This window comes from Quercus robur, chromosome 7 (genome assembly GCF_932294415.1).
Source record: "Quercus robur chromosome 7, dhQueRobu3.1, whole genome shotgun sequence".
NCBI lineage: Eukaryota > Viridiplantae > Streptophyta > Magnoliopsida > Fagales > Fagaceae > Quercus > Quercus robur.
This window is the reverse complement of record NC_065540.1, coordinates 25,384,989-25,529,167: the sequence shown is the minus strand read 5'-3', so window position 1 is coordinate 25,529,167 and position 144,179 is coordinate 25,384,989. Positions and strand designations below refer to the sequence as shown.

Below are 144,179 nucleotides of genomic sequence, written 5' to 3'. Positions count from 1 at the left end.
TTTTCCAGGATCTTCGTAAACAGTATATTAGCCTTCCTCCTTCTTTCTTTTTCTGTCCAAGGGATCCCTCAAACCATGGGCATTGCTTTCTTCTTCTAGGATGAGAACCCCTCGGGATCCTGGAGATGGGAAATTCTGACTCATCGTATCCCCAAGTTCCTCCAGGATCTCTTCTTGGGCTATCATGTAAGATGGTGGTCCGAGATCCTCTTGTAGGCTACATTCAGGTCCCACGTGCTTTCATAAGCAATATTCTGCTTTCCCTCCAAGTTTCTTCTTCTTCTGCGATAGGAGCCCCCGGGATCCCAGATATGGGAGCCCCCCGGGATCCTAACAATGAGATATTCTTTAGCTGGAGCCGATTCATCATAAAGTATATTTTCCACAAAGTTTATTATGTGCTGGATGAAAGGACTAAGATTGACAGCGACTTTTATGGGCTTCCCATTCAATCCCTCTTTCACGTGCTAATGGTATATTGAGAGGATCAGACAATACTTGTGATGTTGTGGTTGGCCTTTAGAGCTAGTTGTAGGTGTTCTTCAGTGGTCTCTGTATCTCCTCCAAATCTTGTTATTTCCATGGGTGAGCCCAATCATTGAGCTGCAAGAGATGATAGATGCACTGTATAGTTGTTGAATTTTCAATAATGTTGATTTTGCTGCTGACTTGCAATATAGTGTTTCTATTGATTTTCTTCAAAATATATTTAAGTCCACTGCATAATAGGCTTTAGCCCCCAAGACATGAGGCGGTTGTTGAGTCATGCTTGATCCACTTTCTCTTGATGCTATTATGGAACTTCTATCCATTTTTCGGATGCCTCCATTTTTTTTTTATGACTATTTTACTTTGCTAGATTCGTGGAAATACTTCGCTTTTGCTGGAACCAACGATCTCTTAGGCTTTGCTAAAATTGAGGGTGTACTTAGCCTTGCTGGAATTAAGAATCTCCTCAGCTTTGTTGGGATCAAGGATCTCCCAGGCTTTACTTTCCTAGAGTCAAGGATCTCTTAGACTTTACTGAAATTAAGAATGCACTCATCCTTGCTGGAATAAAGGATCTCTTCAGCTTTATTGGGATCAATGATCTCTTCAGCCTTGTTAGGATCAAGGATCTCCTCAACTTTGTTGGGATCAAGGATCTCCCAGGCTTTGGTTTCCTGGAATCAAGGATACCCTAGACTTTGCTGGAATTAAGGATGTACACAGCCTTGCTGGAATAAAGGATGTACTCAGCCTTGCTGGAATAAAGGATGTACTCAGCCTTGCTGGAATAAAGGATCTCCTCTGCTTTGTTGGAATCAACGATCTCCTTAGCTTTGCTTTCCTGGAGTCAAGGATCTCCTAGACTTTGCTGGAATTAAGGATGTGCTCAGCCTTGCTGGAATAAAGGATCTCCTCAGATTTGTTGGAACCAAGGATTTCTTAGGCTTTGCTGGGATCAAAGATCTCCTAGGCTTTGCTTTCCTGGAGTCAAGGATCTCTTAGACTTTGCTAGAATTAAGAATGTACTCAGCCTTGCTGGAATAAAGGATCTCCTCAGCTTTGTTGGGATCAAGGATCTCCCAGGCTTTGCTTTCCTGGAGTCAAGGATCTCCTAGACTTTGCTGGAATTAAGGATGTACTCAGCCTTGCTGGAATAAAGGATCTCCTCAGCTTTGTTGGGATCAAGGATCTCCCAGGCTTTGCTTTCCTGGAATCAAGGATCTCCTAGACTTTGCTGGAATTAAGGATGTGCTCAGCCTTGCTGGAATAAAGGATCTCCTCAGATTTGTTGGAACCAAGGATTTCTTAGGCTTTGCTGGGATCAAAGATCTCCTAGGCTTTGCTTTCCTGGAGTCAAGGATCTCTTAGACTTTGCTAGAATTAAGGATGTACTCAGCCTTGCTGGAATAAAGGATCTCCTCAGCTTTGTTGGGATCAAGGATCTCCCAGGCTTTGCTTTCCTGGAGTCAAGGATCTCCTAGACTTTGCTGGAATTAAGGATGTACTCAGCCTTGCTGGAATAAAGGATCTCCTCAGCTTTGTTGGGATCAAGGATCTCCCAAGCTTTGCTTTCCTGGGGTCAAGGATCTCCTAGACTTTGCTGGAATTAAGAATGTACTCAGCCTTACTGGAATAAAGGATCTTCTCAGCTTTGTTGGGATCAAGGATCTCCCAGGCTTTGCTTTCCTGGAGTCAAGGATCTTCTAGACTTTGTTGGGATCATGGAGCTAAGGAACTTGTCCATTTTGTTAACCTGCGCCATATGATATTATTATCGAGTTGCTGCAAAATTATTTAGCCCCACAACGTGAGGAAATTGCTTTGCTATGTAATTTACATTTCATCAGATCTCTTTGATTCACTTACTTCTCTTTCTTCTTTTTCTTTTTAAACAAATGAAACAATATCATGAATTTTTTTTTTAAAAGAAAGAATACATTAGCCCCCAAATGTGGGGCCATTTCTCTATTATGTAGCTCATAGAATCTTCATTTCATCAATATATTTCATTTGTTCACTTCTCTATTTTTCTTTAAAGCAATGAGACAATATTATGATTGTTTAAATATTACTACATGACCCCCTGTTTTTCTTTTAAAAAGCAGGGCAATGATCCATTATGTTCAAATTGTAAAGCAGAGAAAATAATAACGCATAAAACTTATCTTGTGTTGGGAAATTCCCCAAAATTCTATATAGAGTCCCTCGGTAGAACATTTGTTGGAGGAACCCGCATTTTTGGGATCTTGATGTTGAATGCACTAAGAGGAACTTTCCTTCCTCTAGGTGTTTCCTAGCTTTGGAGCCGTGCTTGCGAAGGGACTGCTTTTTCCCTCTCCTTTTTCCCAGTCCCCAGTGAAGTCGCCAAAATGTGAGAGTGCTTTTTTCTTTAGCACACAGGCCTAAGGATCCTGGGCCAAATAGTTGTATTCTAGTGGATTGGGCTTGGTTCACCGCAGGTAAATGGGGGTTGATTACGAACCAAGTTGTGCGCAAGTCACATAAATCTCCTCAAGGCAAAAATGCGATTCCTCCCCGGGCGTACTGTCATGGGATCCCGGGGCGTATTAGGCCTGTAAGAACCCAGAAGCTCTGGTTCTTTGCACTATACAATCTTTCTCCATGCTTGTTATGCAATGAAGTTTTGTCCTTTCCTTTTACTTCTATAGGTCCTACACAAGAACAACTATACAAGGCACACATCTTCAAATAATTGTTAGTTTCTTAGATTAGGATATATATATATATATATATATATACATATATTAATACATATACATATATGTAAATGAATTTCATAAGGATGATTCAGCTACGAAGATCCTGGCCCCAATTCTCACAGACTTATGCTTTTGCACAAGACTTGTGGGATTTGGAACTCAAGTCTGAGTGGCTTTGCTTGGGCAGGGACTCAGCTTTACAAGCAAGAATATATATGTATTGAGCAGCAAGAAGCAGTAAAGAAATATGCAAAGTAATTGTTAGAAATTCTCAAATCAATATGAGATATTTCATTATTTTTCTTGATTGTGGATTACAAATGTGCTCACTAAGACGTGATACAAGGTTCAAATAAGCTCAAAAATTACAGACTTTGATGGCTATTCAAGCCTCTAAGACTTGCAAAGTTTGAATCCTTTTGAATCCAAGTATGTGCTATAGTGGCTGTTTCTGGGATACCGGGAGACATTCCTCTGTTTCTCTTAAATTTTACAGAGTTCTAACGACTCTGTTTTGATATTCTTCCTACTGAAAATCCTCCCCCTTCAACATGAGTTTTCTCTTCCTTTTATAGCGTGTTTTCTAGGGCTCTAAGGTACTAGTGATTTCTCTCTTTTGCCCTTCAGAGCTCGTGCTGTGACATTTTCTTAAGGGCTCGTCTCTTCCTTTTTTTCTCATGGTTTTCATCTTTTAATACTGTTTCTCTAAAAGTCACTTGCTGACTTTCCATTCCGGAGCGTCCTTGGAGAGCTAACCTTCACCCTTTCTTCTTTCAAGGCTTTTTACCTTTTAGACTAAACTTTTTGGCTGTCCTTCTTGCTGTCATTTTTCCCAAGTGAGCAGAATCCATTCCTGCTGGGTTGAAAGTTTTCCCAGCCACTTCCCTTTATAGTTCTTCATTCTGGGTTTCTCGATGTACCAGCTTTTTATTCATGAATTGTCACTCTCCAAGTTTCTGGTTCTTTGCTGTACCACTGGGTGCTTGAAAAGGACATATCTGTTCTTCATTTATTGTATTTCGTGGTATCCCTTTTGAGCTGTCTCAATCCCACGTTAGCTGTGCTGCACGTCCCGAGGATCCCGAGCCTCTGGCAGCCTCTGGGTATCCCGGCCCAGTTCTTTCACTGGATTTTGCTGGATTTTTTAATGGCCTTTTTGCTGGAAATCTGAACATAAATTGGGCCTTAATGTTGATTCTTCTTACTGCTTGAATTGGGCCTTCTTTACTTTTCATGGAATGGGCTTTCTTGTGAAATTTTAGCCTTCAACACTTTTCATAGCTTCAAATTTCAAGAACTCCTAATGCATTCTTGATGTATTGCTTTCTCTCCGGAGTGGTGGACTTGCTAAAGAAAATGGTGGTTTTATTTTTATTGATGTGCTGCCCCGAGTACTTGCTATAAGAATCCAAAAGTTCCAAAACTTTCTCACATTCCTATGGAGTAGACCTGCAAAATAACAAGCTATCATCTGCAAAGAAAAGATGGGTTAGTTTAGGACCATTTTTGCAAAGTGAATAGCCATGTAGTTCTCCTTGTCTGCTTGTGAGATGAGGCCATGCAGACCTTTAGTGCACAACAAAAGGAAAGGAGAGAGGATCTCCTTGTCTAATTCCTCGAGTTGGCTTGATCATGCCTTTGGGCTCACCATTCACCAATATGGAATAGGATACTGTTTTTACACCTATCATCATCAGTTGGATCCACCTTTCTGTAAAACCCATCCATCTCATAACTGCTTCCAAGAAAGACCATTCCACTCTATCATACGCTTTGCTCATATCTAACTTCACTGCCATATAACCCTCCTTATTAGATTTGTGATTTTACATGCTATGAAGACTCTCAAAAGCAACCAAAATGTTATCAGAAATAAGGCGACTCTTTGTAAAGGCACTTTGGTGTTCCGTAATTAGAGTAGGTAAGACTTTCTTCAACCTATTAGCCAATACTTTAGAAAAAATTTTATACAAGACGTTACAAAGGCTTATAGGTCTAAATTCAGAAATTAACTCCGGGTTTTTTACTTTGGGAATTAGGGAGATGAATGTGTGGTTCAAATGACACAAGAAAGTGGTTGTATTAAGGAATATTAAGACAGAAGCTATTACCTCATCACCAACTAGCGGCCAAAAGTTTTGGAAAAAGATTGGTGGCATTCCATCCGGACCGGGTGCCTTAAGAGAGGCCATTTGTTTCATTGCTTCATGGATTTCCCATGCCTTAAAGTTTGCTGAGAGTCTATTGTTCATTTGTGCACTAACCCAAGTATTAATGGTCAACAAAACTTCTTTAGGAAATGTGGGATTGGTTGAGGTAAAGAGTTCTTTATAATATTGGATAAGGATGTCTGCCACTTCCTCATTATTTGCACTCCATTGCCCATCCGTATTTCTAAGCTTATGGATGAAATTTTTTCGGTACCTGTTGGTTGCTTTACTATGAAAAAACCGTGTATTACGGTCTCCTTGTACTGCCCATAGAGTTTTAGAACATTGCAACCACATCCAGTTTTCCTTATCCAAAAGAATTTCAATCTCATTCTTCAACCCCCTCACCTGAATGTTCAGCCCAAAATTCATTGCAACCATTTCGGCCTCAGCTAGTTTTCTTCTCTTTTTCTCCAACTCATTCCTCACATTACCGAAGTTCTCACGACTCCACTTAATGAGTTCAACTCCACACTTCTCAAGTTTTTTAAGGACCCGATGGTTTGTGTGATCAAAATCACTAGACAGCCACACGGCTTCTATTGTATCAGAGCAACCTTTGTCGGAAAGCCACATCTCCTCAAATCTGAAAATTTTCTTCTTTTGAACCACCTCCAAACCTGTGGGAATGATCAAGATTGGACGATGATCAGAGGAATCTAAGTGGAGGTGATGAACTTGTGCCCCTGCAAATCTTACGAGCCACTCATAGTTGGCTAGCCCTCTATCAAGTCTTTACCACACTGAATGTCTCGCTACATAATGCTTGCTCCATGTATATTGAGGTCCTACAAAACCAAGATCAAGAAATCCACATTCGTCAATAACATCTCGGAAAAGTTGCATTTGGGATTGTGATCACATATTTTCCCCATGCTTTTCATTTCTCTTCAAAATCTCATTAAAGTCTCCTGCACAAAGCCAAGGTAGGTTAAAATGAGAATTTAATTATCTTAGCTTCGACCAAGATTCATGCCACAAATGTTTTGCCGGTTCCCTATAAAATCCTGTGAATCTCCATGCATCCTCCTTTCCTTTGTTTATAATTGAGTCAATGTGGTTTTTAGAGAGAGTCTCCACAGTGACATCAATAGAATTTTTCCAAAACAATGCTAATCCTCCTCCCCGATTTACACGGGGCACAACAAACACGTGATCAAATTCCAATTTCTGCTTAATATCTTTTAGCCGTACTTCATCTGTCCATGTCTCGGCTAAAAACATGACAGAGAGATTTTTTGCCCGGACTAAAACATCAAGCTCCTTTTCTATACGTAGGTTCCCAAGCCCATGACATTTCCACACTAAGCAACTCATTGGTCTTGGCGGGGCTATCTTGCAGCCTCTACCATTGAATTAGAGGAATACATCTCTCTCAAAAGGTGTATTTTCTTGCATGGCTCTTCGAGTTGCCCCCAACCACACTCATCACCAGACTGTTTCATAGCTGGTGTGTTTTGCATGGAAGAGTCTCCCAAATGGACCTAACGTGCAAGTTGTTTCCACTTCCTCAGAGTAGGGTTATTTTGGGTAGTTGTGGAAGAAAATAATGTCGGGTCAGCCATGGCCAAGAGTCCTGAAATTTCTTGATCAATCTCTCCAAAATTTTCGCCAACTGTCAGATTTTTAAGGGCTGTTTTAGGATGGGAATCAACCTCCTAATTTATAGTATCCTGATTTACAGCTATCACTCCATCAAACTTATTTATCTCCATATCAATCTCATGAATTTGAAATTCAAAAGATGTGTTTTCCGTATGGGGAGAGGGAGTTACGACCTCATTATTTTTTTCCTAGTATAGGGCCGAGATTTGAGGAAGGGCAACTAGGCAGAGGAGTTTCCACCAAATCTGTAACTTCCAAATTTTGAACTATGTCCATTGTAAAGGGTTCCTTGTGAGTGGTGGAGGAGGGTGGTGGCGGAGGTGGTTTAGCACTAGGTTCCTCTTCACTGTGCTCCTGGACTGAACCCTTTGCTAGAAAGACTTCTAATCTTGGGACAAAAAAAAAAGTTTTACGGCCTAAATTAAATGGACTTGCTCGCATCCAAGCCCCAAACTCCTGTGACTCAATCAAGAGTGTTCCTTTGCTAGATAACCAAATATCACTATCCTTGTTGTCATGGCAGACCATACCACACCAATAACAAAAATTCAACAACTTTGCATAGCTAAATGACACCCAAACTTCCTCATCATCATCTAAAACCACTCTTCTTCCTTTACAGAGCGGCTTTGAGACATCGACCTCCACCCTAACCCTTAAAAAATCCCATGCTATCATCTCTGCCTCATGACCATGGCATGAGACTGCCCTAATAGTCTTACCAATTTGGATGGCCATGGGAAAGTCTAATCTGTTCACTGGCAAACCATGCAACTGCACCCAAAATTTGATTGTGGTGAAATTCATGCTCCGCACAAAGCATGACCCTTCCAAACAACAAAATAACACCAGTGTTTGTCAAAGCTCCACGATCCGTTAGAAAGCATCCTCTCTGCATCGTTCGCCAATTCAAAAATAAAAAGGAACAAGTGGTCTCCAACTTGTCAGATATCGAAGCTTTTGCGAGTCTTCCACCCTGCTCTAAAAGTTCAACCAATCACATCCACATTGAGTACCTTACGGTTTAGGAACTTCACTGCCAACATCACCTCGTTACTGCCAGCAGGTTGTTGTTTCTTGTTCAACCTAACCCGGTCCCCTTCCTTCTCTGATAGGGAGAATCTGCTCCAGCCATCTAGTATATGTTCCATGGTAACCTGTTATGAAACACACGAAGAGAAAAAAAAAATGCATGAAGTGAAAAAGAAAAGAAAAACCCACTAGCCCTACTAGTAAACGCGTTGCCAGAGGGAGGGAAATATCATTCCAAAGGAAGATAAGAAAATTCCACTATCCAGTTTCTGCACAAAGCGGCAGCAACTAGGGCAGAGAAAAACCTCTAGAAGAAAAAACACTTACATAATATAAAATAAAAATAAAAAGTGATCTTATAGTTCAATATTTAAAAATTTTCAAATACCCTTTTAATAAAATGAACTATGTAATTCCTTCATTCTCAAAAAAAAAACTATGTAATTCCTTGTCTATCAACATCTTCATCTTGGTTATCATTCTATCTTTAAACATGGACCATCAAAAAGACTAGTCCTACTTTCTTCCATAATCAGAGCTGTGTTAACTTGCATCTCACTTCCATCATGGTTCAATATTACACCTATTATGATAAGCTACATCAAGTAGACCTGATTCAATATGCCAATATTTTATACAACAAAAATATTGTTAATAATTGAATAAGAGAATAACTATTAATTCTTTATTATATACAAACGCAATCCTTTATTTGAGGACAATTAATGAACTTTACCAATTGAACAAACCAAAGCCCACAAATGATTATTTATTCGAAATAGAGGCATCATCAAATACTAATTTGGTCCATATAATTTTAGGAAAATGCTGAAAAATAGTGCATATTTTGTTGCAAAATATTTACAAACTGATTTAACAATAAATGTGATTAGTAAACTTCAACAACCTAATGAATGAATGTTTATAGTACTTTTTTTTTTATTACACATCAATTTGTATGCCTCATATAGTAAAATTTATAGAAATTCTAGCATCATTCATAATTTTAACACAAAGTTGTCTTTATTCAATACCCTCTACTTCACCTAATTTAAGCATATTTTCACTCTCAAAAAAAAAAAAAAAAATTAAGCATATTTTATGATACACAGTCATGTTTATTTCCAGTCATGAAAACTTTCCACATATCTCATCATTATCTAGTTGGGCCTTCGTAACTGTTGGATTTTATGAAAGTATAAAGAAGGAAAATATAGAGAGAAAAGAAAGAATGTGAAATTTACGTGGTTCAAACTAACGATCTACATCCAGTAAAGAAAGCCTTGTTGACTATATATTCACTATAATTTTAATGCTACAGTTACAATGAACCCAATATGGGGTATTTATGAGAAGTTAAACCCTAAACTAACCATACAAGGTTAATTGACTTGTAGTACAAGTAATATTCTTGACTTGTACATTAATGATTGGGCTTAGGCCTAGACTATGATTGAGCTCTATCCTCTAACAATGGTAAATTATACTACTCTCAATCCGCAATAATGATAATCATAATCAAGTTCATGTCATTTGTCCCATCAAAAAGTTCATGACCTTGCTAAAAAAAAAAATTGATTGCTTTTACAACCATTGGGGGTATCCTACTGGATCTGGCAATGGTCCTGAATGCATTTTCTGTAAAGAACCCAGAAAATCTTGTACTTGTAAACAAGGTGTAGCAAATAGTTGCCTCTCCCTATCATATTTTCCCTGTATAGCACTTGGAGGGTTGGAAGCAATAAACTTTTGGGCTGGAAAGGCTACCTTTTACCTAAAAGGTGCATTACTAATAACTATCCAACAACATACAAGTTGACAACCCAACGTGCATTCCTCACTTTCCATCTGTCTTACTTACAGCTCCTGGTGATTGCAGCAGGAGCAGCAGAAGCATATGTCTTACTGATTCAAGCATGAGACAAGATATGTAAGCCAAGATTGCATCAACATAACCTTACCCAAACGGATCATGTGATTGCTAGCCTGCCCACAGTCTTAAGATGTACGGAGTTTTGGACATATGTTGATCGGTTTAATTCAAGGCTAAATTTCAAAGAACCATCTACCCTCTAATCCTCTTTATTTCACCGAAAGCCATTTACACTTTGATCCTCTTTATTTTACCATCTTCACGTTTTTTGGATTTAATAATGTACAAACTACCCCATCATTCTACAATTTTAAATGATACGATACATCTATAGATTTATAGTGTTTAATATCTACCATAAAGTGGATCTATTTCAAATGGAGAGTGTTTTATGTTAGGATCATATTTTGTTGTAATTGACTAATCTTTTGACAAAATACACTTTACTTGTAATTGGGTAAATCTAAGATAGGTTTAGTACTTCAAGAAACATATTGTTCAAATCAAGTATTAAAGACATGAAGATTGGTTCAAGAAACAAGTGAAAAAAAGCTATTTATTAAGTCTTGACAGATAGTCGACAAATGCCTGTTATCGAGACTTAATGTGAAGCTCGATAAATAGCTTGATAGCAGCTCAATCTATCGAGAATTACAATTTTAGAATTTCCAGATCTGAAATTCGGCCCAATCTTGCATATTTGTTTAGGGTTTCTTTTCTCATAACCTTAGACATATATAAAACTTATTTTAAAGGTCTTCACAAAAGGATATAGAGCCAAAAGACTTATTTTCTCTATGTGAAACTATTGCATTTGTACGCTATAAGGTTTTGTAACCGAATACTTCCAAAGCTTCATTGTTAATGAAGTAAAGAACTTTGCAGCCAATAACATCTGTTCAAGTTGATGGAGTTAGTCACGTACTTGGGATTCATGCAAAAAGATTAGTCACAAATTGAAGATTTGTGCATCAAAGGAAAGAAGGTTATTACAAGATCAAGTCCAATTGGGTATTGGAGCAAATATTCAACTATAGGTTGATATTTCGGGATATGCAAAGGATAGTTGGTAAGATTCTTTATACTTATAAACGCTTGATTGTTGATTAATGAATTGTTGAGAGTGGTGACCTTAAAATCACTCGGTGGGGTTTTTGCCTTGCGAGGTTTTTCCCATTTGTCAACAAATCACTGTGTTAATTTATTTTCTGTTGCATATTAGTTTATTTGGTGATTTGTTGATAACTCCACAACTTGCATGCAATTGAACTTAATTAATCAATTTCGGTAATTGAATTAATTAACCAGGTCAAACTATCTTAACCCAACATTTTACACCCCTAAGAGAAAAAAAGATATAAAAAAAAAATCACTTTGTTTTTCTTTTGTTTCATGGTTAAACCTAAGTTTCAATGAACTGTGGAGTTTATACTTCAGGTACCTCAGCCAAATTTGAAGTGAGCAACTCTTTCCAGATTAAGACATTGCCAGGAAAGGAGGGAAAGAAAATGGTTCTTGAAATTGCAATATTAATTATTCATCTTCTGAAAGGAATAGTTGCAAGCTTCCAAGTTTGGTTACCTCAGTAAGAAAAAATAAAACCTTAGTCCCAAAACATTTGAAGTGATTGTCAGCAACAAAACGGTGAAATTAAATAAAAGAAATAAAGATGGAAAAACATTCACTGAATTGCCAAAAATAAAATAAAATAAGATATTAGGCATTTGCTTGATCAAATTTCAGCTCTTAATTTCGTTGATCCATACACAAGCAATTTCCAAAACTTCTAGTTCTATTGATCATGTACACTTTACCTACATACATCTTATAAGGCCCCCTACGGCAATAGAATGAAACCTATAGATACATAAGAAGCACAAAATAAGAACTAGTAATCGATAAAGGTTTTCAGGACCAAAAAGGATATTCCAACTGAGAATTTGAACCGAAGAAAATTGCTTTTATCCGTTTATAGCTACTTATTCTGGGTAGGATTTGGGACACTTGGCGGTGCTTTCTTTAAGCTTGGCTCCACAGCTTTCTTGGGCTCTTTCATGGCTCCATTTAACTTGTCTACACTTGTTGATACAGAAGCCGTAGAAACTAGCAACTTCCTTGATTGGCTTCTATCTTTTGGAAGGCTTTCATGGCTTTGACATAACGAAGGGCACATGAGGATTTCAATTAGAATCAAAGCTAAAAAGGCAGCCAAAGTTCTGCAACTGATCTTCATGAGGTTGGCTGAAGTGAGAGTAAGAACTTGTAACACTGATGGTCAAAAGTGGAAGAGACTAAGAGGGGAAGTACTTTATATGGAGTGTGGAAAAACACGTCTCCTTCACGTGGTCGGTGAAAACCTCTAGTTTTCTTTGAATATGCTAACCACAAATTCATCAAATGTTGAATTTTTCTTTTTTTAATAAGCATATAATAAATTCCACAATTTTTTTTTTTTTTTTTATTAACCGGTGTTTTTGTGCACTTGTTAAAGAGGCTTCAAATTGGCCTCAAATCCTTCTTAAATTGAAAGTGACTCAGCTCGATTCCTATAATAAAGCTAATTGATTTTAGACGAAAACCACATTTTTATTCCTACATTTTCAGGCAATTCCCATTTTGGTCCCTAAACTTTATTTTCACCGCTTTTCGTCCCTAAAATTAAAAAGGCGATCTCATTTTTGTCCCTACCGTCATCTCACGAACGGAAATAGTCTACGTGGCAAACAAAGTGCATCGCTGACACACTAAATGCTAACGTCAGCATTAAAATAATAATATAATATTTTATTTAACATTTTTAAAATGCCACATCATCTTTTAAAAACAAAAAATTAATTTATGAATTTTAACTAAATGAAAAAAAAGGAAAAAACAGAAATAAAAACCAAAAATCATATAAATTGAGATCTAACTTTATCTTGAGGAAGAATAGATAAGAACAAAAACCCAGAAAATTCAAAACCCAAAAACATCTGGTGGACTTTAGAATCATTTGATCTTAATCAATTATTTTTTAATCTGATTGAAGAACACAAAAGTAAGAAAAGAAGAAAAAAAAACGGTAGCTAAATTCTAAAACACACAGATTCAAACACACATAAGAGACAGCTTGTAATATCAAACACGTACACACGATTAGCCAAAACCTAGAAATACCATAGATCGGTTTAAAAAAATATTTTAAAAAAATATAATGTGAGATGAGAGAAAAAAACCAGATTGAGTAGAAAAATAAAAACCAAATCAGTGTTTTGAACAAACCCACTTCTAAACAACAAACTTTGCAACCGAAACAACACTGTTCTTCCTATTCTCCATCCCTCTAGCTAAACTCTGAGCACCCAAAATTTTCAAAACCCAAAAAATTAACACAAACCCAAAAAATTCTCTCTCTCTCTCTCTCTCTCTCTCTCTCTCTCTCTCTCTCTCTCTCTCTCTCTCTCTCTCTCTCTCTCTCTCTCTCTCTCTCTCTCTCTCTCTCATTGTTACCTAAATTGATGTTCCAGAGCTTAGCCACGTCATCTACGACGATGAGATCAGAATCGAAGTAGATGATACTGCGAACGACAGAGGGAACTAGATCTGTTAGGTAGATCCGGGCGTAGTTGAGAGGTTGATCGAGAGCGCGTCAAATGGAGTAGGAGATCTTGCCTTTGACTAAGTTAGAGTCGAAGAGGTAGAGGTGGAAACTCAGGTAAACGTTGAAGTGATGACGTGGCAGAGGTTGTTATTGTGGCTGTATAGGCGAGAGGCGATGAAGTGGAAGACAATGTTTTCTAGACAGGAGGCGTGCTGGAGGACGAAGAATACTCCGGCGATGGAGCCACGTCGGTAGGTCTCGTCTAGCGTCATCGGGATGTGGATCATCAACAGGTTGTCCAACGAGGATCGCATTAGGAAAAAATAATTGATTAACAAATAATTTTTTGGGTTAGATCTGGGTCTTGAAGTAGGTTTGAATCTGTGTGTTTTGTTCAAGACACATTTAGATCTCAATTCATGTGATTTTTTGTTTTTAATTCTGTTTTTAATTTTGTTTATTTAGTTAAAATTAATAATTTTTTTTTTAATTTAGATGTTGACGTGGCATTTTTAAAATGTTAAATAAAATATTATATTATTATTTTAATGCTAACGTCAACATTTAGTGTGCCAACAATACACTCCGTTTGCCATGTAAACTATTTCCATTCGTGAGATCACGGTAGGGACAAAAATGAGATCGCTTTTTTTTTTTTTTTTTTTAGGGACTAAAAGCAGTGAAAATAAAGTTTAGGAACCAAAGTGGAAATCGCCTAAAAATGTAGGGACGAAAATGTGGTTTTCATCTTGATTTTATTATAAAATTCAATCTTAACAAGTTTTTTTTTTTTTAACAATTATTGAGGTTATAACAAGTTGTAATTGAAATACAATAAAAGTGACGTAAATGATAATTTTATGTGAATGTCATGTTGTATTAATCACAATTTGTCATTTAAAAAAATTGTGAAATTTGTCGTAAACTTGTAGTAATAAAATTCTCTCTTCCCGTAGAGTAGAGCATGTTAGTTAGGTTTTCTAAAACTTAAACAATTATATTATTACGCGGCTTGAGTTATTTATTCATTCGTTTGATTTACGATTGAGTGAGTGAACCAATAATTTTGGAATAACTCGGTCACTTAAATTAGGGAGATCAAAACAAAGTTCTACTAAAAACCGTTCACTTAAAGCCAAAGATTTAATGATTGATAGACTTGAATGACAAAAAGGAATTCATATGTAAATGCGAATCTGGATTTACATATCAACTTTTGGGGTGAGACTCGAGAAAAATAGGGTAGCAGTTTGAGAAAAATCTCCCAAGATTAGATTCCTTAGCACTTACATATTAATCATGACTGGTTTCTTTGAATACCATATTCTTAATTCTTTACTAATGTTGGGACTTGGAAGCCGCTGATCATGTGATGCTGAATTGACTATTACTGTTCCTGACTTCATTGCAATTAATCCACAAATAGGGATTAAACTATATCAGACTCATGTGCCTAAGCACGTGAAATTGAATCAAGCACAATAATTACTTATTCTTCAAGGCTTTCTTGGTTAACTCCTTTGTTTAGTGAACTAACTGTAGTTAACTCAGCTAAACATAGCTGAGTGACACTACTATTTCAATCACACCATAATGGATGAGTTAACTATTCAGCAAAAAAAAAAAAAAAAAAAACTACTAGATCTGCCATGAATGTACGTGAGCTCTTAAATTACAAAGGAAAATGGAAAAATAAATGGAGTATTGGAATAAGAACTTATTTTGAAAAATAGATAATCAGTTGCTAGACATAAATGCTGGATACAAACCTAAAAAAAAGTCCATTCTGAACAGTTAAACAGTTCATTGCAAATTGATGTAAGCGAAAAAACAAAAAAATTTCATTGCAATTGGATTTATCATCATCTAATGTAAAAGAAGCCAAATTATGGCAAAAGGGAATATGAGCTATCAGTGAACATATTTAAAACACTTACCGGTATTGATGATGATTTTCTTATGATTCAAATTCTAAGATAGAAATATTATTTAGAATGAGTTAAGTTATCGCACGATATGTGGTGCAACCTATTATTAGTTTTCTCTAATATTTCGATAAGTTGTACCAAAAATCTTGTAACTTAATTGATTGGTGATGATGCCGGAAATATGCCCACCAGTGAGTCACACGTTCCTCGTACGATCGCGAATGACACCTGCACAACGAAAAGGAATAACCTAGCGGGGGGTACCGGTGTGGTACCGGCCAAACACCCTCCGAAGGTCAAGTTAGAATTATTCTCACTGCTCTAGAGTGCTAGAGAGGGTAAATTATGCGTACCTTGGTTTGTGAGGGTGCTTGGGTTTTTATAATAGAGAGGGCTGACCCTCTTTTCCTTGGAGTAGAAGTCTTTTCCTTATCGGAGTCTTCTTGGGTGTATTTTATGGGATTCTTTCCATATAGGAGTCCTTAGGTTTCATGAAACGTGGGGAGCAAGTCAATTGTACACGTAAACGTGCAGAATAGACATTCCATAGACTGACGCCGTCAGTCTATGTTATGCCGTCAGTATACGCTCATCCCATCAACTTCAGGACGTTCGGCCCTATGTAGAGTTCTTTTACCTTAGGTCACCGTCAGCCTCGAAGGAATGCTGACGGCAAAACCATCTCGTCACCCTTATTAAGCCTGCATCTTCACCCTTGTCAGATCTGCGCCGTCGCCCTTGTCAGGTCTGTACCGTCGCCCTTGTCAGGTCTGTACCGTCACCCTTGTCAGGTCTGTACCGTCGCCCTTGTCAGGTCTGTACCGTCACCCTTGTCATCATAATTTTATCCTCATCATTTGCCCCCTACTCCATACCTCCGTCAGCCTCTGTACTGACGGGTTATGGAGTTTGTTTTCAAAAGAGGCAGAAATATCGTTTGCGTGGATCTGAGCATTTAATGCCTTGGACAGGTGGCTCGTTCCTATTGGCTTCACTTCTGACGAGACATCGCTTCGTCTTCCGCGCCATTTTTTCCATATATAAACAGCGTTTCCAGTCATTTTTCACTATTTCAATCTTGCTGAACTTGTGGAGAGACAGACCGTCGCTCACCTTTTGTCAGCTTTACGCCCGTCAGTTTATCCGCTGCTGTCTCTAGAACCGTCCAGAAGGCTTCCATACCGGTAAGTTTTCATCCTCTCTCCTTCCTTCTTTTTCTTTTTATTTTTGCCTCATTAGTGAGGCCGTCAGCCTAGGTACTTAGTTTGAACCCGTCACTTGTAGGTAGTCAGATGTCGAGTGACGCGTCTTGTGACGAGTCGTCAGTCCGCGAAGGAGCGGGCTACGACGAGACCTTTGGTTCTGGAAACGAGTCAGACTTCTCCCTCCCGTCAGAGAGAGAGTCGTCAGCCCAATCTCCTGACGGCGATGAGAGTTTTGCTGAGGGAGATGAGGATGAGGGAAGAGGGGATGAAAATGACGGGGGTGGAATGGATATTGACGGAGAGGATAGTGACGGGGAGGAGAGATCTAGTGAAGGAACCTCGGAGGGTACCGTAGATAACCGTCCCTTCATTCTTCCTGAGGATTGGGCCGTCAACAGATTTTTGCCTGGGATGAGTGGTAAAGTTTTTAGGGAGTTACGGGTTCGTTATCAAATCCCAGACCACATTCCCCTCCGTCTCCCTAGAGAGGGTGAGAGGTGTTACTCCGGGCGGACAGCAGACGTCGGCATGTATGACGCCATGTTTGCTGCGAGCCTGAGGTTACCGTTGACGGCTCTGCACCGTCAACTAGCTGACTTCCTTGGAATATCCGTCACCCAGGTTGCCCCAAACACCTGGAGGACTTTTATAGGAGCTGAAATCCTGTGGGGCAGCTTTAGTGGAGGGCACCGTCAGCTTACACTAGGAGAATTTTTTTATTGCTATAGGCCTCATCACATTGCCTCGTCTAAGGGGACTTATCATTTTAATGCCCGAGAGAAAGGGCTACGGTTAGTGTCAGATATGCCTGACTCAAATAGGAACTGGAAGAGTAGGTATTTTTTCGTTGAAGGGACGGACTGGGTATGCCGTCAGGAGGAGTGGGCGACGATGCCCAGTGGTTACTTTGACAATACCTAGGCCTTTGTCAAGGATTCAGGTTAATCCCGTCACCCATGAGGCTCGTGCGTTTTTTGAAGTGACGGTACTAACACTTGTTATTTTTTCTTTTTTTTTTCAGCTTATACCCGTCCGCATATAACTGACGAGCAGGAGGAGTTCATCCAACAGATTCTAGAAATTCCTTTGGAAGACCGTAAGTGCAGGGATTTGATCACCCTTGACACCCTCCATTTATACTGTGGGGGCCCAGATCCGTCAGCGGAAGCTCGTAGGTTGGAAGAGTTTGCGCGACGACGTGAGTAGACTTTTATTTTGCCGTCAGTTTCATTCTTTCCGTCATTTTTCCTAAAGTGTTTTATTTGTGTTGTAGAGATGGAATCTGCGAAGCAAAGAATACGGGCTGCCGCAGCTCGTCAGAAGGAGGAGAGGAAGGCCAAGGAAGCAGGGGGGGAAGCCTCGTCAACCCCCACGGTCGTCGCCAAAGTGGCGAAGAGGAAAACCGACGGTAGTGACGGCCGTCCATCAAAAAAGACTGCCGTCACTCCGTCAGACGAACCATTGAAGGAGAAGTCCCCTCCGACGTCTGGCCATGGCGCGGGAAAGGGGGTGATGACGTCCACTGGTCCCGTCAGCGAGGGTTCGTGCCGTCTCCTAACCCACAAGGATTATACCGTCGGGGAGGTTGAATCTCTGATAAAACCGACGGACATGGAGCCCTGTGATCAAGTGGGGACGGAGGATTTAGGGGCGTCGGCCCTCTTTGATCTCTCCAAGGTAAGTTTCTCACATTTTTATGTTGAACATGCTGTATCTTGTTTTGGTGTACTTTTTACCTGACGGATACGCTTTTTCAGGCCTTGGTTCGCGTCAAAGCCCTCCGTGACCGTTGTGTGGCGAAGGAGGGGGTCGTCAGTCGGGTTCGCAGCCACAACAAGAACCTGTTGAATCAGCAGGCTCAGTATAAGGAAGTCGTCCGTATCCTTAACCAGGAGCTGCAGGAGGTTAAGGATAAACTGACGGCGGTCAATGGCGAGAATGTCAAGCTCCAAGGAGAGGTGACGGCTCTGGAGGAGAAGTTACAGACGGCGGGGCTGACGCGATTAGAGACTTCAAAACGTCGCAGTCTTTTATCGACTCATGTGGTCAGTATTACGGCACTGGGTTCGATGACTGCCTTCGACAGGTCGCGTCGGCCTTCCCGGAGCTGGACTTGTCTGGGATTTCAATGGATGATGGAGACGACGTCTCTCTTCAACCTGAACCTACTCCGGAGCATGACGGCTCTGTAGTCCTGGCTCAGCCTACTGCTAATCCTACAACTTCAGATTCTCCGACCGTTATCGTGGATGTCGAAGACCATCATGCTGACGGAAACCCTGCTGACGCTCCTGCTGCTTAATTATAGCTATGTAAAATTTTTTTTGTAAATAGTTGTAATCTTTAGACGGTTTTTTGGAGAACAGTTGTAATTTTTAAACAGTTGTAGTTTTAAACAGTTGTAATGTTTAAGTGCCCTCGTCGTTTATGTACGTATTTCATTTCCGTCGCTTTTATCTCTTTATTTTATACGAAATTGTTGGAAATTCCCGTCTGCTTAGAATACGTCAGCTCTTTAAACTGTTGAAAACCCCGTCGGTTTTATGACCGTCGGTTTACGGCTTTTGATTGGTCGCGCCTTTCTTAAGGCCGTCAACCTCTTCTGACCGTTAGCCTTTTTTGACCGTCGGTTTACAAGTGTTGTCTTTTGACTTCTTTGTCGGTCCGTCAGTTTTGAGGATCTTGTCCCTATGATGGTTATTCCATCTTTGTTGCATCGTTAGCCCTTTAGCTTTTGGCCTTTTCGGGCCGTCATCATTTTAGCCCGTCAGTTTTTTAGGCGTTGATGTCTTTTGACATCTTTGTCGATCCGTCGGCTTTTTAGCTTAGCTTTTTCGGACCACTGTTTTCTTGGCTTTTTTAGCCTTGATGCCTTGACATCTTTCATTAGTCCGTCACTTATTAAGGCCTGGGCCCTATGATGGTTACTCCATCTTATTGGACCGTCGGCTTTTTAGCTTAGCCTTTTTGGACCGTTGTTTTCTTGGCTTTTTTAGCCTTGATGTTTTTTTTTTACATCTTCATTGGTCCGTCAGGTTTTTCTTTAGTCCGTGTGTTATGGACTTTGTCGTTTTTGGGCCGCAAACTTAGCGGACCGTCGGAAGAAAAATACACTTCAGCAATTTCTGAATAAAACTCCTCTTATTGCCATGCATTTAGATAAAAGTAATTAAAACCAAATTCTGCCCCTTGGGCTAAAAAAGTATTGTTGCGAAAAAACTAAAGTAAACGATAAATCTGAGGAGTTAAACTATAATTTGCTGAAAAATAAAAAAGAAGTTGGTCTTCATGCTGCTGCTCCTATTGGTAGTACTTCCGTAGGTGCTCGGTGTTCCATGGATGTGGTAGTTTCTGTCCCTCCATTGTTTCAAGGTGGTAAGTACCTTTTCTCTGCCACGACGAAACTCGGTAAGGACCTTCCCAGTTGGGGCCGAGTTTCCCTTGGGTAGGGTCCCTAGCGGCGCCCATGACCTTTCTAAGAACAAGGTCTCCGACTTGGAAGTCTCTGTGTCGGACCCGAGAGTTGTAGTATTTGGCCATGCGATCCTGGTACCTAGCGAGCCTGTGTTCTGCTGCTGCCCTGATCTCGTCCACTAGGTCAAGCTGTAGTCACATAGCCTCATTGTTTCTGCTTTCATCGTGGTTGTGTACCCTGTAACTTGCGAGTCCAACTTCGGCCGGGATGACTGCTTCGATTCCGTACGTTAGGCGGAACGGTGTCTCTCCTGTGGGTGTTCTTGCCGTCGTCCTGTACGCCCATAGTATACTTGGCAATTCTTCGGGCCATATACCCTTTGCCCCCTCGAGCCGAGTCTTGATGATCTTGAGCAAGGATCGGTTTGTGACTTCGACCTGTCCATTAGCTTGAGGGTGGCGGGGGAGGAGTAGTGGTTCTTTATTCCCAACTGTGAGCAAAAATCCCGGAAATGGTCGTTGTCGAATTGTCTCCCGTTGTCCGAGACAAAGACTCTAGGAATGCCAAACCTGCATACAATGCATCTCCAGACGAAGCTCCGAACGTTCTTCTCTGTAATCGTGGCTAAAGCTTCAGCTTCTACCCATTTCGTGAAATAGTCGATGCCTACTACCAGGAATTTCAGCTGCCGCATAGCTGTAGGGAACGGTCCCATAATATCTAATCCCCATTGTGCGAACGGCCACGGGGCCGTCATCGGGGTCAGCTCTTCGGTTGGTTGTCTAATGATGTTGCTGAACCTTTGGCATTTGTCACAGGCCCGGACGTAGGCTTCGGCGTCCTTCTGCATGGTGGGCCAATAGTAACCCGCTCACACAAGCTTGTGTACCAGCGATCTGGACCCTGAGTGGTTTCCGCAGATTCCTTCATGTACTTCTCTCATGACGTAGTCTGCCTCTTCCATACCCAAGCATCTTAGATACGGTCGGGAGAAACCTCTCTTATACAGGACGTCTTTTATCAGGACGAACCTCGCTGCCCGGACTTTAAGTTTCCTAGCGGCTTCCTTTTCGTCTGGTAAGACCCCATTTTTCAAGTACGAAACTAAGGGCGCTATCCAGCTGCCGTCGGAGCATACTTCCTGCATGTTGCTGAGAGTTATTAGCGGGGAAAGCTGTACGAAAGAGAGTACATTACTAGGGATGACCATTTGTTCAGCTGAAGCGGCCTTCGCGAGACGGTCGGCTCTCTCGTTCTCTTCTCGGGGAATCTGGACGACTTTGGCTTCTAGGTCTCCCACCCTTGTCCTTACTTCGTCAAGGTATCTTTTCATCTTTTCGCCCTTGCAATCGTAGTCTCCGTTTATTTGGTTAGTGATGACCTGTGAATCGCAGTAGATGACTACCCTCGCGGCTCCTGCTGCTTTGGCAAGGTCAAGCCCTGCTATTAGAGCCTCATACTCCGATTCATTGTTGGTGGCAGGGAAGTCGAGACGGACCATACATTCGATGGTGTCTCCTTCGGGCGATAGTAGCACGATGCCGGCCCCTACGGCTTGCCTGTTGGACGATCCGTCCGTATATATGCTCCATTGAGGGGACTCTGCTGCCCCCTTGTCTTCCCCATGAGTAAACTCAGCTATAAAGTCGGCGACGATCTGTCCCTTGATGGCGGTTCGCGGGCGGTACTGAATGTCAAATTCGCTTAGCTCTATGGCCCATAGCGCCAATCGTCCTGCAGCCTCAGGGCTGCTCATTGCCCGTCGTAAGGGCTTGTCAGTCAGGACGTTTATAGTATGAGCTTGGAAGTATGGCTTGAGCTTACGGGCTGCCGTAACTAATGCGAAGGCAAGTTTCTCCATGGGCGGGTATCTTTCTTCAGCACCGTGAAGCGCTCGGCTTGCGTAGTATACGGGTTTTTGCACCTTCTCTTCTTCTCTGACCAATGCCGCGCTAACAGCTGCGGGGGAGACGGCTAGATAGAGGAAAAGTTCTTCTCCTGGCTGCGATGGGCTTAGTAATGGCGGGGAGGAGAGGTAAGCCTTCAATCCTTCGAAGGCTTGTTGGCATTCGTCAGTCCACTCGAAGGATTTCTTCAATGTTCGGAAGAAGGGCAAGCACTTGTCCGTCGCCCTTGACACGAACCTATTCAACGCCGCTATCTTTCCATTGAGGCTTTGCACCTCCTTCACACTTCTCGGTGGTGCCATATCCATAATAGCCCGGATCTTGTCCGGGTTTGCCTCGATTCCCCTTTGAGACACCATGAATCCCAAGAATTTTCCTGCCGTTACTCCAAAAGCGCATTTCCCCGGATTGAGCTTCATTTTGTAGGAGCGAAGTGTGTCGAATATTTCTTTGAGATCTTCTAGATGATCTTCCTCCCTTCGGCTTTTGACTAGCATGTCGTCCACATAGACCTGGACATTCCTCCCGATCTGTTGTGCGAACATTTTGTTCATGAGCCTCTAGTACGTTGCGCCCGCGTTCTTCAGGTCGAAGGGCATGACCTTGTAACAGAATAGGCCTTGGCTGGTCACGAATGATGTTTTTTCTTGGTCAGCCTCGTGCATTTGGATTTGGTTGTATCCTGAGAAAGCGTCCATAAAGCTCAGCAACTGGTGTCGGGCCGTAGAGTCTACTAGGACATCAACCCTTGGAAGGGGGTAACTATCCTTGGGGCAGGCTTTGTTAAGGTCGGTGAAGTCCACACACATCCGCCATTTCCCGCTCGCTTTCTTCACCATGACTACATTTGCTAACCAGTCGGGATAGTACACTTCCCTGATGAAGCTTGCTTCCCGTAGCTTTCTGACTTCCTCTGCTATGGCTCGGTCTCGCTCGGGGGCAAACACCCTCTTCTTTTGTCTGACGGGTGAAAAGGCGGGCGACACATTCAGCTTGTGCACCATGATTGAAGGATCTATTCCTGGCATATCTTCATGACCCCATGCAAATACGTCTCGATTGCGTCTAAAGAAAGTTATGAGCTCCTGACGGACTGTGGGGTTAGCGAGCGTTCCAATTTTGGTCATTCGGCCAGGATTGGAACTGTCAAGGGGTATTTCTTCTAACTTCTCAACCGGCTCCGTTACCGTCCGGTGCTCTTCTATACTTAAAGTCTGAACCTGATCCTCCATTTCCATCATGGCTATGTAACATTCGCGCGCGGCCATCTGATTTCCGCGCAGCTCCCCTACTCCGTAGTCAGTTGGGAACTTAATCATCAGGTGGTAGGTGGAGGTTACTGCCTTCCATGAGTTGAGTGTGGGTCGCCCGAGGATAGCGTTGTAGGCCGATGAGCAATCAACAACCAAGAATGTCACGTCCCTGGCTATCTGTTGGGGGTAATCACCTACAATTACGGATAAGGTGACTGCGCCCAGTGGGAATACTCGGCTCCCGCCGAAGCCGACAAGCGGGGCATTTGTTGGGATCAGTCGCCCCCTGTCGATCCTCATCTGCTGGAACGCGGTGTAGTATAAGATATCTGCTGAACTACCATTGTCGACAAGCACCCGATGCATATTGTAATCCCCTACACGCAAGCTGACGACGAGTGCGTCGTCATGTGGATGGTGAAGGCGTCGTGCGTCTTCTTCCGAGAATCCGATTACGGGACCTTCTCTTCTTGTTATCTTCGGCACAGCTCCCGTCAGTTGAACATTTTGTATCATCCGAAGATAGGTCTTACGGGCCTTCTTGGATGACCCGGCGGCGGTCATTCCTCCTACGATCATCCTTATATCCCTAATCGGGGGCCTCGATCGCTCATTATCCCGTCGGGGGTGTTGGTCTTGCGTGGGGGGATCCGCTCTTTCCTTGCTAACGAACCTCTGCAGCTTTCCTTGTCTGATAAGGGCTTCAATCTGCTGCTTGAGGTCATAGCAATCAGCTGTGTCGTGGCCGTGGTCACGGTGGAACCGGCAGTATTTATCTCGGGACCGTTTGTTGGGGTCACTCTTCAGCTTTCCTGGGAATGTCAGCGACTCCTCGTCCTTGATTTGCATAAGGACTTGATCTATCGGGGCTGTTAGCGGGGTAAAGCTCGTGAACCTTCCTCCCAGGGGCTTAGGGCGTCTTTCGTCTCTTCGGTCTGCGGTTCTTGCCTTCTTTCGGCTTTGGCCTGCCGATTATCTTCCTGCCGTTCTCTTTTCCTAGGCCTCTCTTCCCGAGCTAACAGTGCATCCTCAGCGTTCATATACTTTGTGGCGCGATAAAGTACTTCTGACATGGTTTTTGGGTCGTTTTTGTATAGGGAAAACAAAAACTTGCCCTTCTTCAAGCCATTTGTAAATGCCGCGACGAGTATCTTGTCGTCAGCTTCGTCGATCGAGAGTGCCTCTTTGTTGAAGCGGGAGATGTAGGCTCTTAGAGTTTCGTCTTCTCGCTGCTTCATACTCATCAAGCAAGCCGTAGACTTCTTTTACCGATGGCCTCCAATAAAGTGTGCGGTAAACTGAGCGCTGAGTTCTTTGAAGGTGCTGATGGAGTTTGGGGCCAGTCGACTGAACCAAATTCTTGCTGCGCCCTTCAGCGTTGTAGGGAAGGCCCTACACATGATGGCGTCTGCTACTCCTTGAAGGTGCATTAGGGTTTTGAAGGTCTCCAGGTGGTCCAGTGGGTCCTTGACCCCGTCATAACTGTCTATCTGCGGCATGCGGAACTTACTTGGTAAGGGGTAGGAGTTGACGGCGACAGTGAACGGTGAGTCCGTTCGGTTGACAAGGTCGTCAAGGTCACTTGATACTCGTCCCTTGAGAGCATTCATCATAACCTCCATTTGTTCCTTCATGGCTTGCATCTCCGCGAGAACAAGTGGCGGAGTGGTTTCCGCGAGGGAGGGGATGCTCGTGTTCTGTCGGTCAGGTTTGCTCGGGGCGTTGCTGGCCTGGGGTCCTTCCTGGTTTCTCCTGTCAGCGCTAGTTCTTTCTTGCTCTGCTCCTTGGTTGTTGGGAGCTGCATTCTTCTGTCTCAGTTGCTCTTCTAGGTCGTGATTTTGCTTTGTGAGGCGCTCCACGGCGGCGGCGAGCGTCCTCACCTGTCTTTCAAGCGCAGTTGTAGGAGTTTCTTCTTCTTAAATGTCGTTGTTGGTCGCCATTAAGCGAGTGAGTACCATGTAACTCTCTTGTCTTGAAAGCGAGAACGTGTTAAAGCGGTTCCCACAAACGGCGCCAACTGATGATGCCGGAAATATGCCCACCAGTGAGTCACACGTTCCTCATACGATCGCGAATGGCACCTGCACAACGAAAAGGAATAACCTAGCGGGGGGTACCGGTGTGGTACCGGCCAAACACCCTCCGAAGGTCAAGTTAGAATTATTCTCACTGCTCTAGAGTGCTAGAGAAGGTAAATTATGCGTACCTTGGTTTGTGAGGGTGCTTGGGTTTTTATAGTAGAGAGGGCTGACCCTCTTTTCCTTGGAGTAGAAGTCTTTTCCTTATCGGAGTCTTCTTGGGCGTATTTTACGGGATTCTTTCCATATAAGAGTCCTTAGGTTTCATGAAACGTGGGGAGCAAGTCAATTGTACACGTAAACGTGCAGAATAGACATTCCATAGACTGACACCGTCAGTCTATGTTATGCCGTCAGTATACGCTCATCCCGTCAACTTCAGGACGTTCGGCCCTATGTGGAGTTCTTTTACCTTAGGTCACCGTCAGCCTCGAAGGAATGCTGACAGCAAAACCATCTCGTCACCCTTGTTAAGCCTGCATCTTCACCCTTGTCAGATCTGCGCCGTCGCCTTTGTCAGGTCTGTACCGTCACCCTTGTCATCATAATTTTATCCTCATCAATTGGCATCTCAATTTCCAATAGAAATATTCAGGATTCAAATTCCCACCCCTAATTGATTTGACCATTATATATGTGTGTGTTTTTACAAATTGAAAATTACATGATAGAGTAGCTAATATAAATAGACATGTTTCATGCCTACTAAAAAATGCATATATTTTACAATTATTATATTTTACATTCTTGATTGTGTGTTATTAAAAATATTTTCCCCTGTTTGTTTGACATGGTTTCAATTATTGCAAAAACAACTAAATTTGAGTAAAAATGCCATATTTTAAATCAATTGTTTCTCACATAAAAAAGCCAATTTTTCTCATATAAAAACTTAGAAAAATGATATTAAAATTTCATTATGCTTAAAACAATTAATATAAAAAAATAAACATATTTATTATATTAGTAATATTTCTAATTACATAGAATACGTACTACAGTATTAGTTCCACACACACATACACGCGCGCGCACACACAAAGGAGCTAGCAAATTTAAGGATTAAAATTAATTTTAGTGAATTCACAATTTTTATTTTTTTTATGATTGTCAAAGCAACTAAACATGAGTAAGAATGTCATATTCTAAATTTATTGTTATTATTCCAACTAAAAATTACTTTCTATATAGAGTTCATAAAAATAATCATATAAATTCATTTAATATAAATAATTAATGCACAACAATAGATAATTAACATATACATTTACTCTATTGGCTAATTCAATAAATTAATACTTTAATATAAATGCAAAATTTGTTGAAGTAAAAAATTAAATAAAGAGAACTTTGAGGAATGTGCCACATGGCATAACCTAATGTACTCCCGCATGAGGTCTTTGCTTTTATATATAACCAATCGCTAACTCGTGCTATGCATTGAAACCTACCTATTTGTGAGGTAGACTAAAATAATTTTATAAAAAATTTAAGAAACTACATCATTGCATGATTTGTTTTTGTATGACTTCAATTTGTGTTACAATTTGATGAAGAAGCCATTGTTTGAACGTATGATGGCTTATAAAAAATTTGTTAGACAGTTTCAGATACTGCAAAAAAATAATTCAAAAATTCAGATATTAAAACTTCTGAAAGACCAAACAATATTAAAGAATTAGATGATTCACTACTTAAAAATTATTGAAATAAAACAAAATATACATGACTAAACAATAGAGAAATATAAGAGAAAGATGGGTTACATTCGAAAAAATAATTTCAATTATTGCAAGCTTATTTATCTTGTAAAAAACGGTTAAAGAGAGTTTGGTGGTTCATGTATGAAAATTAATTTTAAAAAAATACATAGAAAAACTATAAAAAAAATATATATATATATATATATATATTTTTACAAAGTATAGAAGAAGAAAATAACAAAAGAAGAGCTCATACCTCTACTCGGCTTTAAAAAAAAATATTGGAGTTTGCTTTGCTTTTATAGTGTTCATGATTAACCTAGCAATTTTTGGAGATAAATTATCAATATTTGAGTTTGAGTTTAGGGTTTCTTTCAAAACACTATTGACTCAGTCAGGAACTATAGCCCATATTATATACTGCCATTATTATACCTTGTTCTAGTAGAATAAGGATTCTTGTTTTTCTTGGTTAGATTAGGTAGAGACGCAGGAGTACATGTAGTCACAATTTAGTTCCTTTTCATGTTTGTAAATCACCTGTTAGATAAATTTTTTTCATTAAATGCCAAATAAATTTTTTAATATTATTTTATTAGCCACGTCAATAAAATTGTTAAAGAGATAGAGTTTCACTCCTTATTAAGTTTGGATTAAACAAAAATAATTTTGTTTAAAAAAAATGATAATGATGAGTTTAAGTTTAAGTTGGACTTGTTAGAGAGATAGAGTTTCACTCCTTGTTAAGTTTGGACTAAACAAAAATAATTTTATTTAAATATTGTGCTAGCGTGGAAAATTGTGAGAGTTTTAGAAGTTTCAATTTTATATAAATAAAATGATAATTTTATTTAAATATTGTGTTGACATGAAAAATTGTGAGAACTTCAGAGACATTTAAATATTATACTGACGTGAAAAATTGTGAGAGTTTCAAAAGTTTCGGTTATATATATATATATATATATATATAGAACTTTGATTGATTGATGGTTGATTTGAGTAGCCATTTCATGATGAAATCGTTAAGTGACTATTTCCTCTCTTTTTGATTCCCTCTTAATTTTTATGTTCCAGCAAGACAAAGGGCTCGTTATATTATTTAGATCACCATAAAAAATTCTTAATTTAAATTCAAATTCTTGCCAAATCACTAGTGAGAGTAATCTAATGATTCTAATCCAACACCCATTTCTGAAAATAAAGAATAAGATTCTCTTTTGCCTTTGTAGGCATGATTTAATTCTGCTACTCCTATCAAAACTTCACCAAAAAGTTAAATACTTAAATTACTGAGGTCATATATAGATCAACCTCAGTGCAGAATTTGGTGTACTTTAACATGGATAATACCATTTCCAAATATCTTCTCTGTTATAAATGGCACAAAAGGTTCAATTGTTCCAATACTCCATTTCTCCTTCTATTAATTCAACGGCCAGGAATTCTTGACAGTATCTAACCGGAACAACCTGCTCTTCTTGAATACCTCAATTCAGCTCCAAAGAATTTCCTAATGCTACAATAGAGTATTCGTCTCGACTTGGTGATAAATAAAGCATCCACACTTTTTTTGATCTCTCAGAGATTTCATAAAATGGGCTTTCTAGGAACCCCCAATGGCCAATTCTCGCATGAATTGCTAAGAATCCAATAAGTCCAACATTGATTCCTTCAGACGTGTCAATTGGGCAAATGCGCCCATAGTGACTAGGATGGATATCTCGTATCCAAAAACTAGTAGTTCGACCTATCAATCCTCCAGGGCCCAAATAACTCAATTTTCTCCCATGAACTATTTGCGTTAATGGATTAGTTCGATCCCTAGATCTCGATTTTTCATATGTAAATGTAACTAATGTATCTCCTTCGTAAAGGATTTCTCCATAATGGCCATGAACGGTTGCTCCCGGAGTGGCCAAATAAGCTTTAGCTGATCTTATTACTACAAAGTCAATTTGAACAATTAAAACTTGACCCGATTTTAAGTGTGGTCTGCTTTTGGCTATACATAAATTTTCACAAATAAACTGCCCAAGGCTAATTATTCTAGACACTTCTTCACAATAATTATGATGGAGAAAATTCCAATTCAAATTGAATGGATTCAAAACGATGTTACCGCATGGATCGGGATTATTATAAATAGAAACCCTACCATTTTCATCCATTAAATAATATTTAAGCACTTGAAAAGTCTGTTTGAAATTGTCAAGTTGTAAATATTTAGTTACTGAGATCTAATTATAAGTTATTAAATGGTAAAATGAATAAAAATGCGCAATTTGAGGGGTTCTTCCTAATCCTAAAGGTCCCAAGGAATTCCTAATTGGAATTAGACTATCTCTTTTCATTGATTCTTTTTTTATTACATCATTGTAATATTTTACATCGTTGAATGGACCCATTTGAAAACAATTAGATGATGACAAAATTATAAAAGATTGGCATTCCTTATTCCTCTTCAACAACGTACAAATAGTTACTTGATTTTGGCTAAGTGATTGTTGAATCCCTACCTTGGAAGAAATAGAATAAAATGAATTGATACTGGTGCAGTCTGGCCTCTTATCAAAGATCAATCTTGAACCTGATGGATCTTTCCTTTTTCTGATATACGAAATATGGGATTTCACTAAATCGATTCGCAGGAAATCTCGACTTATACCATTTGTATTTACTTCAACAAAAGAACCGTGGGCCTCTTCAATAGAAAAACCTTTTTCGTCTTGTTTCCAATTCAACAATAAACAAGTCCGAACTAATTGAATACTTGTTCCATAAATTCCCCAAATTGGTTTGCCATTGCCATAAAGGATATAATTGACAATTCTAAGTTCCATATTGATGTGAACCCAGTCAAGAATAACGAGACCCAACAACAAAAGGGAACCCAAGATCGTTCTATGGACAGATTCAAATGGGAGACCTCGACCTGTTGTTTATGACAAACAAGAACCTCGGTATAAGGAAGACGCCACAAACGGTGGTGGAAACTCCGTTTGATAAGTCGAGATGAACGCCACAGGAATTCCTGATAAGTTCGAGTAGTTCTTCAAAGAACCAAAGAGAATAAATCTCACAAGTTTTATCAATAATATCTTAAAAACGTTTACAGACTTAGATGACTATTTAAGGGCTCCTTAAAACTTGACAGACAAGAAAATATATTCTAAAATAACTCCTAATTGATACCTAACCGTATTAGGAATAAAGTTTGACCTAAAAAGCATTAAATGCACCCAAAAATAAGGAAATAAATCACCTAAACCCAGAATAACGTTTTTTACATAGACCCAAAATATTTCATACCAATTCTTAGCCTTGACCGGATCCTTCTAGAACTTGAATCAAGTTGACGATTTTTTGTTGCCCACGTGGATCATGCTTAATGGGCCTCCACGAATTTGCTTGAGCCCATAACTCTTGGATGAGTCCGTTGAGTACATCCTTGAACTTCTTTGCTCGTGCTCTCGTAACCGGCCCAATTGGTACTTGAACGAGATCTTTCGAAGCGGTGCCTTGATCTCCATCACATATTATCCCTTTCGTGCAACAAATCTTGGGAGAAAAGTGTTATTGAATTTACACCGTCCGCTATCTCATATATGATTATGGGTCAAGCCAAAACAAAATACTTTTTCTTGTTAGGTGGGATCCATTGGACATAGATCCAATTTTTCAAAAAAAAATTTTTGATTCCTTAGCATTTTTTTTTTTTTTGCCGCTCCCTAGCTCAATTCTGCCAAATTTCAATCTTGATAAGTTGTTAATTCATCCACTGTGGTGTGAGTCAGCTTAGACGTTTAGAAATGGTTAAAGAAGATCCACCATAGCATGTGAATTTTTTGACCCACCTACACTTAGCTGGCTTGTCAGCTTAATTTTTAAATCCGATGGGTTCCTTGTCAATACTTTAGTGCCGTGCTCCTCGAAGGATCTATTTGTTATAACAGAATTAAACAATGAGGGCTCAGTAAGAACATGGAATTCAGCAACTAGGAAAAATTATATTGTCATCTTACGTGACAAAACGCCCACAGCCATCTTAGATGTGGAATATATTATGAGCATACTTTGACTAGAGATAGTAAGTTTCCTATACTAAAGTATGTACCATTTACATGTGACTGTGTAAGTGGTGTGGTTAGTAAAGTAGTGAACTTTCACATTGGATACTAGTAAGAAAAGTTATTAATATAGCATAGTTGGACTTATACCTATTGGCTTAAACTTTTTGGTTAAATGGCATCTATATGTCTTATATCAAACTCTCAATTGAAGTCTCCACAAAGTGTTATCTCTCTAATAAGTGGCTTGGAATATGAATACATTGGCATTATATTTATTCCCAAAAAAAAAGTTTGGGGACAAAATGAATTGAGCTATGTGCAGTAGTATGCTATAAATGTTGGATCCCTTAATATTTGTGGCAAATTTGGGGAGATTATATGTTGCCTAATTGGCTGTCTTATGCAATGTAGGCATGTAAGAGCATAATCTGTAACACACAATAACTACAATTTTTCACAAAATCTAAGTTCAACAAAAACTCTCGGCTAGTAGTCAAAAAAGATTTATTTAAAAAAAAAAAAAAAAAAACTCTCAAAAGAATTTTTATTGATGACCACTAATCATCACCTTCTTCTAAAGAGTATTTATAGAAAGAGAATTTCTCTTGTTTTAGAAGAGAATGAGAAATTACACTTTATTATCTTAAACTATACCCCATATTACACTTTGGATCTTAAATTTTTCGAATGCACATTTTGCACCATAAACTATGACCATTGTTACACTTTGCACCTTAACATTGTTGAAGGTCATTTGTGAGAATCCAAGTGGAAAGAAGAAAGCCCAACGACAAAGGCAGCAAAGAATTGGCAAATAGATGGCAAAACCATTAGGCCCAAGTGGCAGGAATAATGGATCATAGGCCCATGAAATAAACAAATGGGCCTTAAAGAGGCAAGTGGGCTTAAAGAAGCCCGGAAAGAGAGAAATAGCATACCCATGGGCAGTATATGATGTAGAAAAGTGAGAAAGGGCCACCGTAGGCCCAAAGTAATGCAAACAAAGAAAGTAAGGGGTTAATGGCAGGCCTATGAATCCCAATGATGAAAATAAGGTAATTGGGCCAGAGAAGCCCAACGAAGTTAGTAAAAACTCATTAGAATGTAGAGTTAGTAAAAGGGTCAAGGAAGCCCAAAGAAAGCAAGTGGGCCAAGGATGCCTAAGAGAAAGACAAAAAGGACACAGGACCCCATAAGTAGGAAAACCAATGTTCATACCAAGCCACTAGGGGAAAGAGTAAACGGCTAGCCTAAAGAGGCCCAGCAGAATTGAGTCATTACAGCAGGAGTGACAGAGTAATATGGCAGGAAATGAGAGTAATCAAGAAATAGGCCGAAAGAAATGTAAGACCCAGTATCAAATAAAGCCCAGCTCCTCAGGGGAGCGGGAAATCGAAAAGCAACTCACATAAAAGGTCAAAAGAAACGAACGACAGACTATGCAGGCAAGCCTCCAGGCCACGGCAGGTGAATGAACAGCAGGCAGATTTTGGATACACATGAAAGGGAGGCACGCGCAAGGCCCAGGCACCACCAGCCTATACCCAGCCAATACAGTGCATGGTGAGGTCATGGGTCAAAGATTCAGAAGGCAGGGTTTGGTGGTGAGGAAAGAGAAAAAATCTATTTTTAAGGTTCCGGCTCAGGTTCTTTCAAGGAAGTGTCCTGCTGGGATGACTTACTACCCAAAAGAAGCAAGTTGAGTTGGAACCACTAGGTGCATGCTATAAGAGATAGGGAGAGAGAAAGAACCCAGACTGTAGTAGGAAAGGGTGTCATGGCAGACAAACAAACAAAATACCCTTCTTTGTCTGGTGATGGAGGGGGTGGCACACAGATGAACCAGTGGTTGTCGGCCAGTACACCCAAATCAAACAAAGGAGGTTAAGGGCTAAAACAGTAAAATCCGGTCACAACAGGCACTATAAAAAGAGAACCTTGTCGTGAACAAAAAACAAAGCAACAACAGGAACCATAACTAAGAAATAGGAATTCGAAAAGAGATACCAAGAAATAGAAAAGAAACGAGCGGGAGGGAAAGAAAGAAAACAACCAGAAAGAAAATAGAGAGAGAAATAGAACGGCAGGTATGCACCGGTAGATTGATTCCCTATCTCCCTCACGAAATCCTACTCTCTCTCAAAAACCAAAAGGAGCCCTTGTACTTCAACCATTCATGACCGTTTCCCTCAGGGTACTTAATCTCCACGACAAGATTTTCCTGAGAGATTAATTGCATTGAGAAGGAATGTTCTTTCCTCTCTGGTTTTGCTTCTACGAACCATATTTAAGTTGATTTCTTCATCTTTTGATTAACCCATACATATTACTATTTGCCCCCTTTTGTTTTTTTCTTCTTCTTTTTCTTTTTTTTTTCCTTTTTTTTTTTTTTTTTTTTGTAAAAGTGATTATTATTACTATGATTGTGCCTGGGGATCATTTGGTCATTTCTTACTAAGTAGCCAATTTTTTTTTCTTCGTTATTATGTTTGTTTGCCACAACTTACCTGAAACAACTCTGCCTGCCGCAAGCACGTTCCTAGCAAATCAGGCATAGTTTGCGCACAAACAGGACCAAATTGAGTTGCAGTTGGACCGGTCTCAACTCCCTTATCCAGAAAACTTAGGCCTAGTGCAGCAGGAAGCAGCCTAACACTACTAGCACAGCCCATCACTTTACAGACGTCAATTTGCTATTTACTATTGGAAACCCAAAATTTATGGTACAAAGTATAATCGAAAGTATAGTATATTTCGCTTCAATATACTCGTCAATATCAAAACCCTTCTACTCCTCCACATAACTCAAAATTGGATGGTGGTTTTAAGGTCAATTTCCAATATCTAAGGTTCAAGTTACTTTGATAGTACATCAAATTGCTCCTCCATTCACTTTAAAGAACACATCTAGTTTTGCATTGTGTATAACCTCATTGTTGAGGGTCATTTGTGAGAATCCAGGTGGAAAGAAAGAAAGCCTAATAACAAGGGCAATAAAGAATTGACAAAGCAGACAGCAAAACCATTAGGCCCAAGCGGTAGGAATAATGAATCACAGGCCCAAGAAATAAACAAATGGGTCTTGAAGAGGCAAGTGGGCTCAAAGAGGCCCGAAAAGAGAGAAATAGCATCCCATGGGCAGTATATGAGGTAGAAAAGCGAGAAAGGGCCACCGCAGGCCCAAAGTAATGCAAACTAAGAAAGTAAGGGATTTATGGCAGGCCCATAAACCCCAAGAATGAGAATAAGGTTATTGGGCCAGGGAAGCCCAATGAAGTTCATAAAAAGCCCATGGGAATATATAATTAGCAAAAGGGTCAAGGAATCCCAAAGAAAGCAAACAGGCCGAGGATGCCCAAAGAAAAGCCAAAAGGGACATAGGAGCCCATAAATGAAAGCAAACCAGTGGCCATGCCAAGCCACTGAGAGAAGGAATAAATGGCTGGCCTAAAAGAGGCCCAGCAAGATTAAATTATTATAGCAGGAATAACAGAACAACATTGCAAGAAATAAAGGAAACCAAGGAATAGGCCAAAGAAATGTAAGACCCATCATCAAATAAAGCCCAGCTCCCGAGAGGAGCGAGAAAACAAAAAATAGCCCTCACAAGAGGTCAAAAAACATGGACAGCGAGCCTTCAGACCACGGCAGACGAATGGGCAACAAGCAAGTTTTGGACACATATGGAATGAAGGCACGTGCAAGGCCCAGACACCACTAGCCTGTACCCAGCCAATACAGAGCATGGTGAGGTCGGGGGGTCAAAGGATCAGAGGGTATGGTTTGGTGGTGGGGAGAGGGGAAAAATCTATTTTATGGTTCTAACTCAGGCTCTTTTGGGGAGGTGTCCTGCTGGGATGGCTTACTACCCAAAAGAGGCAAGCTGAGTTGGAACCATTAGGTGCATGCCATGAGGGATAGGGAGAGAGAAATAACCCAGACTGTAGCAGGAAAGGGTGCCATGGCAGACTAGCAAACAAAATACTTTTCCTTGTCTGGCGATGGGAGGGCGACACACAGACGGAACAGCGATGGTCGACCAGTACACTCATACCAGACAAAGGGAGTTAAGAGTTAAAACAGTAAAATCGAGTCACGGAAGGTACTATAAAAGGAGGGTCTTGCCATGAACAGCGGAAGGAGGAACAACGGGAACTTTGACTAAGAAATAGAAAACTTAAAAGAAATAGCAAAGAAAACGAAGTGAGAAGAAAGAAAGAAGTAGTGAGAATTAGAAAGGTGGGCATGCACCAGTAGATTAGTCCCTTCTCTCCTTCATGAAATCTGGCCCTCTGTGAGAAAACTCGAGAGCATCTACGCAGAAAATCACTCAGATCCGTTTCCCTCAAGATGGTTAACCTCTACGGCAGGACTCTTTTCCTGAGAGATTGACTGCTTTGAGGAGGAACGTTCTCCCCTTTGTGGTTCTGCTCCTGCGGATTGAATTTCCAGTCGATTTCCTTTAATATTCCGACTAACCCATGCTTATGAACATTTGATGTCCTCTATTATACCTTTTTCTCTTCTGTAAAAAAGAAAACAAATAGTATTGTTATTGTAATTGATTTGAAGGGCTATTTGGTCAATTCCCCATTAAAGTGGCTAGATATTTTCTATTTATTTTATTTATTATTATGTCTGCCTGCCACGATTTGTCTGAAACAGTTTCGCCTGCCGTGAACACGTCCCTGGCAGATTTGGCCTAGTTTGCGCACAAGTCGGACCAACTTAAGCTGAAGCTGGACCGGTCCCGACTCCCTTATCCAAAAAACTTGGGTTTTGTGCAGCAGGAGGCAGCCCAACACCACTAGCACAGCCCACCCCCCTTACACTCATCAAGTTCATACATATCATCTATGACAACATGTCTTCCCCCACATACTCTTCTTCATGTCGCGGTAGGAGCATAGCCTTACTATGATACCAAGGTGAGTAAAAAAGCTGTCAGCATAGGTAGTGCTAGGAAAAAAAATTGTAGCTTAGGATCATTTTGATAAAGTAAAGGATGAAGAGGATCATACTACGACTATTTGTAAGTATTGAGAGAACTCCTATATTTCTAATAGTAAGGAGCAAGGTACAGTAATTTGTTGGCTCATGAGCCAAACTGTCCCAAGTACTCTTATAGAGACACTAAAGGGCAGAAAGCCTTGGCTTTTGAACCCAAAATTATGGAGAAGAAGGGTTTCAACTTATGTCAACAACCTTTACTATTAAGGCTTTTAGAAAGGCACTTGTGGAGATAATTATAATAGATAATTTGCCTTTTAGGTTTGTTGAAGGTTAATAGTTTAAGAGACTTATGACTTGTGACTTGTTGAAGCTTAAGGGTTTAAGAGACTTGTGGTTGCCTTACAACCTAAGTTCCATAAGGATATCTCATTTCATCAAACTGTGGCTAGAGATATGATTGACATTTATAATGTTGAGAGAGAGAAGTTAAAGGAAGCCTTGAGGGGTTATAGAGTGTGCCTTATTATGAACAAATGGACTTCAATTCAAAACTTAAATGATGTGTCTTACATTTCATTTTATTGATGATGCTTGGAAATTTACATAAGAGAATTTTTGAATTTTTGTCAAGTTGAAGACCTTAAGATGGAGACTATAGGTAGAAAGGTTGAAATGTCTTTGAGTGATTGGCTTATTGATAGCATGCTCACTTTGACAGCGGATAATACTAGCTCAAATAGTGGCAACATTAGATTTTTGCAAACAGTAACTAAAGATTATAATGCGATTGTTTTAGAATATGAGTTCTGACACATTGAGGTGTTGTGCTCATATCCTAAATCTCATTTTGTGGGGGTGGGGTTTGAAAGAACTTGATACATCTATTACTAAGGAGCGTGAAGCTGTGCGATATGTGAAGTCCTCACCAAACATAAATAAAACTTTTAAGAGTTTTATGAATAAATTAGTATTGATTCCAAGTCAGAATTTGTTGAAAATTTTGAAAAAGTGTTCCCATAAATTGACTTTAAGGATGCAAGTTATTCGGCATACTTTTAGAACAAGGAAGAAAGTGATGGTTTGAAATCTCGAAGTGAGAGTGATTTCCAAAATTTTAGGACATTTGTGAGTATATTGTTAACTTAATGGGATCTTTGCTATTCAATAGAAAATTGCTAACTTAATTAAATCCCCAAACCAACTTTTGAAAAATATAGCCAAAAACGTGCAAACTATAATTGATATGTATTGGGGGAAATGGGATAAAAATCAACATCTTTTGTATGTTATTGTGGTGCTTGATTAGCGAAAGAAAATGAGGTTTTCCAAGTTTTTTGTTTCAGAAATTTATGGGGATAAAGTGGCTCAAGAGGTGATTGCTAAGTTAAGGAGTAATTTGAATCGACTGTATATATGATTATTATTCTTCTGTTAATTCACCAAATGTGCAAGTACCAATTGGGAGTGAGGGGACACAAGTGGATCCATATACGATGGTTGACTCTCAATATAAGCATTTCTTGGAAGTTGAGCAATTTGAAGGGTGTAGGTTGTGTAGCTATGAGATTGAAAAATATATGGCTGAAAAATGTGAAGGTAGAAAAGTTGTGAATTTTGACATATTGGAATAGTGGAAGAACATTTCAAATAGGTATCAAATGTTGTCCAAAATGGCTTGGAATGTATTGCTTGTACTTGTTTCCATTGTTGCTTCTAAATCAACATTTAGTAGAGAATGACGCATACTTGACCCATTTTGGAGTCCATTCCCTCCTCTCATGGTTCAAACCCTTATATATGCACAGAATTGGCTTTAAGCCTCGGTCCTAATTTCTCTTTGCAAATCAATGGATGAGATAGACACATTAAATGAGGAATTTTATGTCTTAAGTAATATGTTTAACTTCTAAAATCTTCTTGTGTATTAAGCTTTATTAAATGTTTCATATATTCAAACAAAATTTAATCTATTGGCTTAATTCCTATTTTTTAAGCTCTGTCTCAACCACTACTAGTAAGTTCTAGCTCAAGCAAAAGTACCACAATTAGAACACCCACAGCAGATGTGCCAAATGCCAAATATTTGGCACACCAAACACAAAAAACACCTCCCATCAGATGTCCTATATGTGCCAAATTTTTACCATTTGTGTCCGTACCGTTGCAAATTTGCAACAGTACGGACACAAATGCCAAACTGAAAAATACTATTTTATTCGACTTTGCAATAGTACGGACACAAATGCCAAATTGAAAAATACTATTTTATTCGACTTTTCTCTCTCTCTCTCTCTCTCTCTCTCTCTCTCTCTCTCTCTCTCTCATTTCTTTATTTGATTTTTTCTCTCTCTTCTCAAAATCTGTCTCTCTCTCCCAAGTTCCCAACCCATGTTCTTCCTCTTCTCACAATCGAATGCATAAAATCCACTTTTTTTTTTCTATTTTACACAACTACTTTACAAAAACACTCATATCAGATTATTTATTATACACTCTATTTTCTTTAAATAATTATTTTTTATCCTTTTTTTTATTATATCTCCTACCCTAATCAAAGCTCTCTCTCTCTCTTCTCAAATAAAAAACTTCTCCTTTTAGCTTTCTATCATTCTCTACCACTTCTTCTTCTTCTCCTACCCATATCAAAACTCTCTCTCTCTCTCTCTCTCTCTCTCTCTCTCTGCTTCCTCTTCTTCTTCGGGTTACAGTGTTGGGTGGGCGGTGATGTTTTTGATTTAGGATCTTCGTTGGGTTTGATTTGGGTTGTTCTCCGTCCCTGCTTCTTCTTCTTCTTCTTTTGTGCTCTCAATTGGATTTGATTTTGGGTTTGAGTTGACGGGTTTGAGCTACTGGTCGGTTTGATTTGGGTTTTGTGATAGGATGATCTGGGTTGTGACTTGTGGTGGTGGTGGCTGGGTTTATTTGAGAGAGAGAGAGAGAGAGAGAGATGAAATAATGATAAATCAATAAAAATATTAGGATATAAGCTACAATGTTTTAAAAAGGCTGACGTGGGGTATTTTGAAGAAAAATATGTAAATTTGCAACTTTTTCTATTATACATCTGTTGATGTGAATGCTCTTATAGAATATCCTTTGGAAAAGCTATTTTGGAAATACTTTAGGTATTTGATAGTTGTAACTAATTATAAATACTTCTAGTAATATTTTAGCTAGCTTACTACCTAGCGACCATGCTAATTTGGTGGTTTACTGTGTTGGTTATTACCTTACTAATTACATATATTGGTAGAAATATTGTAGTATTATTTGTTGTCAAGCTATGATTTGTTGCTTGTTATGTGGTTGAGGTGAAAGATTGATTGTGTTTTTGAGATATTAATTTGGCAGGTTTAAGAAGTAGTAAGAAATTATTATTTTTATTGTGTTTCAGGGTTACTGGCTTACTGCCAAAGCTATAGTTTTTTTTTTCAATTGTGTTTTTGGGCTACTGGCTTATTGCCTAGACTATAGCTTCTTGTTGTATGGGTGTTTGTTTTTATAAATGGACAAGTGGTATGCATTTTTCTTTTCTAGCCCAGCCTTATGTGTGTTTATTTTTTGTTTCAAATATATGGGAAAGAATAAAACTAGACTTGTCTGGCCAAAATGCCCAATAGATATATAAAAATTGCGTAAGTGTTTGGTTTGAAGGCCTAAGTTAAAATAAGTTAACCCAAAAATGGCCCAATCCAACAAGCCCAAAAGGTATATTTACAAGTTTAAAAACATTGAAATATATATATATATATATATATATAATTTCTTTTTTTTTAATGTAAAAGTCCTTTCTTTATTTTAAAACATTCAATTAAGGTTATTTAATTTCATTCATTTCTCTTACTTAAATACATTACACTCCATTTCATCCATTTTTATTCTTTTATAATCATTCCATTTCATTCCCTTATAAACTCCCAAACCAAACCTAAAACAAAATTACATCTAAAAAAAAAAAGTTTACTTTAGCCAATATCCTCCATCATTTTCTCAAAATTCCAAATCGTTAAAATTGACATGCGTAATTCCGGGCCTAAACACTGGATTTACACACTTTAGATTTAGAGTAACCTTAAACAAAGTCATGAACCAAAAGTACGTACTTCACATTTTGAAGGAACAATTCTAAAAAACCAAGGTGGTCGGTACACAAAAGAAACTGCTGAGGTGGTCTGTGGGAAACAACTGGTGGTTCCTTAATAAAATCCAAATCCTATATAACTCCAAATCGAACGCAACTATATATACCTAAACCTTTCAACTCTCTTCCCTCTTCATTCGTGCCCTATATATATATATACATATATATATATATATATTTCTCTCTCCAACCCAACCCTCTTGTACGTTCATCACTGGCTCTCAGCTTCAGCTTCAGCTTCTTCATCTTCGACATAGTCGCTGTGAAACCCTGCTTTGGTTTTCTTGGTTTTTCCTTTGGGCCCCCCCAATAGAAAATTCCGCTCGGATATTCTTCTTATGGACTATGAATTTTCCGATAGCAGCGGTGAGCCTTTTATTCCATTTCTTTTTTCTTTTTTTCTTTTTTTTGTTATGTTAAATATGGAAATGCGTTGTCTTTTTTCATTTTTCAATGGAAATTTCGCTGATTCGCTTTGTGGGTTAGGGTTTTGTTTCGCATTATAAGCAATGAGCTTTGGTCAGGGCATTGCCAAATTTTTCATTTTTTTGTTTAAGCAATTAGGGTTACGGCTTTCATTTGGGTATTTATATTTTTCTGTAGCGGATTGATAATTGATTAGGGATTTATTGTATTTTCGTGCTTTTGAATTCTAGAGCTGAGATAGTGGGCATGGCATGGAACTAGATGATATGTCGGATCTTTAAGAATTCAGCACTACAATATGTTTCTTGAATAAAGATTGATTGATGTTTAAGGGTTTTAGGTTAGAAAAGAATGAACTTTGATAGCTGCTTGGGGCTGAACACATCACTAGATACTGGGGATTGTATAAATATGGGATTATCCCACAAAAAAAGCTTCTGGGTCTGCTCCATTTTACTACAAATACCATCTACATCTACCATTTATTGTTGTTATAAAACTAGTAAAAAACCACTTAAACCCTCCAACCCCTCAAAACCAAAGAAAGAAACCTAGGAAAAAGGAAGAAATTTCAAGATGTTTGTACATTCAATGAGGACATTTGGAACAAACCTACAAACAATAAGCCTGAAGTTCACTACCCATATATGTATGTAGCATTAGCGATAAGTGTTTTGGTTCTCTATGCCATGCCAACAAGTGTGGGTGTCGCACATGCACATAAGTGTGTGTACGTGCACTTGTGCTTGCGCACACGTGCATCTGTTTGAAATAAATTATCAAGGAACAAAATTTTTATTCAATCTTAAGATTATGTATGTTCCCAATGAAAATTTTGCAGATACCGATGATGATCTTCCTCCCCCATCTCACCAAAACAGAGTTCCAAGAGGTAGCCATGTTACAGGAAATGGAAGGTCTGCTGTAGGTTCTGTCCCATTCCTTAGGATGCATAGTGACATGGAGGCCGAAATTCATCACCTTGAACAAGAAGCATACTATTCAGTCCTGCGTGCTTTTAAAGCTCAGTCCAATGCCATTACTTGGGTATTTACTTTTCTTTATTTCACATTTATTATCCTTTAATCTTTTTATTTTCTAGCTGGATAATTTGGTTGCGCCATTTTATGTTTATCCATCAGGAGAAAGAAGAAATGATAACCGAACTTCGGAAGGAGTTGAGAGTATCAGATGACGAGCACAGGGAACTTCTGACCAAGGTTAATGCTGATGATATTATTCTTAAGATAAGGTTTGACTGTTTGATGAAACCATTACAATTAAAATAAGTGATAAAACTTCTAGTAGTTAATGCTTTTGAAATTTAATGTTTTCTGTTGAACGATGCTTTCAGGGAGTGGAGACAGTCAGGTGGGCAGCAACCTGCCAGACTTAACACGTCTCATTTTGGTCATGATCTTGTACCCAGTCCTTCTGTCTCAGCATCTCGCAAGAAACAGAAGACATCCCAATTGGTACCTTTTTTGCATCACTGCCTTTAAGTGCTCTACCAGTAGCTCCATTCATGCAGTCATTATTGCTAGCTGCAAAAAAAGGAGCCACTTTTGGATCTAGTGCCAAAAGCCTAATTATAGGCATTTATCACTCACAATAGAAGTGATACAATATGTTTTACCTTTGACCTGGATTTTGTTGCTTATCTTGCATTCCAATTCCCTTTTCAGGGTCAGCCGTTGTCTGTGTTACCCTCAATGAAGCCTATGCAGTACCCTTCCTCAGGTCCTGCCGGAAGTAGACATTTCGCAAATCGCAGCTCTTCCGGTGCCATTGTGGCAAATGAACCTGCTGACGCTACAACATTTGAACCATTAATTGGAAGGAAAGTGTGGACAAGATGGCCTGATGACAACAATTTCTATGAGGCTGTCATAACAGATTACAACTCTACTGAGGTATGTTCAAAGTTTTTAAACCCGTCTGAATGGTGAGGTAATTATAAGATTTTGAAAGGCTATGTAGTAAGTGAGGATATAATATGAGAAAACTTGTTTCAATGCTTGAAAGACTATTTCAGTTTATTGGTTATTATTTGATCTTTTATGCACCTGCCTCTGCAACCATAACTTGTTTAAAAAACTAGGTCAAAGCCGCTGGGTGCATGTGTAACATTAAAAAAAAAACAACAACAAAAAAACAAAAACAAAAACAAAAAAATTGTTTAAAACTAAGTATATTCCCTGGTTATTTTGGGGTTAAGGTTCTTGAAGGAGGAGGTGCACCAGAAGTTGGATGGATTGATTGAGAGTCAGACCATGAGAGAAGAGTGAGTCTGAGAAAACCTCTAGGTGAAAGCAGGCTAAGAGTAGTGACTTGGTACCAACAATTGGATCTCTCATGATGTCATGAAACCATGTTTTCCTCGAGGGTGTTTTATTTTTAGAGAATGAATGAGATGAAGAGCGATTTTGATAGAGAAATCGTTGCCTTCATGTTTATGCTTCTGTGAGCAACTTAAAAAGAGTGTCAGCCTTACCATGTAAATATGGTAAAAACAGTTGACCCCCTTGGGGAGCTTAGAGAGCAGGTGCACTCACTTTAGGTTGATGGGAGCTTGTGCACTAAGGGATGAAGACTTGTAAATCATCCTCAATTTGGTGTATGCTAGACTCCTTGATCCTCACACCAAAGTCAATGCATGGGTTTGGTGCTCTCAATGAGGTCCCTCCTTTCCTAAGGATGAATGAAGACCATGTGTTATCTGGCCAGCATCAGGGAGAAGTTGCATTGTATGTTAGTAATCTAATTATTAGGATATAGATATAATTCATTGTTCTTAAACAGTTAAGGGGTAATATGTTTATGTTTTGGTTTCCCATTTGCATGTTTTATCAATTTTTTCCTACTCTATCTGCATTATGTTTAGGTTTGGTTTCCCATTTGCATGTTTTATCAATTTTTGCCTACTCTATTTGCATTATTTTTTTTTATGGTAATTTGTTGTCAAATATGAACAATGTCATCTTTTGTCCTCATGCTTTCCTGCTGGTAAATAGCCTACAATTATTTAATTAGTGCTAAGATTATTTAACTACAATCCTTTTTATATTGGTAAGTTACACATGGTGGGTTTTTAATCCACAACCTCATCCTCCTCCTTACTCTTATAAAGAAGATAGGAGTTAGGAGGAGTGATTTGAGCTAAAGCTCATTGGCTTATTTCACTATAATCCTTTGCCGTCTCTAGTGGTGGTAAAAGCACAGTTAAAGAGCAAAGTGCCAAAGGTGAAGCACTTTTTGTACCTAAAGTGAAGCATGTTTTAGAAAATGTTCCTAAAGCGTGCTTTTATTTAAAAATAATATAAATTACATATTATAGTTAATAGTTAGATTTTAATACTATTGATATGGGCCATTTTTTACACGTAATATTGTGTTGTGATACACTATACATAAGTCAACCCCTCATTGTAAATTTTAGAAGAGTAAAAATATCAAAGGGACCACACAACACTAGCAGGAGTCCAGATGAATGTGCTGAAGATGGTCTTATGTTTAATGATGATTACTTGAAATGGGGTAATGTTGGCAGAGCTGCTGGAGTCGAAGAAGAAAGATCTAACATGAGTGAGTTCAGAAGGGTTTAGTACTTTAGTTCTAGACTTCTAGTTCATAGCATACTCCTAATGAGGAAGAGGTTGTTAATTTAGAAGAGAAAGATGATGAAAGTTACAAATTTTGTTATGAAAATGATGATGGTCCTATGCTTAGTGAGGAGGAGGAGGATTATATAATTTAGGTTGGCATTGCATTGCTTAGGCATATAATCACTACTTATTACTTACCATTCTAGTGCTTTTTGGTCTTTGCCTTTTAAGTATATTTGATTCAACCATGTGCTTCATTCTGATCACTTATATAAAATATGATGTTTGTGTAGATTATGTGAAGCACAATAGAATGTAATAAAATTATACATTTAAATTTTGTATGATTAGTTGATCATTTGATTATCATATTATAGATTAATAATTACTTTCAAATTTACTATATTATTCTTTAAAAATGTGTGATTTGCTTCAATTAAGCACATGATTTGAGGTCTTTGCACTTAAGTGCGCCTCACACTTTCACCAGCACTGCCCCTCTCACTTCATGGGAATAAAATGGCTAGCATATTGAAATTAATTTTATTTTAAATATTTCCTTATCTATCATATTCTTCATCCATGCTCACTAGATTCTTGTTAATAACAGGGCCGGCATGCTTTGGTATATGATATTAATACAGCTAATGAGACCTGGGAGTGGGTTGATCTCAAAGAGGTAAGTCTCATGGCCTTAATCATTTTTTTTTTTTTTTTTAATGTTTGGGGGTGGGGGTGTTAAAACTTTCACTTGTTTGTTTTCTATCTGTTTTCTTTTTTCCTAAAGTTCTAAATCCTAAGATATCTTTTTAAAAAATTTTAATATGTAATAAATCTTAAATAAAATACAATTGAATTCCAAAACTAAATTAAAATATTTTGTCTCCGTGCTTCCCACATCATTATTCCTTGGTTGGAGACGACTTCTTCTTTCGTTTTAAAGTGTGAAGGATGAGAACTCTTGCACTTGATACTTGTACCAACCCACGAAGCATCTTTGGCAACTCTAAGAACAAAGAAACGTTTTGTTTCATTGTATGATTAAATTTCATGTACTATATCATTAAATTTGTCTGGAATGATAAAATCAATTGATGGAATCAGTGCTGCAAATGATATGGCCTTATCTCGATCAACTGAAATCACCATTGTATCAAATCTTTTCCCTTTATCAAGTTTCCCCACTCCATGCACCATATATGACTGATTAGTAATAGTAGCAAATGCATCAAAATCACTTTTCTCAACTTGTATACCCTCTAATTCTTTGCTTTCTTGCTGAAATTTCATCAAGAAATGGGAAATCTTCCTTTGTATGAGGGGTAAGAAATATTGATGCTTCAATAGGCTATGTTAAATCTACTACACATGGTTCAGGTATTCCATCCCGCTGTCTACAATGCGGTATGCTCTTCTTGCTGCTCTAGTGTCATAGTAATATCTGTTGCCACTTGACCTCCACTTCAACATTAGGTTCTTTACTTGATGTTCCTTCAGCTCCAAGATCTTATTACAAACTGTCATATGTGGGAAGCTGGAAGCAGTAATTTCATTAGCACATGTCATCCTTTGGAAGGAAGAGTCATTGACTTGATCTTTGCAGATAATTCTAGAATGGCCTTCAATAGACTTTCTAGAGTTTATTCCATGATCGATTGGGACTTTGAACTAGAAATTATACAAGCATTCATCTTGTCTTCTTCAAATTCTGCCACTGATTTTCTGCTCCCTTGTCTTAGATTCTTTCTTCAATCTAGAAAATCATCCTAAATAGATTAGGGTAGGTATTTCTGTTGATAGGTATTGGGGAAGTATAATAAACTTAAATTATGACTAGAATCTGGGCTGACCTGACTATTTCAAGCTCAGGGCCTTTCTAGAGGCGATGGGCTGCTAGGATGTGGGCCTTGATGGGTTGAAACTTGGTTTATTGGCCAACTCTCATGTAGCCTGAATAATCCAGACAAGCTACCTGATTCTGTTTTTAATGGTTTGAGACTTTGAGTTGATGAAGCACCATGTGTCTGGACTGACCTATGCTTCACTATCAAATAGTTCCTTGTACCTTGAAAAAAAATCCTGCTTCACACTATTCTTCAACTAACCTACATTTAAACAAAACATAGCTCTTAGCTTCCATCGATAAGGTGGAATTATTCTCAATCAATCTCGAGTGGAATGATGACATAGTAGAACAACTTGATGGCAAAAAAGAAGGCAGTTCCCTACAAGAGTGTGACGTTGGCACTTGGTAGAGTGGGGGACACCACTGGGAAATTCATGATCAGTGATTGGAGTCACCAATGGGTGTTGTTGAGTGGTGTGCCTCATGACACGCTGGAACAACAGCTAGAAGGGTCCCTTGGTGCTTGGGCAATGCCACCTGATGGTTTCTAGATATGTGGATTGAACTTCAAGCTCATGGTGGTTGCTTCATGGCAGCTAGGTGTTGGTGGTTTGAGTCTTGGTTGGTGGTGATTTTTTTTGTTAGTTTTTTGTTTAGTTTTTACTGATGGCAGTAGGGTTGTAACTTGTTATGGCTGGACTTGGTTTGAGCTTTGTTGAGGGGTGGTGTTGAGGATTGGGGTTATGTCTTTCGGTTAGGTTTACGATGGAGGTTGAGTGGTAGTGGACTGGGACTGGCACAAGTTGGCTGCTATGGGATTACGATCAGAACACTGTTTAATTCAGTAACTTCATACAAACTATTTGTGGATATGAACTAGTTTTGAATTTAGATATGTATTGACAGTGTAGTAGCAAACCAGGCACTTGAGGTTATCTTCATTTGTGTGCATGTCTTGTGTGTGCTCATGTGAATGCTGATGTATTGGTACAGGTGTAAGCAGGCTAGGCTAGTTTGGCAAAACTTAGGTTGAATTGACCCTATGTAGTCTGTAATGCCGTAATCCAGAATCAATTGAACAGTTTTGATCCTAGCCTATTCAGATTCTTTTGGGCTTGGACATAAATTCTCAAACCTTGAACTACTTAAATTTTTTTTTCCAGATTTGGTTTTCTACTAATATTAATTCTTTAAATGCAGTCCATGTATCAATTTTATTAACCTTTCTGGTGACGATAAGTTCTCAAAACACTTCATATCTCTGTGATGGTGTTTGGTGCATTTGGGGTTGTCTAAATTGAAGAAGTTACAGAAACAGCAGCCAGTTCTGTATTAGATATATTTCTTTTGCCTTATCTAAATATGCACCATTAAATTCCAAAAACTATCCACTCCTCTTGGGCACTGTGTGCTCTTACATAATGTAAAACTGATTTCATCTGCAGAAGCTTTTGGCCCAAGGCCTTTGTATGGAAGGCTAAAGAGGTGTAGGATATTATGCAAAGGACCAATTAAATGGGCTATACCCTTTGGCTTAAGATCATGTACATTGTACTTGTTAGGGATAATTTGAAGCACCGATGGTATAATCTTCAGTTTCAAATGCTATGCAAAGAAACTTTAGGTTAAGCTTGTGGTTTGATTTTTTAAGCTCATTTGGTGAAAACTTGCTTTAAGCTGTTTGCATTGACTTTTCTTCTTTTCCTTTTTTAGCTCCAAGTATTTTTGTTCTAGGATAGGTCATCCATTTGATATCTCCAACCCTTTCTGTTTTGTTGACTTTTCATGGATTGGACAACTTTCTCTCCTAGATTGTGAAGGTTCTCTCAATCTCAAACAGATCTATATTGATAGCCTACTTATTACAGATCTCTCCCAAGGATATTCGATGGGATGGTGAGGATCCAGGCATATTGCATCAAGGGGGTCACAGTGGGCAAGCCCGTGGGTTTAAGAAAGCCTTGAGCCGTGGTGGTGTTGTTCCAGGTGCTGGAAGAGGGAGAGGACCCATGAGGGTTCAATCTAGAAAAGAATTTTTACCATCACAAAATGGTATTGGAAAGAAAGTTTATGATGATATAGAATTGCTTAACACTGATACATTGGTAAAGGAGGTATGTATGACAAAACAAAACTAAGCCAATTCTTGTAAAGTTATGTTATTTATTGATATCCTTCTCATTTTAATCTCAACAGGTGGAGAGGGTTTTCAGTGCTAGTCAGCCAGATCCTTCTGAGCTTGAAAAGGCAAAGAAAATGCTTAAAGTAAGATACGTGATGCATTCTCTCTCTCTCTCTCTCTCTCTCTCTCTCTCTCTTGCAAATTTTGATTCTTGTATACATCATCTATGCAGGATCATGAACAGGCACTCATTGATGCAATTGCCAGGCTTGCTTATGCATCTGATGGTGAAAGTGGTAATAAATACATGTGTACATAATATTACAGATTGCATCATTTATTTCATTTGAGCTGAATATTGCCAATTGTTGTACGTGTACAATTTTTTTGTGTGGATTATTTAATTAGTGTACTTGAAAATCTTAGGGTCTTCTTGGTTTTGGATAAGGGCTGTACTTATTGGATCATAAACGAATGTAGCCAATTGCTGTACTAGTTATATGCTTTGCCTTCAAACTTTTGTGCTCATTGGATCATAAATGAACAGAAACAAACTTGAAGCATTTTTTTGAGAATAGTTAAAAACTTTAGACATTAGGCCAAATAGAGGGAGACTGCGGATATAGAGGAAGGGGCACCAAACCCCATCTAAGGGCTGATAATTTGTAGATAGATTACCCAGATAAAGTAATGATCAAGCCATTAAGGTTTTAGCAATTAGTTTAAGAGCAACCTTACATTTGTGGCTGTCAAGAATAGGTGCATATATATTATATTCCCATGGCATACATTTGAAGGGCTTCAGACCCCCATCTTTCTTTGTTATTTCTTTCCTTGTTCTTGTGAATATGAATATGTGAATCTATTTTGTTTTTGCTTCAAAGCAGATGGAGAGCAGCCACTCTTGAATGGGCAATCTGTAGGATGATAATGGAGAAACCAGCATTACGGTGGAACCTATTGGGTACCAACTGCAAGGCTGGGCTGTTTGAGGATTGGTTGTTTTCAAGGTAATGAGCAAATATGAAATGACGGTTGAGTTTAGGAATTATATGAGCAGCAAGTTGGTGATGTTGACAGCATCTCATTCTGTATAATTTTTTGGGTTTTTGCCTCCAAGATCGTATCTCCACTTCATGCAAGACCCGCTTGGAAAAATAGTACCTGCTTTGGTATTTTGGATGTCAGAAACTCGAAAGAAAGCATTGATTTTTTCATTCATCAAGTGAAATTTGCACCGGCATGGACTCGGTTGTAAAATAGTATTAGGGGCAGTGAACAACATGTAAGTATAAGATCTAGAGATTTTGTTGGTAATAATGGCTGTCTTTGATGTTAAAGGTTGTACTGAAATTGACTCCCCAGAAATCTCTATTTCAAATATCCAGGACATGCAAAATATTTGGCCTTCTGTGGTGATAGCTGCAAATTTAAAATTTTAAACCCTGCGAACAAAAACAGATAAACAACTCAATGAGTGCATTCAATTTTCATTTTAACTCAAAAATCCAATTGATGGCTGGTATGAATAGCTGAAGAAATCATTGTTACAGATAATAGCTTACCTCATCAAGGTCCTTATGTTGATTTTTGCAATGGTATCCAAGCATTAAGCACATGTTTAACCAGTCAGGCTGCGGGAGTCCTGCATGATCAGATCCACCATCTGAAATTACACATGGAATGTACAAAGTATTGAGCAAACTATCCACCAGAGTCCTGAAAATGAAATGTATAAAGTATTGAGCATATTTTCCATGAAATATGCGAAATTAGTCCATCACGTGCCATTTTTTTTACCAAAACAGGCAAGAATTCAATAAGTATCTCAAAAAAAAAAAAAAAATCGCCTCTGAGAGAGAGAGATTCACCCCCACCACACAAACACCCCCCCAAAACAAAAGGAAATATTAAAACAGAAAACACAGGAACGTCAAATAACCCTGCTGCCGAATTCAATGACAGATGAAATTGGGGGAACATGGTAAAAATATTCCCACTAAAGAGTTTTCCAGTTCACAAAAACCTTTTGAAATTTTGCAAGTTATGTTTTATAAAGTTACTAATTTGGTAACTTTTTCTGAATAAATGTTGTAGGAACCCCAATCTAAATCATGTCTGTGTACATAAAACAGGTCAAATGAACAATTATCAAATATCAATCTTGGAAGTGTGTTTATGAACTAAATTATAGCTGCATTAGTTAGTAGTTACTTCAAAGTTCAACCGTGTTGACAAGGATGACTAGAATGAGAGTACCTATGTGACATTGGTACGTTCTCACAAGCAACAAAGCATTTCAAAGAATTAAGATTTCTAGTTCTACCTGAGCAAAACCTTCTGAATGTCCTACTTTAGAAACATAGACAAGCACTTTTGACATACCCTTTACCTTTAGCAGTGTTCATCCATTAAGTTTTCCTAAAAGATACACCTAGAAGAAAGATCCGATATAATTACCAGAAACTACCAACCTTTACTTCCCAACACTAGATAAAATATCCTAATATGGGTTCAATCCTGCAACCCAAAAATGTACACGAACTCTATGGCCAAATTCAGTGGTTGAACTGGCTGAACTATATGGCCGAACTAGCAGAAGCCTATAGCCAAAATTAGTGGCTGAACTCAATGACAGAAATCTGATTATCATATTTAATGCTATTAAACTTGTCACATCCACTTGCAATCTTGACACTCTCCCTTCAGTCGATCTAAGGGAACAGCTAGCTGGTAGGTCTATGCTAGCAAGTCTTAGGTTAAATTTCTCACCCAAAAAATTCTCCAAATGCTGTATAAATGCCCCCTCACTCACTAGAACATGTATGCCTAATTAACAAGCTCTAGGCATTGTAGCTCTTCCAATTTTTCACTTTCTCCATTGGTTTTCAAACTTAATCATCAAAGCCTCCTTGGCCACCCCCTCCGGGTGGTTTCGGTTGGTCTAAGGTCTTCTTCTTTAGCAGGATATTGGTTCTGCCAGATGGTCCTTTACAATTTGGTCAAAATAGAAGTCTTTGTTGCAATTCCATCATGTCTTCCAAATTTTCCCACCTACACCAACCTAGTCCAAGGAGCTCACCCTTTTTCTCAATTGAAGTTCAACTCATATAAAATAAAACTTTTTTGATAAGTAACTCATATAAAATAAAACTTAACTAGAGTACACATGGTGATTTTATGTTTTCAACTATGAATTTCCATATAGAAAAATTAAAACATGCTCTGGCATATGCTGAAAAGGAAAATGGTTCTCATTAATGACCTTTAGGCCAACTCAAAATTCTCTAATATTTCTAACAAGGAAAAAGATTGGGTCCATTGCTCTTATGCATTGAATCCGTAAGAATTATGACACGCGTCCACTTATGGCCGCGTGTCATGATCCTGATGGGTCTACTGCACAGGAGAACTAAACCCAAGCCAAATTCCACCCAATAATGCTAGGGATTAATAGAGATTTGGCCATAGAGTTAAATATTATCTATGGAGTAATAAAGATTTAGATCTGTTTCTTCAGGGCCCTCGGCCAGAATAATAGATGATCAAATTGAAAAGAAAAAAAAAAAAAGCTGCTAAAACTGCCAAATTGACTCACAATTGAATTGATCTGCAGTTTCACCCATTTTCGAATCAAATGAAAAAGAACAATATGATTATTTCCCATGCAACAAACTTGGGTCTCAATGAACATTTCCTCCAATTAAGCACACAAATCAATGATTATCAATGAAAAGAACACCTCAAAAGAATCACCAGCAGTCAAATTAGATAAATATATGGATCCAGTAATTGGAATCAAGCCAGCAAATCAACGAGACGATCATATACCAATATCAAATATTAAAAAATATCAACCAGCTCAAAAACATCAAATCAAAAGCAATCAAATATATATATAAAACACCCAGAAAGACATAATGAACAAAAAATAATAATAAAGGAAAAAAGGAGCTGCAGAGAGAACTTACCAACAAAAAGCGAGACCCAGTTGCAGACAGCAACAACATTGTGAGAGAACCTCTTATTAGGCCATCACCGAGTACGGGTGGACTAGCAGTAGCACTATCACGATGTCGCTTTTTTGCTTGAAGATCCGTGCGTGGAGTTTGAGCCCATCTTGTGGTTTGTAAGTGTAAAGGCAAAGGATTTCCGAATTACTAGCAATTCTGACAATTTGAGAGAGAGAGAGAGAGAGAATTGGCGTTGAGGTGCAGTGGAGGGTGAGGATCAGGTTGCGCTAGAAAAGGGTCAAGGCATATAATGATGATGTTGATGATGAGAATGACTTTCTTTTTAAGAAATCTTATCAGCCCAACCCTTTTTTTTTTTTTGTTTTTTTTTTTTTTGGTTTTGTTTTGGTGGGGGGACCCACAGCTAAGATGGTCCACAGGTTGGGTTGAGTCAAGTACGGCGTCGACTTGTCACTTGGGCTGATTAGATTAGATGAATAGGGGTCATAGACCCCCCCGTTGTTAACCAAATGGTTTGTTGAAAGTTGAAACTATGTCTCTCAGGTCGTAAGTTGGGCAATCAAAATCGTCTTCTTCTTTTCTTTTTTTTGAGAAACCAGACAATATGCCTTTGGCTTTATTGAAACGAAAACCAAATCAATGAACGTCTAACAGGACCAGGGGATAAATGTCTTCAGGAAGGTCTTCCAACCAAACCCGAACCCCCAGCAAATCTTTTGCCTTTTTGGCAAGAACATCAGCCACCACATTACAAAGTCTTTTAACATGACTGAATTCACAAAACTGGAAATCAGCAGCTAGAACAAGGATGTCATCAATGACATTCCCATATGAAGAAAAACAGCCGGGCCTTTGTCAAAGAGCGTTGATCACCACCGACGAATCGCCTTCAAAAGTAACTTTTTGAAGTCCAAGTTCTTTGGCAAACTGAATTGCTTTGCAACAAACTATTGCCTATACTTCATTCACTGATGGAGTAAGAGGAATGGGCATAGACAGAGCTCCAATCACGGCACCACGCCAATCACGAGCAATGATGCCAATGCCTACCAAATTCAGCAAGTTGAATACCGCTGCATCAAAGTTCAACTTGAAATGATCGGCTTCTAGAGGACGCCATTGCTACAGCACGGGAGGAAAGGGAAGGGCTAGTTCAAACTCCTAGGCAGTTACGAATTCCTGCAATAAGCTTCTCGCCATGGAGCAAAGATTTCCGAGAGGGTGAACTAGACGGCCAAAATGCTGAGCGTTTCTCCGGTTGCAAATCAACCAAGCTGTGGTAGAAAAAATTTCAGAGCTGAAGTCATCTTGTACCTGCAAAAATCTGGAAAACAAGTCAGTGAAATCTGATGGAGGGGAGGCGACCACTTGGTGGAACCATGTGAACGAGTTCCATAAGCAGGCAATCTCCCTGCAAGACCAGGTAGCATTCATCGTGTCCTCCTCATGACTCTTGCACAGTTCACACACTATTGAATTGGTAATTTGGCAGCTAACGCATTGTGACAAGCTCTCTAGATGAAGTGTTGAATTTTTTTTTTGGCATTCGTAGCTGCCTAATACCTCTCCAAAACCTCCTGGTTGGGGCCGGGTTGGAGCTACCTGCAAGCTCATTTGATGCACACAAAGCAAGCATTTTGTAAGCAATGCTTATAGAGAACAGACCTGATGGAGTGAGTGCCCAAATGATTCGGTCAGGGGGGGCTCTACTGCTGATAGGGATGCCCAGAATAGCTGCAGCTTCATGTGGCAAAAAGTTTGACTGAACAACCTCCTTTTTCCATTCCCCACTTTCAGAATTGATGAAAGCACTAACCTTAGCATCTTGGGGCAATTCTGGAAAAGCTGAAATGGGGGTTCTGCTGGATTGATTTGGCAGCCACTTATCCTGTTTAATCCTCACCAATTGCCCATTGCCAATACACCAAACTATGCCCTTCCGAATTACATCACGAGCACTGAGTATGCTCTTCCAAGCATAGGAACCACAGTTAGAGTCCCTTACCTCAAGGATGGAACTTTCTGGAAAAAATCTAGCTTTGAACACCCTATGGCAGAGGGAATCTGGATTATTGATCATTCATACGCCACACTTCTTTGGCAAGCAAAGCGTCATTGAATTTTTCAATTTCCTTGAAACCCAAAACCCCCACCTCCTTAACCTCACAAAGTTTATCCCATTTAACCCAATACCTTTCTACTATCTCCACTGTACTCCCACCAAAACTTACATATAAGAATCTCCAATTCCTTGATCAACCCTTTTGGAAGTTTAAAGCAACTCATGGTATAAGTCGGAATAACTTGAATGACAGACTTGATTAATACCTCCCTCCTAGCTTGAGAAAGTAATTTTTCTTTCCAACCTTGTAGCTTCCTCCACGCCCTTTCTTTGAGGTAAATAAAGGACTGTTTTTTGGCTTGACCCACTAGAGCTGGCAACCCCAAATATTTCTCATACTAACAGATAGCCGGAACTCCTAATAGCTGCTGGATACTAGTCTGAACCTGAGGAGAAGTATTAGAACTAAAAAATATATTTGTCTTGTCCCTATTTATTTTTTGCCCCAAACCACACTCATAGATAGCTAAAATATCAAGAATCTTCTAACACTTCACTTTTGTAGCCTGGCAAAACAATACACTGTCATTTGTAAAATTAAAAAAATTAATAAAAAAAAAAACAAAAAAAGATGAGAAATCCTAGGCCCATTTCGACATATAGCTACACCTTTTATAGAACCATTCACCTTAGCTTTTTGTAAAAAAAATTGCAAACCCCTGGCACATAATAAAAATAAATAGGGAGATAAAGGATCACCCTGACGAAGCCCTCGGCTTGGTTTGATGTTCCTACCGATTGTCCATTAAGAAGTACAGAATAGGAGATAGATTGAATACAAGACATAATAATTTTATCCATCCTCTCCTCCAAAACCAACTGCTGCATAACTTTCTCCAAGAAAGCCCATTCCACGTTGTCATAGGCTTTACTCATATCCAACTTGAGTGCCAAAAGGCCCAACTTCCCTTGTGTGTTTCTCTTAAGATAGTGGAGGATTTCAAAGGCCACCAATACATTATCAGTCATGAGCCTACCAGATAGGAAGACACTTTAGGAATCGTGGATAGTATGAGCTAAAAACTTCTTTAATCGATTGACCACAACCTTAGCAATCAATTTGTAAATCACATTGCAGAGGCTAATTGGCCTAAAATCTGAAACTTTCTTTGGATTTTTAATCTTAGGTATAAGGCATATGAAAGTGGTATTGATAGATTCAGGGATAATACCTGTGTTTAAAGCATTAAGAACAACAGTAGTCACATCCTCACCCACAATATTCCAGAAAGTTTTATAAAAGATATGCGACATGCCATCTGGGCTAGGAGCTGTGAGAGGAGCCATTTTCTTGAGGGCGGTGTGAACTTCCTCAGCCTGAAAGTCTTAGTCTAACCTCAACGGAGAAGCATCCACAGTGGCAGATTGCAATCCGTCCAAGATATCATCAAACCTCGAAGGATTTGAACTAGTAAAGATACTTTCAAAATAACCTTCCACCACTCTACCCATTTGACCTTCATCTTCCACCTAGGTACCAAACTCATCCTCCAGACCCAATATAAGATTACGGTCATTTCTTTAATTAGCTCTACAATGGAAATATCTAGTGTTACCGTCACCCTCCTTCAACCATGCATTGCGAGATCTTTGCTTTCACATTGCTTCCTTTTTCGACTTAAGTTTCTGAATCTCATCCTTTAACACATAGATTTGGCTTGGGTTGTTTCTATAGCAATCCAATTCTTCTGCACTGCGCAACTCCTTGAGCTTCTTGGTAAGAGTATTAAGAACATGCCCAAAAGTGGTACAATTCCAAATCTTTAAATTTTCCTGACAAGTGGAGAGCTTGCTAGAAAAATCCCAAACTGAAGATGAAGCTGGACCCATCCCCTAAGATTCTTTAATAATCCCTTCATATGAATCATCCTTAAGCCACATAGCTTCGAACCGAAACGGACGCCCTTTTTTATAGAAACGTTTATGATAGGCCAAAAATGTATTGACCCCTTTAGTAAATTAATCAATTAATTATCCAAGTTAATTAATCAAGTTAATTTAACATGCAATAGCGTGGTAGGACAAACAAATCACCAACTAAGTTAAATGCAGTGAAAAATAAGTTTGACACAGGTGATTTGTTTACAAATGGGAAAAACCTCCGAGGCAAAACCCCACCGGGTAAATTTAATGTCACCACTCCTGAGAATCCACTATTATCAAAACAAGCGGTTACAAGTAAAAGGAATCCCAGTACCTAATACCAACCTACAGTTGAACCCTTACCCCAATACCCAATTGGATTTGTATTGTAACGGAAATCTCTCCGTTCAATGCATGACTCCCAGTACGTGACTAACCAACGATGCACGGATCCCAGTACGTGACTAACACACCAACTTAAGAAAGATGTAGGCTGCAAAGTGTAAACACTCAATTTTGCACTCATGATTTAATCAAGGAGAATGACTTGAATGACCATCAATGTACTCCAAAAATCATGATTGCATTACATGCATCAGTTTGTTCTTGCATTACATGCATCAATTTGTCCTTGCATTACTTGCATTAATTCATTCATTGCATATCATAAAAATGATCTTGAGATTCTAACAATCGCGATGGTATATTCAATTTCCAAATCGGACCAACGGATCGAAAGATATCGCATGATCAAATTTGCACAGTTAGCATGCATTAGGTCTAGGTAGAGTTAACCACACACAATTAATTTAATTTATTCTAATTGGTTAAACAATTAAAATTAATTAAAAAATTTGTGATTGGTTGATAATTAGTGTTTAAAATAGGGATGCATGCATAGGAATAAAAGAAATTGGATAACAATAAAATTATGGATAATCTAAACTTTATCAAGATTTATTTTAGGGTATTTATCTACAAGATAATTGTTCTTAAAAAGCCTGAAATATCCAAAAAAGAGATAAAAATCATAGACTAAGGATGAAAACACGTCTAGGTGCGAGGACCCGATCAAAAAACCCTAAAAGGAGAGTCCAACACACACACCTGAACACAAAAGTGTGTTCGGCATCCAAGGACACCATTCGGCACTTTTGGAGTGCCGAATGGCACTTTAAAATGGCCAAATTTCCTCCTTTTGGGCTTTAGCCCAATGGCCTTCAGGTGACGATAAGGCACACCCTTTTCGATCTTTTCATAGAAAGATGAGTCCCGATTTGATTTCTACACTTTGGGGCTATTTTTTAGAGTATTCTAGCCTCTATAAATAAAGACTAAATCTCATAATTCAACACCTTTTTTTTGACACTCTGAGAGGCATACGTTTTGAGACTCTCAAATTGCTGATATTTGCTGATCCTATCTAAGATTTTTTGCAAAAATTAGGGTTTTTAGGTTTCAAAGATAACTGAATAAGTTTCTTTGAACCCTAAAACATCCTCTCAAGAATGAGGAGTGCTCATGCAAGAGGTTGTTTTCAATCACCCTATCTTTTTTTATGCTTCTTTTTATGTTAATGAATGTTTTTATCCATAACATGAATGGTTCATCATTGTTTTGTTTAAAGCATGATTGTTTTTTTATGTAATTGTTATAATCGCTTTCTTGAATGTCAATAATCTGCATGTGAACAATTCTTTTTCTTGAAATAAAAACAGATCTGCATCTTTATTAGATGTAGATCTAAATTTTTTCTTAATCAAAAAAGGGATCTACGTCTTTCTTAGATGTAGATCTGAGTTTTTCTTCCAATAAAAATGGATCTGCATCTTTATTAGATGCAGATCTAATTTTTTTTTTTTTTCTTTCTTAAGTTAAAAACTGATTTGTACCTTTCTTAGATACAGAACTGATTTTTTTTTAGCATATGCAGATTTTGAAATAAATGAAAAGATTAAACATGATTGTGTTTGTGTTTGTTTTATTTAATTTCTGTTGCATAAATTTAAATTATGAGTGAAACTCTCTTCTTAAAAAATCTTTTTCATTCTTTAACAACATAAAAACATATTTGATTTTTCTGTTATCAAAAAAACCATCTTTCTTATTATCATAAAACAGGTCTGATCTTTTACAAACCAAAAAAAAAAACTTTTTTTTTAGTTCTTAAAAAAACAGATATGATACTTTTCAAATCAAAAGACTTTATGTTATGTAATAAACACAGATCTAAATTTTTATCTCTAAAAACCACTTTTTTCTTTATACTACAAAACAGATTTGGTATTTTGACAAATCAAAATCAATTTTTTTTTACCAACCAAAACAAGTTTTCTAATAGTTTTCAAATTGGTCAAAACTATGGGTTTAACTCTTGTCAAAGCAAATTCATATGCATTGGATGATTTGGTTAGAAGTGGGAGCATGGAAGCTTTTAATTTGGTGGCTGCCTCTAATTCCTTACATGAACCTCTCCATCCAAAACATGTTCCTATGTTAGGAATAGGGGTGTCCAAGTTTGACCCACACCCGACCAACCCAACCAAACACCCAAACCGAGAATCGTTCGACCCGACTTTGGTGATAGTCGACGACAGGTCTACATGTCTAGAAACCGAAATCAGTAGATCAGTTGGCGGGTCTTCGCATGAAAAACCGAGTCCAACCGACCCAACTAGACTCCTCCTCTCTCCAAACGAAAATCCAACCAGATCATGCCAAATCTCAATGAAATCCATCGAGATCTGGCCAGATCTAGCAAGATCCGTAGAAATCCAGCCATCGTTGATCTCCATTGGTTTCGATCTGAGAAAAATCACTCGACCCGAACCAAAACCAACTCGACCCGTGGTTTTCGGCAATTGGCAGCGGGTCAGCTTCTCTGCCACCCAAATCTGACGGGTCGATTCTAAGTTGGACATAAACTCAACTCAAACCGAACCATGAACTGCCCTGATTAGGATGGCTTCATTGTAAACCAAATTGACACTAACATTACCGTTGTCTTTTTTTCATATATATATATAGATTGCCCCGGGCTCTTTTCAAAGGAAATGGGTTACATCAATGAAAACATTTCATTGATGTAACCCATTTCCTTTGAAAAGAGCCGAGGGACAATCTTTCCACATCAATGATAGTGCCATGGCCCAAATTTTGATGCCGTTGGAAGTTTTTGACAATATAGTTTGAGTAATTATAGCGCTTAATATATTTGACACACTTTGCCACAGGCCCACAGCAATATCATGTGATAAGGTTTTTATTTTATTTTAAAAGAATATTATATATTACATTGTGTTTAGTTGTTTATTATTTTTATATTATCCTATCATTTTGTATTCGCCACTCATAACCAATTATATAAATGGTAAAAGTTGTGATACTAGAATTTTTGTTATAATTTTGCATCTATAAAAAAGCTTCTTTTTTTTCTCTCTAAATTAGAAAGCATATGCGAAAAGTTCATTACATGACAATGACATCTCCTCTCTCTCTCTCTCTCAAAAATATATATAACTAATCAATCCGTGTATTTGGATGTAGTATTTATAATCAAAAAATTTGGCGTTAAGTTGGCCTTTTTCAATCTTTCAATTTGTAATTTTCAAATTTAATCAAACTAGAAGAAGAAAAACAAATTTTCCCTTAGAGATTGTTTGAATCAATTTGTAGAGTTAATTTATTGCTACAAGTTCCATCTATAATTAGTAAAAGAAAAGTAGACTATATCACATTGTTAAACCATCTCATGAGATGGTTTAATTCTCATAAAGATATTACAAAAATAATTAATTAATATTTCATCAAAAATTAATTAATTAATTAATATTGACACAATTTACTGGTACAAAAAGACCTATGTCCTAATAAGGCTATGGATGAATAAATCAATAAAGTTCACAAATTCCATCTCCTTTCCTAACAATTAACATATATAATTGATTATGTAGTTTCTGGTGTAGTATCCGCTGATTTTCCAGCAATTAAATAATACCAGGGATGACTTCTTTCTCCAAAAAAAAAAAAAAAAAAACATATATAATTGTTGGAATTTTAAATGATGGGATTGTACATTTAAGATTTTTCCTTTAAATCGTAGGATAAACTCTTTAAAAAAAAAAAAAAGCAGCCAATCAATAATGTAGTTCATTATTAGTTACTTTATTACAAAGGTAAGTTCCAAGTGAGGATCACGGATCGAGAGCCATTGCAGAATATCTTGCTTTTGAGTTTTTGAGTGTCTCACTCTTAAGATTGGGTTCTGGATTCTTTATCCGGGCACGTCATTCGTAAAATAATGCAAAATTTGTATCGGCACGATAACGATAACATACTTGTACTCTAGGAATGTGCCTAAATTGATTGTCAGAGATACTTGCAATTGTTGGCTGTTGCTAAGAATCTAAGATTGGACGGCAAGATAGAGCTACATATGTAATCAACAACATTAGATACAATTAGAAATTTGACATGATTTGTACTCTACAACCCCTACATAAGTTAAAAGGAAATAAATAGAGGCGTGAAAAAAATAAAATAAATAACAAACGTGTTGTTATAAGATAACCTTAAAACGACAACAACATTATGAAAACTACAATCACTTCCTTGAACGTTTCTTTGAATGCCTTGAAGAACCTGCCTCCGTTTCACCAGCGTCCCTACCCCTTTTAGCTGGAAGAGCCGGAGATGGTGCCGCCGCCCTCTTTGGCGGCCGTCCAACATTCCTTTTTCCGGGGCTCTCTTGCATCTTCTCTTGTTTACCTCTAGAACCTTTTCGCGAGGAGGTTTGCTCTTTACGCAAATCACCCTTGCCATTACCATTTTTCTTCTGCTCAGCTCCTCCTTTGCTATTATCACAACTCTTCAATGTCTCTAGCAATGACGAGCCATTAGGGGACGATGAGTTTCGCTTCATTCTATTCAAGAAATTTGCTGCGCTTTTCTTCTTAGCAGTAGCATTAAAGGTGGTAGTGGTATTCTTTTTCTCCTTCTCATGCCTAGACTCAGAATTCTCATTCTCAGACACTCCCTTGGTTGAAAAGCCAGAGTTTGAATTGGCATCCGAATTCTTGTTCGTGTTTGGATTAGTACGGCCCCTGTTTCTGTTTTTGCTTGAGCTTCTTGAATTGGTTTTAGATCTTTCTCTTGTTCTCTTTTTCGTGACACGATTTTCCTCAGTTTTGTCAGAGGATTTATCATGTTGATTCAATTCTACAACGGGTTTTTCATCCTTCAATGTGGCCATCTGCTCTTTTTTCTTGTCTGGTCCTGAAGATGATGATGCCAATGCTTTTGCAGTGATTGAGCTGCGTTTGCGACAGGCAGTAAGAGGGATTGATATCTTCGTTTTAAGTAGCAAAGAATCCGATGGTTCTGGATCGGATTTTATACACTGGGGCAAAGATGGCACCGGCTTTTCTTCTTCTTTTCGCTCGGGATCTGGCTTAAGGTTAATCTTGGAAGACATTTCGTTTATAACAATTTGTCGAAGCTTGATGGCAGACTTGAATTCTGAGGACTTCTTGTCAAAGAAGAAAATGGCATTGTTGAAGAGAAGCAACAGATCACGAAAGAACTTGCTGTCATTACCTGAATAGTAACCTTCTTCAAGCCTTGTTTGAATTGTTTTGAGGTCTACATGTTGCCGAATCAAGCTTGTGTAATTGGATGTTTCCTGCAGTATTCAAAACCCATGCTCAAATCATCGCACATGATCAAAGTACGCAAGTCTTCCACGTGAAAATGAATTTAGATACCCAATGGAGGCACAATAAAGAGAGACAAAAGTCAGGTTAAAAGGAGACAAATAACAAAGAAAATATAATGTTAATCGTTAATGCACAAAGTAGACAAATAACAAATAACAAATAACAATGAGGGGCTGCAACTGCCAAAAACACACACACAGAGATGGTTAACCTAATTTTAGGTTCCAACATATGGGGTTAGTCCAGTATGGGTGTTTTTTTAGAATTATGAGATTCAATCTCAATTTTTACTGGCACGTTAAATATCTTTCCAACCTTTTATTTTTTTGGGGGTAAATCCAACTATGTAATTTATCAATAGAAAATTATTAGATCAAGGACTATTCTCCCGTACTCCAAACAAAGAAAAGTAAAAAATGCAGTGGATAAAAAAGGTTTGTCAGTCAATTCTATTGACGGGACTTGGGAACAAAGTGGGGACAAAGGAATAAAGGAGCATTCACCGATTCACGCAGTGTAAGCATAAAATAAAATAAAACGTTAATCGGACAAACTATTTTACAAACTAGCAGTATATTGTTATTAATAAGTAAGAATATTATCTTAGCTCACCAGATGATAACAAGAAATAATTTACCACATAAATAATTTATAAAAATATTGTAAAATAATTTAATTAAGTAGCATTAGTTTTTGAAAAAAAAAAATTGCAGTATAACTGTACAAGTCAAAAAGGTCATACCATATACCTGGCGCGACCCAAGTCAATGAAATAGACTTTTCCAATTTTCCAGACCAAAATACTTCAGGTATATATAAACGTCGTAGAGGATTTTTTTTTTTTTTTTTTTTTTTTTTGAAACTTAGAGGATATATTCATATATATAAATGATTATGATCCAATTAAAGCTGAGACTCAATTGGCCAAATTGAGAGACATCCTTTCTTCCTAGTCAAGTCATCCACACTTTCGTTTCTGATTGGCTCAGAGAAGTAACGGTTATAAATTGGGCCCAATAGTGGTAACACTTGGACCACCAACTCCATTAGTTTAGTCATTAGTGCCACTGACCAGGAAAAAATCTTACACGAAAGAAAAAAATTCCTCCGCCAATAAATTGATTACGTGAAAGCTTGTAAAATCAATTACATTAATTTTACATCTACTTTTACAAGAAGTAAAACTTTGTTTTAATAAAAAATGGATTGATACAACCAATTAAAGTCTCTTATTAAATACATCGTTAATGCACAAAGTGAATATTTGGTACATCTACTTCAAATTCAAATGACCAAGAACCTAATCGGGGAAAGGACCACAAACGCATATATCTGCTCTGGGGCCCGGGGAAAGTGGCCACTGGGCACACGTCATGTTCATGTGGATCTATCATTTATCATTTATTTATTTAGATTTTAGAATGAGCCGAAACCATCAAACTATCCTCACCAGCCTATTATTAAAAGGGTTTTGGTAGGTGGTCTCTTGGTAATTTGAGTACTAATATATTATATAGTAAAAAACTCATATGACTAATAAAACGTATGCCATTTATACCAGCAAGATATACAAGTAAAAAGTAAAAACTCATATGTATTACTCCAAAATTTGAAACTTCAATCCTTCCGTTTATAAATAATCATTTGTAAAATTAACATAAGCAATTTTATAATTATATTTTTTGATTTTAAAAATGTAATATACACGTAGTATACTAATATTACATCTTTTAATATCAGTACTAGTATCAATTTTTTGCTAATACTAAAATAAAATTTTAAATTAGGCAATATATATTTTATTATCTATATATAACTATATATTTATATTATATTGATTTATTGCGAAAAAATCACATAGTTTCAACTTTTTTTATACAAGATAAAATTTCTACTCTAATGTAATCTGTGTATATGTGTGTGAAACTTTCTCCTGAAGACTTGAATCCCAACTCTTACCCCCTATATCCCCCGCAAGCATTTATACTTGTGGAGTAACCACTTTACCAGGAATGGGCGGTGGTGATAGTTTCAACTTTGAGATCAAGTTAATCCTAAGACTTTCGATCAGACTTAAGTTTATAACAAATCCAACATTTTATTAGTATATTTTGTTAAAAATTAACAAATTTAAATAAATAATATAATGCATACATGATAATAAATTAATAATAATAATAATAGCATTCAAAGCTATTAATGACGTGACAAAAATTTCGTATAAACCATGTTATTCATTAATCTTCAATAAAGTAAAACACTAGCACATTCAATAAAATTATTGAAATTCGGTTTTTTTTTTTTTTTTTTTTTTTTTTTTTTTTAAGTAGGGTTCAAATGATAAGTGATAACCCATCAGTGAAATTCGGTTTCTTTATATCGTCCCATGCCCCATGTCCATCTAAACCAAATTGACGATCTCTACCACCATGTTGGGTGAAGTGATATTTCTCTATAAAATTGAAGGATATTTTGTATATATCTAACCTTTATACTTACAAATACGTGTTTTATTTTTTTAAAGAAACGGTAGGTCCAAATCACCAAAAGATTGAATTAAAACGTCATGTACGGTCGGTCGCTAAATTAAAAATTAAAAACTTTCTCTCTTTTTTTTTTTTATCTTAAATCGGTAAAATTAAGAAGATGAAAAAAATAATTAGAGAAAATTAATTAAAAATAATAATAATACCTGGGTTTGGAGTCGGCACTCAAAAAATGAGTCAGAGCAGTGAGAGCGAAGTGTATCGAGGAAATAAATCAACGGATGAGATTGAACGGAGCTTGGCTTTGTAGTAGCTGGAGATTGATCCTCATTACACGCCGAGCTCTGCACATCACTGTTACTCTCTTTCGTTGCTTCTTCTCCTCCTTCTCCTTTCGATTCCGAAACCGATTCCCACAACTCGCCCGATTCTCCACCGAGTTTCCCCTTCTCCTCCGCCGCCGATCCCTTCACCACCGTATCCGAGCTACCGTTATACGAATCCTCCACAACCGGTCTAGCAGCCTCCTCAACCGGTCCGGATCCTCCGCCCACCGGTTCGACTTGTTCCGCTTCCTTTTCGGTCTCCTCGCCTCCGGTTTCGGGTACCTCACTTTTCGGATCTGTAGAATTCGATTCTTTATAGGAATCTCCACACGGAGCGACTTCACCGGCATCGTTTTCCGGCGACGTATTTACCGGTTCGGCATCCTTGGCTTCGTTTTCGTCCTCTACAATAATTTTCAGATCCGATTTTTCTGTTGCTTTCTCATCTTCCTGCACGTGCTCTTCTGTCAATTCCTTCACTTTTAATTGCAGAGACCTAATCAATAACACAAAAACTTTTAAACTTGGTAAAAAATTTCACTACTCGTTAAACTTGAATTTCTTTTTCATTTTTTTTTATTTTTTTTTCAAAAAAAAAAATTTACACGATAGAAAGATCATAACGTTGGACTTCGCGTTTGAGTTCGGCGACGCGTAGCTTTCGCAGCTCGTCGAGATGGTCGTTTTGGTTGAAACGGCGTTGGAGGTCGAGGTACTTTTGTTTACAGCTGTGAGGTGTGAGGGCGTGGTGGAGCGTGGTGGTGCTCCGCTTTCGGAGCTCCGCCGAGACGGAGTCCCAACTCTCCGTGCCGTAACGGTGAACGGCGCAAGCTAGCAGAAGCTCTTCCCACGTACCCCATGTTTGTTTCTCGGGAAAGCTTTGTTTTTCCATGAAAACTTTTTCCCTCCTTTTAACTTCTCCGCGTTTCATGAATTTTATTGGGCTTTCCTTAGCTATATGCTGTTGCTAGGGCTTTATTTCATTTCTCTTTTCTTTTTTTCTTTTTCTTTTTATACTTTGTTTGTTACTCTCTCTTCTTCTGTTTGTTTTTAATTTATTCCTCGACTGCGCCTTTACGGCCTATATTTAGAGGCACTGTTATCTACCACGCGATACGATTCATCGATGACTTACTTTTGTCGGCCAAACATACCTTATTTAACATTTAGTATTTACTCCTATCAAAAAAAAAAAAAAAAAAACATTTAGTATTTACTTTGATTTGATTGTTTATAGAGTTAATATTGTTAGAACTTAGAATATTTGTTAATTGACTATTTTAGTTTTTTTTATATAAAATTATTTTAGAAATTTTTTGATATTATTTTTATGAAAAATATAAAGATTTTAAAAAAATTAATTACTTTTTTTTTAATAAATATTTTCTAAAAAAATTTTCTAAACGAATATTCTTCAAAAAAAAAAAAAATTTTCTATCTCCACTAAACTATTTTGGAAAATCTCATTCAACCTCTTGGTGACTTATAAACTATTTAGTTTATTAACTTAAAATACATGTAAACAATTTTATTTGTAATTATTTATGAATTTTTTTAGGCCAAAATATATTACTGGTTCTTGAAGTTTGTTAAGTGAATGCAATTAGTTCTTTAAATTTCAACTAAGCAATTTTGATTCCTCAAATTTAAAAATAAACGCAACTAATTTTTCTATTAACTATTATTATTTTCAATGCCTACATGGCTACGGAGTAGCGATGTGGCATCATTTTAAATCCCAAAAATCAAATCCCTTATTTTTGTTCCGAAAAACATTAAGAGAGTGGATCTTTTAAGATTAATTGTTGAACACGTAGTAGTAGTAGTAGTCATGTTTACTATGAATAAATGTTGAACTAGCTAGATTGGTCACACTAATCAATGTCAATAAATCACTCTAAAGTCAAGAGTTAAAAGCTTCACATTAATATAAGCACCAACACGGACCCTTATAGCTAGAGTGTTTATTTTCTCTTCTAATTTATAGCTTCCATAGGGTACTAATTATAAGAGAGTGTATGAATTTCAGTTAGCTCAACTGGTAAAGTTTTTATAGTTAAATAAGATATTTAGAGTTCAATATCCACCTACACCAAAAACCAATTGGTGTCTTAGTCTGATAATAAATGTAACATAACAAATTGCATTAATGATTGATCTCTCAACAATGAACCTAGTTCAATAGACATTGCATCACCAAATCACTAAAAGATAGAATGAGTGGAATAGAAATAACAACTACAACACATTTGACCTTTTTTTTTTTATTACAATTTTTCTATTATTAAACGAAGGAAGTAATTATAAAATATTTTAGAAGTATAATGATATGATACTCCGTTATCTCACCTTCAAAATAAAATATCTCACTAATTAAATTTATGACAAGATCCACCACCGCACACCAGAAGAGTACTCTGTTTCATCCTACGTGTCATTTTCTTTTGGTTAGGTATGTTACTGCTAGAACTTCGAACTCAAAACCTAATTTTGTTGGCCTCATGACTTTGGTGTAAATTTATGACTCGTATTTTGTTGAAAAGGGATTCTGGATGACTTTTACAATGTAGCGCTGTGTTGGAGTAAGCCCTTCCATGGACTCTCAATCCAATTATTGTCCACCCAGATCAAAGTAAATACACCGTTGCAATGGCAAAAATGGCCCATTACCATCAATTTTCAAAATAATTTGCCCAGAAACACTGTTTCCAAACTATATAGCAATATACCACTTTTTTAGGTACTCGAGCTTGCCAAGCTCGAGTACCATGTTTTTTAATCCACTATCGCCCCATATTCAAGGAGCCTTATAGTGGCGTTTTTAAGCCCTATAGTGACGTTTTCGGGCCAAAAAACGCCACTATAGGGCCCCTTGAACCTGTTATGGGGACTTGTAAAAAAATTTTGCAGGAAAACGCCGCTATAGGGCCCAAAAACGTCACTATAGGGCTTAAAAACGCCACTATAGGGCCCCTTGAACCTGTTATGGGGACTTATAAAAAAAATTTTGCAGGAAAACGCCGCTATAGGGCCCGAAAACGTCACTATAGGGCCCCTTAACCTGGTATGGGGGCTTAAAAACGCCGCTATAGGGTCCGAAAACGTCACTATAGGGCTTAAAAACGCCACTATAGGGCTCCTTGAATATAGGACGACAGTGGATTAAAAAAACATGGTACTCGAGCTCACCAAGCTCGAGTACCCAAAAAAGTGGTACATTGTTTTATAGTTCAGAAACAGTGTTTCTGGGCAAATTATTTTGAAAATTGATGGTAATGGGCCATTTTTGCCCCGTTGCAATTCTATATATATGTATTAAGCCCATCTTGAGGCCCACCATAGGTCTCACTACTTTCCCCTTCCAAAGGGGTGAATAGCGCATCGGACTAGGCCCAAAAACATATAACACATTGGATTGAAATCATTATACAAGATACTAAACACGCGGGAAAGCAAATTTTGCAAGAGCCCAGTTTATTTTATGTTAATGTAATAGATAAAAGATTGAAATACAGAATTCAGATCAAGAATTATTTGTGAGTGTGTGTGTATATATATATATATTAAGGAGAAACCTACCAAAAAAAAAAAAATTTATCTTTTCATCCCAAATTTACAAAAGTCTTCTTTATAATTCAATGTAAAACTCGATATAATAGATTTTTTTATTTGAATTATTAATCCCTATGGATATTTTGGTTTATTGTTTTCCATTAAAAGCCTACAAAATTAATCCAATATACATTTCATGATATTTGAAAGAATGTGACAAGCAAAGTTGGGCTGGAAAAGAGAGAGAGGATATGAGTCATATGACAACATAAATTTGTCCTATTCGACAACTCAAATCCCTCCACAAAATTTTGAACTAGAATTTCAAAACTTTCCTCTTCCAATGCCAAAAATAAAGACCACTTCTCTTTTCTGATTGATTAATTATTAGAGCATTAGTATCAAGTGTGCCAAATACTAAATTTTTAGCATTTGGCACACCAAACACCAAAAAAAACCTCTCATATCATATGTTCTAAATACTAAAAAAAATTGCATTGAAGAATAGTTTGGAACCGTACCGGTAGGAATTGTAAATTTTTTTAAAAAAAATCTCTTTTCTATCTCCTCTCTCGTCACTCACAACTAAATCTCTTGATTCTCGTACTCTAACCTCTCATCCTTTCTTCTCTCACTCTCACTCTACTTCTCTCTTCCTCTCTCACTTTCACTCTCAGCCTTGCCAAACTACCATCTCACGCACCACCAATCTCTCTCTTGCAGTGGTTTTTTTTTTTTTCTTTTTTTTTTTCAGTGATTTGATGGGTGGGTTTGGCAATGAATGGGTTCAAATGATAATGGGTGGGTTCAAGCATTCAAATGGTGATGGGTAGGTTAGACTATCGGTGAGTTCAAATGGGCAAATTCAATGGTGAGTGGGTTCTGATAGATGGGTTAGGTGGCGGGTGGGTGGGTTTAGCAGTGTTAGGGTTGTGTTTCCTGTTTTGTCTTTTTAACAAAGGGTAAAGAGTTTTTTTAACTTATTTTAATGGGTGGTGCGATAAAATAAGAGATGCCTTGTATAAAATATTTTAAAATGATATTTTAAAATATATAAAATAATTTTTTTTTATGTATAATATGATGCCAATGCTTTTAGTAGATCTGTATGTCTATTGTCATTAACCGTATTTGTCAACTTGCCATTTACACGAAAATCAAGCGGCTCAACAAGAGACAACTTATAAAATGGAGCAAATCTGGAAAATGGCATCAAATATTATTACTTCATAGTTTGCTGAAAACTTTTTGCTGCATTGTATCTGTATGGATTGTGCTAAACATTCAACAGTCATGAACAAAACGACGACCCCATAGGAGTTGAAGTTCTAATTTTTACTCAAAACTTAAATTTGTTAAAAGTGCATAGCCCCAAAACAAAACACAATATACATAACAGACGCATCTTTCTCATTTGTGACATGACTAACCACTAACCAAACCAAACCAAACCAAACCAACAAGTAGTATGAAAACTCATAAAATTGATACTGCAATTTAATAATACCAAAAAAATAAATATCGACAAATTCAAGAACCAGCAGTAGCTCCCATCAAAGCTTTCTTCAGTTCTTCATTCACATCACCTTCATTCGATTTCTTGTCATTGTTTCGCCTATCGAATTTCCCGCCAGATGATTTATTTCCATTTCTTTCACCGGAGCTTGAATCTCCGACCGATTTGAATTCTCGCCGGAGATCCTCCACGGCCTTCTTCAACAACCCGTTCTCGGCGTGCAATATCTCCAACTGCCGTTTAACCGTAAAACAAGCTTCCGCCACGTCACCGCTCGCTGGAAAATTCACATCCGGACTCGTCGTCGTCTTCTTCTTTGAATCCCCGCCGTCCACGTGTTCGATCCCGATCTTGTTCATCACCAAAAAGGGAATCTTTAGGAAAGAAATCCCAGCCGTTGGATTCGGATTCGGATTCTCACCGACGCTCTTCACCTCCGCCGGAACCCTGACTCCCCACCGGAAATTCACAACAGCGCGTCCCCGCACCGGCAACGACGTCCTCGCTGCCACCTCAATACCGGAGAACAACCCGGCAATCGTTCCCGCCGTCGAATCCACCGCCAGTGCCGTCTTGGAAAACGCACCGTTCATAAACGGCTTCTCCACGACCTCAATCGACGAATCGTCCTCCGGAACGGCGCCGTTCAGCGACTTAACAAGCTTCCCATCAAAAACCGAAGACTGCGACTTCTTGATAGAAAAATCCCCAAACTGAGGCTTGAAGTGAAGCATAAAGCTAGGGTTTCCACGCCCAATCAAATTGAACTCAGCACTCATAAGCATGGAGCTAGAAATCGGCGAGCCAAACGGACCCGTACCAGTCTTAACCACGAGAGAGAAAGGATTCCACGTGTCATTGGGACGGTAAGCGATCTTAATCGACGGCCCAGATTCGAAGAAGGTACCGAGGTTGAGAGTGAGCTCCTTGGACTCACCGGCAATAACTCCGGACTGAAACGGCAAGCCTAAGATGCTGAGAGGAACTTTGGCTCTGAGCAGTGGCTTTTGGTCTTCACGGAATTTCAGTGAAGCTTTCATCTTTGTCAAAAAAAAAAAAAACCCTAACCCTACCCTAAACCCCGATTGGCTGGCTCCAATACGTTGAGAGTTGGGCAGTGTAGGAAGAGTGATGAAGTGGGCTATGTTAGATTCGTTTTGTTTGATTTGAGTTGAGGTTTTTGGAATTTGAATTTTGATTTGAGGTTTGTGTTTTTTGGGCCTTTGATTCCGCCAAAATAAAAATACAAATACAAATACAAATAATGGAGTGCTTGAGATTGAGATTGAGATTGATTGGGGTTTCTGTTACCTTTCGATTGTGAAGTTACTTGTTCCGGTTGTAGTGTAATTTAGTTGAATTTCAGGGCTACAATTTTGTTTAAGGATCAAATTGAATTTTTATTTCGTAACAGGTGTCAAGTTGGAAGCCAGCCGTTAACATTTTTAGGATGATAGTGGCGCGGTTTACTGATTTGTCTCTGTTTGCTGGTCATCCAAATTTTCATAGTTGCATCAGTGAAAGTGGAAACACTTGATTCCCCCTCCGCTGATTCTGTGTTTTAAAGATCGGTATGATGTTCAAAACAACCAATTTGGTCACGGTTCTCGGTTTTACTTTTACCCCGTTTTGAAGCTTTTTATTGAATAGGAGTCATCGCCTTGGTGTCAGTTTTCGGTTGAACTGATTGAATCAGCCGATTTAGTCCGGTTTTTAAAACTATATATACTAATATTTAAAGGAGTCTCGACACATGTAAAGTTACTAATTTTAAAACTATTAAATTTTATATAATTTTTTTTATTAAAAAAAAAAAAAAAAAAGTAGTTTATCAACCAACAGTTATTTTTTTTGGTCAGTTATCAACCAACAGTTTTTCATTTAAAAAAAGTTACCTATAGGTTTTTTTTTTTTTTTTTCTTTGTTCTCTTATACATATCTACTTCCATGTTCTCGTTAACATTATACTCTCAATAACAAGTAGTCATTACACACTACATGTCACAACCCAAACCTGTACTTCAGAATTTAGAACATGACCGACTTATTAATATCAAGTTGACTTCAATACTAACATGAACCAACTAAAGCTAAAGGTGCTTATAAAAAAAAAAAAATCGTTTCTTTTATCCCTTTTTATTTCCTTGCATAAAAGTCATAATATACAAAATTGGTCAAAACATTGAAACTTCATTTCATTTCAAACTTTGCAAGATTACAACTTGGTTGAAACTTAAAGTATCCATGTAATTATTACATAACTAAACGTTTAGCAAAACTTTTATTTACTAATCTAACCCCAAAGACATAAAACTGGGGTTTGGAACAAACTAAAATTCTGAATTACATCAGTGCTCAATAGAATCAAGTATATCTTGATTCCTCATATACAACAAAAGAGCTAAACTACTATATAACAAAAACTATATATTCTAACAAACGAGAATCACAGATTCCTTGCCATCTTTAGTACTCTCGCTACTTCGAGGAAGAAACTTATGCACTGAAATATAATAGAGTGAGTTGCGAAGCCCAGTAAGGTTTTAAGCTCTATAAGCATTTAATAAAAATGCATGTAGATCAAATATTTTATGGATACACCCACTTTGATAAATAGTCTTCATATTATTCTTAAAATAACTTATGAACTTTCAAATGAAAATACATAATTTTTCTTTCATATAATAATAAAATGACATAATAAGAAACTTAAAATAATTCAGTAACCTTATCTTAGACTATAAAATACTTTATCATAAACTTTTCGTTAGACTTATAACACATTCAACATACCTTTTTTATCATCACACTTTTCTTATAATTTCCAAATAGCTTAATAACTCATTTATAATACATATTAGTCAGTTCAATTGTAAGTTTGTTACAACTTTGGGAGGCTTCCAGCACATTGTACTAGGCATCCAGCATTTCCCACAATGCTAGGAAATCTCAAGATCATATCATAAAGTATCACCCATTTCGGTGTGATCATGTCATCAACCATGGGGTCGGTTGGCATCTTCCACAAGTTGGTCGTTTCTAACAAGGGCAGGTACAATAGAGTCATCACCACTTATAATGGCCAATCAAAATCTCTATGGAAATACTAGTACTATAACCCCTACTGGCTAAGTTCAGACCATAACAATGGAATAACCGAAAACTATATTTTTCTGATAGCTATGCTTTTACATAAATATTTCATAACAGTAACATATCTACTTCATTCTTACATATTATGTTTGTCCTATAAGTAATAGCATTAATACGCTAAAATTATCATATATAAGATTGAACAACTCACGAACATATATCTTTACTTAAATCATGCTTACATGTGATATCTCTAATTAAAAAGTTTTAATGCATAATAAATTTCTAAACAATCCTTATACTTATTGAATGCACATGTCACACATCCCTTACCTGAAAGCAGAAGACACGAGAGATTTGTATAAGAGGAACTCAAGTGTCCACGTTCTCGTCATCTACATAAAAGACCAAAACTTATTAATAACAACTTTTCCTAAATATATAAACTTATACATCAATCACAACCTAACTCTCAAACTCGAGAAAATCTTAATTCCCATCACACAAAGGTTCCCACAGCACATGATACATTCATTAAACACATTATGTACCAAACCATAAAGAAACCAAAACATAAAAACTTATCTATGATCCAGATATACCAAAAGATGTGTATACTAATTTATAGCTCAAAACATTCACCATAACTTTAGAATTAAAATCTCAAAATCAAGTATATCATATATCACTAATTATTTTAACAGCATATGCCTCATTGATAAAATAAAAATGGGCTATCCAATCACATCCAATGTTCATGCAATTTTACAGAGCCACTCCTCTAGATGTCTGGTAAATACCATATCAATTTCATAGTCAAAGTATAAAACCATGATTTATTGAAAATCATACAAGACAACATGCTCAAATATGTCATGACAGAATTTTATGCAACTTATAAATTAAATCATTATTTTTATATTGATCCAATGGTTGTAAGGCCACTTCCATTACAACCATGTGTGTCTTGGAATTCATGAGAATTACTCCTAGCATCCTAATTCACATAAATTGATCTAATCCAGATTTTTCATGTTGTAAACACAAAATCTATCACAGTGACAGCTTTAACATATTTTCTTATAAAATCACATCCAATGTTCATGCAATTTTACAAAGCCACTCCTCTAGATGTCTAGTAAATACTATATCAATTTCATAGTCAAAGTATAAAACCATGATTTATTAAAAATCATACAAGACAACATGCTCAAATCTGTCCTGACAGAATTTTATGCAACTTATAAATTAAATCATTATTTTTATATCAATCCAATGGTTGTGAGGCCACTTCCATTACAACCATGTGTGTCTTATAATTCATGAGAATTACTTCTAACATCCTAATTCACATAAATTGATTTAATCCAGAATTTTCATGTTATAAACACTAAATCTATCACAGTGACAGTTTTAACATATTTTCTTACAAAAAAATCATCAACTAATTGCAATTGGCCTTCATTTATTGTGGGTGTGTTTTATACCTATATTATAAATGTTAAAATACATTAATAGACATCCAATTGATCATAATATCTTCAATATTTCAAATTGCTAACATAAAACCACAAGGAATAATTACACTTTACCCACCTGTGATTCTCATCGTTACTGTGCCGTAACCCACCTCTCCCTCATCGTTACTCTAACACAGAAATATGTAAAAAACAAAAGCTCCACAGATCAAAAAGTTAGGGTTTTTGATTGCTTAAGAACTTCTATGAGAACATATGCCCAGAAAAATCAAACCTAAGTCAACCACTATAAATATCATATTTTCCTTCTCTACGTGTCTCTTTCCTCTCACCTATTCTTCTACAACATTCTCTCTCTCATCTCTTTGCTCTCTCTCTCCGATGGTGGAGTTAAGGAGGACATCAGCCACCACAGCAATGGGGAAGTATGAATAACAAAGTATTCATTGCAAATGGTTGTAGGTATTTAATTTGATGTAAAGTTTCAATTGTAATATATGTCATCATTTATTGCAAAAATTTTAATATTATGACAATGTTTTATTAAAACTTAATTGTTTTTTGTTAGAAGATGACTACATTTGTTATCATTCTTAATATAATTTTTTTGTGAGTAGATACTGTCTTAGTAAATAGGTTCTAAGAAATACAAAAAGTATTTTGCATCAAATGATACTACATTATTTGTATCAAAATCCAATAAATGAGAGACATATGTGCAAAAATAACTATTCACTAACACATGTCTTTTAAATGTTAGTTGGTTAGTTATTTTTTATTGACATGTTTCACACTTATTGGATTTTGATATTACTAACATGGTATCATTTGATATCAAACACCTTCTCCTAAGAAATTATCATATTAAAAGATACCTATATATTAAATAACTATTTTAAATTTAAATATATGGTTTGATAATAATTCAAAAAAAAAATTTATATCTTAAATTTTCTCACTCAAGGGGCATATGCAACTCTTATATTTTTTTGATGCGATGTGCAACTCTTATTAGTTTTTTTATAATGGTTTATTAACGATTGCCTTAAAAATATCCGTTAATGTCACCATATAACTTTTAACCTTACTAGTTCCATTTGTTAAAGCATCTCCGGCAGATTAGGCAAATTTTTGTACTGTTTGGAGAATGGATAGTGACTTTTACCTTTTAGCTACCCACTTTTTCAAATACACTTTCTAACAAATTATCTATCTCATTTAAATATTATTTATTCATTTATTATTTTTTTAATAACTACACATCTTCCAACATTTTTTTATTAAATACCTTATTATTATAATAGGAAAAAAATATTTGAAGAATGAACAGTAGCTCATCAGACTTGATGAATTACTGTTTATGAGCCAAAAAAAATTCAGAATATAGAGAGTTCATTGAAGAATAAATAGTAGCCTATTTTGTGGATTTATTCTCTAAAGTAGAGAGCATTTGGTGTTTAGTTTTCTTGTTGGAGATACTCTTACTTGTTAGTTAACGATTGGGTTCATTTCCGGCTCTAGTAACCGCAGTTAATTTGAGAAAGAAAAGGGTAAAAGGATTGTGGGGGAAGGCAAAACGACGACGGTTCACATCGTAGTTGTAAATTTCGAAACGCAATCTCAGATACATCAGCGTGCCAGGGTTCCGTACAAGAGAAACCTCAACCGTGCGATTGTACATAATCTTTAGATCGTGATTATCCTGAATGCTCAGAAAAAAAAAAAAAATAACAAAAGCAAAAAAAAAAAAACAGTAGTAAAAAGAAAAAGAGAAAGACAATTCTCTCTCTCAAGAGAAACAAAAAGAAAAGAAAAGGAAAAAAAAAAAAAAAAAAAAAAAGCAAAACAATTTTACTGATTTTGATTTTCGGATCTGTGAAGGGTTTTTGCTCACCGGACCTCACCTCGACCCAAAACTCTAAACCAAAGGTTTCTCTCTCTCTCTCTCTCTGTGTGTTTGTTTTTCTATTTTCTTTGTTTAAGTTTTGTTTGGGGAGAAAGTAGTGTTTTACACGCTTTGATTTTTTTTTTTCTTCGTAGAAGATCGGAGTGAAAAGTGAAAGAGTGGTTCTTCGGTTGAGTTAAGCAGGTCAGTTTTCCGATTGTGCTTTCTCTGTTTGGTTGCTGAGAAAGAAACAAATAAGAAGGATTGTTGTTTTTCCTTTTTGACGTAAGAAATAAGAATGAGCTGCATACAGCTGTTTGGTTCAGTTTACCTTAGTCTCTGGGCTCTCGCTTTTATTATTTTTTGTTTTTGTTTGGACTTTGGGGAGGAAGAAGCAAAAAAAATTCAAACTTTCACGCTCTCATATATATTTTCACTGTTTTTTTTTTTTTTTGGTTTAATAATCTCTCTTTCTTTTCTCTCTGAGTTTAAATTTTTCTTGGTAACCAAACATGGGTTTGAGAGAGATTTGTGTTTGTTGGAGTCATTTCTGCCACTTATGGTAATGGGTTTTTTAAAGGTTCGTTTTTGTTACCATTTTCTTCGTGGGTTTCACAGAGAGAGAGAGAGAGAGAGAGAGAGAGAGAGAGAGAGAGAGAGAGAAATGCCGCACAAGTGTGTAATAAACCCAAGCTAGGTATTCAAAGTGTGTGCTAACTTGCCAATTTCTCTTGAAATTGGAGCTGTAGTTTGAGATAACTCCCCCAAGTGCCAAAATGTTATTTTAATATTTTGTTGGTTTTTTTTATCCCGTATTCTATGGGTTTGATTAACATGCATTTCAATATTCAGATTTAGTGCTGTTTGAATATATGTTGATGTTTTGATTCAATTTTTATTGCTTGGATATTTGATGGGACTTATCATTTCATGAGTGCTTGGACTGATACTTGCAATGGATGTTTTGGTTTTAGGTCATACACGGATCTTCAGCCCTTCTATGATGATATAGGTAACAAAATAAAATCATGGCCTCCAAAGGTCCAAGGTGTAAGCTTGATCACGAGTCAAGAGCTAAGCGTCAAAAGGTTGGTTTGTTGGATATTTTTTTTGTAGATTATCTTGTACTTTTTTGGGGGCATAAATCAATTGCTGTATTTGTTACATTTTTTTTTTTTTTCATATTGGTGGTTCTAATTTTAATAAGTCATGCAATGTGATTTTGGCATTACCATTTTTGACTTTTTTGGTGCCCTTACAACTTCTTGAAACCTACAGATATGCATTGTTTGATCACACATTCCTACATTGTGCAACTTATGAGTGATTTAAAAAAAAATTTTTTTTGAACTGTATACTGTTTTTTGTTGGAAGTTGTACCTTTTTTTGAATAAATGATGGATGTACACTTCAAATCTAAAACTGCAGGTATTTACATGGCCATAACTAGTACGAGCACATTGTATTTAATTAATCAGACTTAGTGTACATAGCTTCCTCTCTCCCCCCCCCCCCCCCCCCCCCCCACCAAACAAAACATCCCGATAAGTCAACCTTGGTGCAAAAGCTTCATGTTTGTTCTGAATTCAAGGTGCATGTGGAGCCTGGAGCCTAGGTAAACTTAATTAAGCAGTTCAAGGTAACCAAAAAAAAAAAAAAAAAAAAAGTTGATCCAGAAAAGGAAAGTTTAATAAAGTGGATATGCTTAAAAAAAGAAGGAAAAACTATTTCACTGGTTGAAAAAAAAATCAGTTGTCATGCTAAAAAGCAAATAAAAAAGTGATGAAATCTGTTTCCTTGAAAAGACATATAAAAATATGTGGGCTTGAAGGGTGAAATTGAAAGTTCACCCACATATTATAGTTTTGTATATTTTGCTTGCCTGTTGCATTTTTGAAACTCTAGAGAGAAAAAATGAGATAACATCGAAGAGGAAAGGATGCCCAAGCTAAAATACATACCAGACATTTTTACTACCATTAATACACAATAGAATCTTTAAGAATATAAACAATGTAAACATCTCAATTTCTCCCCTTGTCACCTCTCTGTACTTAAACCAAATATATGGAAATCTCCTTCACAACTCAAAGCCTGTCACTGTTACCTAACTATTTCAATTCTTGAAATTGGAAACACATCTAAGCTATAGTTGCAATTCTTGCATCCAAATTCAGGATGGGGGAAAAATATAGTTGAATTAATTTTTCAAGGTGGAAAAAATTTGGGATAACATTTAAAGAAAGGAGAGGGTAATGCGTGTGGGATATAAAGAATATGGAACATGAAGATATATTTTCTTTTTTCCCTTGGATTTCTCTTCACTTGAATGTAGTTGACATTAAAATGCAACATTCTGCTAAATAGGCTACATTTACTGAGATTGGCAACAATATCTAAGTTTTAGGCAAATCCTATAGGATCCAAATTGGATAAGAAATTAGTAGTCTTCTGCTTTGTTATTGCTTATACAAATAGGCAATAGCTGTGTAGCTATCAGAATGTCACCTTGCTTACAAAGTTATTTTGTGTCCCTTCTTATCTCAAGTTTTTTATAGCAAGAGTTTCCTTCTTATTTCATACTCCTTTGTGATGATAACATTCTTGGTACTGAGAACTGTCAGTGATTTCAATTTTTTGCTTTGATTTTTGTTTTCCAATTATTGACACTAATTATTCTTCATGGTTATCTCAGGCACTTGAAGCTCCCAAAGAACCTCGACGCCCTAAAACCCATTGGGATCATGTTTTAGAAGAGATGGTTTGGCTGTCCAAGGTAATAGACTAGCGAATTGTAGATCTGACCTTATATGATGTAGCAAACAATTTAGCTATACTCATTTGATTCATATTATCATGCTATATTCATTTTCTTTTGATCAGGGTTAGTTAATTTGATTAAATATTTGGTTCATTTTCTTCCACTGCTCATTAAACTAGTTGTTAGCAGGACTTCGAATCTGAGAGGAAATGGAAATTGGCACAAGCAAGGAAGGTCGCTTTAAGAGCGAGCAAGGGCATGTTAGATCAGGCTACAAAGGGAGAAAAGAAAATGAGGGTTGTGTTTTTTTGCTTCCTCAAATTAATGTATCTTTTCTGTGTTACTAGTAGTAGACATAATTATTCCAAGTTGCACAAAACAGAGTGATGTATTGCTTATGGGTATATTACAATAAACTAAAACTATGAACAGGAAGAGGAGCAGCGGTTGAGAAAAGTTGCACTTAATATTTCAAAGGATGTGAAGAAATTCTGGATGAAAATAGAAAAGCTGGCAAGTTCATCTATGATATTATCCTTCAAAACTTGTTTCATTCCTCTGTGATTTCTTCTAAGCCTCTTTTAGGTCCATAATTTCAAAACTAATATTGTAAATTCAGGTGCTTTACAAGCATCAGATGGAGCTTGATGAGAAAAAGAAAAAGGCACTTGATAAGCAACTTGAGTTTCTTTTGGGGCAAACTGAGAGGTAGAAATCTCCTCCCCCCGCTCCCTTAGGGTTTATCAATCTGTATTGAAGACTTTGTTGTGCATTGGATACCAGTTCTGAAAGGTTATTACTATGCATCCACATTAAAGTGAAATGGCATATTCTTGTGTTGTATATTTTCAGGTACTCAACAATGCTAGCAGAAAATCTTGTGGATACTCATAAACCAGTGCAAAACCCTGCTACACCAGATCGAATGACTATTAAATGCAAAGAAGTGGATGAAATTGATGTTGATGAGTCACCAGAATTTAATTTTGGTAAGCAGAAATTTATGTTTCCTTGGTATTTTACCTGATAACCTCAAAGGGATGACCTAATTTTTATTACATAAATTGTTTTAACACATTTCTGACAGAATCTCAGTCGAATATTGCGGATATGGATGATGATTATGATATACGATCTGAAGATGAGTCAGTATGTTTTATAATCCCTTCATATCATATGTAGAGTGATTTTTGAATTTTTTGAGTTTGTTGCCATTTATATGGTAGTATATGACTCGCATTCAAATTAATGTTTGAAAACCTTATTCCTTTGTCACATGTTACACTTGTTGCTTTCAAAAATCCCAAAAATAACTGGACCAGCTTTATATCATTTATAAAAAAAAAAAAAAAAATGGCAGTGTTGCAGATTATTGAGTTATATTTGGTGGTCAATCTCAGTTGGAAGTAGCTGAAGCCTTTTCTTATCCACATTTTTTATACTTAATTTTGAAATTATACGTGGGAATGGATAAAGCAAGTTGGCTACAGAAGACTATGGCATTGATGTGTACATGCTTTTGTCTTCCTAGTGAAGCAAAATTTTAAGTTGCTCTTCTGCCTAATTGATACTTTTGTATGATAATCTTCAGCCTGCCTTGGAAGATAGTGGACAATATAGGATTGAAAGGTATTGCGGATCAATGTAGTTCAGTTGTCATTCTCATGGTCCATGTATCTGCCTGTTTAATGATGAAACCTTGGGGGGGGGGGGGGGGGATATATGCGCAATATAAATGAAGCCTTGATAAATGCCTCAGTTTCCTTGGATGTTAGAGTACTCCTTTGAGGTGGGCTTGGGACTAACGCCTATAAGCATCGTTCATTCATCACCTTCATTCCCTTACTTAGCAAAAGCTAAAAAGAAACCTCGAAGAAAATAAAATGATAGGATCTTTGACCTCAATCAGGGGGACAAGATGGCATATGACCTTTTTTTTGCTGAAAATTATAACTTATAGTTGCACCATCAGATTTCATTGGCCCGTAATACTTCAAATTATCAGTTTGACATGTTATCTGAATTTTCAATTTTGTATAGTCCCAAATATGTAACTTTGGTTGCACACAAGTTGGTATTGTAGCCTTCTTCTCCATCATATTGTTGATGATTGGATACATTAGCACTTATGCAACTTTCATGGTTTTCTTGGATTTGTATTATGATTTCCAATGATTCCAATGTTTTCTTCTTTTTAGGTACTTCAGTTTTGTGTGCTTATATTTGTTTACCTACACAATGCTGCTCTTGTAGGAAGATGATGAACACACACTTGAGGAAGATGAGGCCCTTATAACTGAAGAAGAAAGGCAAGAAGAATTGACAGCTTTGCAAAATGAAGTAGATCTTCCACTAGAGGAGCTGCTCAGACGTTATACCAAGGAGGAAGGTGACTTATCAGCATGATTAATGCTTAGCTTGGTTTATAATACTCAAAATTTTTTTTATAATGATTTTCGGCCCGTCTCGAAGCACGGACCAAGGAGTCTGACATGTGTGTGAGTCAATGGGCTAGTGAACTGCAAGGAAGCTAACTGGCGGGATCCCCCAAAATTACTTGTTTGTTTCTTGAATTTTTGAGTGCACAAATTTCTTCAGCTTTTTTACTTATCTTATACAAACTTAGCTAGCCATAATCCACATGCGGGGGTTCTCCAATTCTTTTAAAAAACAAAATTTCTAGTCCCCTAATAAAATCCAATATCAAACAGAATTTAAATGTTAAAACATATTTGTATTTATTATATAAGGACAGGTGAAATTAGAATATAATAATGATATTTTTCCTTTCTCTGATTTTCACATAGCAAACAAGAGAAGGAGACATTTACTCCTTTTCTGCTCTCCTTCCCTGCCAATATCCAAACACATAAAAGGAAAAGAATTTCCTTTCCATTTCCCCCTTCTCTCTCTTCCATTGTACTCTTCTTTCTCTTCCCTTCTCCCCAGTGCAGCCATACATAAAGTAAATGTTTTGTTTTTCATAAAAGTCTGTTGGATTTCGTAATAGAGGGAGCACAAGTTTGAAGAAGGCCCACCTTCTTCCATGCAAAAGCAAATCAGGAAGTATCTAGCTTGCCTTCCTCCATCCTCCGTCTTCCCTCCTGTCCCTCCTAGGCCCTTTATAATGCCTTAATGTGTAAAGCTAGACTTCTGGTGGGCACTTATAAGATGGCAAGAGTTTTCAGAGGTCCTTCCTCAGGCTCCGGTGGCTATTCTTTTGGGTTTTGTCAAAACCCCAAAAATTTAGTGGTAAAAATTGTGCATGTGCGTGTGCGTGCACACCCACACACTCACACATATATATGTATATATGTAATACTAGTGATGTGGTAAAATTAGTGTTAAAATCTCTCATATTGGCTAAGTGGATGCCTTCCATTTTGTATTTAGTATGATTGGATTTTGATTTTGATCAATACGAGTACATTCAGTTAGCAGAGAAAGCAGTCCAGAAAAGGGTGAAGATGGGGCTGAACCACCTAGCAGAGAAAGTACTCCAGAAACGGATGAAGATGGGGTTGAACCATCCATTGTGGGGGATGATCATGGCAAGGGTAATAAGCAATTGATTTACTGTGTTATCTTCTGAAATTTGTGATTGTCTCTAACGTGGAGGGGAATTACATGTTTTGCAGGCAAAGTAAATGATCTTTCAACTGTCAATGAGATTGACACAAGCTATTCAGTAACTTCAGTTGTAGCCACTGGTCGTCGCTGTGTAAGTTGTATGTGTTTGTGGTTGTGATTGGTAAATTGTGGAGCAAGATAAGACCTCAGCTTAATACTTATTTTCTAACTATAGGGTGGAAGTAATGGTGACGTATCTGTTTTGGAAAACCATGTATTAGATATTGAGATGTGTCAAGCTAGTGATCTGTCAAAAGATGCTGGGAAGTCTTCAAAAGATGCTGGGAAGTCTGCCAAAGATCATATGCTATATGATTTTAGTGATGAACAGGTAGACTACAAGTTCTTTTTAGTTTCTTGTTAAATTAGAAGGCATATTTGCAAAAAGGTTTCATGGGGTATTTTTGTTTAGACTTTGAAGTTTATACAGGATTCAGTTGAATTTGAACTTTTAGCTCTGATTAATGTAACGAAGTTACAGTGTGTGAGCTTGCTAACTGCAATTGTTTATGTTGTATGTATCATTTATAGCAAATTTTAGATTTGTTACACCATATAGTTGAAAATCATTTATTTTGATTCATGTGCATGTTTGTATTGAATTGTATTTCACATTAAATCATATTCACATATTTTGTAAACGTAGACTTACAGAAGTATGTGTTTTTTACCACATTAATTGTGATACAACTTGTGTGTGTTAAAACTTTCATGCATATGATGAAAAGGAAACAAAGAGATGTGCTACAAGTAACTTATCTAAACTAAGATGCATGGGTATGGGTACGGGTACGGGCATAGGTACAGGGATACATCATTTCTTGAAAAACCTAGGGTACAATACGTCGGGGATATGTGTATTAATTACTTATTAAATATTTTTTTTATATTTGTTACATATTGTTAAGCATAATTTTTTCATATATTGTCAAACATATATCAATTTAAGAGAAAAAATGGATAATAAAGTGAATCCATGGCCATTAAATAATGTTTAGAACACAAACCAAGATCCAAAAGAGTAAGCAAAAGATAACTACATAAGTGTTCAACATCACAACCAATATTTAAAAAATATAATTAAAAATTCTTACAAGTTTGGGCTATCTTACACTATCGGGGTTGGGTTATAACGGTATCCAAGCTGTATCATAGGCTTATCCAGTATGCACACTTTTTGTAAAAAAAGAAAGAAAGAAAAAGAGATTGGGTACGTATCTTAGAGGTATCTGGTATGATACCAGTATGATATGTATCGGATATGGGTACATGAGCAAAAATGGAGTATCCGTGCATCCTGGTATCTGAACAGGTTATCACTTAGCCAGAAAAAAATTATCCTTTTTTTATAATTTCTTTTTAATGTTGATAAGTAACAATCTTATTGATGAAAAACAAAGAATTTATCTAAACAAGCTATCACAGGAAGAGTTATTTAAACAGGCTATCACCACCATGGAGAAAGTGGTTTCATGATGCAGCTTACTATTTTATTGAATTAAATGGAAGGGCTAATGAAAAAAATTGACTTGACCACTTAATAATGAGAAATTTGGACCTATTAGTGCCTGTGAAGGCTAGTCATTGTTAGTTCTTTCTTTCTATCTGCTTTCCTTGCTTTATCATATTGTGATGCGAATAAACTCAATTTGCGAAAATTTTATTCTTTCTTTGTTTCGATGGAAAATGTTTTTATGTCAAAGGACTCATTTTCTTGTGCTTAGTGGTGACATTGAAAAAAAGCCCGATAACATTTTATGTTGCTTGACTCGCATGGAAAATCATTAATATTTCTTGTAGTTTCAAATGATTATATGTATAGGAAACTTCCATTCATGTGAATAGACCATATATTGGAAAAGTTTTTTATTTTTTGGGCCAGTTGGAGCCTCAAATGTGAAGACAAATTCCAAATTTGAAATCTATGCAAAAAATTAGGTGGGAAGGTGACTGGTTTTAGGAAAAAAAGGTCATTTGGAAAAAAGCCAATGATTGGTCAACAGTTAATCTTGTGGAGGAGGGGGCAAAGAGAGAGAAGTTAGCATTGGACTTTTATGTGTTATGGTGTTGGCAAGGCAGCTTTGGTCGTCATCGAAATGGTTATATTTGGTCCATCATTCCTCATTGCTTATTGTGGTGTCTTTGGAGGGAGAGGAATAGTAGATGTTTTGAAGATACTGAGAAATCTATTCCTGACCTCAAGCTTCTCTTTTTTAGAACTTTAAGGGATTGGTTGTTTGCTTTGCAAGATAAATCTTTCCCCTCTTTTATTGATTTCCTAGACTCTTGTAATTTTTGTATTTGATTTCTTTTCCCTTGTACACTCCCTGTGCACTAGGGTGTCCCCTTTTTTATCAATATATCTTTTACTTATCAAAAAAAAAAAAAAGAAGTGATTTGGAGTTTATTTGTAATGGTCTGTTGAGTATGTGACATTTTGGAAAATATTTTATGTTCTATTTGGCTTGTTTTCTGTTGATCACATAAACCATTTTTTCATTAACTTGTGCTTTTACCAAACCAAACGCCAAAAAATGGAAAAAAATATCCACTACAACAAATAGAGTGTTACTTCCATATATTTTGTTTTTTGAATCTATTCATCCATCTTTTTTAATAATCCAATGGTTCCATAGATTTGTTCTTTTATGTTATTTTGGATTAATATAAATCCAAGTGCAACTGTCTTTTGACTCCTATGTTACTTTGTTTTATGTTCCATGCTTTCTGTTTTATTTTTTAATATTAGTATTGTAGAAACGTGGTACAGAGTATTAGTTGTTTTACTGAACTTTATCTCAAATTATGTAGGAAGATGGTGACTTTGTTCTTGCTGCTGGCGAAGAGAAGGTATTTAATAAAGAAAAGCATAACTCTATTGATCAACTTCTTTTTTTGGGTCTCTATTTCTGGTGTCATATATTTTACAGGAGGAATGCACCTTTTATTAGTGATATCAGGAAATTCCCCTTTCTTTCTTTGAAATCTGAGTCACGAATTTGACTGCAAATAAGTTGCTGGTACAAATGCTTGATGTCAGAAATGCTTTGGAGAATTATCTGTGCTCAGTAGTATTATTATTTTGAAGTTCTCTTAATTGAATAGTCTGCTTTATTCACTATCCTGTGATTTTTTGTCCCTGTTGACAGGATTAGAATCTCTGTAAACTAGTTCTTGTGGTATACCATTTGTATTTTTTTTTTTTAAACTAAAGTGTTCAAATTTAGATAAAATGACATTAAGAAAGTTATGGGGTTTTGCTTCATTTGACTATTGTTGAATAAGTAGAATTCAGATTTTGTTCCTTTAATAAGGGAAGTTTTTGATGCTGTGAGGAACAGATGAGGGTAGGAGAGAGACTGTGACCAATTATTCATAAATTCTAAAATACTTGATGGTCATGGTTTCAATAAGTATGCATGGTGCAAACTACGTTTGATTGTCCCAAGTCTATTGTCTGAAAGCAACCTTAAGCTAAAGAGTAGGTGCTAGCCTGCAGCTTGCTTGGTCTTCCCAACTCATACTCTCCATTCTCTGTTGCCCCTCTTTAACCCTGTTGAATATGGGAACCAATCAAAAAGAGTCAAATACAACCACAAGGAGGCCAGTTGGTACCTTTAAGGGATAGTCTCCTGAAACTTATTTTTCAAGTGATATTTTGAATTGAACATGGTTAGATATTACATTTAAATTTTGTGAAGTGACCGGATTTTTGGTCTGAGAATTTCCTATTTTAGGCATCTCTTTTGAGTTCTTATTTTTTTTATAATTACTTCTGTATGATGCATTTTGTACGTCTTCTGTTTGTGAGAGCTCAAGCTATAAGCACAAGAGTAATTATTTCAATAAAACTTCTTATACTACTATTCAGCCCTCTTCCTGGGTTCAGTAAAGATCCTGAATTTTATTTAACTTCTTATACTTACTGATTTCTGTTTTTTATGCATTATACAGTGGTCTATAAAGCAAGGGTGTCATGATTTTTATTTTATTTAATTTTATCTTATTTTATAATATATATATATATATATATATATATATGTTTCTTATTTATGTGCCATTGATCTTAGCACACTACTACATTCACTAAGCACATTGTTGCTTCAAGTACCTGGTTTATATATCAATAGATGAAGCATTGAAAGTAGATTCATGTGGCTAATGTGAATTATTTCTCTTAGTTACAGTCTTGCAGTCTTTGAACTAATGTAGAAGAAAACATAATGGGTAGTCCTACATGTTTTTTTAATAGGTAATAATGAATTTTATTACAAGGAGGAGAACTCAAAAATGAGAGTCTCCTAAAGTATTACAATTTTAGGTTTATGAGATCCATGAAATCAATTGAAGAATTACATGATACCCTGCCAATGATAGTACATTATTCAAAATGCAGAAAAGTAGATTAGACTGAATAACTGATTTCTCAACTCATTCAAAGGTTTTAGCCAAAAAAAAAAACTCCTTCAAAGGTGCGCTTGTTCCTCTTTCTCCAAAAGGTCCACATTACACAATGAGGCATCACATTCCAAATCTGACTTTTAGTATGCTAGCCATACTTTTTTTTTAATAAAAAAAGTATGCCAGCCATACAACCCTTTACCAGCATAAACATCTAGCACCTTCTCTGGCATCACCCAATGAGCCCCAAATGCAGAGAAAACAAAGGATACAACCTGTAGGCAAATCAAACAATGTAGCAACAAATGATCCATAAATTTACTACTTCACTTGTTTTTTTCTTTGATAAATAAATTCTTTCTTTGCTTAAGTAAAGGGCCCAACCAAGTTTGAACAGATGAATTACTACTACACTTACACATATCCCACCGATTAACCATGACCACATTCTATTTAATAAGATTATTTACTGTCAAAATTTTGCCCAATGTAGTACACACATGCACATACACACAAATGCTTTTTGAAAGGAAGTTGCTTCTACCTGTGTCTCCGTTTCTCATGGACTTCTCAACCATCAAAATGAATACTAAAACACAATAAATTCTTTAGGCAATTAACAATCTCCAATTCCCAATCATTGAAAGCCTGTATGAACTTTAGATTCTGATAATGCAGTCCATCTGCCCTCTTGTATTGAATAGAAACAATACAGACATCTCTTTTGTTGCAGTCAAATAGAGGTCAGGATACAAGTCCTTTGGAGCATGTGTTGCACACTAAACATCATACCAAAACCCAATTTTTCTACCAACCCCCACAATGAAAGAAATTTTGGCAGCGAAGTTTTTTTCAATCTGCTACACCTTTGCACAAACTGCACCTGTTAGGCCTTGTTACGACTTTAGTGGATCAGCCACCCCACTCTTCCCCATGTTTACCATGAGTTAAGCAGTGTCCCAACAAAGCTTGGTTGAAGGTAGTCAACTTCCTCACTCCCAACCAGCGAATTTTATGGGGGTGGGCACACCAAGTTCCAATTAACCAAATGGAATTTGAACTCTCAGTCCTACATTTTGAATGTCTCTAGTTGCCAATCTTTTCATTGTTGTTTTTATCCAGGATTTTTGCATGGTTTATTAGAATTTAGATGTGGATATGAAGAATGATTTGCTTCCACAAAAACATGTAAGAAACATTCACAGCTTGAGTTTTTTAGCCACTTAATACTGTCTTGATGGTGATGTAAGTTGTAGTAGTTTTATTGTTGCCAAATCATGGAGAAGATTTTTTTTTCTTATTTCAAGTAAGGTTACTGGTCATGTAATTTGGGGTTGCGCTTACTTTAGTTAGAATAAGTTTCAGATTGACTGAATGATTGAGGGTGACATATAATTAATTTACACTAATGATTTCCAATGGCCATGCCTACTTCTAAATTGATTAAATGTCCAGGATGATGAGGCAACCTTGTCAGAGGAGGAGGAACTGGCAAAAGAAGATTCAATCCACCCCATGGATGAGGTAAAGAGCAAATGAAGCTATTATTTTTCTGTACTTCGAATATCCTAGGTCAAAATTTTCAAGGTTCTTTTCTTCTTGATCCTTAATATTTTTGTCCAACTAGTTGATTGTTGTTGTTGTTTTGGGTTTTTTCTCGTATTTGTACCTTCTTAATGAAGCTATTTATTTTGCAGATTGCATTACTGCAGAAGGAGAGTGAAATACCTGTAGAAGAATTGCTTGCAAGGTATAAAAAGGTAGGTAAAATGTCTGCTTCAGCTTGTCTCATGGGCGGTTTGCATCATGTTTTGATGTTTGTTTTTTATCAACATCTGTTTATTAGGGCTTCAATGACGATGAAGTTACAGACGATGAATCCGACTATGCGTCTGCTTTATCAGACAATCTCATGGATTCTCCAGCCCATGAAGGCATTCAGCTTACACAGCAAGCTACTTCTATGGACAAAGATGTTGAAACTGGTGAATGCCAGTCAGTTGCATATTCTCTGGCAGAAGTACAGCAAGCAGGATCCCATGAAAAAACAGAGGAGGAGAGGGAAAGTGAGAATAGAATTGCTGATGCAGCAGCGGCTGCAAGATCAGCACAGCCAACGGGAAACACCTTCTCCACAACCAATGTGCGTACTAAGTTCCCATTTCTTGTGAAGCATCCTCTTCGTGAGTATCAACATATCGGCTTGGATTGGCTTGTTACAATGTATGAGAAAAGACTCAATGGGATTCTAGCTGACGAAATGGGGCTTGGAAAGACGATTATGACAATCGCTCTGCTTGCACACCTGGCGTGTGAAAAGGGAATATGGGGTCCTCATCTCATTGTTGTCCCCACAAGTGTCATGCTTAATTGGGAGACTGAGTTTCTGAAATGGTGTCCTGCTTTTAAAATTTTAACATATTTTGGAAGTGCAAAAGAGCGCAAATATAAGAGGCAGGGCTGGTTGAAACCTAACTCGTTTCATGTGTGCATAACAACTTACAGATTGGTTATTCAAGATTCAAAAGTTTTCAAGCGCAAGAAGTGGAAATACTTGATTTTGGATGAAGCTCATCTGATTAAAAATTGGAAGTCACAAAGATGGCAGACTCTTTTGAACTTCAATTCAAAACGGCGTATATTATTAACTGGGACACCGTTGCAGAATGATCTCATGGAACTTTGGTCTCTAATGCATTTTTTGATGCCCCATATCTTTCAATCTCATCAGGAGTTCAAGGACTGGTTCAGTAATCCAATATCAGGAATGGTTGAGGGACAAGAGAAAGTAAATAAAGAAGTTGTGGATCGTCTTCATAATGTTCTCCGTCCATTCATACTCCGTCGCTTGAAGCGAGATGTGGAGAAGCAGCTCCCTATGAAACACGAACATGTCATTTACTGTAGACTGTCAAAGAGGCAGCGTAACTTGTATGAAGACTTCATTGCGAGCTCGGAAACACAAGCTACTCTTGCAAGTGCCAACTTTTTTGGGATGATTAGTGTTATCATGCAACTTCGCAAAGTTTGCAATCATCCAGACTTATTTGAGGGTCGTCCAATTGTTAGTTCATTTGATATGAGTGGTCTTGACATCCAATTGAGTACCTCTGTTTGTTCAATGCCTTCTCCATGCCCATTTTATAATGTAGACCTTAAGGGTTTGGGATTTTTATTTACTCATCTTGACTTTAACTTGAATTCTTGGGAGAGTGATGAAGTGAAAGCCATTGCTACCCCCTCAAGTTTAATCAAGGAGTGCACTGACTTGTGTAACCTAGAAGAAATCGGACCTGGATATAGACATCGAAAAAGGTTGCATGGAACTAATATTTTTGAAGACATCCGTAAGGCAATCATAGAGGAGAGACTAAGAGAAGCAAAGGAACGGGCGTCAGCTATTGCATGGTGGAATTCCTTGAGGTGTGAGAAAAAACCCATGTTCTCTACAACACTAAGGGAAATTTTGACAGTGAAGCATCCTGTTTATGATATTCATCTTCAGAAGGCCAACCCTTTGTCCTACATGTACTCCTCGAAGCTTGCTGACATTGTCCTCTCACCAGTGGAGCGATTCCAGAGAATGTTGGACCTTGTTGAAAGTTTCATGTTTGCAATACCTGCTGCACGGGCCCCACCACCTGTTTGCTGGTGCAGTAAATCTGTGACTTCTGTGTTTCTGCACCCAACTTATAAGCAGAAATGTTCTGAAATGTTGTCACCCCTTCTATCACCTATCAGACCTGCAATTGTCCGGAGGCAAGTATATTTCCCAGACAGGCGACTTATACAGTTCGACTGTGGGAAATTGCAGGAGCTTGCAATATTGCTCAGGAAATTAAAATCAGAAGGTCATCGAGCGTTAATATTCACCCAGATGACAAAGATGCTTGATCTCTTGGAGGCTTTCATTAATTTGTATGGTTATACTTACATGCGTTTAGATGGATCAACTCAGCCAGAGGAAAGGCAGACCTTAATGCAACGCTTTAACACAAATCCAAAGTTTTTTCTCTTCATCTTGTCAACTCGGAGTGGGGGTGTTGGTATCAACCTAGTTGGGGCAGATACAGTTATCTTTTATGATAGTGACTGGAATCCTGCTATGGATCAGCAAGCTCAGGATCGATGCCACCGGATAGGACAGACACGTGAAGTTCATATTTATCGGCTAATCAGTGAGAGCACCATTGAAGAGAATATTTTAAAGAAAGCTAATCAGAAGCGTGCCCTTGATGATCTAGTTATACAGAGTGGAGGCTACAACACAGAATTCTTCAAAAAGCTTGATCCCATGGAACTGTTCTCAGGTCATAGAGCACTTCCAATCAAGAATTTGCAGAAGGAAAAGATTAACAACAATGGAAATGAGGTTTCTGTGTCGAATGCAGATGTGGAGGCTGCTTTGAAATTTGCAGAAGATGAAGCAGACTACATGGCATTAAAGAAACTTGAACAGGAAGAAGCTGTGGAGAACCAAGAGTTTACAGAAGAAGCCATTGGGAGGATGGAAGAGGATGAGTATGTAAATGAGGACGATCTGAAGGTTGATGAGCCTGTAGATCAGGGTGGCTGGATCACAACTGCAAATAAAGAAACTCGGGTGATTTTGGCTGGGAATAATCCTAATGAAGAGAGAGCTCCAGCTATTGCCAGCAAAGAAGATGATGTTGACATGCTGGCTGATGTCAAACAAATGGCTGCAGCAGCAGCTGCTGCTGGACAAGAAATCTCATCCTTTGAGAATCAGCTACGTCCAATAGATCGATATGCAATTCGTTTTCTGGAATTGTGGGATCCCATTATAGACAAGGCAGCAGTGGAATCTCAAGCTAGGTTTGAGGAGACAGAATGGGAACTGGACCGCATCGAGAGGTATAAGGAGGAAATGGAAGCTGAGATTGACGAAGATGAGGAACCCCTTGTATATGAGAGTAAGTTCCTTTTGACATCGATTTCCCCCTTTTCACTGGCTCCAGGTGACTTTTGTTAGGCCCTTCATATGATTGAATTTTGGGGTTAATTTTAAAATAACTCCACTTCATGAGACATGCCATCCAACAACAAGAATTCTAAGAAGAAATAGAGTGCATATCTTGCTTCTCTCTCTCTCTTCTCCCCCCCCCCCCCCCCCTTCAAAAAAAAAAAAAAGAAAAAGAAAAAGAAAGGAAAAACCAGATACCATGTGTAAGTACAGAGTAAACATTGATTTTTTTGGGAGAAACAAGTAGACATTGTGTCTCTCCTCTCCCCGCCCAAAAAAAGAAAAGAAAAAGAAAGACACAACTAGACACCATGTATAAGTACGGAGTAAACTTTGATTTAATTTTTTTGGGAAAAACAAGTAGACATTGATTTGGCCATCTGTTGTATTGAACTTGCAACATTGCATGTGATATATGTTGCTTTATTAACTTTTACTTGGTGGTAAAAATATATGAACCACATCCAAAGAATTTTGTAATCAAGTAGAATCTGTTTCTCTATGATGGCATGCCATACTTATTGACTCAGTAATCACTTTCATATTTGCATAATTGTATATTGAGACTAAACTCAAGGATTGTCTCTTTGTATCAGGATGGGATGCAGATTTTGCAACTGAGGCATATCGGCAGCAAGTTGAGGCCTTAGCTCAACACCAGGTTCATGTTATAAACTCTTATGTTGATTTCAAAAAAAAAACCTCTTATGTTGCAGCCTTTTCTCTGAATGTGTTTAAGTTAAACTCTTTGCTTATATATTTTCTGTAGTTGATGGAGGAGCTGGAATGTGAAGCTAAGGAGAAGGAGGATGCAGAAGATGACAAATGTGATTCAATGAAGTAAGACAACACTCTGTTATCACCAAGAATATAGGACTGAAAAGTTATTATTATTTTTTTTAACAAAAAAGTTCCCCAAAAATTTCTAGAATAATATTGGGGCCAATAGTGGCTAAATCGGTTTTCAAAAAAAAAAAAAAAAAACTTTTTGGCTTTATAGAGTAACTTTACAATCATGGTGCGAAGTTAGCCTTCTGCTTTTATCACAACCTTGTTAAAATAATAGATTTGAAAGAGGGGGTGGGGGGACCATAAATCATAAGACATGGTGTTAAACTATCATTTCCTCAATGAAAATATTATAGGAAACTTGACTGAGCATTGATTTTCCTTAATTAGAGGTTGTGACCAATGTGGTTCAAAGTCACTCCTGGATTATTTCAAGGAATGATTATCTTCATAAGAGGGATATTGACATTGGCCTTGGTGAATGTTACACTAATAAGTCATCTGGCATGGTGACCTTAAAATATAATGCTCATTCCTTTGGTGTGAAAAAAAAACACCATTGGCCGTACACAATAAAAATGTAAACTGGAAGTATTTTTCTTAAATAGATTAGTCATTGAGCATAGTCTAGAAATTTTGTTCATTAATCCATGTACGGAGGATGTCAACAACAATGAGCTCCAGCTCAAATGGTACTTCCTCCATTAAATAGGTCGCAGGTCATGTGTATGAGACCTGTTACATGTGTAACTTTGCCAATTAAAAAGAGGGTGGCAGGGTGGGTTTTTATTTTTTGGGGGGGAGAGGGAGATGTCAGCATGGAGACCGGTGAGTGACTCGGTGTTCTCCTAGATAAATGTACAGCTTGACAGAAGTATTTGTGTCTGACATGGATAATCATCCACAGAATAAATCAGGACAGTTTGATATTTTTATATTTTGCAGTTTCCTAGATATGGATATATGAGTGGTTCTATCATGTATTGGGATTCGACATTCAGTTACAAATCTATTTCTCTTAGCAGGAATGAAAAGCAAAGTGATCCGAAACCCAAGTCTAAAAAGAAGCCAAAGAAAGCCAAGTACAAATCTCTGAAGAAAGGATCTTTAGCTTCTGAATTGAAACCTGCAAAAGAAGAGCTAGCAACAGACCGAATGTCAATAGATGATGAGAATATTTCTCATGAGGTGGTCACCTCATCCGAAAATTTTTCAAGTGTGCAGAAAAAACGTAAGAAGGCTGAAACTACACTGGATTATGAACAAGGAAAAACCTCGAAAAAGAAGTCTAAGAAACTCAAGAAGACTCCCCCTGAAATATGTCCATTAGATTTAGATTCCAACCTGTCAGGCATGCAGCATGATGAACCTATGGATCCAAAACCATGTGAAAGTGTGGTTGATGTCGAGCAAAAATCAACAAGCCGGAGCAGGATGGGAGGGAAAGTATCCATTACTACCATGCCTGTAAAGAGGGTTTTAATGATAAAACCAGAGAAATTAAAGAAGGCAAACATTTGGTCAAGAGATTGTGTTCCATCTCCTGATTCTTGGTTGCCGCAGGAAGACGCAATATTATGTGCTATGGTTCATGAATATGGCCCTCAGTGGAGCTTGGTTAGTGAAACTCTGTATGGGATGACTGCTGGTGGATTTTATCGGGGAAGATATCGCCATCCTGTCCATTGTTGTGAGAGATTTAGAGAACTCATCCAGAGATATGTCTTGGCTGCACCTGACAATCCTAGTAATGAAAAGGTCAGCAATGCAGGCTCTGGAAAGGCTCTTCTCAAAGTAACAGAGGTAAGCGTAGTAATTTTTTGATGTGTCCACAGTATATACCCCATATAATGTATGATGTTTTATTTCTGATTTGAATAAAACAAACTTAGTTATCAAAAAAACAGAACAAGCATAGTAATTTTGAGCATACTTGTGAACTCGTTTTGCACATCTGCATGCAGCATGCTGCAGTGTTAACGTCAGGTCAACTGTTGTGCAAATTAAACAAATGAATGATTCAAAAACTCTTAAGTAGGCATTTATTTTGTAAAAGATTGACTGAGGAAACCTTACTCATATTATGGCAGGATAACATACGCTTGCTTTTAGATGTTGCTGCTGAGCAGCCAGACAGAGAGTTACTCCTTCAGAAGCACTTTACTGCCCTCCTTTCTTCTGTCTGGAAGGTGAAGTCACGTGTTGACCTTACTCCAAGTCGTTCATCATCCCAAAATGGTCTCTATAGGTCTCTTACTTGGAAATCCATGCAAGAACCTCCAGAAAAGCTGAAATTTACTAATTTAGGAGAGAGTAGCAGGATGTTAAAACGTGCACTCTTAGATGTCTCTCTATCGGAAGACACAGTCTCCCCCTCCAATTTAGGGCGTGAAACGTCATCAGTTACTGAACAATTGGTGATAAATCTAGAATTCCCGAAAGAACTGGAAGACTCCATGGTTCCTTTGCCCTCTTCTATAAGTTTATCAATATCTGGGGCAGACCCTCCACCATCTGTAAGCAAGGCTAGTGGAGAAGATCATCATTTTAAAGCTTCCCAAAATGTGGCTGAGAACCGTTTCAGGTATGGTCTGATGTAACCATATAATTTTATGACTTGGAGATTTGTCAACCATATAGTTCCCTCATATGATGCAATTCATTAGAATTTCTCTTAGCAGAAAAATTTGTTGTCTTTAAACTAAAAATTTCTAATTAATTAGGTGGTTAGATTAAAAAAAAATGTTTGATTCTTATGAAGCTACTTTTCAAATTCAGCACTTTGCTGATTTGGCCTTTGACAGTGGTATAGTCCACTTGGCCTTTTCATTGTGTAGGTTGTGTTTACATTTTGATTCTTGTCGAATTGTAATTCTTTGAAGCAGCTTGCAATTCCAAACTTTCTTTTCTTTTGATTAGACATTTAACTTATAAAAAAAGGTTGTGGTTTCATTCTTTCAGGGGGTTCCTTGCATCACAGTAATGTTTTCTTTGTTTCCTTTTGGCTGTACCATTGCCCATTGTTCATTTCTATTATGTTAACTATAAAAATAGTTTTTGTTAATGTAATTGGAATGTATATAATTGATTGCTAATAGAGTTTCTGCCTTCAGGGCTGCTGCAAGAGCTTGTGTTGAAGATAGTGTGGGATGGGTATCCTCTGTATTCCCAACCAATGATGTTAGGAATAGATCAGTATCCAAGTTACCATCTTTGGGAAAGCACAAACTCTCCATCTCTGACTCAATGAAGCCTTCTAAATCAAGGTTCAAAAGAAGTTCAATGGAGCATACCGAGATGCCCCACCTTATTGCTGAGCCAGTATTGGAACCATTACCAGCAGCTGCACCGAAGGATCCTGATTTAAGCTTTGACCTGACTCAACCTATCATACCGGATGTTGGAATTGATGTTGTGGGAAGTAATTTAACTGATGGCACAGATATGGAGCATTCTATGGAAATGGAGAGTTATGAAGAAGTCCCACATTGCTATGTTCCTGACTTAATATCTGGCCTCGATGATTGTCCATTGTTGCCTGAATTCACTGACATTGGGTAGGATTGTTCCAGGAGCCTGAACCACAAGAAATCTCAGGTTTGAACCTCATAAACTCTTGGAGACCAAGGATCTCATGGTGAAGAAGTCCTTGTCGGTGAATTACCGACCATCAATTCTGGGCCATTATTACTGTGCTGTCGGGGCTTGTGGTACACTGGTAGCACTATTCTTTTCTATCAAGAGCGATTTGGTTTGTCTGCCTTGTCTACACACTGGGAAGTAATGTTTTTGCAAGGTGGATCTAAGCAGCAGCCTGTAGGGAGGATTTTAGATAGGGAATACATAATGTAACATAAAAGTTTTGTAGCTAAATGTTTATTTCTTATTGGGGTATTTGTGCAAGTCTTTTGGGGCTTCAATTGAAATGTCTGCGGGCACACTTCCTCACAAATATAGTCATTAACAAAAATGGAACGTAACGTAGCTCATTTTCTTGCGGTTGTGTTCTCTCTCTCTCTCTCTCTCATAATCAATGATGGCCATGGGCAGGGTATGGATTGGGTATACCCATACCCTACCCTATTCGAAAAGTTTGTCCGTGGATACCCGAATATCAATATCCATTAGTATTCATACTCGAATCTTACTCGAATATATTATCCATGGATATCCATATCTTATCCGAAACCCTTTATTTTTTTGAGATAGAGATAAATTTTATTAGATAAAAATTTATATGTTAGTTTGTATCTGCTTTATTTTATTAATCATTGATGAAAATGGAAATGTCTGCGGGATCATGTGATAGCTCATAAAATCATACAGATTGTGATTCTGTGTTTATAAATAAAATAAACTAAAACTGTCATTCTATACGGATTCTACATGACTTTTCCTTATACACTTCAATAGGCCTTTTCTTTTTATTGTTCTTTTTAATTTGAGGCCTAAATGAGACAAATATCATATATAACATAATAAAAGTTATGGTTATGTAAAATAGATGCTTTACAACGTCAACAATGGTGACAAAGAAGCCTTAGCTTCAAAATTTTGGAGTTACCTATGGATTCTCAAAAGATTAGTTAAGGTTGTTGGCTACATATTTTTTTCCCTTCTATTCTATTCTATTTGAAATCATACTCTTTGTTACTTTTTAAATTAACATAATAATACTACTATATCCTTTGAGATACATAGAATGGGAATTAAAAGAAGAGGAAAGATCGGTTAGATCAGATAATAAAAAGTTAAACATGAGCAAGATCAGGTGATTAAAAAGTTAGACATGAGCAAGACATATAATAGAGTCGAATAAGGTTTGTTTTTCTTGCTTGCTTTAAAATTTTGTTCACTAGTTGGTTACATTGATTAAATCATTAAAATTGAGCTCACATAATTTTTTTAATTGATAATTCATAAATTTGCTACATAATAAACCTTTGGGTCTAAACCAGCCCTTTCAGAATCTTAAGCATTACCTGTACAAGACTCAATGATATTATTAGCATTCAGTGAATCAGTGGTAAAGTGAAGTACAGAGATTAAACATTATTGGCTTAAATACACACTTCATGGATGCTGAAACAACGTTTCAAACAACCAGCACTCAAATATTTTGTAGAAAACCCTATTAGGAACAAAAGTCAATCACATGCTAAACAAAATGGAAAATGCAAATGTAGGGTTTGTTTGAGATTCACTTATTTTACTAAAACTGAAATTTTTTTGTTAAAAATACTGTAGATAAAGGTAAAAGTTAGTTGAAATAGTACAGTAGGATTCATGAACAGTACCAAAAAATGCAATAAGACTCGTTAATAATAGCAAAAATAAACTGAATAGTAAAATAATCTGGCTTTTTAATTTTTGCCAAACACACATGTAGTCCATAACATGTAATGCAAACCAAAACACAAAGTACACATTTGATATCTTTTAATACACCCATAATAGATTAGCTATTACTTAAGACCTAAAGGAAGAAGTTTTACATAAGTCCTCCACTCGGTAGTGTAAGAGGGAGGAGAACAAGAGAGGTAAACTGGAGTGGAAGCCAAACGACAGGGCCAAAAATTTGTGATAGATCTGAAGAACCACTGCCAGGTACGAGTTAGTCAACACGGCAATACCCTGAAAAGTGAATCTGAGGAGTACAAGAATAATAATAGTTCCAGAGGCTGTCCAAACATTAAAGAAATAGGTACGACTCAAATATCCCATTCGACGATTGTAACCTTGGTCATAGTGCTTATTAAGATTACGAGCTAGAGTACCGTAGCAGGAATTTCGAGGCCAAGTTTGCTTACCATGGTGGCAAATGCTTTATTGCTGCGTAACGAGTTAACAAATAACAATAATCTTTTTTTCAACAAGTAATTCCACAACTTCTGCAGAATTGACTAGATAATCCAATAGCACAATATAGTTGCATATGTAAGATTCAGATGGATAATGAAATTGCTCCAATGCCATGAGGTTTCGGAAAAGGCCATCAGTTCCTTCATCTACTACAAAGAATGGGACCGGTTGCATACGTTCAAAGCACAAAAAGCATTTCAAACATGATAAGCAATTTAAGAACCACGAGCAATTGAAGTAGGGATATTTTTCCAAGCTCCTAGACTTCTGGAATTTTTTGTCAAGTAACCTTCCATGTTCAGCCATTTGGAATGCCACTCCTGCCTCGTTCAGCTTTGTTGCACTATGTAGATTAGAAATATTTTCTCCGGGTTGGAGGTTAAATTGACAGTAGAAATATCTGATCAAATCGGTGAAATGTTTTGCTTCCTTCTCAGTTGGTATTTCCTTTTCATGGGGAGAATTTTTTGCAAGCAAGCATAAGAAAGGAAATATTATTGTTTTCTTCAGACCTGGAAAATTGATTATGTAACTCCTTGAGAATAAAAAATGAAAGTCGATTCTCAAGTAATAGCAAGTCTTGAAGTATATGCCTATTCAACCATAGTTTACTTGATATGCAATCGTTTTCATATTCTCCTCCAGCAACAGCTCTCAAGAAATGCTCAATGATAAAGGTGGCATCCAATAGAACCATTTTCACAAAATCTTCACTGTTGAGTTTAGAGGCCTCTGCGTAACAATGGCAAATCTTTACTTCGTTTTCTTCAATGATACTTGCAAGATCCTTTTGGCATTTCCCAAACCGATAACAGAATTCCTTTAAGTATCTCACTTTCAGCATTTCCATATCCTTCAGTTCATCTTCCCCGTGGTGAATAAGTCCTATTGAGATTAGCTTTGGAGTGTGGTTCCTTTATTTATCTGGCAAAGCCGCTTAGGAGCCCTATAGATGCAACACTCGGGCCATTGGGCAGGCTCACTAGTGGAATGTCAATGATCAGCTCTTTAAGTGAATCAGCAGAATCAGTGGGCACCATCTCTATCGTCAATTTCTTTTTTTCCTAGTGACACATAACAAATTACAATCATTAGCACTATTAATTCTGCAGGTTATTCCAAGAGGCACCATTTTCAATAGCTTCAATTATGAGACCTTCTTTGGCTCCCATGGGATGATACGCTTATCATCAACACTATTTTTTTTATAGACAAAGTTTGGTTACAAACTTGATTGTAGTTTAAGACCACAACTCTTACTAAAAAAATTAACATGACTACATATTTTTAAAATCTAATAATTGAATTGCATGTTCTTTATGTCTTTAACACACATCAAATTTTGTACCAATTGGATATTATTTACTATTCGATTCAAAACTTATTTTTATGCATAATTCTAGACTATAAAATTTTGAAATTTAAACATTTGATTGATGACATAGCTATTGATATTTGATTTTATGCAAATTTTGTGAGCATAGAGGATATTAGAAGAAAATGTAATCTTGTGGTAGATTTGTCAAAATTCACATTTAATTAAAAAATATTGAGTGAAGTTGTAGTTTTAGGTTACAACCAAATTTGTTGCATTTTTTATTAGGTATTTTTGTTTTGGAGAATTTTTTTAAAAGCTACTACTAGAGATGCCAAAGTTCTCCCGTCTTATCTTCTGCAAGTTTTTTCCATCCTAAAGAGGGGACGGATTTTGCTTGCCCCACCTTACCCCAGATGTGAGCAATGCTACAAACATGAATTTTTAAAATAGTTAAGTTGGCTAGTTTTTATTGGTTTTTATTTGGACTCACTATTGACATCACTTTTTTATTTATCAATAATATTTTTCCACCTCGGCAGTTGTGATTTTATTTTTATTTTTATTTTTTTGTTATTGATGTATACATATATTATATATATGTCTGTGGGGGTTTGAATTTATATAATACATATTTCAATAACATATCTCTAATGTAATATGTTTTAGACATACATTTCCTATTAACATCATCCAAAAAAACTTACTTTCTCCTTGTTTTAGTACTCTCAAGAATGCCTCTGCTCTCTCTCTCTTTTATCTTTACCTCATTAATATTGAGATCACCTCATAAGGCTCCTATTACAAAAAGGCCCCAACCTTATTATAAAAAGACCCAAATGTTATAATAAAAAAAGGGGCAAAAAGAAAGAAAAAAGATTGTACGTTATTTTTCCTATCTCCAAGAAAGCCTACAAAATATTAGACCAATAAAAATTCAACTAAATTGAAATCTTAAATTGTTTGACAAAAAAAAAATTATAAATATGTTGAATCATTAACGACGATTAATTTCTTCTAACAACTTAGACTTTTAGTTTTTGTAAACCAACATCCTATACGTTACATTGTCAACATTAGTTAGTTAATCTCTAATTGGGCTACATACCAAACAATCTCTATCTTCCTATCAACACTAAAATCAAAATTGATTATTAGATTACAACTTTACATAATCATATATCATCTTATCCAAGATAAAGTAAACATTCTTTTACAAGAAATAAATAAATTTTCATATCTTTATCTTAAATTTTATGCTTGAACCATGCTATTTGATTATGTATAAGAAATTAACATTGGTTTGGTTAGTATACATTTCTCAAGTTATGTGTATAATTAATCAAATTAACCTTGATTTGATAAGTGTTAAATAGATTTATTAATTGATATATGTAGGGTCACGTTTTGCGTCAACCCGCAGTAGAGTTGGGTTCGCACATAAATGGGCCCATACAATATCATTTGTAGAGAGTGGGATCGAAAGGCTAAGTCGTGTTTACCCGGCGGTGGTTTTATTAGGGAGCTCATGTATGGTTCGGGGGTATTCACCTCTAGAACCCCTCCTCTTTTTTTCCCGTGGGATTCCAGCCCCTTCTTTAGGTTACATATTTTTCTTTTATACTAGCATGCGTTCAATTTCCTTCGTCCACGTGTAGGGTCGACCTTTCCAAGACTGATACTTGTCCCATCTGTCCTAGACCTAAGTCGTTGGGAGTAGTTGATAAAGCTAAAGAGCATAGCTCTGTTAGGTGCCAAGTTCAGTCGGGGAAAAGGCAGTAAGGGCAGCCTGTCCTAGATATTTCAGATTTTATTTTAAGATTATCCCTATGCCGCTTTTGCCCCTTTTCTTGGTGGAGCTTTGGGCCAGCCGAGGGCTGTACCGTCCTCGGCCGCTTTTCTGGGCCCATTTGTGCTTTGCGCTAATGAGCTTGGACTGCCACCTTCTTCGGCTTTGGGCCTTAAAGCTTCCCGTGAACAAGTGGGCCTGGCCCATATATTGTTGGGCCCCACAATATATTTTTTAAAAATATATCCACTTAAATTTATCGCCTTAAATTCAAACTATATTGAGCTGACCTTGTTGTCACCCCTAACTCAAAGTGAGATATTCAATTTACAAGAGGAAACATAATATTTTGGACACTCACAAATTTTGGTGAGAAGAAAATAAAATTTTGAACCTTTCGCTGATGAATAACATTGTTCTCATACATTCTTTTGTAATTATTGTCATTATCAACCGAAAACAAGGAAAGCTTGAAAGATAAATTTAATTCTGAAACGGAATTAAAAACAAATTAATAAACAAACATTTAATGACTTGTAAAAGTGTGTATTGTGCTTATAGGAAACCAATTGCACAAATATATGTTATACCATTAAACATAAAGAAACAGTATAGAATGATTTAGTTTTTAACGTAGGCATTGTAATTGTCAGTAGAGTAGTTCATAAGTAATTCGACACATAATAGTTACAACATGATGATATGTACATTATCTTGAGCCAGCCAGAGATTGTAAAAGAGTCAAGCTTATTACAAAAATCTTTAATAATTTAGTAACTTGATATTAGGAAGCTACAGGATCAAATTATAGGAGGAGAATTATTCACCTATTAAAACTTTTAATTTGAGAGTCGAATAGTAGATCAATAATATAGTATAAAATATCTGAAGCAATATTTAGAAAAAATTCCTTACACAATGAAACTTGTATTTTCTTGAAGCTTGGACTTCTATCACGCCTTTTCTAGAAAATTTGACCCCCCCCCCCCCCCCCCACACACACACACATATATATAATTTATTTATAGGTATGATAAAAATGTAATCAATAAGTATTAGCATATGAAAAATTAAATTAGAGTATTTTAGAAAATAACTTACCTAATTAAATTTAAACTTCTTTTCGAGAAGATAAAAACTAATGTAATCATTATTTGTATAGTGTTGTCTTGCTCTATCCTAAAATGTAGAAATAGCAAAACGGGTTAAAATTTGCTAACCTGATTGACTTGATTTGAAAAATACCTAACCACACCGACCCGACTTGACTAACCTGTGACTTAACCTGTTTTTTAAAAAAATTTCACGAAAAAATATTTAGATTATGCCCTGGATACTAGGTGCATAAAGCATGGCTGGCTGGCAGCTTACAGCCTAACCAATAATAACCAATAAGAGTCGCATGACAAGTTGACAACCCATTTATTAAAAAAAAAAAAAAATTAAATGAAAGGAAACCGAAAACAAGTAAACAAAGCAAGAACTTATCAAAAAAAAAAAAAAAACTTATCAAAAAAAGTAAACAAAGCAAGACATTTGATTTGACTATACACTAGTATAACACTACTAAGTTACTAACACCTAATCTAAGGTATTGCACAATTTTACTCTTGATACTATTAGAAACATCGGTCAATTGGTACACTGAATCTAAGGTAAGTTGGAAGGTTTTATTATTTTTTTCTGGTTGTTTAGTTGCTGAGGTTCTCCCCTCTCTCATCTCTTGTTACTGATGTTGTTGCTTTGTAAGGGATCTCTGGCTATTTTCCTGTAGTTTTGGGTTTTTGTTTTCAATGAATTTTACTTTGGGAACAATAATAAATAAAGAAGTTGTTGCAGAACATTCTTATAGGTTGTTTAAACAGACAGACTTGCCCAATTGCAGCAGCTTCTTGAATAAAAAAACAACAATCAATTGTACAAAATTATGATTATAGATAGAGCATAATTATCACATTTACATAACATATTGGTTACCTTCTCCGTAGTGGCTTTTTTTCCTCTCTCCTCCTTTGGAGTAACTATTCCTAGCTTAGTGATTAAAGATAGAGCATAATTATCACATTTACATAACATATTGAGTACCTTCTCCGTAGTGACTCTTCCAAGTCCAACCACAAACTTAATTATCAATAAGGAAGCAACCCGGGTGGGTACAATGATCGACTTTCCTTTCATTTCATATCTCATCAATCTAATTCAAACACTTTAAACATCCATGAACAACAGCAGCTGCTACTTCAGATTTCAGAACCTTAATAAAGCCACTGTCGGCACAAATATTACTCCAACTTGGGCCTAACTTTCCCATCAAAATTCCTTTCAGCCTCCAAGGGCAAAAACTAAATTCCTGCTATGGGCTTTTCAATTAATTAATATTAAAACAAGGGTGACAGTAAATGGGCTGGGTTTTATCAATCAAGCTTCTTCAGGGAAAGCACGAGATGCGTCACTCATATCATATGCGTGATGTGTTCGCTATAATCAGGGATTGGAGTTGAGGGTATACCAAAATGTTATAAATCTGTTGGTATTCTCGTACTCATGTGATGTGACCACTTTTTTAAGCATCCCTTTAAAAAATTTTTGAAGCAAAATCATATTTATTGGCTTTCTGTTATTTGCAGTCAAGCGACATCTGTTACTAAATATTATTCGAACTCTTTAAGCCTAATTCTAAGGTTTTGTTGGATGTATAATGAGAAAGTTGGGTTTCAGACCTCTGTTCAAACTAATTTTTTTGAGACTTTAAAAAGCACTTTGTTGGGGTCCAAAATTTCACAAGAAAGCTCATTCCATGAAAAGTAAAAAAGGCCCAATTCATGCAGCAATGAATTTTGCTCACTTAGGGAAAATGACAGCAAGTAGGACAGCCAAAAGAGTTGAGTCTAAAAGGTAAAAAGCCTTGAAAGAAGAAAGGGTGAAGGTTAGCTCTCCAAGGACACCTCGGAATGGAAGGTCAGCAAGTGGCTTTTAGGAAAACAGAACTAAAAGAAGAAAACTATGAGAAATAGAGAAAGAATCAGCTGTCAGAAATGGTTGGTATAACAGGGGCTCTGGTACCCAGGAAGCCAAAGGGGTGAAATCAACGATATCCTGAACTCTAAAATGACACTATAAAAGGGGAAGGCAGCCAACATTGAAAGGGGATGGAGTAATAGAAAATCACAACAGAATCGTTGAGAAAACTCTGTCAAAAACTCAAAGAAAGTAGTGAAATATCTCTCGGTATCCCAGAAACAGCCACTATAACACGTACTTAGATTCAAAAGGATTCAAAATTTGCAAGTCTTAAAGGCTTGGATAGCTATCAAAGTCTGTAATTTTTGAGCTTATTTGAACCTTGTATCACGTCTTAGTGAGCACATTGTAACCATAATTAAGAAAAGCTAATGAAATATTTCTTATTAATTTGAGGATCCCTAACAATTGTTTTGTGTATTTCCTGATTACTTTGCATTCCTTTTGCTGTTTTCATTGTTATTCAATACAAATATTCTCGTTTGCTAGTTTATGTGTATTGTAGGAAGCTTGTCTTGTGCACCACTTTGTTCTTAAACAGCCCCTTTAGCTGTGGTGAACCAAGCCTAGTCCACCAAACTACAACTATTTGACCCAAGATCCTTAGGCCTGTGTGCTAAAGAAAAAGGCACTCTCACACACTTATTGAAACACATGTTTCTCCCTTCAAAAATGCATCTGGTTTTTTGGGTCTAAGAGATGTGCAGTCAGTTAAAATATAACTCCTTGTTCTATTTTCTTTTTTCTTTCCCCCTCTTTTTGAGGGGAGATAGGGAGGGAAAATATTAAAAAAAACTATAAGCTGAATAACATATAATGCCTTAAAAGCTGTCATATACCCAAATACCCTTCTTAAAAAACAAATAAATCAATAAATTATAAATCAAGATGACTTTTTATACTGGCTTTCTAAGATTGTAAAATATCCTCAACCTTTGTTAAACTTTTGACATAGAGGATTTATAAATTTCTAATTTCATAAAATTTCCAGTATAAATGATAATTAGAAAATAAAAATAAAAACCATACTCACCTGTTTGATGAGAAAGATTAGGGAGGACTCCTTGTCTTGGCCAAATTTGTGGCAGGCATGCATCTTTGTGAGCAATGTACCCAGGTTGGAAATAGGTAGAAGAACACATAACTTGAATTGCATTGAATTTCACTTCATTTGCTTTATCCATTGCTGACCGTCCAATGGAATGACAAGTAACATAGAAATGATCAGCCCCACCTGTCCGATCCCAATATGGGTACTTCTGACTAATATTGAGGATGTAATCTTTAATAAAATCTTGGATACCTCTTACACCAATTCTAGGGTCATGCCGCAACCTCGCAATTGAAAAAGGCAGAAAGAAAAGATCTGCCTTGGTTGGATCTTTTGTAATGAAATGGCTTCTCATAAGAACCTTCTTAAAGTAACTTTCACTAGCATAATTACCCCCAGGTTTGGAACCCACTGGCAACAGCACGTTTGCAAAAGGATCATTTCGTCTGTGAGGATAAACATATATCTTAAAGCTCCTATTCATTTCCTTATAGTCTTCCACAAAGATATCTCTATCATGGTACACCTCGTTGTAATTCACATAGTTTCCTGAACCATAAAAAACATTTTCGAAACTTTTGGATTAAGAAATAAAGTTCATGATTATTAATTGAAGTTCTTCAACCTCCCCACTCACCCAACTCATGCCAAAAATTGTTTACAGTGCAAATGGTCAGGTGAACTCATCTGAATGTGACGGATCCCTCTACTGTAAAACAAGGGCAAATATCTATCAAGTTGGATACTATTATACACTCCCAGTTTGACTCACTAAAATATTTCACACCTCTGATTTAATCAGCATATTTAATAACCTTGTATTATGAGGATATTACCCACTGTATTGCATGACTGACTCCATTAAAGCTGGACATGTTCCAGAAATTTGTTCATATGACACAATACACTAACCAATACAAGATAAAAGTGCAGAATCAACTAAACTTGCTTTCATAAAAGTGTCCTGGTCCTCAAACAAAATATCCACCATAAGACAACATAAGCAAGTAGCAAAAGATCCATAGCATCATAAACATATCTTAAAAAAAAGACCTTTTTTTTTTTAATTTTTAATTTTTCTATCATCTTGTTCTTAGTGAAGCTATTTCTTATAAAGAATGTATTTTTTTTTTTTTTGGGTTGGGGGGAGGGGGGGGGGGGGGGGGGGGGGACGCTAAGAGAGCCACAATCAAATTGAAATTTTTAGAATCTGATGCAGCCAAAAAATTTGTTCTAAGTATACATAAGTTATCTATTAAGCACTTGTAGATTTTAAAGAATGTCACTTTTATCCATTCAGAGCAAAGATGGATGTATAAGGTCCTTCTACGCATACATGATACAAGGTCATTCAGTTGCAAGATATTTATATTCTATATATTAGACCGAACTCTGATCTCATCATGCGGATGGATCAAATTGACCTTCAACTATCAATGCCATAAATAAAGCAAAAAAGAAATATGCTAATTTCAAGGGAAGTCAAACAATTTTTCTTAAATGTGACCAAAAGACAATTTTAAGTTTTATTAAAATGGAAGTTGCAGTTGGACTTACTTACAAAACACAACTTTCATCTTTTTGTATTCCTTGCCAAGAAATCTATTAGCAATTTTCTCAGAAGTTGTATTAGTAAGTATATTAGTAATTTTCTCGGAACCGTAGGGAAAAAAAGAGAACAAAAACCTTTTATTTTTTATGTTGTTTTGGTTTGAAAAAAAGATTGAAGAACTAAGCTCAACAATGCCAGAGGTTGTATTAGGAAAAATTGATGGAGGTTCTAATTTCCCATTTCAAGACAATGAACATCCTTGCCAAGAAAATCAAATGGTAATTTTTTTTTCCATCATCCATTAGCAGAGGTTTATAAACAATAATCCCACCCCAATGTCCATAAGAAATACCAAATAAATACAAGAAGAACAAGCTCATCAGCACAAATCTCAGAATTTACAAGCTAATGAACCCAGCTACAAGCTTTCTATTTTTGCCTTGGTTTACAACAAGGATTCCAACTTTCCAAAAATAGTAAACAATACACACAAAGAATGAAAATTCACACAAAACCCATTAAAAAAACACACACACAATAGAATTTTGAAAACATTAAAATTATTGTATATATATATATTTTAAATTCAAAATTTTGGGGGGCCCCACCCTACATATAGCCTACGCTACGCCCAGTTTCCAAAAAAAAAAAAGGCTACATTATGCCCCTGTTTGTCGGTCCTTTTCATCCCATTGAAATTCACAAGAATTTGAAATATCATAATGAAGAGTGGCGAAGAAATTGCCGACGACGAAATTGCCGACTGGCTTAGTAACCTGTCAGAAGATGTTCTCCTTGAGATTTTGTCCCATCTCTCTCTCAAAGAATGTGCTGCAAGTAGTATACTTTCGAAAACATGGACTACTCTCTGGACTGAATTACCCAGTCTAGATCTTGATGATAGAGGCATTGAAGGCTACGAGTTTCGTCATATTATATGGAAAGTATTAAAAACTAGAAGTGAAGCACACCCTGTTCATCGATTGAGACTTTCTTGGATTCAAGAAGACATTCCAACATGGGACGTTGTTGGTTGGGTTTCTTGTTTGGTTGGAAAAGAAATTAAAGAACTTGATCTTGGGCAAGCGGTATCTTTTTTGGAATGTTGTTTCTACACACACATCAAGTTCTTTAATTTCTTTTCCAACCAAACAAGAAACCCAACCAACAACGTCCTATGTTGGAATGTCTTCTTGAATCCAAGAAAGTCTCAATCGATGAACAGGGTGTGCTTCACTTCTAGTTTTTAATACTTTCCATATAATATGACGAAACTCGTAGCCTTCAATGCCTCTATCATCAAGATCTAAACTGGGTAATTCAGTCCAGCGAGTAGTCCATGTTTTCGAAAGTATACTACTTGCAGCACATTCTTTGAGAGAGAGATGGGACAGAATCTCAAGGAGAACATCTTCCGACAGGTTACTAAGCCGGTCGGCAATATCGTCGTTGGCAATTTCTTTGCCACTCTTCATTATGATATTTCAAATTCTTGTGAATTTCAATGGGATGAAAAGGACCAACAAACAGGGGCATAACGTAGGCCTTTTTTTTTTTTTTTTTTTTTTTTTTTTTTTTAAACTGGGCGTAGCGTAGGTTATATGTAGGGTGGGACCCCCAAAATTTTGAATTTAAAAAAAAAAATATATAAAATAATTTTAAGGGTAAATTTCACTAACTACCTCCTAAGGTTTGGGCAAATAGCAAAGAGGTCCAAAAGTTTTCAAACTAACCCAATCGGACCTAAGGCTGTTAACCTCTCCTCTCATCCCTTTCTCTATCTATCTCTCCTCTTTCTTGACTGATAAAATGCTTGAATGAATCCAACAATCAAAACGGAAAACACACAACAAAAATCACAAATCCATCAAGAACTGTGACAAAAAAAATCAGCCTCTCAACTCAAAATCCTAATCCCAAAACCAAACCCAATAAATCAAAACCTCTCTTAACCAAAAACCCAAAACATCTTCTCAAATTCACAAACACTGCTCACTGCCTCACTCCATCACCAAAACCCCTTAACAATGGCTCTCAAGCTCAGCATCTTCATCAGCAGAGAGAAAATCTTTGCTCAAACCACAGCAAACCCACAAAACCTTTGCTCAAACCAAAGCAAACCCACCTTGCCGATCCAAACCAAAATACACAAACCTCCGCCGCCGACCCACCGCCGATCCAAACCAAAATCACAAACCTCTACCACCGACCCACAACCGATCCAAACCAAAATCCACACCTCAGCCACCGACCCACCGCCGACCCAAACTAAAATCACAAACCTCCATCACCGACCCACAACCAATCCAAACCAAAACCCACACCTCCGCTGTTGACCCACAAATAACCCAAACAAAATCCAAAAACAACCTTCACCGCTTCCGCACCAAAACCCACGAACCACTGCTAACCCACAGCACAATGCCGCCGAAAGACCACGAGAACCATCACCGATCCACACCGAACTCGCAAACACCGTTTACCCACAGCATGACGTTGCCCAAAGACCACGAGAACCAACACCGATCCACACCGAAACCCATGAACGCTGCTTACCCACACCACGACGTCGTCGCAAAGACCACGAGAGAGAAGAAAGGGATGAGAGTCAAAGAAAGGTATGAGAGTGGAAGAAGGTTAAGGCAGTCAGAAAGATTGAGAAGAAAGGTCTGAGAGTGAAAGAGGGATGAAGGATTCAGAGAGAGTGAGAAGAAAGAGGGATGAGAGAAGAAAGGTTTGAGTGACTGTGAAAGGGAGAAACTAAAAGTTAAATAACGGTGTTAGGTCCGTTTGCACTAGGATTGAAACGGTTAGTTTTGAAAACTTCTGACCTCTTTGGTATTTGCTGAAACCTCAGGCGTAGTTAGTGAAATTTACCCTAATTTTAATGTTTTCAAAATTCAATTGTGTGTTTTTTTTAATGGGTTTTGTGTAAATTTTCATTCTTTGTGTGTATTGTTTAGGGGTGTGCGCGGTTCGGTTTGCTCGGTATTTTTTCAAATTTGTTACCGAATTGATAGGAATCGGTTTTGTAATAATTAAAACCGATGCATACCAATTAGGGTCGGTTTTCCGACCTATGGCGGTGCGGTTTGATCGGCTCGGTCTAATCGGTTTGATTTGAAACATTAACAAAAAAAAATTTGTTCACTGTTCACATAAAAAAATTTGTTCGACAAATCTATTCACATAAATAAAATCTGTTTGCATAAAAAAACACTGTTCAACAAATCTGTTCACCCAAATAGTAATCATCCAAGGACATATTAAATTACTCGCAAACACAAAGACAAATACATACGACACTCAGAAATACAAAGAGATATTAAAGTGAGTGCCTAAGTGGGACTAAAGTCAAACACAAACACAAAGTCATTTATTTTATGCCTATGATACACAGTACACACGACACTCAGAACCTCACCAAATACAAAACACTCTCAAATTCTCAATCACTCGCAAACACAAAGACAAATACAGATACAAACACAAACACAAACTCTCACCAATAAATCAAAATCATAAACTTCACTTCTCTTAGAAGCCTAAAACCCATTGTACTATATTTTACAACCCCAAAAAACTACGAAGTACATGAGATTAAGAATCATTCATGCTTACCGTTGGTTTGCCGTGACTGGTGAGCGACGGCGAGAGCTCAGGCGAGAGCTCAGGCGAGCGCCGCTGCGTCAGGCTGTGACTGGTGAGCGACGGTGAGAGCTCAGGCAAGCGCCGCTGCGTCAGGCGAGACTGGGAGGCGAGAGCGAGAGAGAGTTAAAGGATATCAGGAGATTCAGGACAAAAGAATGAATTTATATGGCCTTGAGGATCTGAAGAATTTTTTTTCTAAATAACAATAAATATTAAAAAATTTAGTTAATTGTCACGTTTCAAAACAATATTGAAAACTAGCATCTCGAGTGTCTAAAACTCGAGTTCCAAGATAAAAATCGAGTTTTTAAGTCTCGATTTGTATGTGGATTAGTTTAAAGTGGAAAAAAATTAAGCTGAAAATCGAGTTTTAAAGACTCGATTTCCATAAATTGAATAAAAACGCCGCTATAGGTATATAAAACGTCACTATAGGGCTTAAAAACGTCACTATAGGACTCCATAAATCTGTACTTAAGAAAAAAAATTTCCACGAAAACGCCGCTATAGGGCTTTAAAACGTCACTGAAAGGCTTAAAAACGCCACTATAGGTGAAATTTTTTTCGCATGAAACTCGAGTCTTAAAGACTCGAGATCTATGGGGCCTTTTTGTAATATGGATCTCGAGTTTCTAAAACTCGAGATGCTACTTTCCTTTATTGTTTCAAAAGTTGCCTAACTAACTATATACAATTCTTTTGCATTGCTGTTTTGCACATTATCTCAGGATCTGAAAACCTAGCATAAAACGCACCGTTTTGCTTTAGCTTTTGTTTTTTGTTTTTAATAACACCCATACGACGTCGTTTCATTAAAAAAATTAAAATCAGAACCTGTGAACGACAGTGTATCCAAACTGTAGGGAGAAACGAATACTAGGTTTGGTATCGGTTCGGTATCGGTGTGGATCGGTTTCGCCTTCTTTGATCCGGTGATTGCACCGCACCGGCATCGGAAAGGGCTTCGCCCTCCGAACGCCGGCCTCGGCTCATTCGGTCGGCGCTGGTGTCGGGACGGTGTCGTCGGCACCGGTCGGTTGGGTCGGCTCCAGTATTCATTTGCTCACCCCACTATTGTTTACTATTTTTGGAAAGTTGGAATCCTTGTTGTAAACCAAGGCAAAAATAGAATGCTTGTAGCTGGGTTCATTAGCATGTAAATTCTGAGATCTGTGCTGATGAGCTTGTTGTTCTTGTATTTATTTGGTATTTCCTATGGACTTTGGGGTATTTCCTATGGACTTTGGGGTGGGATTATTGTTTATAAACCTCTGCTAATGGGTGATGGAAATAAAAATTACTGTTTGATTTTCTTGGCAAGGATTTTCATCGTCTTGAAATGGGAAATTAGAACCTCCATCAATTTTGCCTAATACGAACTCTGGCATTGTTGAGCTTAGTTCTTCAATCTTTTTTTCAAACCAAAACAACATAAAAAATAAAAGGTTTTTGCTCTCCTTTTTTCCCTACGGCTCCGAGAAAATTACTAATATATTTACTAATACAACTTCTGAGAAAATTACTAATAGATTTCTTGGCAAGGAATACAATTAATATATCTCAAACACCACTACTGGGCCTAACTTTCCCATCAAAATTCCTTTCAGCCTCCAAGGGCAAAAACTAAATTCTTGCTATGGGCTTTAATTAATTAATATTAAAACAAGGGTGACAGTAAATGGGCTGGGTTTTATCAATCAAGCTTCTTCAGGGAAAGCACGAGATATGTCACTCATATCATGTGTGATGTGTTCGCTGTGAACAGGGATTGTAGTTGAGGGTAATTTTGCTAAACCAAAATGTTATAAATCTGTTGGTATTCTCGTAGACTCATACTCATGTGATGTGACCACTTTTTTAAGCACCCCTTTAAAAAAATTTTGGAAGCAAAATCATATTCATTGGCTTTCTGTTATTTGCAGTCAAGCGACATCTGTTACTAAATATTATTCGAACTCTTTGAGCCTAATTCTAAGGATTTGTTGGATGTATAATGAGAAAGTTGGGTTTCAGACCTCTGTTCAAACTAATTTGTTTGAGACTTTAAAAAGCACTTATTGAAACACATGTTTCTCCATTCAAAAAAAAAAAAAAAGTTTCAACTTTCTTTTTTTCTTTTTTTTGATGAGTGTTTCAACTTTCAAAGTCTATTACATAGTGTTGGCTAATAATGCTGAATGAAACAATGTCTCCAGTACGAAGTTCACAAAATGATGAGCCTTTCAAAATAAAGGAAATAAACCCAAATTTTTAGCAGCAATGTCTCCCAAGAACTAGATATATTAGCAAAACAATCTATCCTCTATATATATATATATATATATATATATATATATAGGAAAATGCTAACGAATGTCCTTATGGTATTGGTTAATAATCCATTTAAAAAAAAATTATGGAAAAAGAAAAAAAGGAAAATAAAAAAAAGCAAATATTAGCAATGCCAATTTAGAGTAAAAGCTGCATTACAGAATAGGGCTTTTTTTTTTTTTTTTGACAAAAGCTAAATAGAAAGATTTAGCCCATTTTTAAAGACAAAAAACATTGAGTGAAAATCTAGACTATCAAGTATATCAAAGCCTAGATGAAACAGAGAATAATTTACTTGAGACAGATCGATCATAATTTCTTCCAAATCTTTGGTGTTCTATCTACACATATCCCAATGCTAAAATCTACAGCTACAGAATATAAATGAGAAAATCAATAGGTACTCATATAAAGCTTCTCCTGTCTTCCTATCCTTCTCTTCAGCACATAGATCATTTTATTTTGATTCAAACCCCTTTGCTAAAGCAACTTCCTGTTGTTGACGATGTTGTTCTCTCTGTATCATGTGAAAAGACACTAAAATGGATCACCGATCCCATACTTAAATCAATGAATCAAGTATAGACAAAGCTCTTTAAATATTCCAAAATGCATAAGGAAATGCACAATCCCATGTTGAACGAGTTTTCAAATAGACTGTTGGTTTGTAGTTTTCATTAGTTTCAAAAGTGCCCACAACACAAGCAGGTAGGCAACTAAGCAAAAAAAAACTTTTGATAACGGAGCAAACTTTCTAGTGAAGAGCCCTTTGGAGTTGTCTCTAGTCAGTAAAACCTATGAACAATTGACCCCACCTGCTAGAATCTTTTTTATTTTTTTTGATAAATCCCACCCGCTAGAACCTATTGCAGGATAACTAGGAGCATTCGCCCCTGACGGGTTAAGTATTTTATGCTCATGCTCAGGGGCAAAGCAAAATTCACACTGTTGTCATATATAAGTTATATTTGAAATAAACAGGTACACAAACTTCCAGTTAGGGCAATTTTATAACTTTTTAATCTCAAGCTAACCAAAACCCACCTAAATTTGGCCTGTTGGTAGTTATAGCATATGAATTTTCTGGCATGTATCAGCAGAGATACATGTAGTTTGTTAAAGACCAAAAGCATAATGTTTGTAAAAAATCATCCGCTACATGCTTTCAATTCCATGTGTTTATCAAACCACAAGTTGAAGCAGGAACTTACCAAAATCATCCCCATATTAATGACCTTGTGTTGATACTCCCCACCCTACCGAAAGCGCACTTATAATTCCCCCACCCCCCTTCTTTCTCAAGTCAATTTGCCTTTTTTTAGCAACCGAAAAAAAAGAAACTCATTTTACCTTTAGCAGACTAATGATAGGGTCAAATCTTATTAGGAAAAGAGAGGTCTCCAAGATTAACCTACCCGCTGAAGATAACTTCAATAAAAGATATGGGAATGTTCAAAAAAAAAAAAAAAGATATGGGAATGAGAATTGTTGTAAGTGCATAATCTAGACTTATTATTGGCTATTCAATCAAAATTCCAACACAAGGAAAGGCTGTATCACTTCTTGCAGCTCTGAAATTCCTTAATTACAAAAGATTAGAAAGGTTATCTTTAGGCATATTTGGACCAAGAAAAAATCTTGGAATCTATTGCTCTAGCCGCTTACTGAAAGGCGTCACGTTTTGTACAGATCATGAGCATTTATGCTCTCAAGAGTTGCAAAACCAACTAATGATTTTTTTATTTGTAAGTTCCACAAGCATTTGGTGGGTACTTGTTTGGCCAGTGGTGAATTTCCTTGAATTTGACTGTCTGACAACACATTTTGCAAAAAATATTTGTTTTCTTTTTAGTGCTCTCCAATCCTTTGAATTTTCGGTTCCATGTTACCATTAAATTGCTCACTATTGGATTCTATAGAAATTGTACATGTTAACAAACAACATAATTTGGCCAAATAAAGTTTTGCTAACACACTCCAAATACTTTATGCATTTTCTTTCTTTATGTTATACGTTTCTAATTTATTATTAATATTAAGGATTTTTATGATAAGTATTGGTATTAAGGCAATTTCTAAGACTTTGACTTCTATAATCTGTTTGGTTCTTATAAATTTGTTAAGATAATTTCAGCTGGAAAGGATGGGCCAAGCCTAATTCAAAGAGCAGTCAAACCTCTAAGCGCCTTCTTAGGCATTTCCAAATGTCTTAAAAGCTTTCTTCTAGTATACACAACTGTCATTAACCTCATCATGCCATTGCTAACCTATTGGCAGCCGTATTTCTGCACAAACAGTCAACCACAATTTTTAAGGTTTTCCCAAATTCTTTGCACCAACACCTCAAGCTTGTGCCATATGCCCCCCACCACCCCCTAATGGCACAAGGGTTTTATTAAAACAGGAATCTACAATACCATCAAAAAGAACATGCATGCCAAAATGAACATGATATTATAAACAACATTATAACAAACTAGATTAGGCAGTTGAATCACAAAAAATATCTGGGTTCGCATTATTGCATTGATTGGTGGGTAAACCAAATTTAAATTAAAATAGTCATGTCATTCACATCAAAATACAGTCATAGATTTTGTCAGTATTCATGTATTTAATACTGTTCTCAATCTTAAAAGAATATATTCATTTCTATTATAAAATGAGTAATGATGAGACATGGGAATGCATGAATAACACTGTGCCAAGATGGATGGCAGACGTATTACCACTCAAACTAATTTTTGCAGGGAGCAAACATGTAATCCTAGAGAGTGATAAAAAGTACATACCCTTCTTTCCCAGTAAGGAAGGAAGCACACGAAATCATAGACAGGAGTAATGGTTGAAACTAGAAAGACATTGAGTCCAGTAAATACCAAAAGGGCTGTCATAGGTCGGGTTCTATGCGGCATGTTTGATTACTATCAAGAAGTTATCCCTGCAATCACCACTTAATGATTGAGCTATCTTCATTTTACATAAAAAAATAAAAATAAAAATAAAACAATAACCACAACAGCCCACAAAAACTAATAAAAAATAGGCATTTAATAACTTCACGATTTGCATAAATTCTGAAATGATCATGTCATCTCCAATAAAAGGTCAACCTGTATATTTCTGAATTCCATAGGCTTTAATTCTATACACACGACACAATAAAAGGTATTTGACCCCTAAAAGCTAGGAATAAGCTATATTCTAAGCAAACCCAGTTCATTTCTGAAAAGCATAAATCCAAAAATCACATTCAAGACTTCACAAACATTTCATCAAACAAGTGGTATGCTTGAAATGAGAACCCACTCCTTGCCCCAACTGGAAGCTTACCCCCGAATTGCACTCAGTCACATAGTACCATCAACGCTAAAATTTTAGCACAAATACAAATACAAATACAAATACAAACCCAAACCTTTCTTCATACAAGCAAATGGGAAAAGAGAAACCTCAAAAGACTACAAATTTGTCGTATAAAGCTTAAACCCACACCCCATATTCTAAGCTTGTGAAAAGAAAACAAAAGGTAGAGAGAGAGTAAGAGATGCGCAAAGACAAGAACCAAACCTTGGATGAATTTGAAGTTTTAACTTTGAAGTCGTTTGGACTTGGAGAGAGGTCTAGTGGGTATGGCTCTCTGTAACTCCATAGTCCATAGGAGAAAAGCTAAAGTGGTCGAAGACAGGGTATCTGCGGGAAAAGAAAGTAATCAAAGTATTATAAGGGTATTTTCGCAAAACTAAATGGCTAGAGGAAGGCCAAAACGGGAAAACAATTTGGACCCTTTTTTTTTAAATTCATTTAAAAAAAAAAAATCTCTGTAAATAGACTGGAAAAAAAAAAAAAAAAAAAAAAAAAAAAAAAAAAAAAAAAACAGATTAATCTGTATACAAGAAGGAATTTTTAATAAACTAGAATTTAGAATTTAAAATAGAGTAAATTGCTGAATTAATTGTGTACTAATTTTTAGAAAAAAAAAGTATCAAACTGTGTGAGATATATTTAAATAGAGAGTGTTTTAATTTTAGTAAAAAAGTTTCTTTGGTATTTTTTTTTTTTGAATTTTGTGGAATTACAATTTTAACCCCTTTTTTATTTTTTAATAATAATAATTATTTAATTAAATTAGGGGTGTTTTTGAAATTTTTTAAAACTATAGCTAACTTTTTAAATCCTCTTAATATATAGAGATACATAAGAGGATTCTTATTTTTTTTTTTAATTTATTTTTTTATACAAGATAGAATTTTTACTCTAGCCTAATCTAAGTGTATATATGTGTGAAATTCCCTCATAGAAACTTGAACCCAGCCCTTGCCCCCCCACACCCCACACCCCACACTCCACAAGCACTTATACTTGTGGAGTAACCATCGCACCAAAGGTACACGATGGTAGGATTCTTATCTTTAAATTGGACTTTTATATGGTTAAAAAAATACCCTCATTAATAAAAGACAACTTCTTTTAGAAATAGGGTCACAAATGTCAAATAATAAATTTCATTTTGAATTAAAAAAGAGAACTCCTAAAATTTAGGATTTTTTTCCCTTCATGTTCAACTTTTTATTCCCTAAAATTTAGCTTCTTCTTCTTCTTCTTCTTTTTATTTTTTTATTATTTTTTATTTTTTATATAATTTTTTATTTTAAAAATAAATATAATGGATGCAAATTATTAACCTTTACTCAAAAAAATAGAAAAGTCTCTAAGCACACGCGTTAAAGGCTAGTCCTATATAAATCCATTCTTTTTTATTTTTTTTTGGATAGATAAGTGCATTCAATTTTAAGAGAATAATACATGTATGAATGTTTTATGTAATATACAAATATTTTTTTTAGGGAGCTTTATGTAATATACTATCTAGTATTATGTCAAGCGATGCACGGCTTAATTAAAAAGATATATGTAAAAAATTAAAATTATATTAATAATTAGTAAGTGACATGATAAAACCCATTAATATTATGACATATAATATATATATATATATACATATATTGAGTCACTTTGTATAAACAAAATATGTAATATATAAATGTTACATATTAAAACATAAAATAATGATATATAATAAAAAAAATTAAATATCGTATCCATTTTAAATTAGTTGAAACTCTTGCTAATCTAATTTAAGGTGAAGAACAATTTTAAATTTCTTATAATTTAGAAAATATTTATTTACTTATAGTAAATTATTGGCAAAAAGAGTTTGATTTATGGTAACTATTTTAATAATTAATGAGAGTATAAATTTTTATGTATATAGTAGTATGATCTAGTAGTATAATCACTAAGTATTGAATAATTACTTATAATGAACTTATATCAATGACTTCTATGACTAAAACACTTTAATTCAGAACAGATTTAAAAAAAAAAAAAAAAAAGCATTTCAAGGAGATAAAACACAGCATTTGAGGCTTATGAGCACCATTTAACATTATTGATACATCATGCAAGTAAAGAGGAATAAGTATTAACCTTATGTGTGGAGTAAAGTTGCTTGAGATGATTAAATATGAGATATTCACATGCCACAACAATTTCTTTAATTTTGTAACAAAATCCTCCTGCATTCCACAACAGTTACTATAAATATTAAACATTATTAATACCAAAACATCATTTAGAGTCATAATAATTAATAGTTTTTCATCGTGTATAAATTTCGTTTTTACCAATCTAACAAAATTTTAATGTTCATGAAAGTTATCTACATAATTCTTCACCTTAAATTCTACCTTCCACTCTCAACAATCCTACCAACATTTATAGTTCTAAAAAATCATTGTCATGCCGAATGGGTGTCATTGTCAACAACATTTTTTATGGAAAAAAAACATGTGATATCGTATGACATACCCAATAAAAAAAATTTAAAAATAAATAAAAATAAAAAGCAAACTTGGCCTTTATGCGTGTTTAGTTTCATATAGCCCTTTTATAAATAATTTACAAAATTAAATATTTATGGATCTCAATAAAAAAATAATAAACTAAATAAATGAAAGAAAAAAGAATAATAAAAAACTTGTAGCATAAATATGAGATCTACATATAAAAATATAAGAGTAGCATCCAAAACAGAAATAATCCACTCTCTTAAAGTTTCAATGGAATAGATAAAATCATATAATAGCATCTGTGTAGACTTTGCACTTAGGATAACATCTTGAAGGGTAAAGCTTTAAGATCTTGAAACTTCATAGCTTGGGCTCCAAAGATTCAGGATAATCTATAACATAAAAATTATTTTAATTAAAGTGAATACTATAACATGATTAGAAGTAGAACATATATATATATATATATATATATATATATATATTAATCAAAAGAAGAGGTAGAACATATAATCGATAGAAATTTAATGTGACAAATATTCTAAAAAAAAACAAAACATGAAAGAAACCACCAAAACAGATGGAAAATTAATGCACTTTCCGAAGGAATATAAGTAGGATTTTTCAAGTGAAACGTTGAATTTTTATTCGTGTGGAATTATACAATTAGAGGAATTAATTGTTCAACAAATGTAGCAAATGTTTAGCAAATATATACAGAAACAATACTCATGGTTTTAGTTGAAATAGATTTCATATTTTTTAAAACTTAGTTAATAGAATTTAATATCGAACAAACTATCTTCATAAGAGTGTCATTAAAAGTAAAATCAAACTCAAACTCTTAATTCAAGGAAAAAAAGAAGAAGAAAAAACTCAAATTTTGTGTAACTTGAACCTTTTCATATGTCTATTGAATATTTTCAAAGTTTTATCACGTGTGTCTATTGAATATTTTAAAAGTAGATAGATTAACACTTATATTGTTAATAAAAATTTATATTAAAATTTTTGTAGATAATTCATAAAGTAAACAAGAAAAATTAAAAAGAAAGAGAAGTTGATATCAATAATTAAGCTTTTGTATCTATCCAAAGAAATTATTAAGTTATAGAAGAGAAACCCAACTTTTATTATATAGTATATATGATGATATGATATATGATTTAATACAAAAATCCTCAATTTGAATACAAAATACCTTTGTTTATGCTAACTACTACACCAATGTTATTTCTACCTTTTATCCTCACACCCAAAAAAAAAAAAAAAAAAAACCCTACTACGTACGCCAGCTCAAGAACCCAAGATATGAAAATAAAAGGTAAAAATGTATGGAATCATGCAAAATTATGATTGATTTTAAAATAATTATTAATGTAATTGTTTAAAACAACAACTCAGAGAATAAATTATCAAAAAAAGAAATGTGATAAAGCAATTGAGTTCAGACGGTAGATAGTAAAGACTAATTTTCTCTTAAAAATTAAAATGAGCGACACTTTAAATATTACTTGAATTACCACTTTCAAATCATCCAAAAAAAAAAAAGTACTACTTTGAAAAGTGATACACTTGATGAAATTGGTTGAAGATTACAAATGTAGGATTTGATAAAATATTTACAGATTACTAAATGAGAGCAAATTTTACCGGGGACTATTTTTATCATTGAAGGCTTAAAACGTTTTAAGACTCTCTAGGCTTCTGTCCAATAAATCACTTGGAGGGCCTTTTATAGCAAATTGTTGAAGGCAATTGCACATGTGCTTTGGCCTTGGGACAATTGTGTTCTGTTTATGATACATAATACACTAGAAATCTCTTTAGAACACCTGGAAAATAATTCATTTAGAATATTTGCAGAGAACTTGGAAAAATGCATTCCTTGGAGGCACTTGGGATCTTTGCAAAATTTTAGGATTTTGTTTTGCTGATTATGGATAACTAATTATTCACAGGTGATACATTGAGATGTACATGAGATGCCTTCCTGCATCATGTTTAAATTATTTAAAGGCTTGATGTAACACTCTTGGTTTATAACCTCAATAAGAGCATGACTTATCATTATTTTACTAAAAGAAATGAATACACATTTGTTAAATTATAGATTGTCCCAAAAGTTTAAGATATGTGGATATGATAAATTTAGTCATTTTCTTGAAATCTTGTTCTCTATGCCATGGAAAATTCAAAGTTGTTGAAGAAAGTGTGGAGAGAAAAAAAGTGACTTGTCTATGGTGATGACTGATGATGGCGTTTGATTTTTGTTGCATTAGGAGAAATGTGGACAGAAAGAAGTTTCTTTGTTTAGTAAAGGTTGTATTTAGTTTATATTTGGAGTCGCTAGATTTTGTATTTTACATGTTTGTTGAAATTCTTGAATGAGTTTAGGGAAGGGAAGCTCCTCCATAGAACTATAGAAGCATTTTGATTAAATGTGAACTAATTAGAAGGGAAATCTCTTGTGATTAGTTAATGTGTCGAGTGCCACAACATGTATAAAATCTGAAATTAAACAATTGATACAGATAGAAAATAATTGGCTTCCCTAAACATTAATTTGGGTGCTTGCTCCCTTGTATATATACTATTGCAAAGATTACAATCTGATTAGAATATACCGATAACATTTGATTTAAGTTTTAGATTATATTATTTTATCAAACTTTATCTAATAAATAATGACTTGGTTGATTGTTATCTGCTAAGAATGCTTATATTATTATTATTATTTTATCAAATTTGTTTGCTTGCTTGTTTCTCTCACCTGGAGCCATAATCTCTTAGAGAAAAAAATAAAAAATAAAAAATAAAGAGACAAAACGGAAATATGTGGCAACGGAACAATAAAAATTTTGATGACCTATGCATGGCAAAGACTAAGGAAGAAGACGAAAGAGTTGAGACCACAGAGAAAAGAAACCAAAAACAAAAGCGGCTAAAGAGAGTCAAAAGAAAAAGGTCAGGGACGGAACCAGGATTCAAAGTTGGGAGGAGCCAAAGTATAAACACAAAAAAGTTCATGAAAATTAAAACTAACATCTACTCAAGTTTTGTCGAATTTCACCCCATTTATTAACATTATAATCTCATATTTTCACAATTTGGATTGATTCTGATTTAATCGGAGGTAATTTTTTGGAATTTTGTTTGAAAATTTTCATGAATTGGGACATCAACACTAGAAGCAACGCTGCATTATCGGCTTCAAATTACTTGTAATTTTTTCTCTTTAAAAAAATAAAATATTATAGATAATTTTCCCATCATCAACAATTCAAATAAAAGTTTCATTATTTCCATATTATATAGCTCTATAGTTTCAAAATTTAGTCCAAAAAATAAACCAAACAAACATACCCCACAAGCTACAACAACATTAATGTTAATAAATTATTTTCTAAAAATAGTTAATAATTCATAAAATAAACCAACAAACAAGCGTTATCAATTGATAATATTTATTACTAACCACTACACACATTTGATTCATAGTTCCCACAAGCTTCACTTTTTGATTGCCAATTTCCAGTTTTTCTATTCTTTTTATTTTTTATCTCATTTGTCCTTATCTGACTATCTCTTTTTTCAAATTTAAGAGTCAAGACTCAATTATTATTACAAAGGATGACTTCTTAAAAAGTATACAGTAAACTCACACACACAAAACACATTGCACTATCAACCTATCCCCCCCTCCACCCTAAAGTGGGTCCATCTCTAAAAAAAGGTTAATCACGTGAGGTAGAACTAAGGGAGCCATGTAAGATTTACCTCAACAGCATTAATTGTTAACATCAAAATTCATTCTACAAGGCATGTTATCTCGCTTAATAAAAGAAATCAACATGTTACGTTTTTATTAATAGAGTATAGAGTGAAGCATAATATGTAAGATAGAAAATTTGGACTCTAATTAAAATTTTATTCACACAACAACCTATTAAGGTAAAAATTATTTAAAACTCATATGATTTCTCACATAAATCACAAAAAACCTTTCTCAAAAAAAAAAAAAAAAAAATCACAAAAAACAAATTAAGAGGAATTCTGCCGAATAATGAACAATAGATATTAGTCTATGATTTTTTTTTTTTGAGAACAAGATTAGCCTATTAGAGTTTGTAAGATTCTAGAGTCCTAGTAGTAGTAGGGTTCGTAATATACCAGAGTCCGTCTTTTGCTAGAGTTAGGGGGCGTGCAAGGGAGCCGAGAAACCGCACCGCACCTGAAGCCAACCGCAGGAGCCGAGGCTGGTAAGCGGAGACTAGTGGTCTTTCCGACGCCGATGCGGTGATGCAATCGGAAATCAATTCCGATTACCGATATTTGTACCGAACCGATATGTTAATGCTCCAGTAAAAACAGATTGTTTTGTGCTAGAGCTCTGTTTGGATCCTTTAGATTTGGATTTGGATTTGAGGGGGCCCAAATCCAAATCCTTTGTTTAGGTAAGTTAAAAGAAATGGATTTGGATTTGGTCCCAAATCTAGGCTCAAATCCATGGATTTCAAATACCCTCATACACGGTGGAATTTGAAATCCTCTCACGCAAAGCTCGCGTCTTCTCTACCTTAAGCTGCGACAACAACGTTGAAGCTGCAATCACCATGGTGTTCAGGTTTGTCTCTCTAAGTTCGCACTAACCCTCTTGTCTTCTTAGCCTGTCCATCTCTCTCCTCCTTCAATTCCAAATTTGCTTCAACAAAATATCAATGGGATTTTGGGTTTACCTATGGGTCTTGAATTTTTTTTTTTTTTGGACTTCTTTGTGGATTTTCTGTATCTCTTTTTGATTTTGTTTGTATTTGGATTGTGTGGTTTTCGTTTGGATTTTTCTATGTCGGTTTGTATCTGCTGGTAAGCGTGGGCTGGTTTAGTTTTGTTAAGAAATTGTTGGAGATTTTATTTTTTTTTAGAGTTCAAAGTTGGTATAATTGAAATGCAATGAACTGTTTGATGAAATGTCTCTGTGAGCTATGTATTTTAATGCATGAGTTTTTAGTCAGAGACTTTAAGCTACTTTGATGTACATACATTACAAGGAAAACATCCAAGTCCAAGAGAAATTGGGAACTAATTTTTTCATAGCTTTATACATAGCTAACAAGTAATATACAGTTTGCAATGTGTGCCTCCAGTTGTGTTTCCTGTGGTTGAATTCCTAAAGCACAGTCAGACTTTTTCTTTGACACTCTGCTATGAAGCAATATCAATGGTATTTGTTGCTTTCAAATGGCTTTCGTTTAATTAGTTCTGCCCTATAGAACACCATATTGTGATTTAAGTATGATTTTTTTTTTTTTTTTTTTGCTTTTCTTAGTTATGCAAAGATTTGTTGTTGCAAATGTTTTGGTGTTTGATAAATTTTGCATTTTTACTCTACATTTATCAGTTATTTTTTTACTAACCATAGTTAAACTTTTGTAAGGAAATTCATATAGAAATTTAGAATATTTCATTGCTAATATAAACAGAAGATGAGGATGTTAATTTCTTTAAATTTCAAGGGATTATTCCCATATATATATACCTTTCCTATAAAATATTAAATCTTAAATACTATATATTCCAATCAAATGTGATGCTTTTTTTTTTTTGGATCATATGGTTCAATTTTTTATTTTTGAATTATAAGTTTTGCTTTGTTACATTTTATATTGTGCGAGGTTTTAGTTTGTTACATTTCCTTGTTATATCGAACGCAAAACAAGAATTTTATATGATTTGGCCAAACTGCCTATTTTTATTGGTGAACGCCTTTGATGGCTATATATTTGCTTATGAAGTACTTCAATTTACATTAAACTTAATGTAGATTTTATATTAGAGAACCCTATACTAATCTTATGCTAACACTAATCCAAGGTTAATTTGTTTATTTTACAAGAACTTAAAAAAGAAGCTGAATCAGCTTGTTTGGTTATGCAAGCGAAGCTGGAATTAGAAGAGTCTACACAGCGGAAGAACTTGATACAGTCTGAGATTGATGGACTTCTTATAAAGATCAAACAGTCCGACCAAGACCGTTTGAAGTCCGAAGAAGAAATTAAGCAACTTCAAGAACAGGCTAAGCAACATCTAGAAGAGGCTAGCAGGGGTATGGAGGAGCTTGAGAGATACAGGAAATGCCTTTTGGAAGCCTTTGAAAACTTTAAATTTGAAAATTTGGCCTAATCTCTTTTTCTCTTTAATTTATTTAACTACTTATTTCACCTTCTTTTCTTGCTGTTCAAAGTAAAATTTTTGCTATTACTATGTCTTTTATGTAATTTTTAACTTCATTTGTGTTTTTGACTTGTGTGTTAACACACTGAGTATTGAATAATTTCTTGAATCACATGCCAAATTCGTTCAAATAGAGTTCCCCATAACAAAAATTTATTGGAAAAACTTGAACCAAAGATGACCCACAATTCTACATATCAAAATAGTAGCGAGATATATAACACTCTCAGAATCACTAGCATATATTCAAAAATATTACCAAAATGAGTAGCTAAATGTAACATAACTGATCAAAAAAACTTTCTATGAAAACAAAAGAAAGAGATCTATGGAGAGTGACTACACCTCTTCTATAATTCTCTCTCCACATATTCGGGTCACATCAATAAAATTCATACTTCTAATTGTAAGGTGTACTAAAAAAAGGGTTCAATATTAACAATACGTGGTGATCGCTATCATCTATTGGATCTAACAAATGCTCAGCAAAATAAACTCTTACTAATCATGATTTATTAATTACACAAAAAATGACTATGTTAGCCCAAAATCATGCATTTCCAGATTGTTATACATCTCTGTGGCACGATAAAATCAAATAGGTCCTGTCCTGACCATAACTTTTGTTTGGTGCGTCCCTATAATTTAAAAGGAAAAACAAAATGGAAGATGGGTTCACTCCAATAAGATCAATTTGAATTTTATTTTAATCTTTTGGCCTGAGTAATTACAGAATGTGAAAATTTCAAGTAATCTATGTCTGTCCTCTCCACTAACCCCATGCAGGCATTCATGCATTGCCAATTTTATGTTTATTGTCTCAGTGTGTGATGAGTATGCTTAGTAGTGCTTTATGGATTATGTGATTGAATAAATTAAACCATTAATCCTATTTGCTTTTTAAATAGGGTCGTCTGACAAGTAACTAAAGGAAACCAAAGGATGGGAGAAATCCAGATTGGCAAGAAAACAAAGGAATCCAACAAAGCAATCCACCGTCATCCAAAATGTGAAGCAAAGTGTGGATTGACTGTCACAAAAATTAAAAAGTATAAAGAAAAAAAATTAATGACATTGGACACCAAAAACATATCAAAGACCAAATGATAAAATTTATGACCAAAGAAATTAACAAGCCATTGGGTACTTGCTTTAGAGGTTATGCAGGCAATGCCTGATCCTATTAGGATTGGCAAACCATCACCATTGACAAACGAGCTACAGGCACTGGTGAGTGGTGTCACTAAACAAGATTGCATTGGCTCAATCTGACGAAGAGTCAGAAACATCTGAGGCCATTTCAGAAACACTCTGATTTCTTGTTGATTTGTTTGATCAGTGTACCAAGGAAAACCCAGCAGAGAGTTATACTGCTTTCGGTACAAGCAATGTTAAAAGTTCAAGAATTTAGGAATGTCAACAGTTTTAGTAGTGTGGGATTTTGTATTATTCTTCTTGTGATCAAATATATAGGTCTGCCCAAAAATCCTTTGTAATCTAATTTTTGTCTAATCTAATTGAAATTATTTATTTATTTATTTTTATTTTTTCTGGTTAGAGTACTCCAAACTTCTGTGGCTGTATCCTATTGTTGGGTTGTGTCTGTAGATGGTCTTAACCTTTCTATAAGGCCAAATGTGAGAATGACTCCACATTAGCTGTCCTGTAATAATTGTTCCATTCCCTTGGAAATTCTTCCTCCTGCAAAGAATATTTCATCCTCACCATTGATATTCAACTTATTAGGTTAATTTTCTATGCCACTTCACGTGTTTGTGTTTGAGGGTTTCAGGTTGAATTTTTTTCCCTTCATGCCACAAAGATAAGAAAGGCAGTTAATGCCCTTTAAGGGCATAGGTCAAAGCAGATTAATCAGTTTTCAGAGACATTTTTTTTAGTACAAATCGGTTGCCTCTGGCTGTTTGCCTGTTTACATTGATGGTTACCCTTACATAAATGGACTTCAAATCACTTTACTTTAATGTTGCTATGCTATGTATTTCAGCATATATAGATGATGAAGATTCTGTTTCTATCTTGTGGAATCTTATATTGATATCTTTCAAGTTATTTGTTAATTCAGGTTATAACCCAACAAATCCTCAAGTCATTTTAGCGTCATGTAATTACACTTTTTTTTTTTTGGAACGGAATTTAAATTCGGTTAGGTATTCTATAATTAGCTTCAAAGATGATAACCTATGAAGCACGGGTGCGTTTCGGGACTCGGGTGCGGGTGCGGGTATGGGTGTGGGACTCGGTAATTTTTGAAAAAGGTGGGTGCGGGTGCAGCGGGACTCGGCGATTAAAAAATTATTAAAAATATTTTTAATATATTACTAAGCATGCTTTTTTATATAATAATAATAGAAAACTCTTATAATAATAATAATAATAATATTAATAATAATAGTATAGAAATAATAATAATAAAATAAATAGATAATAATAAGTAAAACAAAAAAAACAAAAAAAGTAGGAGGCTCTCACGTGTAGCTTCCCATTAAAAAAGAAAAAGAAAAGAAAAGAAAGGAAGATGTGGCTCTCACGTTTGGTTAGAGAGGCACAAAAAACAAAGAAGGAGTTTTTGTACTTACCAAAAAAAGAGAAACAAAAGTTACAGAACACTTCAAAAAAAGAAAAAGAAAACAAAGAACAACTCAGTAGGACACGAAGAAGCAAAGATCCAGTCCAGTCCAGAAGGTTTTTTTTTTTTTTTTCCTTACCGGTCGATTTCCTTTTTCCGGCCGAAACACGTCGATATTCTGCCGATACGATCTGACTCGGCCCGAATCGGCTCAAATCCGTCCGGTTCGGCGCGAATCGGCGTGTGTCGTAGCCGAATCGGCGAGAGTCGGCGCCGATTTGAGCCGCGTCGGCGCGAGTCGGGAAATCCACGTGGCACGACGCGGCACGGACGCGCGGTCTGCAGCGTCCCTCCCGCGTCGCCGTGTCGGACGCGGGTGCGTTGGGTCCGGAGTCGCGTCCGTGCATCCCAGATGATAACCCCCTTCTATTTATTACTAATTACTTTACTGATCCACAATATAATGGCAGACACCAACAGATACCCAATTGCCAATTTATTATTGAACTTTTTTTGGCCTACAAATCTTTATCCCTTGCCTGTCGAGCTATTTCAATTAGTGCAGTACATTCATTTCCTTTGACAGATACAACAAAAATAACAAACTCTTGAGTTGCATTACATATCTTTTTCATTCGGCATTTGAAATGAGATCTAGAGAAAATGCCTCAATCTATGATTTATGGCAACAAAATAAAAGATCAGTTTTGAGGCATAGCTGATGCAGGACAATCAAGAGGAAAATAAAAGAACAAGAAAAATTAAAAGATAACCCTAAGAATTAGCACCTAAGAGTTTCCTGGAATCAGCATCAAGAAACTTAGGCATAGGCACCTAAGGTGTTAAGAATCAGCACACAACAATTTAGAAAATTTCCAACCTGAAATTGCATAGGGAAATGTGTCTTAGATTCTTTTAATAGTCTTCATCTTTCCAATCACCCCTGAACAAATGTGTCTCCTCCTCGATTATATCAAACCCTTTGTTCTCCTCAAACTGTATTTGACAGTCTTGGGCTCGGTCCACTTGGAAATTACAAAACTTAAGAGTCGGGGTGTCTATCTTAAATTCGCAAGTTGGTCCTTCAGAAAGAAGTCTGCACTGAAAGCGTTTCAGTGTACTTGTGGAGAAGGTAACTCTAAGACTTTTCAAAGTTTGAACTCCAATTTGAAGTTTCAAATCTTCAATTACCGTGCAAGATGAAAGGATTTTAGAGAGAGAATCTCCAATGTAGAGAACGTTAATCAATTCCAAAACCTTGAGACTCGGTAACACAAAAAGATAATGCGTCGTATCAAGTACCATGAAGCCCTTCAATTTCAGATACACGAGATTTTCAGTTCCATCGGAAAAGAGGCAATTGGGCAAGCGGTATCCTTTTTGGAATGTTGTTTCTACACACACATCAAGTTCTTTAATTTCTTTTCCAACCAAACAAGAAACCCAACCAACAACGTCCCATGTTGGAATGTCTTCTTGAATCCAAGAAAGTTTTAATCAATGAACAGGGTGTGCTTCACTTCTAGTTTTTAATACTTTCCATATAATATGACAAAACTCGTAACCTTCAATGCTTTTGTCATCAAGATCTAGACTAGGTAATTCAGTCCAGAGAGTAGTCCATGTTTTCGAAAGTATACTACTTGCAGCACATTCTTTGAGAGAGAGATGGGACAGAATCTCAAGGAGAACATCTTCCGGCAGGCTACTAAGCCGGTTGGCAATATTGTCGTCGGCAATTTCGTCGCCACTCTTCATTATGATATTTCAAAGAGAAATGATATGTTTACAATATTTTTACAACAAATCTTAAGTGGCAAGTTGTTACTAGTTGTTATTATTGGGGCAAAAAAGTAATCTTAGCGTTAGTTTGAAATTTGAACCAATAACAACTAACCACCTGTGATTTGTTGTAAAAATGTTGTAGACATATCATTTCTCTTTGAAATATCATAATGAAGAGTGGCGACGAAATTGCCGACGAAGATATTGCCGGCTGGCTTAGTAACCTACCGGAAAATGTTCTCCTTGAGATTCTGTCCCATCTCTCTCTCAAAAAATTTGTTGTAAGTAGTATACTTTCGAAAACATGGACTACTCTCTGGACTGAATTACCCAGTCTAGATCTTGATGACAAAAGCATTGAAGGTTACGAGTTTCGTCATATCATATGGAAAGTATTAAAAACTAGAAGTGAAGCACACCCTGTTCATCGATTGAGACTTTCTTGGATTCAAAAAGACATTCCAACATGGGACGTTGTTGGTTGGGTATCTTGTTTGGTTGGAAAAGAAATTAAAGAACTTGATGTGTGTGTAGAAACAATATTCCAAAAAAGATAATGCTTGCCCAATTGCCTCTTTTCCGATGGAACTGAAAATCTCGTGTGTCTGAAATTGAAGGGCTTCATGGTACTTGATACGACGTATTATCTTTTTGCGTTTCCAAGTCTCAAGGTTTTGGAATTGATTAACGTTCTCTACACTGAAAGAGATTCTCTCTCTAAAATCCTTTCATCTTGCACGGTAATTGAAGATTTGAAACTTCAAGTTGGAGTTCAAACTTTGAAAAGTCTCAGAGATACCTTCTCCACAAGTACACTGAAACGCTTTCAGTGTAGACTTCTTTCCAAAGGACCAACTTGCGAATTTAAGATAGACACCCCGGCTCTTAAGTTTTGTAATTTCATAAGACAACATAAGCAAGTAGCAAAAGATCCATAGCACCATAAACATATCTTAAAAATAGGACTTTTTTTTTTTTTTTCCTATCAATTTATTTATAGTAAATTATTGGCAAAAAGAGTTTGATTTATGGTAACTATTTTAATAATTAATGAGAGTATAAATTTTTATGTATATAGTAGTATGACCTAGTAGTATAATCACTAAGTATTGAATAATTACTTATAATGAACTTATATCAATGACTTTTATGACTAAAACACTTTAATTTAGAACAGAATTTTCTTTTTTTTAAAGAGCATTTCAAGGAGATAAAACACAACATTTGAGGCTTATGAGCACCATTTAACATTATTGATACATCATGCAAGTAAATAAGGAATAAGTATTAACCTTATGTGTGGAGTAAAGTTGCTTGAGATGATTAAATATGAGATCTTCACATCCCACAACAATTTCTTTAATTTTGTAACAAAATCCTCTTGCATTCCACAACAATTACTATAAATATTAAACATTATTAATACCAAAACATCATTTAGAGTCATAATAATTAATAGTTTTTCACCATGTATAAATTTCGTTTTTACCAGTCTAACAAAATTTTAATGTTCATGAAAGTTATCTACATAATTCTTCACCTTAAATTCTACCTTCCACTATCAACAATCCTACCAACACTTATAGTTCTAAAAAATCATTGTCATGCCGAATGGGTGTCACTGTCAACAACATTTTTACTCCATAAAAATGGGAAAAAAACATGTGATATCGTATGACATACCCAATAAATTTTTTTTAAAAATAAAAATAAAAAGCAGACCTGGCCTTTATGCATGTTTAGTTTCATATAGCCCTTTTATAAATAATTTACAAAATTAAATATTTATGAATCTCAATAAAAAAAATAATAAACTAAATAAATGAAAGAAAAAAGAATAATAAAAAACTTGTAGCATAAATATGAGATCTACATATAAAAATATAAGAGTAGCATCCAAAACAGAAATAATCCACTCTCTTAAAGTTTCAATGGAATAGATATAATCGTATAATAGCATCTGTAACAACCCAAACCCAAACCAAGGATTTAGATGCATAACCTATCTTATAAATAATCAACAATAATATAATGGAATAGAGCGTAATTAAATATCCATAAATAAACTTCAAATAATCAAAATCTTTCCTATGAAATCCATAAAACAAAAACTTTAACAATAAAGTCTCCAAATACAATCTCAAAGAGTTCCACAAATGCCAAACTCACTATCCTAAGAAAAATATACTAAAACAATCCATCAACTAACATAGCTCCAAAAGAAGTCTTCAATCTATGTCTCTAATGATTTACCACCAAAAGATATTCCACTGCTCTAATCTGAAAGGGTGGAGAAAGGGGGGTGAGCTAGAAGCCTAATAAGAGACTATATAACATGAGGATGTTTTTCAAGACAAAACATTAGTATCATTAACAAAATATAGTCTTTACAAAACATTTACTATATAGCTTTAACGGTAATATAATATATTCTATAAAACTGTTAGAAAGAAAACATTTACTATAACATTGTAATCAGTAATTAAAATAGTAACCACTTTAATTGGCCAAAATACACTAGATAGGTAGAAACAATTTAATATAGTAATAAACAATTTTTCCACTTGTAACAGCCAATAACAATAAAACAATAGTTTGATGTGGAAAACATTAAACATTAGCTAGACAAAGACATAAGCTACCAAACACTCGGTGGGTGATTCCCATAAGAGACTATATAACATGAGGATGTCTTTCAAGACAAAACATTAGTATCATTAACAAAATATAGTCTATACAAAACATTTACTATATAGCTTTAACGGTAATATAATATATTCTATAAAACTGTTAGAAAGAAAACATTTACTATAACATTGTAATTAGTAATTAAAATAGTAACCACTTTAATTGGCCAAAATACACTAGATAGGTAGAAACAATTTAATATAGTAATAAACAATTTGTCCACTTGTAACAGCCAATAACAATAAAACAATAGTTTGATGTGGAAAACATTAAACATTAGCTAGACAAAGACATAAGCTACCAAACACTCGGTGGGTGATTCCCATAGGGAACAATAACACTAACCTCAAAGAGGCAACACTGGCTCCAAAGAGCAAACAATAACACTGGCTCCGAAGAGCAAACGATAACACTACACCACACCACAATAACACTACATCGGTCGAAGACCAACACTTAACCCTGTGTTGGCAAAAGTTGCAGACTGTCTAGCTAACCGTTTGAAAACATTTTTACTATATTACAACATTGCCAATATTAATCATATATCATATAACAAATACTTTCTCAAAAATATAGTTTTGAGTCATTCTTTAACATATACAGTTTCAAAATAATATACAAGAAATAATAAAATTCTAACATGTATCATGCATAGACAACGGTATAAGTTTTGGGAAACTTCACTTTTGCAATTATATATATATATATATATATATATATATTTACCAAAAATATATATATAAATATATACGTCTTGAGAGACGTCATGTTCTGAAGTCCACTTACCTCTAGTTGCTAATACTCGTAGTCTAGATCCAAAATCAAATGAGCTTTTCCTCCACACCTAAAAGTAAAGGAGTAACATAATTATATAATTAATCCATCTTGACGTATACCATAAGGATGTAAGGGACACTTCCTAATAATTTTATGCTTATAGATTATATTATCCCACCTTACATATACATGGCATCCAATAAGATTCCTACCCGTAAGACATAGAAAGGATGCTATAGGTTTACAAAGTTATTTCTACCCATAGGACCTAGTAACCTGTATCATGCAATGACAATAATTTAGAAACTTGACACAATTATATAGATTACAAAAGTTATGAAGCTAGCACCACTACCAATCTACGTAAATCCCAGCAACAAAACATCTACTAGTGCTTAACCTATGAAGGATGTGATGCTACTCCACGTACATATATGAGGATATGTTTCAAAATAAAATAAAATAATCCAAGTCTAAAATACACTTCCATGATAACTTCAATTCCTAAGCAACTGTTAGTATAATTCCAGTATTTTCAAGCAGCCTAGAGATGAAGGTTCCTTAATCAAATATGTTATCACTAAAGCGTGCATATATTGATGTTTACCTCAATATAACGAATTTGCTGGCTGCCCCTAGCAGTTCCACGGTCTTCTATCCCTTCAATTTGAGAAACCCTAATTCTCTTCTCTTAATCTTTTATACGCTAACGACTCTACCTTTCATGTGATTGACTTAAAAGACCCAGTATATAAACCTCTAAAATAACACTCCAATTCAGTCTAGGAAGATCAATCCGACTTCAATTAGTACTCTTAAATAACACTCCTACTTGGGCTAGAGTTTAAGACCCACTAAAACTTAAATAAGCTTCCAAGACTTTAATTCCCAATAACACTTAAACTCCTAATCCAAAATAGGTTTTAGTCTCTTATCCTTTTCCTTAACTGATAAGGAGACTAAAAGTTTAATATGAAACAATTGCTTAGTTTTTATGCTGCATTGTAGCTATGTACAAAACAGTTGTTTTTTAAATATTTGGAAAACAGTTGTAATTTTAAACAATGTTTAAGTGCCCTTTTGGTTTTCTTCGTTTATGTACAGTTGCGTATGTGTTTAATTTCCGTAGCTTTTATATCTCTCTATTGATGATGACCCTAGACGAAATTTTGGTAAAAATTCTCGTCTGCTTGGAATACGTCAGCTCTTTGAACTATTGGAAACCCTCGTTGGCACGACATCGTGCCTAGTCTCCGAGCCCCGTCAACTTGGTGACCGTCGGTTTACAGCTCTTGGTTGGTCGCACCGTTTTAAGGTCGTCAATCTCTTCAGACCGTCAGTTTTTTTTTTTTTTTTTTTTTTTTTTTTTTTTTTGGCCTTGATGACTGTCATTATTGCAGGTATTATGGCTTGAGGGCCACGTCCATATGATGGTAGTTTCATCTATAGGACCGTCAGGTTTCTGGCCTAAGCTTTTGCTGACCTTGTTATCATAGTGGGTCCGTTGGTTTTAGGACCCCGTTCCTATGATGATAGCCTCATCTGTGGGATCGTCAGCTTTTTTGGCCTTGGCTTTGCTGACGATGTTATCTTAGTGGGTCCGTCAGTTTTTAGGACCTTGTCCATGTGATGATAGCTTCATCTCTTGGACCGTCAGCTTTTTAGCTTTAGCCTTTCCAGACCGTCATTTTCTCGGCCTTAGCCTTGATGTCTTTGACATCTTTTTTGGTCCGTCAGTTGTTAGGCCTTGATGTCTTTGACATCTTTGTTGGTCCGTCAGTTTTGAGGACCTTGTCCATATGATGGTTGCTTCATCTATTGAACCGTCAGCTTTTTAGCTTTGGCCTTTTCAGACCGTCATTTTCTCGGCCTTAGCCTTGATGTCTTTGACATCTTTTTTGGTCCGTCAGTTTTAGTCTGTGTGTTATGGACTTAGTCGTTTTGGGCTGTGAACTTAGTGGACCGTAGAAAAAATAGATATAGCAATTTCTGAATAAACTCCTCTTATTGTCATGCATTTAAATAAAAGTAATTAAAACCAAATCCTGCCCTTCGAGCTAAAAAGTATTTGTTGCAAAAAAAGCTAAAGTAAATGATAAATCTGAGGAGTAAAACTAAAGTTTGCTGGAATAAAAAATAGGTTGGTCTTCATGTTGCCGCTCCTATTGGTAATACTTTCGTAGGTGCTCGGTGTTCCATGGGTGTGGTAGCTTCTGTCCTTCCAATGTTTCCAGGTGGTAAGTACCTTTTCTCTGCCATGACGTTACTCGGTAAGGTCCTTCCCAATTGGGGCCGAGTTTCCCTTGAGTAGGGTCCCTAGCGGCGCCCATGACCTTTCTAAGAACAAGGTCTCCAACTTGGAAGTCTCTATGTCGGACTCAAGAGTTGTAGTGTTTGGCCATGCGGTCCTGGTACCTAGCGAGCCTTTGTTCTGCTGCTGCTCTGATCTCGTCCACTAGGTCGAGCTGTAGTCGCATAGCCTCGTCGTTTTTGTTCTCATCATGATTGTGCACCCTGTAGCTTGTGAGTCCAACTTCGGCCGGGATGACTGCTTCGCCTCCGTACGTTAGTCCGAACGGTGTCTCTCCTGTGGGTGTTCTTGCCGTTGTCTTGTATGCCCATAGTATACTTGGCAATTCTTCGGGCCATATACCCTTTGCCCCCTCAAGCCGAGTCTTGATAATCTTGAGTAAGGATCGGTTCGTGACTTCGACCTGTTAATTAGCTTGAGGGTGGGCGGGGGAGGAATAGTGGTTCTTTATTCCTAACTATGAGCAAAAATCCCGGAAGGGATTGTTGTCGAATTATCTCCCGTTGTCTGAGACAAAGACTCTAGGAATGTCAAACCTGCATATGATGCATCTCCAGACAAAGTTCCGCACGTTCTTTTCTGTAATCGTGGCCAAAGCTTCAGCTTCCACCCATTTTGTGAAATAGTCGATGCCTACTACCAGGAATTTCAGTTGTCGTATGGCTGTAGGGAATGGTCCCATAATATCTAATCCCCACTGTGCGAACGGCCATGGGGCCGTCATCGGGGTCAGCTCTTCGGTTGGTTGTCTAATAATATTGCTGAACCTTTGGCATTTGTCGCAGACCCTGACATAGGCTTTGGCGTCCTTCTGCATGGTGGGCCAATAGTACCCTGCTCGCACAAGCTTGTGTACCAACGATCTAAACCCTGAGTGGTTTCTGCAGATTCCTTCATGTACCTCTCTCATGACGTAATCTGCATCTTCCATACCCAAGCATCTCAGATATGGTAGGGAGAAACCTCTTTTATACAGGACGTCTTTTATCAGGACGAACCTCGCCGCCTGGACTTTAAGTTTCCTTGCGGCTTCCTTTTCGTCTGGTAAGGCCCCATTTTTTAGGTATGAAACTAACGGCGTTGTCCAGCTACTGTCGGAGCATATTTCCTGCATGTTGCTGAGATCTATTAGCGGGGAAAGCTGTATGAAAGAGAGTACATTACCAGGGATGACCATTTGTTCAGCTGAAGCGGCCTTCGCGAGGCAGTCGGCTCGCTCATTTTCTTCTCTGGGAATTTGGACGACTTTGGCTTCTAGGTCACCCACTCTCGCCCTTACTTCATCAAGGTATCTCTTCATCTTTTCGCCTTTGCACTCGTAGTCTCCATTTATTTGGTTAGTGATGACCTGTGAATCGCAGTAGATGACTACCCTCGCGGCTCCTACTGCTTTGGCGAGGTCGAGCCCTACTATCAGAGCCTCATATTCTGATTCATTGTTGGTGGCAGGGAAGTCGAGACGGACCATACATTCAATGGTGTCTCCTTCGGGCGATAGTAGCACAATGTCGGCCCCTGCGGCTTGCCTGTTGGACGATCCGTCCGTATATATGCTCCATTGAGGGGACTCTGCTGCCCCCTTGTCTTCGTCATGAGTGAACTCAGCTATAAAGTCGGCGACGATCTGTCCTTTGATGGCGGGCGGGCGGTACTGAATGTCAAATTCGCTCAACTTTATAGCCCATAACGCCAATTGTCCCGCGGCCTCGAGGCTGCTTATTGCCCGCCGTAAGGGCTTGTCAGTCAGGACGTTTACCGTATGAGCTTGGAAGTACGGTTTGAGCTTGCGGGCTGCCGTAACTAATGCGAAGGCAAGTTTTTCCATGGGCAGGTATCTTTCTTCGGCATCGTGAAGCGCTCGGCTTGCGTAGTACACGGGTTTTTGCACTTTCTCTTCTTCTCTGACCAAGGCCGCGCTAACGGCTGCAGGGGAGACGGCTAGATAGAGAAAAAGCTCTTCTCCTGGCTGCAACGGGCTCAGTAATGGTGGGGAGGAGAGGTAAGCCTTCAATTCTTCGAAGGCTTGCTGGCATTCGCCAGTCCACTCGAAGGATTTCTTCAATGTTCGGAAGAAGGGCAAACATTTGTCCGTCGCCCTTGACACGAATCTCTTCAATGCCGCTATCTTTTCATTGAGGCTTTGCACCTCCTTCACATTTCTTGGTGGTGCCATATCCATAATGGCCCGGATCTTGTCCGGGTTTGCCTCGATTCCCCTTTGAGATACCATGAATCCCAAGAATTTTCCTGCCGTTACTCCAAAGGCACATTTTCCTGGATTGAGCTTCATGTTGTAGGAGCGAAGTGTGTCGAATGTTTCTTTGAGATCTCCTAGATGATCTTCCTCCCTTCGGCTTTTTACCAGCATGTCGTCCACATAGACCTGGACATTCCTCCCAATCTGCTGTGCGAACATTTTGTTCATGAGTCTTTGGTACGTTGCGCCTGCGTTCTTCAGGCCGAAGGGCATCACCTTGTAACAGAAGAGGCATTGGCTGGTTACGAACGATGTTTTTTCTTGATCGGCTTCATGCATTCGGATTTGGTTGTACCCCGAGAAAGCGTCCATAAAGCTCAGCAACTGATGTCGGGCCGTAGAGTCTACTAGGACATCGACCCTCAGGAGGGGGTAGTTATCCTTGGGGCAGGCCTTGTTAAGGTCGGTGAAGTCCACGCACATCCGCCATTTCCCGCTCGCCTTTTTTACCATCACTACGTTTGCTAACCAGTCGAGATAGTATACTTCCTTAATGAAGCTCGCTTCTTGTAGCTTTCTGACTTCTTCTGCTATGGCTCGGTCTCGCTCGGGGGCAAACACTCTTTTTTTTTGCCTGATTGGTGGAAAGGCGGGCGATACGTTCAACCTGTGCACCATGACGGAAGGATCTATTCCCGGTATATCTTCATGACCCCACGCGAATACGTCTTGATTGCGTCTAAGGAAGGTTATGAGCTCCTGACAGATCGTGGTGTTAGCGAGCGTTCCAATTTTGGTCGTTCGGTCCGGATTGGAGCTGTCGAGAGTTATCTCCTCTAGCTTCTCTGTTGGTTTTGCCACCGTTCGGTGCTCTTCTATGTTCAAGTCCGGGATTTGGTCTTGCATTTCCATCATGGCCACATAGCATTCCCGCGCGGCCATTTGACTTCCGCGGAGCTCTCCTGCTCCATAATCCGTAGGAAATCTGACCATTAGGTGGTAAGTTGATGTCACTGCCTTCCACGAGTTGAGCGTTGGTCGTCCAAGGATAGCATTGTAAGCGGACGAGCAATCGACCACCAGGAAGGTTACGTTCCTGGTGATTTGCTGGGGATAATCGCCTACCGTCACTGGTAACGTGACCGCGCCCAAAGGGAATACCCGGCTCCCGCCGAAACCTACGAGCGGTGCGTTCGTCGGCATCAATCGCTCCTTACCAATCCTCATTTGCTGGAACGCCGGATAGTACAAGATATCGGCTGAGCTGCCGTTGTCGATCAACGCCCGATGCATGTTGTAGTCTCCTACCCGCATGCTGACGACGAGGGCATCATCGTGTGGATGGTGTAGGCGTCGTGCATCTTCTTCTGAGAACCCGATAATGGGACCTTCTCTCCTCGCTATCTTCGGCACGGTGCCCGTCAGCTGGACGCTCTGCACCATCTGGAGGTATGTTTTGCGGGCCTTTTTTGAAGATCCGACTGCAACTGTTCCTCCAATTATCATTCTTATGTCCCCTATGGGAGGTCTTGGTCGTTCGTTCTCTCCTTGTTGACGAACTTTTACAGCTTTCCTTGTCGGATAAGTGCTTCAATTTGCTGCTTCAAGTCGTAGCATTCGGCTGTGTCGTGACCATGGTCATGGTGGAATCGACAATAGTTGTCCTTGGATCGTTTGTTGGGATCACTCTTCAGCTTTCCCGAAAACGTCAGGGCCCCTTCGTCTTTAATCTGCATCAGGACTTGGTCTATCGGGGCGGTTAACGGGGTGAAACTTGTGAACCTTCCGCCCATGGGTTTAGGGCGTCTCTCCTCCCTTCGGTCTCCCATCCTGCCTTTCTTCCGCCCCTGGTCCTGTCGGGGGTCTTTTGGTCTATCTCTTTTCTTAGGCCTATCTTCTCGGGCTAATAGCGTGTCTTCAACATTCATATATTTGGTGGCCCTGTAAAGCACCTCTGACATGGTCTTTGGGTCGTTTTTGTATAGGGAGAACAAAAACTTACCCCCCTTCAACCCATTCGTGAATGCTGCTACCAGTATCTTGTCGTCGGCTTCGTCGATCGAGAGCGCCTCTTTATTGAAGCGTGATATGTAGGCCCTTAATGTCTCCTCCTCTCGCTGCTTGATATTCATCAAACAGGCTGTGGACTTCTTATACCGATGTCCTCCAATGAAGTGCGTAGTAAATTGAGCGCTTAGCTCCTTGAAGGTGTTGATGGAGTTGGGTGCTAGCCGGCTGAACCAAATCCTTGCTATGCCCTTTAGGGTTGTAGGAAAGGCCCTGCACATAATCGCGTCTGCCACTCCCTGAAGGTGCATCAGGGTCTTGAAGGTCTCTAGGTGATCTAGAGGGTCCTTGACCCCGTCATAACTATCCATATTTGGCATGCGGAACTTACTTGGCAGGGGGAAGGAGTTGACGGTTGTCGTAAATGGCGAGTCAGTCCGGTTGACAAGGTCGTCAAAATCACTGGACACTCGTCCCTTGAGAGCGTTCATCATTACTTCCATCTGTTCCTTCATCGCCTGCATCTCTATCATGATGGGTGGCGGACCCGTGTCTGCCAGAGAAGGAATGCTACTGTCCCGTCGCTCCGGTTTGCTTGGGGCATTGCTGGCCTGGGGTCTCTCCTGGTTTCTTTTGTTGGCGCTGGTTCCTTCTTGATCTGCTCCTTGGTTATTGGGAGCCTCATCTTTCTGTTTCAGCTGCTCTTCTAGGTCGTGGTTTTGTTTGGTGAGCCGCATCTTTCTGTTTGAACGTCGTTAGTGGTCGCCATTGAGCGAGTGAGTACCATGTAACTCTTTTGTCTAGGATGCGATAACGTGCTACGCTTCCCACAGACGGCGCCAACTGATGATGCCGAAAATAATACCACCAGTGAGTCACACGTTCCTTGCACACTGCAAACGGCACCTGCACAACGAAAAGGAAGAACCTAGCAGAGAGTACCGGTGTGGTACCGGCCAAACACCCTCCGAAGGTTAAGTCATAACTATTCTCACTGCTCTAGAGTGGTAGAGAGGGTAAAATTATGCGTACCTCGGTTTGTGAGGGTGCTTGGGTTTTTATAGTAGCGAGGGCTGCCCCTCTTTTCCTTGGAGTAGAAGTCTTTTCCCTATAGGAGTCTTCTTGGGCGTATTTTACGGGATTCTTTCTATATAGGAGTCCTTAGGTTTTATGAAACGTGGGGAGCAAGTTGTTTACTTACACACGCAAACGGGGAGATCAAACATTCCATAGACTGACGCCGTCAGTGTTGTTATTCCGTCAGACTAAGACCCGTCAGCTTCAGGATGTCCGGATACATGGTATTTAACAGGTGGAGTTCCTTCACTTCAGGTCCCTGTCAGCCTTGAAGATATGCTGACGGCAAACACACCTCGTCACCCTTGCGTGTACCGTCACTCTTGTCTAATTTTATCCTCATCAACTTTGAATGAGATTCATGAAGAGAGCCATTAAGGCTTATTGCAAGAGCAGAGTTTAAATTGATATGGATTATGTTGTAATGCAACTCAAATCCCAACATCCCACCCAACCAAACTTTAAATCAAATAAAGATTAAATCAAGCCCCAAAGAAAGTCACGGAGAAATAGAGATTTAAAAAAAATCAGTAATAGAGAAATAGAGAGTTAAAAATGTGTTGATGAAATTTTGTATGTGCAAGTTAAATTTGAGCTTATATAGGAGAATAAAATAAGTTATCTAACAGTACATCTACATGAGAAAGCTTGAAAAGATGCTAACTTTGACATGACACTTGAAAAAGAAGAAGAAAGTGATAGTAAGAACATATAATGAAACAAGATGTATGTGGAAAACCCTAGAGAAGGGATAAAAAACCACGGTTTGAGCAAGAATCAAATGTTCTTGCTCTGCTCAGATTGTATTATGTATGAAAAGAGGTCACTCTTGTACAATAAAAGTGTTCTTGTTTCCTACCATCTCAACTTTCTTCTCTCTTCTCTAAAATATCTCATTGGGTTCTTGCGTAAGACTACAACTGCATGTCCCCTTTTATAATTTGAGGAATGTGGCTAAGTACAAAGACAGGTGTCAAGTCATCATTTCTTTATTTTGGACCTTTTCACAACTGTGATGTTATTTGCTAATTAGAGGATAGGAATTACGCCAACGTGGCACTGGGACCCGTGGGTAGGTAACTTTGCCACTGCTTGGGAAACAAGTCCTAGACATTGAGAGGGACATCAGGAGTACTGTGATTGATACACGTGTTTCTGAGGTGGTCCAACATTTATTTAACCAATAAGGGGTGTTCTCATAACTTCTGACCTTAGAAAGTCACTATCTCCCTTTTTATGAGTGTCTGAGTACCATGTCAGGTGCATATCTTACTTTCTTCCCAAAGCAGTCACACATTTAGCACGGACTAAGAACAAGATCCCTTAGCCAACGCTTCCTCTTCCTTTGCTCACAGTCGTTCCATGTGTAAGGTCCAGATTCAACTACATATGCATTCTCCCATGCCTTAGTGGTGTTATGTACAAATTTCATTCTCTCTTCTTGCCCATAAACTACAAATACTACTTTAATATAAAATAAAATCAATCCAAGGCATCATATACGGTTAATAGAAGTACAAAATTAAGTAAGATAATAAGCAAGAAACTTGTATATTTGAGAATCAAAATCAGAAACATGTCTCATTAAAAAAAAAAAAAAAAAAAAATCAAAACATGTTATCACATCTCCATTATAAACTTGACTGATGACCGAAAACTCCTTTAGTCAAAGCCCATTTTTTGTTTGGCTCAGGCATTTGGAGAACACTTTGAGGATGATGGGATTGGCCTCTCTTCTTTCAAGGATTTTTCCATAAAAAACATATCTTGTAAAGGAAAAAAAATTACAAAGTAGAGAGAATCTAAAAATTAGAAGAAGAGAAATAAAGATAGACCTGGTGAGGCCAACAATGCCAACTATAATTTAGGATTTGCTTGGCGGTGGGATTGACTCCACTATCCCAATCGGTATTTGATTAAAGAAAAGCCAATTCCATCAAGTTGATTGAAAGGAGGAAATTACGGAGATAGTGAAAGCTTTAAATTGAAGGAGAAAGAGAAGGAAGCAAATGAACTGTGTGTGGGTTTTATTTTTAGGGTTTTTAGTTTTGGTTTTTTTCAGAGATGTGGTTAGGGTTTTCAAAGGATTGGTGGATGGACTGGGTTTGGTTTCTACGTCGAGGTCTATAAGGTTTTAGTTTGAAGTTTTCAGATGTCGGGTTTTTCACTTTTTTTGTAGAGGGTAGAGGAGGGAGAGGAGGGGAATAAGGAGAAGGGTAGAGAAATAGAGAAGAGGGAGGAGAAGGAGAAGGGTATGAGTCGATGGTTTCGGGAGCAGGGTTGGTCATGGGTCTTTGTTTTGAGGAAGGAGAAGGGGTTTGCGTTTATGTATTGGGTTTTACAAATATAAAATCAGATTTTGTGTTTTTATTATTATTGGGTTTTAGAAATATTAAATCATAATTTTTGTTTTTTTTTATTTAAATAATGCTAATGTGTAAAAATGTTGGAGTTTTAAAAAAAGTCAAAAGCTAAAGTCAAAGGCTTTGATTATATATATATATATATATATACATATATTACTTCCTCGATTAGCTTGGTAGTTTAGAAAATTCAAAAGAACCCCTTTTTTAAGAAGCAAATTCAAATGAGAGTTGCTTCCTCGATTAGAGAGTCTTATTTTGGATTAGTATTTTAGGAAGCAATTAGAATGAGAGTTGTGGGATCTAGTTAGCAAAACTAGTAAAATCTCTAATAGTTGAATAAGAGATTTGAGATTCAATTTCAGCCTATACCAAAAACTAATTGGTGTCTTGGTCTGATAATAAAGAGCGGAATCATCAAAAGCGAACGTCATAGATTGAAACTCTATATATAATAATAATAATAAAATAGTATGAGAGTTATGTATGTGTGTGTGTATGTGTGCATGCATGCATGCATAATAAGGATTAAAATGATGTTACTAATATCCCTATGAGAGTTATATATTAAAATTTGCTACTCTAATGAATTGTAGTGTCATCTTAAAACCATAAACTCATTCTCATATTAAATGAATTGACTAAAACTTAATCTTTTACTCTTCCCATGACTCTTCCTCTTATCTCTTAATTAATGGACATACTAAGTCTCATTAAAGTTAAATTCTTATCTTAACACATTAATTGCAAAGTTAAACACAATTAGGAGGTTCTCTATAAAACTTTAATTTGTTTATTAGAGAGTTTTCACATCATGTGTAGCACAAGTTATTTGCGTCATTGATTTTCTTGTATGCCAAACACTATAAAAGACTTTTCATTTTGAGACTCGCAAACAAACACTTAAAAAAATTAATTAATTTACTAGAAAACATTTTAAACAAGTGATTTTTCAAAAATTTCATATTATTGTTGAAATGAACAAAGTTTTTTAGGATTGATTGTATCG

At 36.7% G+C, this 144,179-nt stretch overlaps 6 protein-coding genes and 3 long non-coding RNA genes across 19 annotated transcripts; 3 read left to right on the top strand and 6 right to left on the bottom strand.

Annotated features, from left to right (window-relative positions):
* The first annotated feature begins 40,161 nt into the window (after nt 1-40,161).
* Nucleotides 40,162-49,575, top strand: LOC126692922 (protein EMSY-LIKE 2-like). Of its 5 annotated transcripts, none has more exons than XR_007645133.1 (11): nt 40,162-40,531; nt 41,433-41,638; nt 41,734-41,843; nt 41,946-42,066; nt 42,277-42,504; nt 44,807-44,875; nt 47,911-48,156; nt 48,239-48,307; nt 48,397-48,460; nt 49,049-49,174; nt 49,285-49,575. XR_007645133.1 is itself a non-coding variant. In XM_050388732.1 (10 exons), the coding sequence occupies exons 1-10, from the start codon at nt 40,504-40,506 to the stop codon at nt 49,090-49,092; spliced, it is 1,179 nt and encodes a 392-aa protein (XP_050244689.1). In that variant the 5' UTR covers nt 40,162-40,503; the 3' UTR covers nt 49,093-49,575. The 5 variants fall into 5 exon arrangements, 3 of the variants coding, with proteins under 3 accessions (XP_050244689.1, XP_050244687.1, XP_050244688.1); XR_007645134.1 differs by having other exon boundaries at nt 40,165-40,531; nt 49,052-49,174; XM_050388732.1 differs by having other exon boundaries at nt 48,397-48,457; nt 49,052-49,575.
* LOC126692924 (uncharacterized) lies at nt 48,788-52,443 on the bottom strand. The gene is made up of 3 exons (XR_007645135.1): nt 52,136-52,443; nt 49,730-49,883; nt 48,788-49,609 (listed from the first exon to the last, which is right to left on the bottom strand). It is a non-coding gene; the product is annotated as an uncharacterized LOC126692924 (long non-coding RNA).
* An 8,104-nt stretch (nt 52,444-60,547) lies between these two features.
* Nucleotides 60,548-65,672, bottom strand: LOC126692921 (uncharacterized). The gene is made up of 3 exons (XM_050388729.1): nt 65,255-65,672; nt 64,530-65,145; nt 60,548-61,803 (listed from the first exon to the last, which is right to left on the bottom strand). Exons 1-3 carry the CDS (start codon nt 65,578-65,580, stop codon nt 60,727-60,729), a joined length of 2,019 nt encoding a protein of 672 aa, XP_050244686.1. The 5' UTR covers nt 65,581-65,672; the 3' UTR covers nt 60,548-60,726.
* Nucleotides 65,673-69,495: 3,823 nt separating this feature from the next.
* On the bottom strand, nt 69,496-71,185 carry LOC126692920 (uncharacterized). Its single transcript, XM_050388728.1, has one exon. The coding sequence runs from the start codon at nt 70,755-70,757 to the stop codon at nt 69,732-69,734; it is 1,026 nt and encodes a 341-aa protein (XP_050244685.1). The 5' UTR covers nt 70,758-71,185; the 3' UTR covers nt 69,496-69,731.
* Nucleotides 71,186-76,055: 4,870 nt separating this feature from the next.
* LOC126692917 (protein PHOTOPERIOD-INDEPENDENT EARLY FLOWERING 1) lies at nt 76,056-96,736 on the top strand. Of its 5 annotated transcripts, none has more exons than XM_050388724.1 (22): nt 76,056-76,217; nt 76,332-76,377; nt 77,148-77,261; nt 78,869-78,949; nt 79,124-79,231; nt 79,367-79,447; nt 79,554-79,642; nt 79,787-79,923; nt 80,022-80,083; nt 81,188-81,323; nt 82,369-82,491; nt 82,573-82,655; nt 82,740-82,895; nt 85,376-85,414; nt 88,421-88,489; nt 88,663-88,725; nt 88,812-91,899; nt 92,546-92,610; nt 92,719-92,789; nt 93,761-94,541; nt 94,829-95,322; nt 95,852-96,736. In XM_050388724.1, exons 3-22 carry the CDS (start codon nt 77,202-77,204, stop codon nt 96,297-96,299), a joined length of 6,234 nt encoding a protein of 2,077 aa, XP_050244681.1. In that variant the 5' UTR covers nt 76,056-76,217; nt 76,332-76,377; nt 77,148-77,201; the 3' UTR covers nt 96,300-96,736. The 5 variants fall into 5 exon arrangements, with proteins under 5 accessions (XP_050244681.1, XP_050244683.1, XP_050244680.1 ...); XM_050388726.1 differs by having other exon boundaries at nt 76,329-76,377; nt 93,764-94,541; XM_050388723.1 differs by having other exon boundaries at nt 76,329-76,377.
* Nucleotides 96,737-98,582: 1,846 nt separating this feature from the next.
* LOC126691215 (uncharacterized) lies at nt 98,583-99,450 on the bottom strand. The gene is made up of 2 exons (XM_050386275.1): nt 99,213-99,450; nt 98,583-99,112 (listed from the first exon to the last, which is right to left on the bottom strand). The coding sequence occupies exons 1-2, from the start codon at nt 99,448-99,450 to the stop codon at nt 98,583-98,585; spliced, it is 768 nt and encodes a 255-aa protein (XP_050242232.1).
* Nucleotides 99,118-106,807, bottom strand: LOC126692916 (probable glycosyltransferase At3g07620). Of its 3 annotated transcripts, XM_050388722.1 has the most exons (3): nt 106,029-106,807; nt 105,759-105,911; nt 99,118-99,674 (listed from the first exon to the last, which is right to left on the bottom strand). In XM_050388722.1, the coding sequence occupies exons 1-3, from the start codon at nt 106,258-106,260 to the stop codon at nt 99,649-99,651; spliced, it is 411 nt and encodes a 136-aa protein (XP_050244679.1). In that variant the 5' UTR covers nt 106,261-106,807; the 3' UTR covers nt 99,118-99,648. The 3 variants fall into 3 exon arrangements, with proteins under 3 accessions (XP_050244679.1, XP_050244678.1, XP_050244677.1); XM_050388721.1 differs by lacking the exon at nt 99,118-99,674 and adding an exon at nt 102,804-102,883 and having other exon boundaries at nt 105,759-106,787; XM_050388720.1 differs by lacking the exon at nt 99,118-99,674 and adding an exon at nt 102,906-102,989 and having other exon boundaries at nt 105,759-106,786.
* A 6,753-nt stretch (nt 106,808-113,560) lies between these two features.
* On the bottom strand, nt 113,561-117,007 carry LOC126692915 (uncharacterized). The gene is made up of 3 exons (XR_007645130.1): nt 116,860-117,007; nt 116,082-116,230; nt 113,561-113,806 (listed from the first exon to the last, which is right to left on the bottom strand). It is a non-coding gene; the product is annotated as an uncharacterized LOC126692915 (long non-coding RNA).
* A 5,836-nt stretch (nt 117,008-122,843) lies between these two features.
* Nucleotides 122,844-125,444, top strand: LOC126692914 (uncharacterized). The gene is made up of 2 exons (XR_007645129.1): nt 122,844-123,768; nt 125,038-125,444. It is a non-coding gene; the product is annotated as an uncharacterized LOC126692914 (long non-coding RNA).
* The last annotated feature ends 18,735 nt before the right edge of the window (nt 125,445-144,179 follow it).

Excerpts from the sequence above, each read along its gene's own strand:
- LOC126692920 (XM_050388728.1), bottom strand. The coding sequence starts at position 70,757 with ATGAAAGCTTCACTGAAATTCCGTGAAGACCAAAAGCCACTGCTCAGA.
- LOC126692922 (XM_050388730.1), top strand. The coding sequence starts at position 40,504 with ATGGACTATGAATTTTCCGATAGCAGCG. Across the intron at positions 41,639-41,733 it reads AGTCCAATGCCATTACTTGG|GAGAAAGAAGAAATGATAAC; the intron begins GTATTTACTTTT and ends TTTATCCATCAG. Across the intron at positions 48,157-48,238 it reads CTGATACATTGGTAAAGGAG|GTGGAGAGGGTTTTCAGTGC; the intron begins GTATGTATGACA and ends TAATCTCAACAG.
- LOC126692921 (XM_050388729.1), bottom strand. The coding sequence starts at position 65,580 with ATGAAACGCGGAGAAGTTAAAAGGAGGGAAAAAGTTTTCATGGAAAAA. Across the intron at positions 65,146-65,254 it reads CGTTATGATCTTTCTATCGT|GTCTCTGCAATTAAAAGTGA; the intron begins GTAAATTTTTTT and ends GTTATTGATTAG. Across the intron at positions 61,804-64,529 it reads AGTGCCGACTCCAAACCCAG|GAAACATCCAATTACACAAG; the intron begins GTATTATTATTA and ends TGAATACTGCAG.
- LOC126692916 (XM_050388721.1), bottom strand. The coding sequence starts at position 106,260 with ATGAATAGGAGCTTTAAGATATATGTTTATCCTCACAGACGAAATGAT.
- LOC126692917 (XM_050388725.1), top strand. The coding sequence starts at position 77,202 with ATGGCCTCCAAAGGTCCAAGGTGTAAGCTTGATCACGAGTCAAGAGCT. Across the intron at positions 82,656-82,739 it reads TAGCCACTGGTCGTCGCTGT|GGTGGAAGTAATGGTGACGT; the intron begins GTAAGTTGTATG and ends TTCTAACTATAG. Across the intron at positions 88,490-88,662 it reads CAATCCACCCCATGGATGAG|ATTGCATTACTGCAGAAGGA; the intron begins GTAAAGAGCAAA and ends TTTATTTTGCAG.
- LOC126691215 (XM_050386275.1), bottom strand. The coding sequence starts at position 99,450 with ATGGAAATGCTGAAAGTGAGATACTTAAAGGAATTCTGTTATCGGTTT. Across the intron at positions 99,113-99,212 it reads TGAAAACGATTGCATATCAA|GTCTGAAGAAAACAATAATA; the intron begins GTAAACTATGGT and ends TCAATTTTCCAG.